At 37.3% G+C, this 143,453-nt stretch overlaps 9 protein-coding genes, 1 long non-coding RNA gene and 7 pseudogenes across 15 annotated transcripts; 5 read left to right on the top strand and 12 right to left on the bottom strand.

The window, feature by feature from the left end:
• Positions 1–3,839: 3,839 nt before the first annotated feature.
• Positions 3,840–5,834, bottom strand: LOC103333551 (ethylene-responsive transcription factor ERF060). The gene has a single exon (XM_008236407.3). The coding sequence runs from the start codon at positions 5,276–5,278 to the stop codon at positions 4,154–4,156; it is 1,125 nt and encodes a 374-aa protein (XP_008234629.2). The 5' UTR covers positions 5,279–5,834; the 3' UTR covers positions 3,840–4,153.
• Positions 5,835–29,476: 23,642 nt separating this feature from the next.
• On the top strand, positions 29,477–31,709 carry LOC148920904 (uncharacterized; annotated as a pseudogene).
• Positions 31,710–33,954: 2,245 nt separating this feature from the next.
• On the top strand, positions 33,955–35,762 carry LOC103333720 (uncharacterized). Its single transcript, XM_089047391.1, has 4 exons — positions 33,955–34,092; positions 34,188–34,425; positions 34,474–34,754; positions 34,902–35,762. Exons 1-4 carry the CDS (start codon positions 33,955–33,957, stop codon positions 35,760–35,762), a joined length of 1,518 nt encoding a protein of 505 aa, XP_088903517.1.
• Positions 35,763–43,908: 8,146 nt separating this feature from the next.
• Positions 43,909–44,966, bottom strand: LOC148920903 (uncharacterized; annotated as a pseudogene).
• Positions 44,967–45,247: 281 nt separating this feature from the next.
• LOC148920902 (uncharacterized) lies at positions 45,248–46,442 on the bottom strand (annotated as a pseudogene).
• Positions 46,443–52,998: 6,556 nt separating this feature from the next.
• LOC103333562 (uncharacterized) lies at positions 52,999–55,559 on the bottom strand. The gene is made up of 5 exons (XM_008236418.3): positions 55,392–55,559; positions 54,269–55,194; positions 54,109–54,162; positions 53,692–53,876; positions 52,999–53,280 (listed from the first exon to the last, which is right to left on the bottom strand). Exons 2-5 carry the CDS (start codon positions 55,074–55,076, stop codon positions 53,191–53,193), a joined length of 1,137 nt encoding a protein of 378 aa, XP_008234640.2. The 5' UTR covers positions 55,077–55,194; positions 55,392–55,559; the 3' UTR covers positions 52,999–53,190.
• Positions 55,560–60,208: 4,649 nt separating this feature from the next.
• ACX2 (acyl-CoA oxidase 2) lies at positions 60,209–65,063 on the top strand. Its single transcript, XM_008236430.3, has 7 exons — positions 60,209–60,771; positions 61,952–62,067; positions 62,683–63,563; positions 63,760–63,939; positions 64,054–64,220; positions 64,303–64,426; positions 64,629–65,063. Exons 1-7 carry the CDS (start codon positions 60,317–60,319, stop codon positions 64,782–64,784), a joined length of 2,079 nt encoding a protein of 692 aa, XP_008234652.2. The 5' UTR covers positions 60,209–60,316; the 3' UTR covers positions 64,785–65,063.
• A 217-nt stretch (positions 65,064–65,280) lies between these two features.
• Positions 65,281–69,866, bottom strand: LOC103333742 (bZIP transcription factor, putative (DUF630 and DUF632)). Of its 2 annotated transcripts, none has more exons than XM_089050638.1 (6): positions 69,300–69,866; positions 67,947–69,066; positions 67,696–67,773; positions 67,061–67,275; positions 66,243–66,466; positions 65,281–66,104 (listed from the first exon to the last, which is right to left on the bottom strand). In XM_089050638.1, exons 2-6 carry the CDS (start codon positions 68,995–68,997, stop codon positions 65,441–65,443), a joined length of 2,232 nt encoding a protein of 743 aa, XP_088906764.1. In that variant the 5' UTR covers positions 68,998–69,066; positions 69,300–69,866; the 3' UTR covers positions 65,281–65,440. The 2 variants fall into 2 exon arrangements, with proteins under 2 accessions (XP_088906764.1, XP_088906769.1); XM_089050643.1 differs by having other exon boundaries at positions 69,263–69,404.
• Positions 69,867–72,854: 2,988 nt separating this feature from the next.
• Positions 72,855–74,315, top strand: LOC103332672 (putative ETHYLENE INSENSITIVE 3-like 4 protein; annotated as a pseudogene).
• Positions 74,316–76,861: 2,546 nt separating this feature from the next.
• On the bottom strand, positions 76,862–81,528 carry BST1 (DNAse I-like superfamily protein). The gene is made up of 10 exons (XM_008236442.3): positions 81,129–81,528; positions 80,936–81,035; positions 80,789–80,863; positions 80,104–80,191; positions 79,856–79,960; positions 79,148–79,736; positions 78,295–78,488; positions 78,032–78,140; positions 77,740–77,888; positions 76,862–77,509 (listed from the first exon to the last, which is right to left on the bottom strand). Exons 1-10 carry the CDS (start codon positions 81,222–81,224, stop codon positions 77,287–77,289), a joined length of 1,728 nt encoding a protein of 575 aa, XP_008234664.3. The 5' UTR covers positions 81,225–81,528; the 3' UTR covers positions 76,862–77,286.
• Positions 81,529–82,948: 1,420 nt separating this feature from the next.
• On the bottom strand, positions 82,949–87,603 carry LOC103333585 (2,3-bisphosphoglycerate-dependent phosphoglycerate mutase 1-like). 3 transcript variants are annotated; one of them, XM_089043979.1, is made up of 10 exons: positions 87,372–87,603; positions 87,243–87,289; positions 86,707–86,948; positions 86,362–86,585; positions 85,316–85,434; positions 85,065–85,221; positions 84,836–84,937; positions 84,637–84,756; positions 83,672–83,731; positions 82,949–83,474 (listed from the first exon to the last, which is right to left on the bottom strand). In XM_089043979.1, the coding sequence occupies exons 3-9, from the start codon at positions 86,945–86,947 to the stop codon at positions 83,687–83,689; spliced, it is 1,008 nt and encodes a 335-aa protein (XP_088900105.1). In that variant the 5' UTR covers position 86,948; positions 87,243–87,289; positions 87,372–87,603; the 3' UTR covers positions 82,949–83,474; positions 83,672–83,686. The 3 variants fall into 3 exon arrangements, with proteins under 3 accessions (XP_088900105.1, XP_008234676.1, XP_088900103.1); XM_008236454.3 differs by lacking the exon at positions 87,243–87,289 and having other exon boundaries at positions 87,372–87,602; XM_089043977.1 differs by lacking the exons at positions 87,243–87,289; positions 87,372–87,603 and adding an exon at positions 87,066–87,195.
• A 15,662-nt stretch (positions 87,604–103,265) lies between these two features.
• Positions 103,266–104,060, bottom strand: LOC103333594 (protein DOWNSTREAM OF FLC-like). The gene is made up of 2 exons (XM_008236466.3): positions 103,816–104,060; positions 103,266–103,632 (listed from the first exon to the last, which is right to left on the bottom strand). The coding sequence occupies exons 1-2, from the start codon at positions 103,970–103,972 to the stop codon at positions 103,301–103,303; spliced, it is 489 nt and encodes a 162-aa protein (XP_008234688.1). The 5' UTR covers positions 103,973–104,060; the 3' UTR covers positions 103,266–103,300.
• A 1,993-nt stretch (positions 104,061–106,053) lies between these two features.
• LOC107881406 (uncharacterized) lies at positions 106,054–107,505 on the bottom strand (annotated as a pseudogene).
• Positions 107,506–119,485: 11,980 nt separating this feature from the next.
• LOC148920901 (TMV resistance protein N-like) lies at positions 119,486–122,576 on the top strand (annotated as a pseudogene). Its single transcript, XR_016123261.1, has 4 exons — positions 119,486–119,594; positions 119,676–120,675; positions 120,770–121,280; positions 121,378–122,576. The product of XR_016123261.1 is annotated as a TMV resistance protein N-like (transcript).
• A 328-nt stretch (positions 122,577–122,904) lies between these two features.
• On the bottom strand, positions 122,905–125,994 carry LOC148920900 (uncharacterized). 2 transcript variants are annotated; one of them, XR_016123262.1, is made up of 3 exons: positions 125,732–125,994; positions 123,776–124,539; positions 122,905–123,678 (listed from the first exon to the last, which is right to left on the bottom strand). It is a non-coding gene; the product is annotated as an uncharacterized LOC148920900 (long non-coding RNA). The 2 variants fall into 2 exon arrangements; XR_016123263.1 differs by having other exon boundaries at positions 122,905–123,603.
• Positions 125,995–132,788: 6,794 nt separating this feature from the next.
• LOC148920899 (DNA repair protein XRCC3 homolog pseudogene) lies at positions 132,789–133,661 on the bottom strand (annotated as a pseudogene).
• Positions 133,662–139,115: 5,454 nt separating this feature from the next.
• Positions 139,116–139,958, bottom strand: LOC148920898 (uncharacterized). Its single transcript, XM_089047378.1, has 3 exons — positions 139,863–139,958; positions 139,338–139,774; positions 139,116–139,257 (listed from the first exon to the last, which is right to left on the bottom strand). The coding sequence occupies exons 1-3, from the start codon at positions 139,956–139,958 to the stop codon at positions 139,116–139,118; spliced, it is 675 nt and encodes a 224-aa protein (XP_088903504.1).
• Positions 139,959–143,453: the final 3,495 nt, after the last annotated feature.

Genomic DNA, 143,453 nt, shown 5'->3' with positions numbered 1-143,453 from the left:
GCTGAGAATGTGTTGGGATTGGGGTGGTGAGGGTAAGGAGGGGTTGGTGGTTGTTGGAGCACCACCTCAAGCAAAGCTTAGAGGTCTTACACCCATGGAGGGCTTTCACAAAGATCTTTCCATTTCTTGATTCTCTTCAAGCTACAAAGATGTGTAACCTCCGAGTTTCAACACCAAGGTTGAACTCCAAGAAGATGATGGAAACTACAAGGTGGTTTAGGTGTTAGCAAAATCCCCATGTAGGGGCCGACTTCTCTTGCTAGATCAATAGAGATTGGTGAAATCTCTCCTTTTTCTCAAGTGCAAAAGAAGAACCCTGGTGGCCAGCCGTCTTTATTTTATAGAAGCCTTTTATACCCCCAGTAAGTAATGAGATGAGTCGAAGACCAACTCTCCCCTAGTGGCCAGCCCTCCTTGTGATTGGGCTTGTTGGGCCTCTTTTAATTTGTGTTGTCACACAATTTAAACTAAAGGCCCAAAGGGTCCAAGCCCAATGTGCCTTGGAACCCAATTCATAATTATAAAATCCAATTCATATTTATAAATCAATATGTTTAACTCTTTAATTAATCTTGATCCAATCAATTGACCACCTCAATCATTGATTTAGTCATCTTCATTATTTATCCAAACTCAACCTTTTCGGTGTGCAATTGATTAGATTCTAGTTAGCGAGGTAGTGGGTGATGCTTAAACTATTCTTTGTCGATTATCAATCCAAACCCTTTTTTACGGGATGCCCTCAGGGCTTCACAAATTGTGAGTGACGTCTAGCAGCGTGTCATAGTTGCCCAAGCTAAATAAAATGTGTTAGAGATCCCACTCAATTGGAATTACAACGCAACACAATCCCTCTCTATTTTCAATACTCTTTATCACATTAATAGGATATGAAATTCATGTCAAATCCCTAATGTGATTTATCACAACTTATGTGATTCACTATTAGGGACATCTTCCTCGATTGAAGCTCACTACTCTAGGCAGAGATTTCTGAATCACATTGTATATATTCTCTCTCTCTTTTTCCTGAGAGTCGAGATCCCTTGTTGTATACTCACATGCCTCTATGAATCAATTAAGGACCCCAACGATGTCTTAAGTCAATTTCTGAGTTGGGTTCGACTATACGATATTACCTAAGATCACTGATGTACTCATAAGGCAATCATGGTGCCTCAAGTATAAGGACTATCTCCATTATTGCAACTTAGAAATCTTGTTTGACACGCAGGCAAAACTTTCATACAAGATTTCATATTTGATCGCATTCAATGAACTCACTCTCTAGTAAGCACCCATACACTTATCTTAGTATTAGCTACACAAATGATTTGAGACTAGTCATCCTCCTAATTGAGTAGATATAGTGTACGATAGTCTTTGCGGATTGTCATCTCCAATGGAAACGATTCTATGATTAGGAATTATTCAGGATATGAGTTCTAGGGAAAGGTATCTTGTACCTAACTTCTTTAGATCACTTTCCTCATCTCATAGGCCACAAACTTGTCGTCAGACATATAACTATTAATGAGACTATTTTTTGAAATTGACCTAATTGCCCATAGGTTTTCTTTAGATGGTTAATTAACCGAAATCTCATGATTGGCTTTTAGGGCATATTTCCAGCAAATTGATGGTTGAAGGAAAAACTCAGAAGATAGATAAAAAGACTAGGAGGAGAAAAGGACTAACATATAAAATAAAATAAAAACTCAAAATCATTTAATTTTATTTTCTTATTTTTGGTTTTTATCAATCTATTTTTACCTCTATCTTTCACATCTATCATCTGTCTAAAGAAAAGATAAGATACACGTAGCACTACTAAGCATGCCCTTAAAATTGCAAAAGTGTAAAAGCAAAGTAGGTGGCTAGTTGTTTTTGTTTTATTTTTCGTCACACAGAATAATTTCTTCATATACAAGGCATAACTCTTTTTTCCCACTCTCCTGCGGTAAAGAGACCTATGATCAAATCATATCCTTTAGTTATCATTCCATTATTTGCTTTTTGGCCACATAAATGGTTAACTATGATTCTGTTCCTCTATGTGCAATTTAAAATGGTACCAAAAGTCTCTAACATAGACCTTAGAAACCTCAAAATGCATATTTAATTCTAGATTAAGGACAAATGGAAAATTAGAATCTTTTGCTTACATTACACTTGAAGGCACCTCACAAAGCCACATCATTGAAACCTGTAAAGTGGAATAACCAACTTGGCCATGAACTTTTTCCACCCTCGAAGGAATCCCTTTAACAAGATGCAAGTTTCATTCCCATTCACACACCTTTTTGGCTTAAATTTGGATGCTTTGGACAATATTTAAGGTAAAGTGAACAATTGAGAAAGAAACTGTGAGATCATATTCAAAAGTTGACTCGATACAAGTCAAAATGTGTAAGTTCCCCTTGCACATCGGAAGAATACAACACTAAACTCAAATATATGCAATCATCTAATAATGGTACCAAGACCTTAACAAGTATTGAATAATTAAACTTAAACTTAGGTGATTAAAGTGAGGACAATATCGGTGTAGTGTCCTTTATAGGACTCGTGATACAACAAAGACAAATATTATGAAGAAAGGATTCTTGGTGGCCCGGAAATAAGCTTTCAGAGTCTCTTTCCTTATCAAAATGTTTAGCAGTGTGAACTTGTCTACGCATGCTGCCGAGAAGGAAAGAATAGAATATTGAATTTTATACATATTTTAGGGCTCTCTTCTTTTCTAATCTTGAATTCTTGGGATGGTGGCCTCAAATCTTCTTATCTCTGGCCGGAAGGGATAAGATAATGTGTAGCCGGTTAAGTGGGATCAGCAGCAACCCATGGTTTGGCCATTCCCACCTGTCAATCTCATTCAAAGATGCAAATAAGAAAATTACAGAATCCCATAAAGTGGGAGGTGATCCAAGATGCTCCCATTATCCTCCTTTTGGGATCTAAATTTGCCGAAGCAAAATGCTGCCAAAGTCATCTCCATGAACAGTTGGCTTTGATTCATTTTTGTAAAACAACTTCACAAATATTTCAAATTACAAATCAAAGTTGAGTGACTATCAGATAACTAAATTTGTATTTCATCACTCACGCTCAATCCATGAGTGTTTTCTGCTCATGAATCTAGGATTTACCCTTCATGTACTTTTCAAGAATAAAAGCTTTATAAATTGAGAAGCATAATTACCATTAACCAAATTCTGAGTTTATGAACTCCAACTCTATGAGTGTATCAGCTTTTCATATTACTCCAGACCTTATTTATTTCTAGCAAGTAAGATGCTACTCAAATGAAAAAAAGAAGTAAGATGCTACCGAGTCACCTGTCATGTCAGTTGGAAACTCACAATAAACTCTTGAGACGAGATTAACATATGATTTGCTATGTTTGTGTGTTCTATTTACTATCAGTGAAGTAAACTGAGACCACGATTTTGCATTATTTAGCTTACTTACCCTCTTGTTTGTGTCCTATGTTTCTGTAAGTCGTGAATTTTTGCACCAGGTGAAAAAATGTTTGTGCAAGCCCTCTTGAACTTCATAATGCCCAGGCGGTTTGAAGCCCATAATAATCATACAGCGTGCGATATATAAACGAACATCACCAGGAAAAGTATTTTTCTTTTTCCTGTCATGGCCGCATGCCTGTGCTAATATTCTAGTCACACATTATAGAATTTCCCAAACTCCACTTTCCATCAGAATTTGATCATGTTTTTCGTCGTCTTCTCCTCTTTCACAGTTTTTTTAAAATTAATTTTTTGCTATTTACTTGAAGAGATAGAATCACACACCATCACATGCTCTTCATGTTACACAAAATATAGAAAAAGTAGAACAATTAACACTAATAAAAGGAACTGTTTAATTACACTGACCTGAAAGGATAACCAGAAATCTCCATAGTCATGCAAGGAACAAAAATTACCAGCAGACCAAAATGGGGAAATCATTACATATAGCAGACTCATCATCCTATGAACTAATAACTAGGACTGAGGAAAACCTCTGCAAATGTAAAAAATTCATTGCAGAAGCACCTGGCTACACCAAACTGGACCTAAAAGGCTAAAACCCAAACTAGACACAAACTAAAGTTAAAGCGAGAAATAGCAAAGATTACATTATCATAAGAACTTTATATAGCAGACCAGTCAATCTCCACTGAAGGGTACTTCTCTAGTCCGAAATTCTCAGCCTCATCCCATTGAGAATCCGAAAATTCCAAGAAGGTAATGTCGGATTCCGGCGAAGAGGACCCGGCTGAAGACTCAACGGACTGAGATGGCGAAGATGAGATCTCCGGTCTATAGCACTCTACACCAGTTAACTCGCATTCACCTTTCAATTCAGTTTTCAATGAAACCTCTGAAGGAGATGATATCGCTGGCTTTCTCTCTGCCACAGAACAGAGCTCCCCTGTTTTCCCCTTTTTCGCCGAATTAGCAGCCAAACTCTGGCAAATTGCTTGAAGCTTGGCATCCACTGAGGAGTGGAGAGGCTTATAGTGGCCAAAATCACCAGAGACATGAGCCCCTTGGTGCTTGAGATGAGGGAAATTGAGCCGAGCAAAGTCTCCCCTGAGCTTATAAGCAGCTTTATCATAAGCTAAAGCCGCTTCTTCAGCAGTGTCAAAGGTACCAAGCCATAGGCGGGTTCGGTTCTTGGGAAGTCTAATCTCAGCAACCCACTTGCCCCAATGCCTCTGCCTCACTCCCCTGTAGAGCTTTGTGGGTTTGGAGGGAGCACCAACTTGCTTCATTGGGATGGCTTTTGGGGTGAGGAATTTCAGGGTGCGAGGGTTTTGGTGCTGATATTGGTTTTGCAGTGAAGCTGGAGAAGCAAGAGCAGCAATTTGTTCCTTTTGTTGGTGTTCCTGCTGTTGTTGGAGGACCATTTGGGTTTGGATTTGAAGAATTTGAGATGGTGTAAGTTGGTTAAGCCCTATTGAACCTGTTTGCTCAAAACCCACTTGATCAAACATGTGGGTTGTCGATGGTGAGCAAAAGTCAGGGTACAAATTGGGCTGAGAAGAGTAGAGTGGAGGATGGTAAGTGTAAGAAGAAGGGTAGGAAGAAAAGGAAGAAGAAGTAGAAGGAGAGGTTGGTGAAGAAATAGAAGAAGAAATAGATGTCAAAGAAGAGGTTGCTGAAACACTTTTCATAAAAGGCATAAGTGCTTTCATGAGCTGATCCTCCCTCAAGGAATCTGATAAATCTGGTGTCATTGAGCTGCTGCTGTAAAGATCTATAGCTGTTGCCATGTAGTCACAAAAGGGTTAAAAGCTAGAATATAAGACAGAAAATATATTTCCTTAAACCAACCTGTTTCTTACCAAAATCAAAGAACAGGTAGACTAAATCCAACAAGAAGAAAAATTACCCAGATTAAAAGAACAAGGTTTTTTGCACAAAGAAAAACTAAACAGGCTTAAAAAAAACAACCTTTGGGGGACAAAAATAAACCCTCCTAGTTGATAAAAGAAAAGCTTAAAACTTTATACTGAAAAAAAGGGAGAAAAAACCTGGATCACTGTTCTGAATCACCTGCTTTCAGAAATACCCTTCTGGGTTTGCTTTGTTTTATCACAATTGATGTAATTTCCAATTAAGATTCCAAAAAACAAGCCCCAAAATATATTCTTTCGAAAAACAGACGATGACAGAAAGGGATTCAGAGAAGAGGGGTTCAAAGGGAAAGGGGAAGGAGTTGAAGAACAAGCAAAATTATCAACACAGTCGCAAGAAAAGCTCTCTCTCTCTCTCTCTCACTCTTTCTGTTTTTGTGGCCTCACTTTGGTGTATTTGGCTCTCATGTGCTTCCTTGGATCACTTGCTCTCTGCTTATATAAGCCTCAAGCCAAGTGGCTCTCTCTGGCTTAAGCCTCCGGTTCTCTCTCTAACCACGTTTTTCTTCATTAATTAATCATTTCTGCCTCGTCAACTTCAAAGATACCTTTATTCGATGTGGGCTCCGAATGACGACATGACACGTTTTCGTGCATTGTATTTAGTGACGGGCAGTTGTCTGTTGATGAGCCAGGGCTTTACACGTGGCTATCTTCGATTTGCTCGATTAGGTTGACTGTTGTATGCTCGCGTTAGCAAATTTTGGATTTTCATGCGTTTTGTCGTTTACGCTGTTATGACTCGCCTTTTCACTGCCACCTCAACCTCAGCGAAAATTGCTATGGCACTGAGTCTCTGTTTTTTTGTTATCACATTCGGTACTAGACCATTAATATGGACCGTTGATTTTTTTTTATTTTTTTCTGAAAACAAAAATCAGCATCAAGGAATTTGGTGTCCTTACGCCATTTTAGATCTTTCTTTCAGTTCAAATCTGAATTAAGAGTGTCCAAGGACGTAAGTTAATAATACTAGTTTGGACGCACACCACAATGGTCCTCTCATGATCAAGACAATTCATTTTTGAAATAATCATTTTTCGGCATCTTTATAAATAAAAAAATTAACCGAAAATCATTTGACCATTTGATTATTATCGTGAATAGTTTCTGTTTAGTTAAATAGAAAAATGGAAAGTTCCAACTTTCATTTTCATTTTAAAATATTATTTTCAACTTGACATTAATGTAATGAGAGCTGATTTTCTTACTCTTCTTTTATTCAGTTATACTCTCTCTGTTAGAAATGGTATATTCCCGCTCCTTTTTTATCCATTTATACTCATTTTTTTGTTATAGTAAAAACTATTAAAAAAACGAAAGATAGTGTACGTGGACAAAAAGAGAGTGGGAAAATCACCACCCAATGTAATATGATATTAATAGATTAGAGTTGCTTCTAAATCAAAAGTGTCATGACCAACTAATGCAAGTATTAATGAATAATATCAACATGACAACACATTTAAATGGCATTGTATAAAAATGTCTTAATTATCTTTTCGTTAAAGGCATTTTTTTTCTTGGTTTTGCTAAGGGAATGTTCATGTGTACAATGCCATTGGTATATTGGTTGGTGAGTGTTAGCTTATTCAACATGATTAATTAATCAATTTTGGTCAAGATTGATTAGTACTTAAAACAAATCCATTCAAACATGGCATGGCACACACGCTATAACAAATTCATCACTTTCAATAGCATTATATCGATTCAAATTTCAACCAAGGAAGCCTCATTGGCATTAAGGTATAGACATTCCAATTAAAATTGTAAATTCAAAACAATCAAATAAAGATAAAGCTTGAAAAAACCAAGTCACAACAATACAAAGAAAACTCTTACATAAAAGAAGTGAAAAACAGCATAGAAGAGCCAAAAAAATCTGTGTAACTTATTCTAAATATAAAGAAACAGCAAAAAGAATAATAAAATAAGATGTAGATAACCATCCTTTTTAGGTAATTATTATGAAATTCTATTGTTATTATGAGGTTAGTGAGGTTCATAATGACATGTAGATAAACTGATGCGAATAAAATTAGATGGTGATGATGAGATTAATTAGTGATGTCAATTAGATAAAGCCGAATTAATAAGTTTGATGCTTTCATGGGTTGTGGGTCAGTTGGGGCCGCAAAGCAAACGATGCAAGGGTAAGGAGTGACGATAGTTTGAGAGGGACCCGACAACATTATATCATCAATTGCGGCGCATGCTCTGATCTGAGAGTAGAAAGAGAGAGAAAAGGAGAGGGATATGGTGGATTCTTGAGGTTCTCGAAAAGCCAATTTGGCTTCATCACGCAATTCTATGACCCCAATCAACCTGCCCCACTATTGCCACTTGACTACATAGGTGGTAATCTTTGACGCCATATGGTTGATTACAAGACTAGAAAACAACATAAAATAATTAATTCGGGTTGGGTTGGGTCAGCCTATTTAATAATATAGTCTTGTTGTATTGAAACCATATCAATTTACTCACCTTTTGTTTGGATGAGGAAAAATAACTTGTAATTTATCTCAAATTCAAACATTGAAATCTTTAATTCCCAGAAATTGAAGTGATGGAAATCTAAATTTTATTATTTTAGAATTTTATGTAATTTTCAATTCCTTCATCTAAACGGAATGTCATAGACGTCATGAAATGGTGTCACTGCACAAGACCCTTGAGAATGCATCATATTTACACAATTATGTGCGTAATAGAGTTAATATGACATGCTTTATTTTCGTCGTTACATAAAAAGTAATTACGGGTGAAATGTTATAATAAAGAATGTATATATACTTATAGGAAATTCAAACTTGAGACCCCATATCTTTAAGTCAAAACCCATTTATGTAAAGAGGTTACTTCATTAGGGGGTGAATTGTGTGATATTAGATGCCAAAGTAACTGTGGTTAAGTTAAGCCTAATATGTCAAGTTGTCACAAAACAAAAAGTGGAGGAATGAGTAAGGATGTGGAAAAAGTTGCGTGTCATAGAAGCGATGGCATCAATTTGACGTGGTCACACGTCCTTTCCTACGTGGACATCACTCTCAAGCTACACACACCCACTTCTTAACTTCTAACTTCTCTACCCTAAAGTTTTCTCTCTGCACCTTCAGATAGAAATAGTCTTTTCAAACATTTTACTTGGATTCGAACTATTTGAAAATTTAACATTTTTAATTGAATTCTTTCATATTTAAGAAAAAAAAAAGAAAAAATAATCTCTCATTGCCTACTAAAAATACTCTTTTTTTTTTTTTTTTTCGTAATGACAGCTAGAATACTATGTTAAGCTAAACGCTCTCATATTCCAAGAACGATATAGGAGAAAAAAAATGATATAGATTTAAGGGAGACTTTGGAAAAACACAAAGGAAAGAGAAATTTTGTAAAAGAAGCCAAAATGGACAAAATTGCCCTTATTTATTTTTGGATTTCTTAAGGAATCCTTTACATTTGCATGTCTTTGATTTGAAAGTTGAGAGGTTTTTCTATCTTTTTTGAAAAAGCTTTGGCTTTTTCCAAAAGTGAATTTTTTTTTTTGGCCAAAGCCTAAATTTACTTAGATTTAATATGGAAATAATGGATTTTTCTCATAAAATAATTCAAAAGGAGAGATTTCTCTATTAAACATAATAGTGATACTTCAATATTGGCCAATGACATTTATATATCATAATTTTTTTTTCCTTGAAGTTCCTACTTTTTGAAAGTGTTGCTTGTTAATTGTTATGAATAATTGCAAATACGTTGTTTCTAGTGTTAGGAAAAATCAATAAATGACTTATAATATTAGATCACTATATTAATACACGAAGCAATACGTTTATACAGAAATTAATAATACAAACTGCATAAATATGTAGATAGAAATTAAGTGCAGAAAACTGACTTTTAAAAAAGATAGAGGCTTGTGGATTTGCAATGTCTTAAAGACATAATTTACCCCATTCTCAGTGCTTGAAGTTTAATAGGCGTCTATCTTACAGGATTCAACTATCTATAACTCAAGGATAATTCTGATGGCTTAGAACTTGTGGTTTTATAACACAATTGCACCTCTTCAAAAAGCTGTTAGTATCAGTTATACTTGTTCAAATTCAAACAAAAGGATAAGACTCTAGTTTGAATTTAACTTATACTATAAGAAACCCACCGAATGAAATAAAAATATATTATTTATTTTCTAGCTGGGTGTCTTTAGTAATCTTCCAGAGCCCAAGGCCCAAGTCTTGATTACTTGAATATTATTAAACAAGCCACCAACCATATATGGTCTTCACTACTGTTTGGGCAAAAAATTGACACACCCAGGGAAAAGATGGAAGCCCAAAACTGTAAGAGACAAAGGCTCATCGAAGCAAACAAGGGCCTCACAGCCCAATATAACAGAAGAGGGAGCCCAGAATAGGAACAATCCCACGTGACATCTCTGGATAAAGAAAAGTCAAGAATGGCATCATAGAAGAAGTGATTGAAGGGTTCATGACATCAAGTTGATTCAAAAATCAAGATCAAATCCTCTTACATACATATATATATTCAGAGATTTTTCTTTTGCCTTTTCAGAGAAGGTAATTCTCCCAAGGAGATAAGCAAGTTACAATCTCGAGAGAGGATAAGCAGAAAGCAGGAAGTCTGTCCAGAAAAGGAATCAAACTAACCATCACGGGTAAAATATCACAAGGGCCAGTTGAAATTGGGAAAGAGAATAGGTTCCTTTTCAAGAAAATCAGGGAAGTGATTGCCTATTTGAGAGCCTATCTGCCAAAACTGAAGAAATCCTATTTTCTTTCCTTCCATTAAAAAAAGAAATATCTTTGCCGCCCAATAAATAAACACAATCACCCTACTCCAGAGAAGAAACAGTTTACTATAAATACAAGAAGGAGTGAACAGGGTAAGGGACAACAAAAAATCAAAACACAAACACAACAAAAATCAACCAACAAGTAAAACCAGCTCCAGATCAGAATTCCCAAAGCTCAGACTTAAGAAATAAGTCATTCAAAACGAGATTTCTCTCGTTATAAATTTGGTTCAAAAAACCAAGACAGGTAGAGCTTGAGTTCTCTCCAAATATGGAAAACCTCAACAAAATTCACAGCAATCTCTAGCGACCGATGTCCTCAAAATACGCCCGTGCAGATCGAGGAAACAGATTCGCCCACTGTAAGCTTCACAAAAGCTTAAGAAATCAAGAATTTGGCGCAAGTTATCCATTCCAAACTAAGTCTGCTAGAATTTTTACTAGCAAGTGGCACGCCAAGACACCAAAAGAAAGTCGACTTGTTGACCACTTATGGTTCTCAAGGCAAGGGGGAACTTTGCCTTTCCATCATAGGAGTAAACCAAAACGGGCAAACAATTTGGCACGCCTGGGACTTCTCAAGATACATTTGCTCATTGAGTTCTTTACCACCATGAATACTGGAAGCTCTAGCCGTAACCCACACCACGGCATGGAAATAAACCAAGTGGCCCTCGTGGAAGGACTGAATCGAAGAAAGTGATGCCCGTGATTCAAAGACATGGCAAAGACAGGAGCAGGAGGTCCAGACCGGCCGTATGATGAACTCGACATAGAATCGTGTTACGACAAGAGGTCACAACACAAAGGAGCCAAGATACCTAAATAATATGACACCATGATGCAATGGCAGTCAACAGCAGTCAGGAAGGATTGGGAGGCGCCATGGCTGTAATTCCTAATCCCGATAAGGTGGTCCAAAGAACTAGACCTTCCTATGGTCCCCACTAGGATTGGCATGGCCATATCAAGAGAATCCTCTCGGTGCAATGTAGCCGGATACCGTAACGGGAGAAATCCAGCCGACACAGGAAGTGGTTTTTCCCGTCTAAGAACGCCCGCCCCAATACGGCTGAAACTCCTGCGCCAGACAAGTCCCGCAGAATCAGCCAGAGCCTCGCTTGTTCCGCAGCAAGCGCCCCACAAGATCTCCCTATGGAAATTGCAACAGCCAAGATATTACCCTACTGTGCCCGTAAGGATGGACCCTAATCCATTCCCTCCACCCGCAAGAGGAAGGAGAGGCAGAGGGGGAAACTATCCTTATGCTAATAACGATGTAAAGCAGGGGGCAAACCGAGGAACCACCCAGACTGGAAGAGCGGAGGAGCACAGGGAAGAAGTTCTCGCTTAGACCATATAGGCGTAACCACGATTTGCTCACCTGTATCAGGACAAAACCCCTTCCCGCTAATGCTCTAAATGACGTGGGGGCATTGCAGAGGATGATCAGGGAAATGATGGAGCCTGAAGCCGGAGGGGGGAAAGGCCCACCTATAGGAAGCCATATCCACCTTACATCGATCAGATACCCTTGTCCCCAGGTTTTAAAGTACCAAACTTCACTTTATTCAACGGAGAGGATCCTCATGCTTCATCAGTTGAGCACGTAGGCAGATTTTCCACCCAATGCATAGCCATAGAGAATAACCCACTGTTAAAGCTAAGACTTTTTGGGAACTCTCTCTCTGGACAAGCTTTCACTTGGTACACTAACCTGCCAGCAAATTCTATTCAGACTTGGGAGCAAATGGAGAGCGTCTTCCATAACTACTATTACAGGATTCAGCCAGAAGTCACCATCAGTGACCTTGCCGCTCTCAAACAGAGTGAAGATGAACCTGCCCAAGACTTTATAAACAGGTTCAGGAAGCTCAAAATGAAGTGCCGAATCCCCATCGAAGAAAGGCACTTCATCCAAATGGCTCAGGCTGCCCTCAAAATTTTTTGAGGAAAAGATTTGATGGGATGTTGTTTGGAGATCCGCAGAACTGCGATAAAGCGCCAAGTACGAGGAATTGCTCGAGAGGAACAGCAGAAGAGAAACTCTTCCAAAGACACGTATTACAAATCCCCTTCTTCCTCAATACATATGATTGAAGTGGAGTCAGAAGAAGATGCAGAGGAATCGGAGGAGAGAGAGGTTGCAGTTGCGGAAATGGCAAAATTAAAGCATCCCATCAGTTGTAAAACCCTTACAAAGCCTCCAAGGGATCAAAAGCCGCCACCATTCACAGGAGGGTTCGTTCCAAACAAACCCATGCAGAACAAAGTATATTCTTTCGATCTGACCAAAGTAGATGCTTTGTTTGATGAAATGTTGCTACAGAAAGCAATAGAGACGCCTCACAGAATGCCCAAACCAGAAGAACTCAAGGGCAGACAGTATTGCAGATGGCACAATTCTTGGAATCATTCTACCAATAGTTGTGTTGTTTTCAGAGATGTTATACAGGAAGGGATAACAGGAAAGGTCAAGCTAGCGAAAAACCTCCATCCGTCACCACAGATCCTTTTCCCGCCACAAGTTAATATGGTCAACCTAAATTGGCGTAACGAAAGAAGGATGTAACCTATAGAGGTCGACTCGAGAAGCGAATAGTTTCAAAGGAGACTATGGAAAGACCAAAAGCAACCATTTCACTGGAATAGTGCTCTGCAGCAGTGCAAGTGTGAGGTCGAAATGAGGTAATCCCGGAAAACAGGATCTGCCCACTCCAAGTGTTTTTGACCGGATTGGAACCACGCCCGAGATAAGGCCAGACAGAGAAACTACCCTAGGCCTGTCAATCCAAAGAAGAATGACTAAGCACCCAAGGAAGAAAAATCAATAAGAGTGCCTGTATGATAAACCTTTGGCGGCCATCATTGAAGGCGTGTGGTATTCGTCGGGAAAAGTGGCGGACCAACAATGGAGCCGATAAGAACCCAAAGGAGGAGGGTTCGAGACAAGATCGCACATTCCTCAATAACGAGAAAACGCATACAGTGCTTCCAGAGGCCAATCCGCCAAAAAGGGAAAGAGCGTATATATTTCCCCGCATGAACAAGCAATCTCTCAACCACGAAGTTGAAAAAGCAGAATCCTCAAAGAAACCTTCTATCCATTCTACCTCCGCCTCAGAAAATCTACTTAAAACTCCCCGACCAGAGGAAAAAACCGATCCTATTCCAGGAGAAGGGCAAGGAGACTGGGTTGAGGAATATGAAGAGGAGCAGCTGGATTATGAACCATCTACAGATGACTGAATGCGCTCCTCGGAACAGAAGAACTAGGAGAATGGACGGAGGAGTATGATGGAGAACAGATGGATTATGACGGAGAATTGGATGTGGAAACTGAGGCCTTCGGTGCAGAATTGGAGGACTTGTTACGTGCTGACCTAGGCATCAATATGGTGTTCATTCGCGAAAAGTTCGGGCGAGAAGGACAAGAGCACTGGACGGAGACGTATTTTCCCAAGAAAGTTTTGAATGCAGGTTGGCGAAGCGGAAGAAATGCCGAACAACAAGCAGACAGTCCCAGATGTAAGGAACAACCCACAAGTTGGCTACAGATCAGCTTTGCTTCTCCAAACCAACCAAAGAAATGGCAAACCACCTCAGACCCTTGTTTATAACAGCAAACTTTGGGGGTGTTCCTATTCCCAAAACTATGGTAGATGGAGGTGCAGCCAAACCTTCTGCCTCACGAATCTTTGAGCAAAATGGGCGAACAGAAAGGATTTAATTCCAACCCGCCTGACCGTCACCAATTTCGCAGGAGGCATCACCAAAACCCTTGGGATCCTAGATGTGGATGTTTTAGTAGGAAGCAAGAAGCTGAAGGTTGCATTCTTTGTGGTAGATACTACCTCTACCACTTACAATGCATTGCTTGGCAGAGACTGGATTCACCAGAGTCTATGTGTTCCTTCCACTCTTCATCAACAGTTAGCTTTATGGAATGAAGAAGGCTACATGGAGATAATAGAGGCCGATCCACGGCCATTTCTACCTTCTGCCATGTGTTGTGAGGCAAGGTATTATCATGATGACCTTGGTCCTTTCACCTTCTTTGGAGTGAACCAGAACGGCCGCCCCCATGGTGTCACGGCCCAGAGGCTCATTGAAGAAGGTCTAACCAATTCCTTGGAGGATTGGAACAGACCTTTTGTTCTAAATTTTCATAGCACTAATGTCTAGTCCCAATCAACAAGAAAAGGATCGAGCTGCAACAATCCGGTCCATTACAAAAAGATTGTTGATATACTGGGAGGAAATAAAGTTTTTTGCGCAGAATCCAGCCATCAATATGGTAGAATTCACTCATGAAAGCACGGAAAGCCAGGAGGAAGAGGAACTACAGGAGGAAGTGCTAGATTTTGCACCAGCCGCACTGGATGACTCTCTGCCAGAGGTAGAAGATCCTTTGCAGGAAATAAACTTAGGAACAGGGGAGGATCCAAGGCCTACCTTTATCAGCGCACTATTGAAAGAGCCACTTAAGAATGAACTCGTTGCACTTCTACAAGAGTTCAAAGATTGTTTTGCTTGGCATTATCATGAGATGCCAGGATTAGACAGGGAATTGGTAGAACACAAGCTGCCAATCAAAGAGGGATACCTTCCGGTCAAACAGGCCAGAAGAAGGATGTCCATGGACACAGAACTAAAAGTCAAAGAAGAAATAGAAAGGCTGCTCAAGGCAGGATTCATCAGGCCTGCCATCTATGCTGATTGGCTAGCTAATATTGTACCAGTTCTAAAAGGAAAATCGGGCAATCTGCGTGGATTACGTAAACCTGAATGAAGCCTCTCCCAAGGATGAGTACCCTATGCCAATGGCAGACATGCTAGTAGATGGAGCTGCCCACAACCAGATGCTATCTTTTATGGATGGCAACGCAGGTTACAATCAGATCATGATGGCAGAAGAAGATATCCACAAGACAGCCTTCATGTGTCCAGGGCATATAGGTGCTTTTGAATACACTGTAATGCCTTTTGGCTAGAGAAATGCAGGGGCTACCTATCAAAGGGCAATGAATTCTGTTTTCCACGATATGATTGGACATTCCTGAAATTTATATTGATGATGTTGTGATTAAATCACCAGAGGAGGGAAACCACATGACAAATCTAAAAAGAGCATTCCTAAGAATGAGGCAACATAAACTGAAAATGAACCCAAAGAAGTGCGTTTTTGGAGTTCAAGCGGGAAATTTCCTAGGATTCTTGGTCCACCAAAGAGGCATAGAGATCGACAAAAATAAAGCAAGATCCATCATAGAAGCTTTGCCACCTAGGAACAAGAAGGAATTGCAAAGTCTCTTAGGAAAAATTAATTTTTTAAGGAGATTTATATCCAATTCTGCAGGAAAGATCCAGCCTTTCTCTTCTTTGTTAAGATTAAAACAAGAGCAAACTTTTAAGTGGGAAGAACAGCACCAACAAGCTTTTGAGGAAATCAAGCATTACCTCTCAAATCCACCAGTTCTGTCCCCACCAAAGAGAGGCAGACCACTCAAGCTCTATATATCTGCATCAGAAGTATCCATTGGAAGTTTATTGGTTCAGGATAACAAGGAAGGAAAGGAACAGGCGGTTTATTACCTAAGCGAACTCTAATGAAGTGGAAAGAAAATATTCTGCAATTGAAAGACTTTGCCTAGCCTTGTACTTCACCTGTAAAGCTCAGACATTACATGCTGCCATACACCATCTATATCATTGCCAAAACAGATCTGATCAAATACATGCTAACAAGACCAATGCTAAGAGGCAGAATTGGAAAATGGACCTTGGCCTTGACAGAATTTGCCTTCAGATATGTTCCTCAGAAAGCCGTCAAAGGACAAGCTGTGGCAGACTTCCTAGCAGATCATCCCGGAGAGGAGATTGAAAATATGGACTCTTTAGACATAGCAAATGCAGATCTATTAACCAGAGCTCACACCTGCCTCAACAATCCTATCTACTCAATTCATCTTGCACCTTGGAAGTTATACTTTGATGGATCAAAAACTGATATAACTTCAGGGGCAGGAATTGTCTTGGAAGAACCACTTGGAATCGACACTGCTACTCTTTCCAATTGGATTTCCAATGCACCAACAACAGGGCAGAATATGAGGCCTTAATCATTGGCTTAGAAATACTGGTAGAACTAGGAATCCAATCTGTGGAAATTCTGGGAGATTCCATGCTGGTTTTAAAACAAATTGTTGGGGAATACAAGTGCCTAAGCCCTTCTTTGGCTGTCTACTTGGTGGCAACTAGGAATCTTCTGATGATTCAGAGAAGCCACTTGGGAACATATCCCAAGGGAAGAAAATTTTGCCAATGAATTGGCCTGTGTGGCAACAGCGTATAAATGCCCAAGATGTGTACAAAGAATCATCAGATAGGAAAGAAAAGCCTACCATCTGTTCTGGCCAGGGGGATGGAGATAGATGTCAACTCTGCCACAATCACTGAAGATGATTGGAGAAATCCTATCATGACCTATCTACGATATCCAACTTTGCCCTCCGAGAAGAGAGTCAGAATCATGGCTTTAAACTACCTTATGTGGAATGAAGATTTGGTCCGAAAGAGCAAGGATGAGGTGCTTTTAAGGTGCCTCGGAAAGAAAAAATGCATGAAAGTAATGGGGGAAACCCATGAAGGAATCTGTGGAGCGCATCAAGGTGGGAGAAAAATGTGCTGGTTAATTAGGAGATAAGGCTACTTCTAGCCAACCATGATGAAAGATTGCATTAACTATTCCAAGGGGTGTGAATCTTGTCAAAGACACGGCCCAGTCCAGCAGGCTCCATCAGTTCCCATGAATCCAGTGGTAAAACCATGGCCCTTTAGAGGATGGACAATGGATCTCATTGGTAAGATCTATCCAACAAAGAAGACTGCTTTATCATTGTTGCCACAGACTATTTCACTAAGTGGGTGGAAGCCAAGGTGTTAAATCTACTACATCTCAAGAGATCATCATTTTCATAGAAGAGCAGATTATCCAAAGATTTGGCATCCCAGAATCAATCACAACTGATAGAGGATCCTCCTTCATATCCGGAGAAATGCTGGACATGGCAGAGGCATTCAAAATCGATCGCTCTAATCCACTCCTTATTATGCCCAAGCCAATGGACAGGCGGAATCAAGCAACAAAGTGATCATCAACATTATCAGGAAAATGCTTGAGAAGAATCCGAAACAATGGCATGAGAAGTCAGAAACTCTGTGGGCATATAGAACTTCAAAAAGAGAAGCGATCGCATGACTCTATGCGTTAACCTACAGTCATGATGCACTGCCTATGGAGATAGCTGTTCACCCTCAGAATTGCTCACCAACATGACTTAGTAGGAGAAAACTACTCCCAAGCCATGCTGCTGAACTGGAGGGATTGGATGCAAGCACTGACACTCTCAACAAACTCCTGGCAGGAAAACAGGATCAAGGGCCTATAACAAGAGAGTCAGGAACAAGAGTTTTGAAGAAGGGAGATAGTCTGAAAGCGCTTCTCGGAACCCATGTGGTCGGTTATGGAAAATGGTCGCTACATGGGAAGGCCCTTTCATAATCAATCGATCATCTGGAATGGGGGCATACAGGTTGCAGGATAGGGATGGAGAAATTCATACGGCCCCAATCAATGGCAAATGGTTAAAAAGTTTTATCCAACCATGTGGGATTCGCAGGCTGTACAAACAGACCCTGGGATAGACACAAGATTACACTAAAAATCTTTTGATTCCTTTCAAAATTACCCTTGTTTTAGATTTACTTTGAGTTTGTCCCTTTGTTGTACTTCTACTTCTGTTTTCCGTTAACGGGAATTTACCACGCGCCAATTTAATGGTTATAATATTTAAGTCTGAAACTGCTCCAAAACGATTCAGACTTAAGGCATTGTTTGGGCCAAAATTGACACACCCAAACAAATAAAAGATGAAGCCCAAAACTGTAAGAGACCAGCCAAGGCTCATCAGAGCAAACAAGGCTAATCTGGGCCTCACAGCCCAATATAACAGGAAGAGGGAGCCCAGAAATAGGAACAATCCCACGTGACATCTCTGGGATAAAGAAAAGTCAGAATGGCGACTCATAGAAGAAGTGATTGAAGGGTTCATGACATCAAGTTGATTCTGAAAAAACTGAAGATCAAATCCCTCTTACATACATATATATATATATATATATATATAGAGATTTTTCTTCTGCTTTTCAGAGAAGGTAATTCTCCCAAGGAGATAAGCAAGTTACAATCTCGAGAGGGATAAGCAGGGAGCTGTCCAGAAAAGGAATCAAACTAACCATCATGGGTAAAATATCACAAGGGCCAGTTGAAATTGGGAAAGAGAATAGGTTCCTTTTCAAGGAAATCAGGGAAGTGATTGCCTATTTGAGAGCCTATCTGCCAAAACTGAAGAAATCCTATTTTCTTTCCTTCCATTAAAAAAAGAAATATCTTTGCCGCCCAATAAATAAACACAATCACCCTACTCCAGAGAAGAAATAGTTTACTATAAATACAAGAAGGAGTGAACAGGGTAAGGGACAACAAAAAATCAAAACACAAACACAACAACAAAAATCAACCAACAAGCCCACTTGAATTTCAAGTAAAACCAGCTTCAGATCAGAATTCCCAAAGCTCAGACTTAAGAAATAAGTCATTCAAAACGAGATTTCTCTCGTTACAAATTTGGTTCGGCAAAAACCAAGACAGGTAGAGCTTGAGTTCTCTCCAAATATGGAAAACCTCAACAAAATTCACAAAGTGCAATCTCTAGCGACTGATGTCCTCAAAAGAATCGCCTGTGCATCGAGGAAACCGTAGTTCGCCCACTCGTAAGCTTCACAAAAGCTTAAGAAATCAGAACTTGGGCAAGTTATCCATTCCAAACTAAGTCTGCTAGAATTTTTTACTAGCAGTGGCACGCTCGCACACCAAAAGAAAGCTGACTTGTTGACCAGTTTATGGTTCTCAAGGCAGTGGGGAACTTTGCCCTTCCATCATAGGAGTAAACCAAAAACGGGCAAACAACTACCAAGCTCATCAACCCACCAATCTTATTTAATTGGTGCAAAGTTTTATACTTATAAAGCATGTAAAACCATTTGTTTCCTCCGATGCAGGATAATTTGCTTTCAAACGTCCAAGATTTAGCACTACTAAGTTAATTATTACTTATTGATTAACTATATACTAGCCCATTGGTACACGTTGCCAATTGATTTTCTTTTTCTTTTTTCAATTTTTCTTTTTTTTTATTATAGAATGAAAATATTGACTATATCAATCCCTATCGATGGATTCCTTAAATAACTATTTTTGACGGACACCTTATAAAGTTCACTACAAATATTACTTCAATAATTCAAGTCATCTATGTTTTCATTCAAAGATCATCCTTACAAAAAAATAAAATTAAAAAAAATTACACAAATTGAAAAGCGTTAGAAAATATATTTGTGATCAATAAATTAATTGACAAACACAATGTTACAAGAAAACTTTGCAAGAAACCTCAAGAGGGTTGATTTGCTACATTAACTACTTTGCAAGAAAGTAAGGAGAGAAAGATGGAGGGGAACTCACCCTTGTAGCGCAATAGTGACCACCAAATACTCCACACCAAGCTATTCTTTTGGAGAGAAAGATGAGTAGTCGCACGTAGTAATAATCTTGGAAGTCCAAGTATCGTATCCTCAAGGAGCAGGTAGGCAAATGTTTGCACACAAAGAAATAATTAAACGTGCCAAAATAAAAGTGACAAGCAAAATGGAAAAGTAATTTGATTTGATTGTTGTAGAGATTGAGTTTAAAATGAAATATCAATAATGGAAACGCTAAGACATCAATGTTCAATTCTTTAAGTAAAATATGTTTCATGCTCTTTAATCCAAATTAAAGCTTGATTAAAATTATCATTGAGAAACTTTAATTGGAAGATAAAGAAATTAAAACCAATTTAATTTTTCAATGTTATCTTTTATTAATGATTGTTCAGAAAATGGAATTGCTTAATATCTAATCTTTTAATTTCAAAGCATGCTAAGTCAGTTCTCAACAATGAGAAAAATATAATTAAACTCATGAAAAGATAGTAGCATTTAACATTAATAAAAATAAAAGGATATAAAAAAATTGAACAACCAAAAATAAAAGTTGTTAGTATCAGTTATATGTGTTCAAATTCAAACGAAAGGATAAGACTCTAGTTTGAATTTAACTTCTACTATAAGAAACCCATAGAACGAAATAAAAATATTTTATTTTATTTTCGGGCTGGGTGTCTTCAGTAATCTTCTAGAGCCCAAGGCCCAAGTCTTGATTACTTAAATATTATTAATCAAGCCAACCATATATAGCCTTCACTACCAAGCCCATCAGCCCACCAATCTTATTTAATTGTGTTGAGGCCTAAAAAATCCAAGGCTGAGTCCAAATATATTTCTAGCCTATTACGACACCTAACTTGGGAAGAAACCCAACTTGGGTATACAAGAGTTTGTCATATGCGCTTGCACACATGTCACGCCAAGCAAATAAACAACACACAACGCTACAAGCTTAAGTGGGCTCAAGCCACGCAAATGCCTGGGCTTGTTGAGTGGGTTGTGGTATGGATGGTTACGAGTATTCACAGGCCCATTGATGGTCAAAGGAGTGGAAGTTTTGGGCTGCTTGGGAGCACCAAAACTCAAGCCCATTCCTTAAGCCCAAACATATGGGTAAACATGAGAGAGATAATCCAATAGCCTATCACCTTAAGGAAAGGCCCATAACACTTGAAAAAATCCCACATTAGCCAAAACTTCCAGCAGCTTGACGAAATCAAAGCAAACTCACAAGCCACTGGAAACAAAATAGCCCAGCCCAACACCTTATAAAATATCCAACATCATGAAAATATCCAGCATCTTTGTTAAAACCAGATCGAAGCCAAACCACCAAAACCAAGCAAACCCATGTGTTGATGGAAATAAATCACCTTTTGACCAGCACCTTTACCCATTCTTTCCTTTGCAAGCTTTGGTGAGAAAACAAGAAGGAAAAGTGAGTGGCGCCTCACCCACATGGAGAAGTCTAGCTGCGTGACGGTCTTGGAACTCCAAAAAGCTACATGCTCAGGCTAGGAATGTTTCACCAAATAAGATGGAATGGAAGAAAGTGAATGGAAAGGGGAGAGAGTGGCTTGATAAGATTGAGTGTTCCAGCGCTTATAAAAGGAGGTACTTTCTACCCAGCAAGGGGAACTCATCGAAGGCAAGCATCCCTTCTAGAACCCTTCAATTTCATGCTTTGTTCTTCCATCTTCTTCCTCTCTCTCCCAAAACCCACATTCAGATAGAGCAAACATCATCTTTCATCCTTGGAACACTTCAATTTCGAGCCATATTCCTCAATCTCTTCCCATTTTCTCTTCTGTCAAGCAACCCAGAGCCTGACGAAGCTTTTGTCAAGTGTCGGAAACTTGCTCAAGCCACCCCATTCCTCTTCCTCATATCTTCCTATCTCCCCTCAACAAATTCTCTCAAAAAATCTGTCTTCCGCTTACTTTGAGCCTCTGTTTCTCATAGGAAACCCAAGCCTTCTCTCTCTCTCTCTCTCTCTCTCATGCTAAACTCACGAATGCTCAGCTCCCATGCCACAAGCTTCTCATGACAAGCCATAATATTTATCTGTAAGCAACTGTTAGTTTTGTTGGTGAAGGAAGCCAAGGTGCTTCCTAAGGCTCCATGAACCTTTCGAAACACTCTTGGAGCCTGATTCTTGAACTCATACACAAGGGGCAATTCCAGCCATTTGCTCTTTGCAGCAGCCCAGACCCATCTGTAGTTGCCGGAACGAAAAAGCCGTCACAAATTGGTGCAAAGTTTTATGCTTATAAAGCATGTAAAACCATTTGTTTCCTCCGATGCAGGATAATTTGCTTTCAAACGTCCAAGATTTAGCACTACTAAGTTAATTATCACTTATTGATTAACTATGTATTAGCCCATTGGCACAGACTGCCAATTGATTTCTTTTTCCTTTTTTCAATTTTTGTTTTTTAATTAAATATTGACTATATCAATCCCTTATCGATGGATTCCTTAAATAACTATTTTTGATGGACACCTTATAAATTTCACTACAAATATTACTTCAATAATCCAAGCCAACTATGTTTTCATTCAAAGATCATCCTTACCCAAAAAAAAAAAAAAAGGATTACACAAATTGAAAAGCATTAGGAAATATATTTGTGATCAATAAATTAATTGACAAACACAATGTTACAAGAAAACTTTGCAAGAAACCTCAAGAGGATTGATTTGCTACATTAACTACTTTGCAAGAAAGTAAGGAGAGAAAGATGGAGGGGAACTCACCCTTGTAGAGCAACTTGAGACCGACCTAAGTATTCCACCAAAAGGATGGTGGTAGAATCCACTTTCTTCTTTTTCTCCAAGTCACAAAATAGTGACCGCCAAAGACTCCACACCAAGCTATTATTTTGGAGAGAAAGATGGGTAGTCACACATAGTAATAATCTTGGAAGTCCAAGTATTGTATCCTCAAGGAGCAAGTAGGCAAGTGTCTGCACACAAAGAAATAATTAAACGTACCAAAATAAAAGTGACAAGCAAAATGAAAAAGTAATTTGATTTGATTGTTGTAGAAATTGAGTTTAAAAATGAAATATCAATAATGGAAATGCTAAGGCATCAAGGTTCAGTTCTTTAAGTAAAATATGTTTCATGCTCTTTAATCCAAATTATAGCTCGATTAAAATTATCATTGAGAAATTTAACCAAAAGATAAAGAAATTAAAACCAATTTAATTTTTCAGTGTTATCTTTTTATTAATGATTATTCATAAAATGGAATTGCTTAATATATAATCTTTTAATTTAAAAGCATGCTAAGTCAGTTCTTAACAATGAGAAAAATATAATTGAACTCATGAAAAGATAGTAGCACTTAACATCAATCAAAATAAAAGGATATGAAAATATTGAACAACCAAAAATAAAGAATTTAGCAATTCATACCGTATATTGGATTAAAGAACAATTCATAAACTTACTCAAAAGAACATTCCCTTTAGCCTTAGCTAGAGTTCTAGCAACTCATTACAAAGTAAAACATAACTAAATTTTGAATGAAATGGATAAAGAAATCTGTCACAGTCCTTTGCCAAATAAGTTGATTTATAGTAGTCAATGAGGTGAGTGGAAAGTTAATACATTCATGATGGATAATGAAGGGTTTAAGTGAGGGATTAATTGAATTAAACATGTGTTGATGGTGGAGAGTTAGTGAAAAAGAAATAATGGTGAGGTAGTGGGCGTTAAATGACTATGAATGACATGAAATAAGCTCTTTAGCTTCAATGGTTTTGTCTTCTCTTCTCCCTCTTTACTTCTCTTTATAATCACAATAATCCGACAATCAATTTTTCAATAAAATCTGCTAGCAATTCTCTTCACACCTGGCTTGAACTTGGACAAATATATATCTTCATCTTTTGGTTTTTCAACTTCCAAAATTAATATAGAAAATTCATAAATCCAATTGGTGAGAATAAAATGTAACAACAAGTGAAATTATATTTATTAAGCCAAAATTATATGATAAAGTCTCTAAAATAATATTAAAAAGATGTAATTTGAGACTCTCATCAATGGCATCTCGTTTGATATGTAAGTAAAACTTCCATACAAGATTTCTAGTTTGATCGCGTTTAGTGAACTCATTCCTAGCGAGCACCTATGCATTTATCTTAATGTCCATACACAAACGACTCGAGACCAGTCATCCTCCCAATTGAGCACATATAGTGCGTACCGATCTTTGTGGTTCGTCAATGCCCAATTGAACGATCTTATGACCAGGAACATTTTTGGTATGAGTTATAGGGAAATGTCCCTTCCCATCTAACCTTTTTAGATCACTTCCCTTATCTCATGAATCCATGGACTTGTCAAATAGGTTATCGGTCATCGTCTGGACCATTACATGAATCCATGGACTTGTCAAATAGGTTTAAACAAAGTTTTCATGAAAGATTTCATCTAATGATTCGCTTTCAAGGCATTCTTCTAACATCCATATCGTCGTAAAAAAAGGATTTATAAACATTGTGAATTAGGTGGATCCTAATGTTGTAATTATGGAGGAAAAACTTGTAAATCTTGTAACTTATAAGTTTAGGGATCCTTTTCATAATGTCATGATATTCTCGTATCCAAAAAATTATAACACAGGTCCTTAATCTTGTAAACCCTTGTGCTTACTAGAATAAGGACCCCAATTTACATTCTCAAGGTCCACACTTACCAATATCTTATAAAGTGGATCCACATCCAAGGAAAGTGAAGATTTACAACATTATAGATTTTGTGAACCTTAACGTTGTAATCCCGGTGAAAAGTCTTGAAAAATTGCTACCTAAATCCAGTAATTTACAAGTTTAAGGATATACTTTATGATATGGTACCCTAGTATCCAAAGCGTTGGAATATTAGTCCTTAATCATGTAAACCTTCGTGTTTACTAGAATACGGACCAATTTTTAAATCTCTAAGGTCCACCCCTACCAATTTATTGTACTGTGGATTCCTATCAATGCAAATAGGTGATTAGAATATTATGGATTAGGGTGAACTATAACGTTGTAATTTGCCTAGAAAACTTTATAAATTACTATCCAAATCTTGTAATTTACAAGTTTAAGGATCTACTTTATGATGGTAAGGTACCCTAATGCCCAAAACGTTGTAATACAACTTATTCTAGTAAACTCTTATGTTTGCTTGGAAGATGACCTTATTTTACCTCTCTAAATCCACAATTTCCTGTCCATGGTAATAATAGTGACACGAAATAATAGATGCAATAGAATTGTTTGATTCGGTTTAGGATCCAAATCACTCAAATCCAACTATGTTGAGGCTTACATTCAAGAGCGTAGAATGTACATGGGAAGCTAGGGGATTGCTAACTCAACCACTTTCTTCCCTTTCATCACCCCATTTAGTTTATTTTTATTTTTATGTTACATACTTATATATAATTTCGAGTATTTTAGTTGAAATTGTATATATTATATGTAAATACTATATTTATGTATTATATATTGATTATGAATATAAAGTTCAATATATGTTATTTTATTATTGTATTAGTGGATATTCTTATTTAATAGTCTTTTATTGATGGGAACTGAAACCAGAAACTAGACGAGATTAGAAGGTAAAGTTTTGTGGGAAATGAATATGAAGAAGACAATATATTAAATTGTTTCTTTAGGCATAGAAATACGTTTTAAAAACATATTTTGAATATACTATGAGTCATCTTTAAGAAATCATATATATTTTTAGTTATAGGAAATTTGTCTCAAGTTATTTTTAGAATAAACTTGAATACATATATTATTGATGTAATAATATGTCATCTTTAGAAGAAGTAATTAAATTTTTAATTATAAGGCATTTATCTCAAGTTATTTTTAGAATAAACTAGAATACATATATATTTTTATATATAATAATATGACATCTTTAGAAGTAATTATTGTGTGACATTGAACTAACAAGAGGCTTGAGTGGACTATAGCCAGGAGCTAAGTTTTCAACTTAAGCTTCAATGTATAAACAAATATATAATAATGAAATATTAGCCCATTAGCACCGCACACCACTTTGTTTTTTCTCAGCCCACCAAAGGAATAAGGCCAAACAAAAGCACCTTCACAACAAGATTAAAAAAGAAAGTAAATGATTATGAAATATGTAATTTTTTTTCTTAGCCCACATGTTGCTCTTGTTCGGTAGGTTCTTCAATTAGGGCAACAATCATTAAAATATTAGCATATCATTAAACCCCAAAAAAATTAGAGGGTTTCAAAACAGTAAAAAAAATACCACAACAACAGTAAACCCGAAAAAGAAGAGGGCTTCAAAACAAAGTAAAAGACAAAAGTACAATGCAACATCTGCTAGCTTTCTTTCAAAATCATTCAGTGGGTTCTTCAATATTGGTATGTTTATCTCTTTCTTCTTATTTAATTCTAAATTTGAATTGTTATTGTTAGATTTTTAAGGTTTGAGCATTAAATTTTGGGGATTCTTAGAGCAACAAGAAAAGAGACAACAATAATTATATATGCAAGATTTCAATTGATAAATGTTCTATTTCACAGAGTAATTAAGTTGTTATTGTTTATATTTATTGATTATGTATGTATTTTTGGTTCTCACTGTAAGAATATATATGATTGTTGGTGTATGATATTTTTTTTGGTAGGATATAATGTTACATGATGATAATAGACCAGCGAAGAGAGGAAAGACTATTCATTCATTCTTTAGAAAAAGTGGTAATGATAATGAGAATACACCTTCTGCATCTAATATTGACACTGAGAATTTCAAGACTAACACAACCATGTAAACATTTCACACATGGACACACACAAGTCCCAAAAAGCCCCTCCTTGCCACCACCCCCATTGGTGTCATTTCTTGAATTTTCTTTTCATACTCCTACTCATTCATCCTATATCCCACATCTTATAAATTAGTGACATGAAAAAGAAAATCTAACACATATATCACATAAGTTTGAAAATAAGCCCATATTAAAACCAATAACCAAAATAAAAGGCTCAAAGAGACAAGAACTAGGCTCTGATACCACTTGAAGGAAACATGCATCTAATGCTTAAGAAATGAACTTTAGCCACAACTTATACAACACAAAAAGGCAAGGGGAGAGCTCCCCCTTAGTTGCCAAATTTTTGGGTGGGTATTAGGGCTCCATTCGGTCCATGGGTCATGTCATCTTATGCCACTTATCCCTTGGGCCCAATAGCCTTTTGGGCTATTTTGTCCCTTTCCTTTTAAATCATATTTAAAAGCCCAATCCAATATTTATATATGTCAATATTAATTCTAGAATTAATCTTTTAATTATAATTTAATTATTAAATTATAGCTATAGTCTTACTTAATTGACCCAGTCGAACTATTTGACTTTGGTCAGTTGCTCCGGTTTACATATTGACTTTTGACCGTTGACTTTGACATTTGATTATAAACCATTGACTTGTGTCTCCTCATTTCATTTCTCCTCATTTGTACATCTAATCACATTCTTTGGGTGTGCAGATCCGTAGGTTCCCTTTAACAAGGTAGTGGGTTGACTCAACTCCTCAAAGATGATATACGAATTAAATTCCACAATTTAATTATTCATATTAATAAAGGTTAATTGAAACCTTTTAGGACATCCACAAACCATGGTTGTCGCCTAGCAGTAAGTCATAGTTATCCGAGCTAAATGAGACGTTATGAAAGAACCTATTCAAATTGGAATGACCGTGCAATTAAATCCTTCTATTATGTCTATACTCTTTATTCATATTACTAGATCATGGAATCCGATTGTCAATATCCTAATGTGAATCTTTTTTTTTTATATATGATTATCCTAGTAAGATTTGAAGACTTCTTCTTTCAGGTCTTATCCATTACTATGCGCAGAGATTTGACTAATCATAAATTCAAGTATTCTCTCTCCTTTACTGAGAGTAAAGATTCATTGTTGTACATTCATTTGCTTCCATAACTCTATTGAGAATCCTGATGAGCACCTTGAAGCTATGCCTAATTTAGCATGACCGTCTAGTGCCCTCAAAGATTAACAACATAGTCACAAAACATCTATGATTAGTTTGCACTATTGCAATTTATGAGTTCCAGCTTGACATGTGAGTAAAGACTTCCATGTTGTAACTCATGTGTTGGATTGCGTTCAATGTACTTGTTCTTTTACAAGCACCTACACACATATCGATGTGTCTCCACACTTAATGACTTGAGACCTTGCCATTCTCTACATATAGAGACAATACTATGTGTACTGGTCTTTGCAAAATATTGACACCCAATCAATATTCCTATGACCAGGAATATATTCAGGATTTAGTGATGATGAGAAGTCTCAATGTATGCAATCTCATTACATAGCTCTCATATCCACTTGTGTATTCCTTGGACTGTGGTTGTTCTACATATTGAAAGATAATATAGGATGATTTAATATATAAAGCAACCTTTCTTGCCCATTGATAACATAATATGTCTTTCATCAAAGATGTCATTAACTCTAACTATTACATAATTAGTTGGCTTTAGGAGCATATTTCTAACAATCTCTTCGGGAGAGTTGTAATACCTAGTGGATGATGTTTTGTCTCTATTTTGATGGCGGCAGCAACAACAAAACTGGTGGTAGTCTATGAAGCACGGATGCGCTGATTGAGGTGCATGTCCTGTATCAGACACTGGGGGATATGATACAAGTTGGACACATGCGGACTCGGATACAGTTAACATCGAAAGTATACGCGTATATGACATTATAGATACGGGTATTCAATTTTTAGAATACGTTTTGGTCTAATTTTGGTTTCAAGAGAGAAAATTAAAAGTTGGCACAAATTTGAAGTCTTGAAGAACACAAAAGGTTGTCCTTATGTGTTTTGAAACCTTGAAAACGTCTCATGCACTTCTTCTTTTTTTGGTATAAGATCTTCTTCTTCTATATAAATAAAGAAGCCTAGTGCCACCCACTCATCAATTCTTATTCTTCATCCATACTTTAAATCAAATATCTTATATGTTTTGGTTCTTGAATTAATCTGGTGTGGCCTTGGTAGATTGTTCATGAATTTTCTAGTTTTTCTGCTTCATCATCTGGTATGTTCTCTGTTTTGTTTTCTCATGCTTCTCTATTATGGTCTTATCCTTTTGTTTAAAATACTCTCACGTTCTCACCCCAGTAGTAATAATAATATTATAATCAAAAGTAATAATATTATAACCAAATCTAATATATATTACATAAGGACTTGCAAAAAAAGCAAGTCAATGAAAGAACTCCCCCACCCCTCGTGAATAGCACTTTTGTTTAGAAAAAAAAAAGTTGTGTTTAGGCAATTTAATAATGTTATTCAATATGTTGAAATCTCTTTATGCTTAGGAACATGAGTCATTCAAATAATAATGCAAGTGCTAATGTTAATCCTACGGAGAATACTGAAATCAAGGTAGATGATCATTCTCCATTGTGGAAGTGTGTTAAAAGGCTCGAAAAATTAGGAAAATGAGGAGGAAATACTATGTTTGAATGCAATTATTGTCATAATACTTACGACGGCTCCTACTCTAGAGTCAAGTTTTATTCGTTGAAAATGTCGAGAAATGGGATTGCAACTTGCAAAAAGGTTACTGATGAAGTTTTTGCATAAATGAAAAAACTTGTGAGAGAATGTGAATATCGGTTCAAACGTATAGCTCCAAGACAAGTGTCTTTGCCTAATACTGGTTATTTACTTTGTTCTTCTGTTTCTAATGTTGAGCAAAAGAAGAGAAATGGAATGAATGGTCCCATTGATAAAGCTTTTCAAAATGAAGCTAGAGAACAATGTGATGTTGAAGTTGCAAGGATGTTTTATATAGGTGGATTGTCTTTCCACCTTGCAAGGAATCCACATTATCGAAACTCCTATCTTCGTGCTTCTGCGCTTCCAGATATGTTCAACCAGGTTACAATGCACTAAGAACTACTTTTTTACAACAAGAGAAGAGCCACATTGAGCGGTGTTTACAACCAATCAAGGGTACATGGAGCACTAAAGGTGTAAGTGTGTGTAGTGATCGGTGGACATATTCGCAAAGTAGACCATTCATTAATATTATGGCAACTTGTGAGAGTTGACCTATGTTCTTGAAAGGAATGAATTGAAATAAAGAGTGCAAGGATGAACATTGTATTGCCAACTTTCTTATTGACTCCATTAAGGAAATCGTTTATCAAAATGTGGTTTAAGTAATCATTGACAATGCGCTAGTTTGTAGAGTTGCTGGATTACTTGTTGTGGTTGGATATCCCAATATCTTTTGGACACCATGTGTGGTTCAAACTCTCAATCTTGCTTTGAAGAGTATATGTTCACCAAAATAAAATGATGATTAGTATGATCAATGTAGTTGGATTTCAAACATTGTTGTAGTTGGATTTGAACCGGTCCGGTCTGGTTCGGTGTCGGTTTGTTGACTTTTTAGTCAACACAATTTTTTTTCTTTTTTTCCATACGGTGTGGTTCAGTGTCCCGATTTTCCAGTCTCGATGCCCACCCCTATTAGGAAGCATAATATGAGATTGGCTATGTATAAAGACCATTGCAAATTGAAGATGCTCTCCATTGCTGAAAGAAGGTTTGCCTCTACACTTGTGATGATTAGAAGATTTGAGGAAGTAAAGGAAGGTCTACAACAAATGGTGATTAGTCCAAATTGGTCTTTATATAAAGAGGATGATGTTGGCAAAGCAAGCGCAGTGAAGGAAAATATATTGGATGAATACTTTTGGGATAAGATTGATTATATACTTTCCTTTACAGCTTCTATGCATGAGATGATTAGGATGGCAGACGCAAATAAACCTTTTCTTAATTTGGTTTATGATGATAGAGAAGGTGAAGACAACTATCTATAGGAAAAAGCACAAGCAACTGCATGAACAAAGCGAATTCCTTATGTGGTGTATCACTTTTTAGTGGAGTGATGGACCAAGAGTAGCACACCACTCCATTGTTTGGCACATTCTTTAAATCCTAGGTAAGTATTATGTCCTTCTTTCTTTTCAAAGTATTTAAAATTTACTTTTCATATTATGATAATTTTATAAAATGATATCATACTGTACTTTTAGGTTTTATAGTCCAGAATGGCTGCAAGAAGATCCTAGCTGTGTTGCTCCACACCAAGTTGCCGAGATTACAATGGAAAGAAAAAAGTGTCTTGAGAAATACTTTTAAGATGACTGGACTAGAAGAGATATCAATGTGGAGTATGCCTCTTTTTCAATGTGCTTAGATGACTTTTGAGCTATTGATGCTATGAATGATAAGTTTCACATGGAACCAACGGTGTGGTGGATTGTTCATGGAGCTTCAACACCAACTGTCACCACTCGATTCGAGAATAAGGAATATTCCCGAATCAGGGTGTGAGACATACCATAGTCATACCATACCATGTTCTTTATTCTCGAATCGGGCGGTGACACTAACTCTCTAATCCATAGCTTTGAAGCTACTTGGACAACATTGTTCCTCCTCTTGTTGTGAAAGAAATTGGAGTATATGTAGTTTCATTCACTCTTTAAGAAAAAACAAGTTAACACTCCAAAGAGCTGAATACTTGGTATTTGTGCATACTAATCTTTCTCTTTCATCAAGTAAGAGCCCAAGTTACAAAGAAGGTGTTACTTAAATGTGGGATGTTGGAGGAGATGGATTTGATAGTTTGGGTGAAGAAGTTGTTAGGATGGTTGAAATTGCTAACCTTTCTTTTGAAGAACCATCATTGGAGATTGCTTTATTTACCAGGGAAAACATTACAAATAGGGTATACTGGTGATTTGCCCCCTGAACTTGTACCTAACTTTTGATTGACCCCCTATCCTTTTTTTTTTAAAGAAAATTAAGGAACCGAACTATTTTTGGCTAGTGTGCCTCCCGACGTCAAAATATGGCACTTCCCATCCATTTTGTCATAAAGTTGAAGGTTAATTTTGTCATTTTGCGCCTCCACTGAACTCAACCCATGCTTCAGCCATTAGTTCCTTCTTTTTGGCTTGTTTTTTTCCCAAATGAATTTCCCTTCATTTTTCTAACCTCTAATTTCGTACCCTAATAAAAGGGGATCTAGGGTTTAGGAGAAAACCCAATATTACTAGATAAGGAGGTCTTTAACTGGCAAAGGTCATGGAGGTCATGGATCACAGAGGTGGAATTTTGTGTGCGCAGTGGAAGCGGTTTACACTAGGATGGTGGATATGAAACCATTGAAACAACAAGAGCAAAATATGAAATACGAAAATCCAAACGACACAAGGATTTATACTGGTTCGGCCCGTGTGTAGCCTACATCCAGTTCGAAGATAGCAAGAAATTCCACTAGTATCCTAAAGGAGATTACAACCAAAGGAGATTAACCTTCTCACCTATCCTAGGAATTACAGAGTTTAACTTTCACAACCCAAATCCCAAATACACCCAAGTCACTCACTGGCTAACCACACATAAGAGCCAAGAACACAAGAATTGTTCTTGCTCACTAGGAAAGAACACATTAAGAACAATACAAAGAAATAAACCTCCCACAAACACAAGGAACAAATGAAGAAGACTCAACCTTTGAAATGACTTGATCTTCCTTCAACATCTCGTGTAGCCAAAGAGAAGTTTATCTCCACCATCATGGTGATACTCTCTAGTATTTCTCTTTGTGTGGAAGTGTCTCACTTCTGCTTTAGCCTCTCTGAGCAATGGTGCTCATGACACCTCCAAATGGTGCGGCACAAATGCCCACTTGGTGCGACACAGGTACACAACATTTGCATGCTCTACACTCCAAATGAATCAGCTGCTATGTATTAATAGGCCATTGGTTCAATGTGAAAAGCAAGACTTTTCCCATACTCTACACCAATGTTGGCAACCCAAGTGAAATGTCTTCAATTTCAACCACTCATTTAATGCAACATGACTTCCTTCAAAAGCCAAAACAAAAAACAAAAACAAAACTTGCTGACCCATTTATTACATGGGTGCCGCATGAGAATTTTACCAATCTCAACAATCTCCACCTTGGTAAAAATACTATGCACAATAGAACTTCCATCGCCCATCTTCCTCTTACCAAATCAAACTCAAGCACTCCTTGAACTTGCAACCAAAAATGTGTTGTGTGAAAGTCATTGTGGTTTCAATCTTTATTTTGTTTTCGTGTTTAATTGTGTTTTAGTTTTCATTGTGTGACATTGATAAACATATCTTTAGATCACAATCCCTGCGGGCCCTTGCTTGCTTACTATACTATCATTTGATTTGTGCACTTGCAAGGTTTTAATATTGTTGTTAAAAATTACCAACATATTTTTGGCGCTGTTGCCGGGGATTGTTAATCTAATTGAGTTTTGTTTTCAATTTCAGGTATATGCTAGGTCGTCATTCGCAGAATACGAACTTATACCATACGACCCTGAACTAGAGAACACACTTCGTTATCTCCGTCGAGTTAAAATAAGCAAGATACACTTCCAATCAAGATGGGAGACAAGCTGGAACTCAACAACCTCACCCGACCTTTGAAGGATTTCATAGTTCCTAAAGCATTGGACCAGCCGTCTTGCATTGCATATTCAGCCACTACAACCACCTTTGAGATCAAGAGTGGCACCATTCACCTTTTCCCACAATTCTATGGCAAGGCTGGGGATGATCCTCACTTACATATCAAGGATTTCTTTGCCGTGTACGCGACTATGCACAAAGGAGGGATTAGTGATGAGGCAATCAGATTGCGTTTGTTTCCATTCTCACTCAAGGAACGAGCCAAGGAGTGGCTCTATTCTTTACCTAGTGCATCTATCACCACATGGACATCATTGGCTTCCAAGTTCCTTGCAAAGTTCTTTCCAGCTCAAAAGACAAACCATATTAGGAAGGAGATTATGGGAGTGCAACAACTAGATGAAAAATCATTTCATGAGTAGTGGGATCGGTTTTAGAGACTCCGAGCTTCATGCCCTCATCACCAAATTGAAGATTAGCTACTTATGCAATACTTTTATGAGGGATTACTTGATTCGAAGAGGATGATGGTTGATGCTACTAGTAGAGGAGGTTTGATGAACAAGAGTGCTACTCAAGTTAAGGAGATGTTTGAGAACATTGTAGCAAATTCTCAACAGTTTAATTACCAAAGAGCTCCCCCAAAGAAAGCAGGCTTTTATGAGGTAAGTGTTAGTGATATTGGTCCTCAAATAGCTAATTTGACTAACCTTGTTAAGCATTTAATCCCTCAAGCACAAGTGTGTGCCGTGTGTGCTAGTCCGGACATCCTAGGGAGTCTTGTCCAAGTTTGTATGGTGATGAAGAAGAGTTGGCTCAAGCACACTATATGCAGCAACAAAAGCCAAGCAACGATCCATTTTCTAACACCTATAATCCGAGATGGCGGCAACGCCCTAACTTTGGATGGAAGAACAACCAAAATGTGCAAACAGCCCAAGTTCAACAAAATCAGTTTGTTCCTCAAAAAAATGCACCACCACCACCTCATGGGCAAGGTAAGTCTTTAGAAGAGTTAATTAATTCTTTGGCATTAAGCACTCAAGGTTTTATGCAGGAAATAAGCCAAACACAGGCACAAATGTCTACAGCAATCAAGAGCCTTGAAAACCAAGTTGGACAAATTGCAGCCTCCTTAAGTCAAAGAGAGCCTGGAAAGCTTCCAAGCCAAGTAATTCCAAATCCTAATGGAGGCCATGATACCGCAAAGGCGATTACTCTTCGATGTGGAAAAGAGGTGGAAAAGGATGATAATGAGGGGAGAAATTCAACCAAAACTGTGGATGCCCCCTCTCCCAAGCTTACGGTTCCAAGTGACAACTCTAAGGTAAGTTCTCTTGTGAATCATTCAATTACTTCAAAGGTTCCTTTTCCTCGTAGGTTTTTAAATTTAAAGAATGAGCAAGTTTCAAAGGATATCCTAGACACTTTCCGAAAAGTGCAAGTGAACATTCCCTTACTTGATGCGATCTAGCAAATTCCAAGCTATGCACAATTCCTCAAAGAAATTTGTACAAATAAGAGAAAGTTCAAGGAGTATGAAACCGTGGCCTTAAGTGAAGAAGTCTCGGTCGTGCTATTGCGTAAATTGACTCCTAAACTGAAGGACCCAGGGAGTTTTACAATTCCTTGCATTATTGGTGATGTTCAATTTGATAAAGCATTTTTAGATTTAGGCTCAAGCATTAACCTTATGCCTTTGTCTATTTTTCAGAGATTAGGTATTGGAGAGCTCAAGAGTACTTTCATTTCTCTTCAACTTGCGGATAGATCAGTCACATATCCTAAAGGAATCATTGAAGACGTGTTGGTCAAAGTGAAGCAATTTGTGTTGCTGACTGATTTCCTAGCTCTTGACATGGAGGAAGACCGCGACATCCCAATCTTGCTAGGCCGTCCCTTCCTTGCTACAGCTAGTGCATTGATTGATGTGCAACAAGGAACTTTAACTTTGAGAGTTCAAGGGGAATCTGTTGAGTTTAAGGTGTTTGAATCTGTTAAAAAACCGAGGGACTTGGAAGAGTGCAGCCGCATAGATCTCCTTGACCCAATTGTACATGTCAACTACTTGGAAAACACCTCTACATATGTCTTGAAAGCCAAGTCGCCACCCCTTACATACGTGAAACACATGCGCTCTTCTCTTGGACGTGCCGAAATTTATCAATGTTGTATCAAAAGCTTTTCCAAGATGAGCCGGCTCTTGTGGCATCTTCTTGCCAAGGATCACAACAAGACATTGCATGACAAGGCTATTACTCGCAAGGAATTTGGACAACAGCCCAAGCATTACATGGAAGACGTAGCATTCTTTGCTACTTTCGCACCACCGTAGACGTTCGAAAAGTTTAGCTCACGACTATAAAGAAGCGCTTTTTGGGAGGCAACCAAGCATTCTTAACTTTTGTTTTTGTTTTTATTTTTAGTGTATGTGTGATTTCTCGTACAATTTTTATATTTTTGTTTTTGTTATGTTTTGCGTCATCAAACGATGGATTTTGTGTTCTATAGAAAATTTTTCACAGTTTTCTAGCCCTAGATTGTTTGCAGCATGTTTCAAATGTGTTACGTTTTTTTTGGTCCTTGGCTGAGTTTAGATACCAGAAAATAGAAAAATAGCTTTTATGTTCTTATTTTGGTCAAAACTAGAATTTTTGCCTAATTCCTTTTTGCTGTTTTTCAAGTCAATATGATGCCATCAACATGTTTAGAATGGTTATTCTGATGATTTGGACCAGGTTTGGGGGTCTCCGGTGGCCTACATTATGTTTTAGGACAATTTGAAGCTCAAAAAAGGACCTAAAACACAAAAAAGGCAGCTGCTGTTTTGCCCAGAATTTGAAGATTTTTCATCACCAAAGAGGTTTTAACGACGGTGTTCAACAGATTTTTCGTTGCTAAAAGTCAGATTTCCAAATTTTTATGCTTACATATCCAGATCAATATCGTTCCAATTTCATTGCATTCCGAGACTTTTAGGAGCTATTACGGGTCCGTTGGCATTCAAAGACACAAGTTGTGGGTGTTTGAGTTCGTTGCCTTGTTTATCTCCTCTCTCTTCGACAAATTCTTGCCCTCCGCACACCTAGAAAACCCGAAAAGTCCTAAAACCCTCTCCCTCTTTAATTGATTGTCCATGAATTTATTTCTTTATTTTATACACTGGGGACAATGTTTATTTTAAGTTGTGGGTGATTGAGTGTTATAGTCTATGCCACCGCTTCACTTTTCATGTGTAGGAGTAGTTTATTGTTTTGTTGTCTTGTTTCTAATTTCGTCTCTCGTGAAAAAAAAATCATAAAAATGTCATAAAAACCTAGAAATATTTTCTTTAACTTTGAGTCTAGTTTTTATTTGTTTGTAGTAGTCACTTCCCAATTCTATGATGAGATCGAATTTTATTGACAATTAACTTGCAAGGAATTGTGGGCATGACATTAATTCTTTACATTATCTTTGTGTTAGCCCTAATTTTGTGATTAAACTTGGTAAATCTTTTTGCACATAGCCATATTAATATGATTCTTGATTGGAGTTCACATGATTTAAATTCCCAAATAAGGCTTGTGTAGACTTGTACAACCCTTATTATGTGAGCTTTTGAGCCTATACCTCTCTTTCTTGAGTGTTATATACTATTCTATAATCTTCTTATCTACAAGTCGTTGTGATCTCATTATTCTTTGTTTTGGTCAAATACTTGAGTATGTTTAAATTATTTGTTAGAACTACTTTCATTATCTATTTGAGGCATATTTTATGAACCACATGGATCCTAGGAAGTGATATAGGCCTTGTTTCGTTTGTTTGAGCCTTTCCAGCCAACCCATATCAATTTTATCCCTAGTCAACCCCTTCTGCCTTTTATGTAAGCCTTAATCATTCTTTACCCAATTCTCCTCACCTTAACCTTTTGCATATTTATCCTACACCCTTCTAAGGAGCTTTGTAGAGAACTTTCATGGTTAAGGGAGAATTGCACAAATGGTTCAATCATGTGTATATGATACTGTTTCCAAAAAAATAAAAATAAATAAATAAATAAATAAAATAAAATCTGATTCCGAAGCCTTTTCAACTTGAGTTTTTAAGCCCGAGGAGTGTTTTACACTTATTACCCTAAAGCTATCTAGCTTGGGAGTTATTGGCCTAACACTTGTTATATGGGTTGATTAGAAAGCTAATGGAGTTAGAAAAAATAATAATAAAAAAAATGTGAAAAGAAATAAAAAAATAAAAAAATTCAAGACAGTATCAAGATAAAATTGTATGTTAAAGTGCAAGATGTTATAATTTCATAGAAAGCTTTACTTTAGCCCTTAGACTTTGTTTGTTCATCCATATCTCTTTCTTGTTTCACCCATCACCCTAAGCCCTATTACAACCTTAGTGAAAGTCCTACTTGATCCAAGGAGAAGTATGGTTCCTCATGTGGAGAATAGGTGTGGAAGGACTATGGTCGGATGGTTTAAATGTTTTCAAATATGCGATATCTTTCCATGAGATCTTTTATTCATGTATTGTGCTTTTATTTCAATTATGTGAGTACATCCTATTGATTTGATTCTTCTCACATATATGAGTGACACCACCTAGTCAAATTTCGAATGTTTACATTGGAGTGAACATCCTTGGTGAGAATTGAAGTTAAAGGTTGTTCTTATTTGGTTATTTAACTTTTGTGAAGCATAAGTCATGGTTATATTAATGTTGGCTATTTCACACACAACACTCCAAGTTGTTCAATTAAAGTTTGGTTAACCTTTTGATAATGTCTTGAGTTAATGTTGATTATTTCTTAGAAGTTAGTTAACCATTGGTAATTATCTCTGATATCAATATTGGGAATTTAGTTGTTTGTTTGTTTTGAGTCTTTGTTCTTTTGTTTTTATTTTTCCTTTGTTTTGCTCGAGGACTAGCAAAATCTAAGTTGTGGGTATTAAAAAACTTGTTGGTATTTTTTAACAACAATATTAAAACCTTGCAAGTGCACAAATCAAATGATAGTATAGTAAGCAAGAAAGGGTCGATCCCACAGAGATTGTGATCTAAAGAGATGTTTATCAATGTCACACAATGAAAACTAAAACACAATTAAACACGAAAACAAAATAAAGATTGAAACCACAATGACTTCCACACACACACCAACATCAAGGGGGGTTTTGATTTGATTTTGTGAATGAAAAAAATAAGGAAAACAAAACAAAACAGAATTTAAATTAGAGTTTAAGAGAAATTGGTTTAAAATCAATCAAGAACAATAGCTAGGACTCACTATCCACCTCCAAACAATCAATCAATCCATAAACAACAATAGATAGTCAATTTCTAGCAAGCATATGATGACGACACTCACAACAAGATCATGACATTTGACTCGAGTTGTATGATTCTCTCTTAAATGTATGTAAAGTGTATGGCATTTACATCAATACGTGTATTCTTAATTGAAATCTAGTATGACATTTACTCAAATTAACAATCAAGAATCCATTAAGATCAAAGAGAATATGAGTGTCACAAAAATCCTAAAACATGGCATTTGTTATTAGGAATTCAAGAATCGATTTCTCATAACTATTTCTTAACCCAATTATTCATTGCAAACAAGAACACATTCAATATGGCAATTAACGTATGTTCTACAAAAATTTAATTCCAATACATGCTTCAAAGTTAGCTACTCAAAGAAACAAAATATTAGAATTCACATAACATAGAGAAACCGAAATCATCACGCTTGTAGAAACTGAAAATCCATTCAAACTTGTTTATAGAATTGAAATCATGTTTAAGGCTTCAAGATTAAGCCCTAACTAACAAGAAATTAGTTACTCATGTTCTTGGATGAACTCAAAAATAAATACATAAGAACTGAAAATTAAAAGAAGAAAGGAAAAGAAGAACTCGTTGTCAGATTTCTCCTCTTGTGCGGTTGATCTCCTTAGGACGTGAATCCTTTGTATGGGGGCCTTGGCTGACCTTTTATATCACTTATATCAGAGTTCTAAACCCTAAGATTGACTGAAAAGTCGTTCAAGAAGTCTTGGTAAACAAGGAATCCAAATAGGAAAGTAAAAATCACAATTCCTAACTGCATAGGGAAATACAGCTCAGCCCAATTGTCACACGATTTGGGGATCTTCAGCCTTCTAGAAAAATCATTAAAAATATATTTTAGAAAGATAAATGTCTTATCTTTCCAACCATATACAGCACGTAACTTGGAAAATTCGGGAAGGCTTCCATTTCTTCACATTCACGTAACATGTACAAAACTGTCCTGTCAGCACGTGGGCTAACTTTACTTGTAATACTGTACCAATTGGCTGGTAGAAAATTCTAGAAAAATCACAGATTCAACTTCAAGATGTTAGATTTCATCTCCAATTGGCCTTGTGCTAAAATTCCTCTGAAAAGTTGATTTCCCTTAAAAACCTTCTAAGGGCGCAGAAAAGCTGAAAATCAGAAAAGTAAAGTAATAAGCCCCTTTTAAATCTAATTCTCCTACAAAACCTAAGTAAAAAGAGTACATAAATGAGTATATTTATAGACTTATCATGTGTGCTTTGATCAAACTGGATGACCTCAACATTAAAAACTTCTTCTATCATCCTTATAACCAAACCACACTAGCTGAATGTACGTGCATAAATTGCACAAACCTTAAACGCTTGAACCTCAAGCTTCTTCCACTACAGTACACGCAGAGTCTAGACAACCAAGTAGTAGGAATGAACAATTTCAGCTGCCCAAAAGAGGGAATTACCCTCCTAAAGATAACCCCCTGAATAAACCCCAATTGAAAATTTGATGAAAAAAAAGGAAAAACAACCTGAAAGTAACCAACAATGCTACATGGAGAAAAAAAATAGCAAACAACCCACAACTCACAAAAAACACAAATTCTTGGAACTTCACCGTGAGGGAAATTTCAAAAAATAACCAAAGACAATAAAAGATCACACCCCAAACAATGGCACATTGAAAACATCGATCATAAGGCGAACTCAAATTCGTCTTCCCCAATGATATTCGCGGAAGTACATGCATTATTAGATCCCTCATTTTCTTTGATTCATGGGCAATCAACTTTCCAATGCCCTTCTTTGTGACAGTAGTTGCATTTGCCCTTTCGAGCCATCCCTCTGGAACGTGACTTCCCTCCACCACTGCTTGATTTTGTTTCTGTACTCTTGCCTTGAATCATCAAAGCCTCTGTTCAACTCTCAGTCGAGTTCTCCAACATTTTGTTCTTCAACTCACGAGAATTAAGCAATGCCTTAACATCCTCCATAGTCACAGCATCCCTACCATACAACATGCTCTCCAAAAAATTTCCATAAGAACTAGGTAAAGAACTCAACAAAATCAAGGCTTGATCCTGATCATCAATCTTCACATCCATGGCCTTCATATCCATGATAATCTTGTTCAACTCATCAAGATGGTTTTGAATAAGTGTACCTTCTACCATACGAAGGGTGTACAACCGTTATTTCATATACAACCAATTGTCAAGTGATTTGGTCATGTACAAAGTCTCCAATTTCAGCCATAGCTTCGCAGGAGCAGTCTCATCAGCCACCTCACGGAGAACAACATTCACTAACTGCAACTGAATTGCAGAGAGTGCCTGATCCAAGGCATCATCCTTCTCCTCGTCAAACCACGTTTCTGGCAAGGCTTCCTTACCCTTTAGCGCTTTGAACAGCCTCTGTTGCACTAACAAGGCTCTCATCTTCACGCGCCAAATACTAAAGTCGTTCTTCTCATCCAACACAGCTACCTCATACTTTGTTGATATGTTTCCAGGTTTCATCATCAGGAACACAAAACTCCCAAGTCGAAACTTGGAGCTCTGATACCACTTGTTGTGCGCAACGAAAGCGGATTGTACTAGGATGATGGATATGAAACCATTGAAACAACAAGAGCAAAATATGAAATACAAAAATCCAAATGACACAAGGATTTATACTAGTTCGGTCCGTGTGTAGCCCATATCTAGTTCGAAGATTGCGAGAAATTCCACTAGTATCCCAAAGGATATTACAACCAAATGAGATTAACTCTCTCACCTATCCTAGGAATTACAAAGTTTAACTTTCACAACCCAAATCCCAAATACACCCAAGTCACTCACAGGCTAACCACACACAAGAGCCAAAAACACAAGAATTGTTCTTGCTCACTAGGAAAGAACACACTAAGAACAATACAAAGAAATAAACCTCCCACAAACACAAGGAACAAATGAAGAAGACTCAACCTTTGAAATGGCTTGATCTTCCTTCAACATCTTGTGTAGTCAAAGAGGAGTTTATCTCCACCATCATGGTGACGCTCTCTAGTATTTCTCTCTATGTGGAAGTGCCTCACTTCTGTTTTAGCCTCTCTGAGCAATGGTGCTCACGACACCTCCAAATGGTGCGGCACAAATGCCCACTTGGTGCAACACAGGTACACACCACTTGCATGCTCTACACTACAAATGAATTAGCTGCTGTATATTAATAGGCCATTGGCTCAATGTGAAAGCAAGACTTTTCCCATACTCTACACCAATGTTGGCAGCCCACGTGAAAATGTCTTCAGTTTCAACCACGCATTTAATGCAACATGACTTCCTTCAAAAGCCAAAAAAAAGAAACAAAACAAAACTTGCTGACCCATTTATTACATGGGTGCCATATGGGAATTTTACCATTCTCAACAGAATTCACAAGGTGAAGAGGGTAGTTCATGGATGGTGCCTTCAGTTCTGCTACTGTGGGAAGACTGCAAAAATCCAAACATCGTGGACTACTGTACATCCAGGGAGGATGTTTTACATATGTGGGAGGGTAAGTTTGTAATTGAAATTTGGTTTGCAGATTTGAAATTTGGGTTGCCGATTAGAAATTTGGACTGATGCACATCTTTTTATTTTTTATGTATCAATTTGTTGTAACAAATGTGTAGAATAGATATAGATTTTAAGAATTGGGTGACCCACAAACGTGTGAGAGATAAAAGAAAATTATACCTGGGCTACTACGGAAAATAAACATGATGGAAGATGCAAAAAAGTCTCGGCCAGAGAAGCTGGGAAAAAAAAACAAAAAAAAAACCCTTGGTTTTGGATGTCTTGTTTATTGTTTGTGATAGTTTTGTGGTTGATGTATGGGAAAGACAAAGACAATGAATGATATTTCAAGTTGCCTATATAATATGAACTAGAAATAAAGGGGAGTGAAACTTAATGAAATGTCGTGTATCAGTTGTGTGGCAGAGGTGTAATAGATGGACTTTTAGTCTTTTTGTTGAATGTAATGGCATCAAAGCAAATTATAACTGGGCTACTACGAAAAATAAATATGATGGAAGATACAAAAAAGTCTCGGCCAGAGAAGCTGAAAAAAAAAAAAAAAAAACACCCTTGGTTTTGGGTGTCTTGATTATTGTTTGTGATAGTTTTGTGGTTGATGTATGGAAAAGCCAAAGACAATGAAGGATATTTGAAGTTGCCTATGTAATATGAACTATAAATAAAAGGGGAGTGAGACTTAATGAAATGTCGTGTATTAGTTGTGTGACAGAGTATAATAGATGGACTTTTGGTCTTTTTGTTGAATGTAATGGCATGCATCAGTTGTGTTTTGACAATTTTGTTTCCAATTGGCCAAAAGGTCATACAAGCAAGCAAGCGAACATATGTGTTGCAACACTATCCAACCAAAACATATCAATTCTAGACAAAGATATCCATTACAAAACATCTGTTCCAACACTAATCCAAGCAAAACTTATGTGTTCTCGCGGTAATCCAACTAAAACATTTGTGTTCCAATACTAATCCATTGAAATCAGTTTGAGAATCCTAGGACCATATCAGCTACAAATTCATCAAAATCAAATGTTCCAAAACATATCCATTACAAAACAAAATAAGCAGTCCTAATGTTTTGATGTTCCAAAAAACTAAAATCAACCCGATGACCACATATGACCAAAATCAACAAATCTCAACTACACTCTCCATGGCCTTGATATTTTTGGTAGAGGTACATTTTCTGAGTTTGGTTGAGAAGCATGCCCAATTTGATTTCCCTGTAAGGTAGCACCAGTTTGAGCAAGCTGCCTTGTTAGTTCAAACATTGCCCCCATCTTCTCGCCGATTTGAATGACCAAAATCAGCAAATCAGTTAAAATATAGTTTAAACATTTAATTTAATTATTGAAAGCAAATTAGTACATATGGTATTACCCCAAGCTTTGCTCTTCTAAAACATCTAACTTGGATTGAAGTCTCAGCTTGATCTGGTTGTCTTACATGTACACTTGGCATACTTGTTCCCCTTCCCCTGCCTCTAGCTTGTTCTTTGAAACAAAAATTAATCAAAAAGTTCATATCAAATAAAAGACCAAAATTGTACCTTCAACAAAGTTCATATCAACAAAAAGAATCACAAAGTTCATACCTGTCTTCCTCTTCTTTATCCATTGTTGCCACAACTTGTAGAATTGTGACCTTCACCTCCACAAGTTTTACAACAAATGACAATCGCATATCTCCTCAGCTTTGTTGTATTTTTTGGAATCTTATCAGGCTCTTTTTGCCTACTTGTTCTAGGCCTTCCTGGTTGTTTGTGGTAAAGAGATGGCTTGATGGGTCTATGACCTGTTTTTCTCTAGTATTCTTGACTAGGCATTGGAGATATATAACTCTCATAAGCCCTGTCATATGCAGCTCTTTTGTAAAGTGAATGCACAAAGTCATAAGGGCTCTTCTATGTTTTGACAATTGCAACCATAGAATGTGAACAAGGGATTCTACATAAGTCCCACTTTCTGCAAGTGCACGCGTGCCTCTCCAAATCCACTACATACATCCCACCATGGATGTTATTAACTTGATATTTTCCCCCACCAGCATATGATGCTATGCATTAAGCGCTTTCAGTTATTAGCTTCTCAACAATTCCAAAAATCCTAGGACCAACATCATGTGTCCGAACAGTTTATCTAAGTCTAGCCATTCTTAGCATCAAATAACTTCGAATTCTCTCTAGTAGTGTCAGAATTGGCTTATCCCTTGCTTCGATAATAGCTGAGTTAAAAGACTCACACAAGTTGTTAAGAAGCGTATCACACTTAGAATGAATTGAGAAGTATAACCTACTCCAATGATTTGCTGGCCTTTTTTGAAGCCATCTGTAAGCTGCATCTGATTGAGATTACATTTTCTCCATCTCAACTTCAAATCTGGGTATTGTAGTTGATCTAGCAGCTACCCACAATCTTTGCTCCAATGCTAGTCCATTGTGGCCAGCAATCTTGAAATTATTGTGAAGGTGCCTAACACAATGCCTGTGTTCAGTAGTGGGCATCAAATCCCTAATGGCTTGTCCCACGCCCTTTTGCTTATATGACATGAACACCTAACCATTACCATTTTCATACCCAACATCAATAAAGAAAATCTCCATAAACCATGTCCAAGTCTCAGTATTTTCTACTTCAACCACAGCAAATGCGATAGGGTACATCCCATTGTTCGCATCAATACCAACTGCATATAAAATCTGTCATGGATGAGTTCCCTTCACATGACAACCATCTAAACCCACAATTGGCCTTCATCTTGCAATAAGACCCTTCTTCAATGCACCAAAACATATATATATATATATATATATTCGTTTAAATATTGGTTTGTCCCCTCGCAAATCAGTCTTGGTTAATACAGTGCTACCTGGATTGTTTGCCTTCAACTCTTCACAATAATCCCACAATTTTGCGTATTGTTCTTCAATACTTCCATGTATTCTCTTTTTAGCTATGCTCTTGGCTTTGTAAAACTGGTTTGCAGTGATATCTATGTCATAATTCTTCCTCATGATCTTCATGAAATTCAACAAAGACATATTAGGATTATCTCTCAAGTCCTCATCAAACCTTTGAGCAAGCCATGAAGAAGTGGCAAACTTGGTCTTCTGCATCCTTTCACATACATGCTTAGGTTGATATGTCTTGATCCTAGTAGTAGGCCCTTTGCCCACATAAGATGCATATAGCAACCAATCACACTTGACATCCCTCTTTTGTTTACCCTTTTCTCCACCATTTTCTTCTCCACCATCCTCTCCAGCATTTTTTCTCCTTTTTTTTCTCCTTTTTTTTTTCAACCTTTCCTCCACTTCCACACACCACCCTAAACCTGTGAGGGTCATTTTTGACCCATCTAAGTGGCCTAGCACTTGAATGCATAGAATCTTATGGCCTCCCTACATTGTTCTATGTTAGCAAACTCTATTCCAATATGAAATACTGGATTTAATAAATCAGTCTCCCTTTTGAATTGCTTGAACCTAGGAGCTTTTCTTCTGCGACTAACCTTTTTCACACCTATATTTTCATCAACTTCATCTTCCTCTTCTGAAACACTTAAAAGGTCCTTTGAATTGTAGTCATCACTTCGAACATCACCAGGTTCTCTCTGTGGTTCTTCAACAACTTCATCCACTATATGCCTATCAAACCACTTGTCATATTCTGCTCCTCTTTGTTTGTCTTGTTCTTCATATGTTTGCTCGTAGTCACTATCTATGAATTGTAGGCACTCTTCGTCATCATCCTCTCCATCAACATTTACATCTTCTTCCTCATCTACCTACTGCTCTTCATCTTCCTCATATACCTGTTACTCCTCATCTTCTTCTTCAGCTTCATCATCGGCATCATCAACAATGTTCACATCATCTTGTACATCTACATGTATCAATTATGGTTGAAGCAAATTTTGAAAGTTAAATAGAGCTACAGAGGCTTCATTTTCTAACTAGGTGGGTTCTGGCTTTTCTGTGATGTACAAACTGTGAACCCTTGATGCAGGTATCTCACGTACAAACTCAAACACATCCAAGTCTACTCGAATTGCCACATAACCCAATGTTGTGGACCTATAGCGATAATCGACTTTTATGTGGTTGTATCCTACTGATTCAGCAACATCATATAAGTCTAGCATAGACAACTGATCTGTATTACAATTGTCTGCCCATTGTACAGTACCTCCCACATACTACCCCTTTTTAAGATACCCCCCATGGTGAATTTCAATCGTAAATAACTCTGGATCACCTACAAACAACAAAATTTAATTTAATTAATTCAGCAACTTCAATTTACTACAACAAACCTACCAATCGAATCTAGCCTTTACTTACATTAGCCACACACAGACAAAGCAACGCAAGAATATAGAAGAATCCAATTCTACCGACAACCTATGGACCACAACCACTTAAACAATGAAAAGAAAGGGAAGTTGAAGACTTACTATACTTAGGAGCCTACCCATTGCTCTGGACTTCAACATGCACCTTTCTTGGTCAATACAAGTGTATTGCTTTGAGATTCCTATGACAACCTCGCCGATTTGTCGAACCCTACAGTTACAGCTCTGACCTTGCATTTTTATTTTTTTTTGTCGAAATGACCTAACTTCTTCGACTTTTCGACTTACATTGGGTTGACTTGCGTGGAGAAGCAAAATGACAAAATTAACCTCCATCTTGACGATAGAATGGATGGGAAGTACCAGATTTTGATGTCAGGGAGCACATTGGCGAAAAAAAATAGTTCGGGTCCTTAATTTTCTATTAAATAAAAAAAATAAAAAAAGAGGATAGAGGGTCAATTGAAACTAAGGTACAAGTTTAGGGTGCAAATCACCATTATACCCTTACAAATATTGTAGTTGATTTAGACTTTTGTTTTTCATTTTTCTAGAGTTTAAATTTGGATTTGGTTCATGAATTTGAATTTTTATGTTATTTAAAATATGTTATAAATTATATATATTGTTATTATTATATTTTAAAATATATTTTTAATTGCGGTATTCATGATGTATCGTATTCTATATTTTGGAGATTTGCTGTATTCCCGTGTTATGTCGTATCGTTTCACTGTATTCGTATCCGTGTCCTTGCTTCATATGTGGTAGTTGTTAGGATGTGGTGGTGTGCCCTCTGAGGGGTTTCTTCGTTTAGTTTCCTATTTTGTTTGTCGTTTTGTATTTCATTATGTTGTGTTGATCCTTTGCAGATTCTCTCATCTCTGCAATGCCCAAAGAACTATGCTTGGCCATATGAGGTTTTCTTTGTCAAGCTCTGAGTTGAGTTGGTGTTCTTCTCTGGGGTTCCTCTTTACTGTCGTCTCCGTGTCTTCCTTCGTGTGCTCTCTCATGTCTTTGACCCTTGGTGTGCTATGCAGTTCTTGTGCTGTTCAAAGGACTATGAGTTCTCATAGAAGGCTTCTTTTGAAAATTGGGATGCTTTGCGATTCTCTCATGTGGATCTACTGTGTTGGTGTTTTAGTAGATTTTTTTTTTTTGGTAGCGGTCAAAAGTGGCCTGGGTTGGACTCACATGTTAGTCCATAGCATGTGTGGTACTCTTTCCTACCTTGAAGTTTGTCATGGTTTATGAATGAAATCTTCTTCTAAAAAAAAATCCAAAACAAAAACGTTGTACTTAAGATTGAATCCAATTAACGTTCTGTTTTCATTATTTTCATTATTTTTTAAAATCTAACAACATTTTCAATATAATTAGTATATTGGGTAGCAATGGTCATTTGATATGTCAGATATGATAAAAGCCTCTCTAATGGCAAAAAAAAAACTTATTTATAACAGGGATATCACTATTTTGCTATTCCCGACCAATAATAGAATGACACGTGGAAAAATTATCCTACATGTCATTATGTTATTGGCTCGGGATAGCAAAAAATGTTATCCCATTGCACAAGAGTTTCTCTCCTCCAATGAAAGTAGCAACCCATGTAACAAATTTAAAAAGTAGCAGCTCATGTGTTTAACAAGTGAGTTACCTATAGCAAATTGGGTTCCATAACATATTTTAATCAAAACTACTATTTAATTATTTTTGTCAAAATTATTGTTTAATTATTTTTGACAAAAATATTGTTTAATTATTTTTGCCAAAATTATTGTTTAATTATTTTTGCCAAAATTATTGTTTAATTATTCATCCCAACATATTTGAAAGGCAAGTTGGAGAGACAAAGTTCTAAAGTATCGAATTTTAGTATCAAAGTGCCACATGAATTAGCAAATGACACTTTAAAAAAAAAAAAAAAGGTTTGCTACCTCCATTAGGGATGGTCTAAGCTATAGTCTGGACCATAGTCTAAAATATCGATAATATCGATGAAATATTGAGGATATTATCATTTTTTCGAGTCATGGATATTTCAGAACGTATCCATACACATATCGTATAAATATCAACAATATCAACAATAATATCAGAAAATATTGACAATATCAACAATAATATCGGAAAATATCGATGTCGATAATTTTGCTCACACTTCAGTAATATTTTGTCAAAATATTGCTATAATATCGAAAATATAGATGTAATGGAAAAAAATGAAGGAAAAAAAAAAACACAAAGCACACACGCAAAGGGGATTCAAACCCCTGCCATTTCACTTCACCAATGCATTAACTACCATGTTGCTTATGTTTTTGTGATAATATACTAAAATATGTATACTTTTATTGTTTTCTTTTGAACTATTTTTGCAAAAATTAGATTTACACATGAGAATGTGAGTCTTTGACCTTTCCTTTTTGGGATGGAATCGAGCGGCTCATTGAAAGAATCTGAGACCTAATCTTCAAATGATTTTGCTTATGGAGAACGTCAACCAATCTCAAATCCATATGGATGGTATGTTAACAATTATATGCAAAACTATTTTGGGATTTATCATTTGATGACTACTCTTCACAATACACTTACTCTACACATAGAGATGATGAAGATAGTGAAAATTTTAAATCTCATAGGAACTCTGTGTGATGCTAAATCACTAATGTATCTTACTATGCAATGTATAAAATGTAAAATATTATAGTAAATTATTATATATAAATGATTATGGTGTGTTTAATCTTCTTTCATTAATTACTACATATTTTCTACACTTATAGTGTTTTGTCAGCTCGCTGTATAATCAACTTAAATTAGTTAAGTCCATCATGCAATACATTTTCTTCCCATTCTTTGTGATAAACTAATAAATAATTGACTAAATAAAGATTCTCCAAAGTTTCAATAAAAATTTCCAAGTTTTTCTTATAATTTCCTTAGTTTTATTCAATTTTTATTGATATCGATAATATCCCGATATTTCCATCGAAATTTCCGTGTTTTTGGACTACCGATATTTCCGATATCATCAATATTTTAGACCTTGGTCTAGACTATTTTAAATTACTCTAATTTATGAAGGAAACTCGAACTTGAGTGCCAAAGAACCGACTCATCACCCCAACAACTGGCTTACCCATGTCTACATTATTTTCATTTTATTAAAAACTGGGGGTTAAGTTTTACCCTTAAAAAAAAATGGACACAGCAGATCTAAAGTGGAATAATATAACACACGTGTGTGGGTTTTGGGCGAGTATAAAAGGGAGGAGAGAAACCCTAGAGACCCAACTACTTGATCTTATCTGAGCAGAGAGGGAGAGAGGGCATAACAGAGTGCTTGAGGCTTGAGCCACCCTCCCTTGCCCTCTACCCTCCTTAGGGTTTAGGGTTTTAGGGCTGCTGGCGGCTAAGCTCAGCAGTCACTCGCTGGTGTCTTCTCTTTCCACTGCGGTGAAGACTGCCCGCAGTCAGAGCCCCCTTTCTTGGGGCAGTGATGGCTAAGCGGGCTTACCCCCATCCAAATTAATTCTCTCTTTGTTTTTACTTGTTTTTGTGTGTCTGTGTTTTTTGGTTAGTTTTTGGTGGTTTGTGCATCATATAATTCTTTTGGTACTTCAGCAGCATTTGCTTGTAGAGCTGAATATTTTTTCTTATCAGGGTTTCTTCTCTTTGTCCCAATGAAAATGCTCCATTGTTTTGATGCTGTAATCAAATTCAGATCTCAGAGATTGTTTTTTGGATGAACAATGTGTAGTCGGGTTGTTTTTTTACCTCGCTTGTATCTATATATGTAGTTTGAGATTAAATTTAGTTTGTGAGTGAATTTGGACTGCTGATCTTGTGTGTGGTGGTGATTGTGTCATGTTACAGATTGGCTCTGTTCTTGGTGGCACAGCAAGTGCTTTTTATGGATTCAACCGTTGTAATCTATTTTTCTTGTATCTTAATTCAGTTTAGTTAAGATTATCACTTGTTCTAAACTGTAATTTATGTCCTTTGTCATGATGAAATTCTTAAATGCTTTGAGGTTAAATTTGAGTGGCAGAAATATTGTGGAATGGATTTCGCTTTTGCTCTCTTCTTAGTATTCAGCGTCTAAGAATTTGTAGGAATCGGTTGTTTGTTCATTTTGTGAAATTCTGTGGTTTGTCATACAATTTTGTTTTGTTTGTTCGCTTTCTGTCTCTTCTTTCTGATTTAATGACAATTCCAACTATGAGCTGCTTTTGGTCTTTCATGCCCAATGGAAGCTTGCATTTTGTGTTCCATGGAAAGGGACAGAGGACCTTGAAGAACATCATAGTTTTAACTAAGCCAAGCTCTTTCATTTCATGGACCTCGCTTCATCAAACATGTTGGTAGATCAAATGGACAATGCTTGCTTGGCTCCATTGGTGGGTGAAGGAGAGATGAGTTTGGTGGAGTTTGCTAGGATGTGGTGCAGAAAGATTGGCAGCCATTTGATTCTCAAATGCAAGCAGTTTGATTCAGAACGAAGTGAAGGCTTATGTTATTTTGAAGATGGTGTAGATGTGTAGTGTGCTTAATTTCAATTTATTATCAGATCATATGACCAAATTTCATTGTCCTTAATTTGATTCAGTGTAGATGTTTTTTTCGGTGCATCAGTCATTTGTACTTTGTAAGAATCCATAATAAAGCGGCCTGGTTTGTTTTAAATTTCTTCAATGCAATGACGAGAAGAGATTTAGTTATCATTAAGAACTATCTGGTAGAGCTAATAATGGTTTTATATTATTGCATCCTTGTGGCTATTCAATTTGTGGTAGTTAGAGATTAGGGGATTAAAACCCAAAATAATAGTTGAGAATATGAAAGCTCGTCATGGACAATTTTAGCTCAACGTTGTCTGTTGTTTCTTCTATGAATCATGAATGATAATTGCATTTCAATTTTTAAGAGCATTTTCTGTTCAAAATAAATTGATAACTTGGTAACTTTTATGCCGATCGTGGGGAAATATTTCTGAATCCACCACTATTTGGGTGCCAGTTTGAGTTCGACCCTGTTATTTGACAAGCCAGTTTGTTTCGAACCCTCAAACATGTTTGTTCGAGCTCCTCAAGAACTACAGTGTAAAAGGCAAACAAATATTTCGTATGATGTGATATTCATTAAACTTTGGGAAATATTTTAACAATTTAACAATTTATTTTGACATAAAATATTTCCCTCCATCGGTCGTTCAAAGTTTAATTTTGCCTCCAAGTATCTTAATCCGTTTGGTGCCACATCTCACGCATGTCATAAGATGTTATTTGCAATCAATAATAATGTCGTGGAGGATGATCTTTGACCCAAAAAATATATAAAAGACTAAAACTGATAATTTTATAAACCTGAGACGATTTGACCATGGGTTTATGTAGCCTGTAATTGATTGAAAAAGAACTTGCGTAAGAATCTCAACTTTTTTAAAAAAATATATAAGCAGTAGCTTAAAGTACTCTAATTAATCTAATATACAGAAGAGGATTCGAACTTAAATGTAAGGAAACAAGCTCATTGCCCTAACCAATTGGTCTAGCCTACGTCTTCGAAAAACTACAAAAATTAGTCAACTAGATGACTACGACCTAAGAATATTCTCCAGCAATACACACACAACTAGCTGGCCGAAAAATTCAACGCCACACATGCCCCATCCAATTTATATTCATGAAGCTGTAGACTCTAGTGGCGTGGCGCCATTCACGCTTTAATTATTCGAGGAAGACTCATAAGTCCCATTTATTTTAAACAAGTAAATTTGCAAAATATACGTTTGATCTCCCCGCTGCTGAAACTTTAAAGTCAGTAAATAACTTGACCCAAAAGGCAATTCATCTACAAGCTTGCTATTGCAGTAATATTCACATCCAGCCATCATGTCAAACCTAATCTTAATACTTGAGTAAGAAAAACTCAACCAAAAGCTTTTTTTAATCATTTTCTGCCTTCTAAGCCAAGAAAAGACCTGATAGATGATGTTTTATCTCAACATTGATAAAACATCTGTCATTACATTTGTGATTCAACTTGCAATTGATAGATATGATAGCAGAAGCATTCAATCTCACAATCTAACAGCGTCATCATCTATTTCATTGCAGCAGACAAATCAAACCTTTCATTTTACGTTGTCAACACTAAAATATAAACACAATTGAGGAAAAAATTACTTCAATCAGTAAAATCGAAGGTAATAAATACGGAAACTCACCACCAAGAAAGTCATAAAATCCATCCCAAGGCTTACTGAAATGAAAATTCTGGGCCAAGTCAGGATTGAAGGTAGATAAATGGCAAAGTTAACATTCTTAAAGGCAGATTTGTCCAAGCAAGGCGTAATAGAAATGATATTACACAAATTTAATGAAAGTTTACAGCTTATTAAGAAAAAATGATATGAAGAAGTAAACAGTCGTCCAAACAAGGATACATGAATACACGTGCACATGCACTTGCAAGTAAGCACCCAGTAAAGTGACAATCTTACAATAACACAAGCATCGGAAACACACTATTGTTTCTCTGAAGGCATGCCACTCGTCATTTCCAGTTCCGTCTTGCAGTTGTCTCTCAGATCTTTTAGCGTGACATAACTGTCTTGCTGCCAAGCAGAAATCAGACTATTAATCACATTAAGACCCCCAAAAAGAAAAAGTCACCGATTAGAAAGTGAACATCATAATCTATAATACCAAGTTCTTACAACTTAGGCTGAATTTAAAACAAGCAACACTGGCTAGAACAGATTTGTTAAAGAAACAAGTTATAAACAGCCAGAATACCACAAATTAACTAGTCACATGAATGTGGGTTTCCCCCTGCCTTACGGCCAGTGATAGGATGTGGGACTTCATGCATATTAAAGATCAGAAGAGTATGGATCGTTTACATAAAAATTAAAATAAATGAAACAGAGACAAGCATGAAAAAATGTCCAAAAATAAAAACAACGATAAAAAGACCACTTCCCAAAGGAAGTACACATGCCATAGCAAACAAAAGTTATACTCACGAGATGGTTGCTTTCATGAACAAGCATATCCTCCACGTGAAGAAAGAGTGATCTCCACTGACTCGAGAGATCATATTCAAGTTTTGACGTTTTGTTTGGGTGAGGCCAGCCCTTAGTATCAATCTCCTTTCCCCTGAAACTTTTCTCAACAAATATGTTCGCTTCCTTTTGACTCTTCTTCAATGCTAAGGGTAAATTGTAAAATTAATGAGAAATAAACTATTTGAAAGTAAAGAAAAAATGTCAAGAAAGAACTTTAGATGCCCACTGCAGTAACATCTCACACATTTTACACAAACTTGCCAGAAATCCAAGTGGTAAAATGTAAAATATTCCCGAGTGAAAAGAAAGGCAATTTCAAATAGAAATTTAAAATGTTCACCATAGTAAATTTTCTACACATTCTGCACAACTTACCAGAAATTCGACCCTTGATATCCTGGTATTGAAGGTCCGACAAAATGTGAGCAGCTGATTATCAGATTGCAAAATAACCAAACTCATGTTAGTCTACATATATGCATTCCACATCCTAAGCAATCAGGTATAAAACTAGCATTACCAGGGGTTGTAATACCTTTCAAGCAAAACGAACAAGAGCAACCTTTAAGAAAGTCATCACCAACGTTCAAACCAGCAACATTATCACCCTTAAGAGTCGTGCATCTTTCCAATTTTTCAAATTCATGGGATTTTGAGCAACCATGTGACCCAGGCAATCTCGAACTATTGGCATAACCATGTTTGTTTGATGCCAGATTACCATCATCAAGATCCTTTTCATCATTCCCGCGAACAACAGTGACTAATCCTTCATATAGAGGAATGCTTTGAGCAACATCAGAAGTCTGTCCCGCTTTCTCATATTGACATTTTTCTCCACCATCACAACAGTCATTCTTGCACAGTCCTGAGCACTTGGAATTTGAAACAATGGACGTGCAATTATCCATCAACGCATCAGCAACCCCCATAACACTGCTCGCATTATCTCCAGTGTCACTGGACTTTTCCGCAATGTCATTCGACATAGTCAAGGTAACAGAGTCACTGTTGTCATTCGATGATTCATCAGTGGCAGTATAAGTAGGTGAAAACTCAGAATCTTGTGCGCCCTTTGGGGAAGATAAAGCTTCAGGGTTACATTCTGCTCCAATTTTGGTCTTACACTTCTCTCTTACTATATTCTCAAACCCTAAAGACACTTGCTTGGCAAATTTTGAATCCCCATTTTCAGAATCCACATTATTACCATACCCATCTCCAGATTTAGGTTTCGAATCAGCTGAAATCATCGAAAACCCCCTTTTTATGGGCCGGTTGGTCAAATCACCGAGAACCGGGCGGGTTTTGCAAAACCCATCTTTGGAATTATCACTACTCATAATGGAACTCACTTGCAGAGAAACAAAAAACGAAATCTGTCTACTCAATTGAGTATTCAACTGAGACCCTCGAAAACCCACTTCTCCGGTTCGCCAAAAACAATGAATTCTCCACCCCCTGATCCAGAAAATAAAAATGGAAAACCCACAAAGAATATTACTTATTTACATAGCCTAAACACCAGAAAATTCGGAAGAACTACATAATGTAAAATTAGGAATTCTAACTCAACCCTAGATATGATTTTATATTCAAGGAATATATATTTAGATACGAATAGAAGAATTCATATGAAAAAAGAGAGATGTACTGACCTTTTTGCAATCGGGAAATGTTTGTTCAATCAAAATGAAAGAAATCTGAGTGAGGATCTTGAAATGGAGAAGTGTGGGCGGGTAACGCGAGAAGAGAGAAGGGGAATCTCTAACTCAAAATTTGTTCAGGCGGGAGTGATGAGAGGCTGACCGCGACCCACCCTCCAAAAGTTTGAAAAGTCAGCAAATTGAGCAAACTGCGCCCAGCGCCACCAAACTAATGGGCCTATGGGCCACCTCTCTCCCCTCCCATTTTAAATTGGGAGTTTCACTAAAACACCCAAAATGGGGGTTAAAATTATAAAAAAAACTCAAGTACTATTTAAACATATAAACACACCCAAAACCCATCATTATATACATTCAAAACTCATGTATAAACACACCCAAAAAGTTGACTTTGGAGTTGATTTTGGGTGTGTTTCTATGTTTAAATAGTGCTTGGGTTTTTTTATAAATACATATCTAGGATTGGGTTTATTTATAAATTTGTATTTTAAATTTAAATTTAAAAAACGCCGTCCCACCAATCAATTTTATACCCTCGAAAACCTACTTGTTTTCAAAATTTACAAAATGGAGCATAAAGTTATAAATTGTTAGAGCATCTCCAATAATCTCTTCAACAGTTTTAAGAATGCTAAAATAGGTGAGTTACATCATCAAAACTCAATCCAATAGTCTTGTCAAACTCAATCATCAAGTCAGTAATATTGAACTGAGAAAGCTTTAGAGAGAGAGGCTCCTCATTCTCTCTAAAACTTCTCTCCTCCTCCATCGCCTTCTCTTCTAAGTAGCAACTGGTGGTTTTCCTACCGCCCTTCGAGGCGGCTCCTCTGCCACCTTTGGTGTGACTTTTCCTTTTCCTTTTCCTCATTGTTTGTTTTGCTTTGCCCTTTCTCCTTGCTTTTCCAGATTTTGGCCCATATATGTCCTTTCAAATTCCATCTGCATCTCCTCTCCATTTTCACTTCAACCATCACCCCTCTCTCACCTACTTCTCCTTTCCTCCCATCACCCACGCATCAGTTCTTTCCTTTAACCCACCCATCAAATCTGAAACCTTAAAATTCTCTTATTTCTCTATGATTCTCTTGGTTGTTTACTGGATTGCTGCAGCTGCTTCTCCCCTACAACCCATCCTCATATCTGAGCTTTTGCCATGGATGTGTGGGCTATGTAACTTAATGGTCAATTTTGACCCCCACTTGGATCGATTGAGTATGATAAATGTTGGTGGATTGCTCCCCAAAATCCATGCTCTTCAAATCGCCCTTATTGGTTCCTCTGGACCTTCTTCTTCTAATGAAGGTGGCGGTAGATCCGGTGACGGTGGTGTTTGTACTTGGAATTGGACTATTGTTTTCTTTTTTTGGTTGAGCCCTTGTTTTTGTTTTCCTGACTTTGTTTTGGGCTTTTTGTAATATCTGTTTGGTAATAACATGTTCATTCTTTCGATCAAAAAATAAAAATCTAGTCATCAAATATGCAATCTCTTTTTCTCTCTTCAGGATTGATAAGTTGACCACGGTTTTTTTTTTTATATTTTAAAAATCACATGCATTTTTTATTTTTCAAATAATAAATAAGTAATATTTTTCATTGTTTTTTTTATAACATTGCATTACTTGAATTGAAGAGTCTGTTGGGGCATAAATTATTAAAATAACAAGTAAGCCTTTTCAAATTGCCACATAGGTTAACAAACTTTTATTTGAAGAGATAAATTTGCTACGCGCATCTCCAACAATAGTAGTAAATTAAACTCTTCAAATTAAAGTTTGTTGACCTATGTGGAAAATTGAAAAGGTTTATTTGCTACTTTAAAATTTTATGCCTCAGACTCTTCAATTCAATTAATGCAGTGTCATGGAAAAGAATGAAAAATATGAAAACATGTTAAGAGTGCATTTATTACTTTAAAAAAAATGCATGACTTTAACACTTTCAATGTAGGTTTTGTTTTTCCAAAGTAAAATTAAATATTTTGAAGAGTCAAAGTCAACTTACCAATCGTGAAGATAAAAAAAAAGGTTGCAGGTTTGATGACTGATAGAAAAAAAAGATTGCAGGTTTGATGACTGAGTTTGACAAGGCTATTGGAGAGAATTTTGTTGATGTGACTTATCTATTTTAGAGTTCCAAAATTGTTTAAGAGGCTATTATAAATGCTCTTAGTTACACATTGTTCAATCATTCACACATTTTGATAAATGTAAATGTTGAACAAGATTTTAATGCTAAATAAAAGTGTTTGGTTCTATAATACTAGAAATTTTCCTACATGCTATGTATGTGCTCAAAAAGAAGTCATTGCATGAGATAACAAGCGAGAAAAAGTACGCAATGGGAGTGAGAAAGTGTAAAAATTGTGTTTGCATTTTGTTTGGCCAAGAAAGACCAACCACCCCCCGTAACCCACCCATAGCCCCATCTCCATCCCCACCCGTAACCAACCCCCAACCTTTCTCTCACAATACCAATGCCAATTGTTCCACATCCATGGATGGACAACGACAACTTGGGATAAACATGGCCACCAAAGTTTGTAGGCAGTTACAAGCCATTTTAGCAGTGGAGTAGTTACAACTTACAAGACAGTTTTGCAGTAGAGCAGTTTGAAGTTTATTGTGTCGTTGCAGTTGGTGTTGTTTTCATTCATCCCAATCGTTGCAGTTGGTCTTGCGACTCATTTAAGGGTTGGGCTTTGTTGGGCCGCTTTGTGCAACATTTGTTCATTGTCAACTAGCCCAAGTTTCGCTTGTTTATTGTTGTTGACGAGCAAGGAATCAGAGCAGAGCAACTGGAAAGTTGGGCTGTCACGCTACCTCCATCTCTTGTGGGAGTTTTACCGTCAAATGGCCTCCCTTGTCCTCGTGGAGTTTTGCTGTTTTGTGGCTTAGGCTGTTTGTCTCAGCTCTCTGTCTGGAGCTTAATTTAGCCTCTGTCTTGTTTGCTGTGTTTTGCTGGCGCCGCTTTGGCCTTTTTTTCAATGAAACACTTATTTAGGTATTTAACCCTCTTTGATTAACAAAGAAGATTTTCTTAGATGTACTAAATAAATACTAATATAATTCCATCAAATGACTTAACTTCTTCATATCAATTTCAAACACCTATATCATTAGAAAAATAACAAACATAACAAAAAAAGAAAAAAAAAAAAAGAGAAATAAACTACAATCAATAGATTAAATTGAATTTCATTGTATTCTCAGAAGTTGTGTCATTTAATCCAATTACGTCATATTTTGAATTTAGAAATCCAATTCAATCCTCCAAAGTCCACATCAAAATTGAATTGAATTCGATTAGATTAGCATATTTTCTTTTATCAAGTGAAAATCATATTAAGAATTTAGCCACAAACAGTGATACAACTCCAAAAAGGGGATACATCAACATCATCAAGAAAATATAATCTTCCCCCAATCACATTCACAAAGAGCGAATATAGATTTGCCAAATAAACTAGCACACTTGGTTAAACCAAGCACCATATAAAACTAAAACGCTTGGAGAGACTAGATTAAGGTGTGCAAGTCATTTTAAACTGGAAATTCCAGAAAACAGAAGATCGCATTCATTTGCAAAACTCAACCTCCACAAACCAAAAAAATATCAAGACCTCAATTAAGATAAATATAGTTTAACTATTGGATTTGGTTAAATAATGTCGAATAAGAGGAGAGAGAAAATGCAAGAATGGAAAGTATTTAAGTATCCACCAACTATAATATCACAAAACGTCTCTAAGATTTACGAAACTATCATATTGCAACTTTAATGTTTTTTTTTTTTTGGTGTCATTTGTGGTCTTCAATGTTAGTATGTGTGATCACAAATGGTCCATACCGTTAGGTTCCATAAAAAATTCAATTAGTTTGCTGACGTGGCATATATATATATATATATATCACAAAACATCCCTGATGTTCACACACCTATCACAAATGGTCATTGGGATTTTATTTTTTTCATTTAAATTATTTAAAAATATATATTGTATTTTAAATACATGTGACACTATACTTTTGAAGATGTGGACTCCACATATATGCCACATCAATAAACTAATGAAGTTTTTTAAAAATAATTTAAAATTCATGAAATTTAAAAATGAAAAAACCATTTATAGACGGATTTTAACCTTGAGGACCATTTATGAACCTTAAACCCTTGGTTTTTTTTTCATTTTTAAATTTTATAAATTTTAAAGTATTTTTTAAAAACTCTATTAGTTTGTTAATGTGACATATATGCGGAGCCTACATCTCCAATAATATAGTGTCAAGTGTATTTAAAATACAATATATATTTTTAAATAATTTAAAATTCATAAAATTTTAAAAAGAAAACCAAATTTTATGAATTTTAAATTTAAAAAATTAAAAAATTTCACAGGGACCATTTGTGATAAGTGCGTGAACCTCAGAGATGTTTTGTGATATATATATGCGTCAGAAACTAACTAATTTTTAACAAAAACTAACAGTAGAGACTATTTATAATCACATATACTAATCTTAAAGACCACGAATTACAAAAAAAAATTAAAAATTAAAAATACAATATGATAATTTTGTAAACCTAATCTTAAGAACGTTATGTGATATTAAGCATTTATTGAATGGAAGCAACGATACGTCACTAAGATCAAATTTGATCTAAAATCCATATTTACATCACATCACCCTCGATCGTGCATACATATCCCATGACATTGAAACGCGCGCCAAGACTAACTGCCAACTTCCACACCAATCCGCAGCCGCCACGCCAACATCCCCCGCATCGCCTCTCGCGTATAAGGAAACGAACCAGCGGATCTTTCCCATTTCGAATTTTCAAACCTTCTCCACAAACCAGCCAACCTCTTCTTCCTCCTCCTCCACCGACTCTCTGTCTCTGATTAAAACATAAAAATGCAAAGCCCATACCCAGATCCGACGGGGGAGGACGAATCACAGTCCATTACCAACAGGCGCATCCAACGGCTGTCCTTGCACCTGACACCCAATTACCCACAACCTCAAAACGACGCCACCCACCACCAGCTTCAGCTGCTAGAGTGCGCCAAAGCGGCGACGCTGAAGGTGGACACAGATAGTCTTTCCAATTACTTGAGAGGCAAGCATAAAGACATTCAAGACAGAGTTTTGGACTACTTCAACAACAGGCCTGATCTTCAGACGCCACTTGAGATTTTGAAGGATGATCACCGTGAGCTTTGTATGAGGCAGCTTGTTGCGTTGGTCAGAGATGCTGGGATTAGGCCTTTCAGGTGCGTGGTTGAAGACCCGGCTAAGTACTTTGCTATTTTGGAAGCCGTTGGAAGCGTGGACGTGTCTCTTGCGATTAAGATGGGGGTGCAGTACAGGTGATTATTGCTACTATGATGTTTATTGTTGTGCTTTTCTGGTTCTGGGTTTTGTGGCATTTGGTTGCTAATGATGGCTTTTAATTTGGAGTTTGGGATCGGAATTTTTGGGGAAAAGGTGTTTTTTGACATGGGTTTTGTCTTGTTTGATTATTGGATTGGTGGGTTTACCATGACAGATGACCATGATTCTTTGAATTGTCTCGTTCGATTTCCCAAATCATAGCTTTCGCTCTTAGTACATCATAGTATGTGTTTGTTTTACTCTGTGTTGTAATTGCTTTTGGATGATTGTTACTGCAGTAAATTTGTTTCTGCTCCACACACAGAGGTACATATATATGTAAGTAGACAAAACTGTTACAATACAAAACAATTGGTGGTCCACATCCAAAAGCTTATGTTTTTGGGACCAGTGATAAACCAGTGAAATTCAGCTTGTAATGGAGAGGAGGTGGAGGTCCGCGCTCTGCCGTATTTTCTCACAATTTAATTCAAGTAGTTCATGTGTTAGTTCCCACTTGTGAGGGAGGCTGTTTACGGTATAAAATAACTGTTGGTTCACATTCTAACAGCTCAAGCTATTGGAACAATGGTAAACCAACAAAATTTGTTAAAAATGGAAAACCCTATACTAACACTGCTGTAAGGCCACCCATGAGCATAGATGAAAATTTGGTGATTGAGGTGCAATGTGCATGATTAGAAATAGCAGGATGGGATTAAGGTGGATGCGTGTCAACATTGGGACTATAATAGCAAAATCAAGTTTTTATAAAAAATTTGAGAACATGCAGAAGGTTCATGAGGTGAGCAAGGGACAATTAAGACAATTTTCATGTGGTGGGAACCTTGTGATAGCCTACATGCCTTGTTGTGCAAATTGAATATTCTGGAATGGACGGTTACTATATTTATATGAACTACAATGAATTTTTTAAGGCAGAAATTTCCATTAAAATAGAGGGTCCGCAGAGTTTATCATCACATTCGTTATTGCTGATTTTTTGTGTTTGGATTCAATTGATGTAATTTCATGGTTCTTAGATTGACAAAAACTTGTCATGGGGCCTTTTCTCTTCCAGTATGTGCTTACCTGAAACGTAGTTTGATGGTTAATTGCCTTAATCTTTACAATTTGTGTTTTATCACACTGATTTTTTTCCCCTCACTTGTGCAGTCTTTGGGGAGGTTCTATACTCAATTTAGGAACTAAAAAACACAAGGACAAGTATTTTGATGGTATTGACAATATGGATTATCCAGGTTGTTTTGCTATGACAGAACTGCATCACGGTGAGCTGTTTCTGTTACTTCCAGTTATTTACTTGTTTGGTTGCTTTTGCCCAAGCTGATATTAAAATTACACTTAATTTCTGTGACATCTCAAGACGTGCTTTCATTGTGTGTTCAAGCATCTTGATTATGTGGAAAGAATTGGTCTGCCCCTTGTACAACTTTTTGCAGTTTTTACTTCAGTGGGCACAAATCGTAATTCTTAATGACTAATATTATTCTGAGGAAGTCAAATCACATGGAGAAAAGTGTCCAATGAGCAAAAGATTAATGATGTGTGAGATAGCATGAAGAAAGTTCTCCAAGATTCTTGATGACTTGTTAGTCACTTAGTTCTGGAGTGTCAGAGTTGTATGGACTGGATGCTGAAATACGTATAACAACCAGAGTCTATCAACCTTTCGCCAGGTTAATATAATAACTGTTGATTGGTTGGTGCTAATTATCCCCTTTTGTTTTTTTAGAAGAGACAGGTTCATGATAGTTATCGATCATCTTTTGGTTCACATTTCTTTGTTATTATTTGTTTTATGTTTATATTTCTTAGGTACTGGTGCATTACTATATCTAGAATTCAGATCTAACCTCATTTGTTTTTTATTTTGGTGCCTAAAGGCTCAAATGTTCAAGGTCTACAAACTGTGGCAACATTTGATCCACTCACAGATGAATTTATAATTGACACACCCAATGATGGTGCCATCAAATGGTGGATTGGCAATGCTGCTGTTCATGGCAAGTTTGCTACAGTTTTTGCTAAGCTGATGTTGCCAACTCACGATACCAAAGGAGTTTCTGATATGGGTGTCCATGCCTTCATTGTGCCAATAAGGGATTTCGAGACCCACCAAACTCTTCCAGGGATTGAGATACATGATTGTGGCCATAAGGTTGGTCTGAATGGGGTGGACAATGGAGCATTAAGATTCCGCTCAGTGAGAATCCCTCGTGATAATCTTCTTAATCGATTTGGAGATGTCTCCCGGGATGGGAAATACACAAGCAGCTTACCATCTATAAATAAAAGGTTTGCTGCCACACTAGGGGAACTTGTAGGTGGGAGAGTCGGCCTTGCATATTCTTCAGTTAGTGTCCTCAAGATTGCTGCCATAATTGCAATTCGATATTCTCTACTGCGTCAACAATTTGGTCCTCCTAAGCAACCTGAAGTTACTATTCTTGATTACCAGTCCCATCAGCACAAGTTAATGCCAATGCTGGCTTCAACTTATGCATTCCATTTTGCCACGCTGCATTTGGTGGAGAAATATGCCGAGATGAAAAAGACTCATGATGAACAATTGGTTGGTGATGTCCATTCGCTTTCGGCAGGGCTCAAGGCTTATGTGACAGGATATACAGCAAAGTCATTGAGTATCTGCAGGGAAGCTTGTGGAGGCCATGGGTATGCTGCTGTCAACCGCTTTGGTAGCTTGAGGAATGACCATGACATTTTTCAGACATTTGAAGGGGACAACACAGTGCTTCTACAACAGGTTGCTAACACATCACTTTCTCTACACTCTTGCTTGGAGTGTTTATGATGTATGCTCTAGTTTGTTTTATAGGATAAAACATTCATGGGTTCCAAATCAGTAGAGCATGAAGTGTTCGAACAAGAGATGAAATAGATATGCCAAAAAAATTGTCGTAAAGCAATTCCTACAATGCAATTTTTCACTTGTGATGCAGGTGGCAGGTGATCTGTTGAAGCAATACAAGGAGAAATTTCAAGGGGGCACACTCACTGTTACATGGAACTACCTTAGAGAGTCCATGAACTCATATTTATCTCAGCCAAATCCAGTGACTGCTCGTTGGGAAAGTGAAGAACATTTGCGAGATCCTAAGTTCCAGTTGGATGCTTTTAGAGTGAGTTTTATCTTGGTTTTCTGATTAAAATCCTACTTTTCTTTTTGGTGAATTCAAATACTTTTAGTATAAAATCAAAACTGAAATTTTAGTCACATAATTTTCCTCTTGCAGTATCGAACTTCTCGATTACTCCAAAGTGTTGCCGTTAGACTACGCAAGCACTCTAAAACACTTGGAAGTTTTGGTGCTTGGAATAGATGCTTAAATCACCTTTTGACACTTGCAGAGTCCCATATTGAGTCTGTCATCCTTGCCAAATTTATCGAATCTGTTCAGAAGTAATTCTTATTTCTCTGTTACTTTCATTTCTCTCCTTCCATTATGGTTTTGTATTTCTAATTTGGGCTATTTATGTGCCAGCTGTCCGGATGCAAGTTCTCGAGCTGCTTTGAAACTCGTTTGTGATCTTTATGCCTTGGAACGAATCTGGAAAGATATAGGAACCTATCGTAATGTTGATTATGTGGCACCAAACAAAGCTAAGGTATTTAAACACCTTGACTAATAATCCAATGAAGCATGAAAAATAAAACTAAAAATCTTTTGATTCTATGCTTTCACTATGAGTCAGGATAACGGAAACCATATGTAAGCCTGAATAGACGTAGTCACAAATGCATCATGCATGGCTTTAGAAGGAATGCCCTGAAACTCCCAATTTTGACTGATGATTTCCGTCTGTGCAGGCAATCCACAAACTCTCAGAATATCTGAGTTTCCGAGTGAGAAATATAGCAAGGGAACTGATTGACGCTTTTGATATTCCAGATCATGTTACACGGGCCCCAATTGCAATGCAGTCAGATGCCTACTCTCATTACACACAATACGTGGGCTTTTAATTCTTATAGAAAAAGAAAAAGCAGGAAATAATTGTCAAAGCCAAATTGGCATAACAAGGAAGCTTTGATTGGTTAAAGGGGTTCTTGCTTTTCTTACCATACCTTTTTTTTTATATAGAAAATACAAACTTTGGCTTCTTACAATAATTGGTTATTGAGAGTCTGGGGACAAAGTGATATTTCTGGGCAGGAATAGTCATGTACTGTTGTAACTTGTAGCATTATAAATTCTTATTCAAAAAGGAATTGGTGCTTGATATATGACATACAAGTTTTAAATGCGGATTGCATGGCAAGGGAACCTTTGCCTGTAAATTGGAAATTGCAGATGTCTTCCATTATCTTAACCAGAACAGGTTTTTCTTTTTCCGCCCCATAAGGAGAGCAAACAAACAAAGCACTATCTGAGACTAGTTGCATAACAACATAACCAATCACGAAACTTATAAGTTCTGGCAGAAAACTCTTCCTATTTCAGTTCTAAAATCGTATGCACTTGCCCAAAAATTTGCACTTTTCCTACCCAAAAGCTCTTTGCAATAATTCAACTTTACACACCTGTATCCAATCACAAACTTATGAGATGCTTATATGTAATAATTACATAAACTTAGTATCTAATGGGCCTGCAGTTTAGATATGCAATTCGAGCTGATTCACTTTTCTGTCTGATATCTAATGGGCCTGCAGTTTAGATATGCAATTCGAGCTGCTTCACTTTTCTGTCTGATATCTTCATACATCTTTAATGATTCCTCGGAAAATTTAGTCAGTCTATCCAGAACCTTTGTCAAGCTCGAATGTATGCAGCTCAGGTTTGGAGATGATTCTTCGCTGTTCGCGTCATCTTTGTTCTCTGATTCTCCGTTGTTTGCATCAGCTGTCCTCTGGTTTTTCTGTGCATCTGCTTGTTGTGCCATCAAATGACGCAGATCTGATAAGAAGGTTCTGATTGCATCAGTAAGTTCATTAGACGGCAATGCTTGGATCCCGGCTGCCCAATCTCGAAAGAGAACAAATATAGGTGGGGCCACAACTCGACGAGGGGAAAATGGCCTTCTGCTTTTGGAACGCTCCCTTGGTTGCATGATGCAGTTATGTAGCCAACCATTGAGAGCTTCAACATATGACGTATGGCTGTTGATCCAGTTTGCAAAGCTTAGGCCAAAACATTCAATCTCATCCAAAAGTTGGGCCATGATCAGCCTGCGGGAATCTCCTTGGGAAGTTACTGTTGAGCTCTTCGAATGATATGCCAATGAGATGGTAATATACTGCGCATGGTGGCATTCAAGCATGGCCTTCCACATTCTGGTCAATCTACACAGAATCACCATTCACAAATACAAGGTTAGTGATGCTTTGAAACCAAAAAAAAAAAAAAATGAATTCCAACGATTGGTAAATAATATTTAGTGGCCACGAAGTCCATTATGGGAACAAGAGGATCCTACGTACCCCTGAGTAAGTTCTAAAAGTTGTGGATGCAATTCTTCATCTCTCATTTTCTCAATCCGCTTTGATATTGATTCAACAGCGTGAATTGCCACTCTTATTCGTGAATGAAGATCCTTTACAACTGCCCGGGTTTTATCAATAACTTGACTGCTACAATCCTTTGCAAACTGATTCCTAAGTTGATCACACTTCTGATCATACACCTTCCTAATAGATTCACTTGCCTACGAGAACCAAAAAAATATGTGAGAAGATGATTAAAAAGCTAGAAAACCAATAACATAATAAGTTTGATCACTATGGCAAAAAGAAAAAAAAATTATCAATCATTATCTTTTCTCCTGTATTCAATGTCAGAGAAACAGGGTTCACGAGATGCAATAATAAAAAGTTGATGTTTCGAGCAATATTCACTCCATCTACCAACTGATTTCATCAAATAATCATACTCTCCACAAGACAGAGTATCTCTTTCCCTCTCAACTATTTCTTTCAAAGTACGTATATGTATGTGCATATGGGTGTTCTTGTGTGCAAAACATCTATTGAAAAACCAGTTCTGCCATATAAACAAGATTGTTAGGAAGATCCTTTTTCATATATTATTACCCTAATAATAATTCATCTTTTTTTTTTGTCGGGCCCTACCAAGCCAGGAGTATTCATGCATTCACATTTATGTGCTGAATCATGGATTGAGGTAAGCAGATCACGTGGCAGATTGTTTAAAAGCATGGAACAATAGATTACAGAAATGAAAAGGTCCAGCAAGACACTTGACTCTTTAATAAAAGAATGCAGAGGCTTCAACAAAGTACCTTTACTTCGTCATAGAGTTTTCTTTCCCAAGCATATAGTCTCTCCAGAGTGGAGGAATGACTTCCAGCAATCATGCAAAACTCTTCAACAAAATCACTTCCACTGTCATCAACATCATCTTTTGATGCTGTGGCAAGAGCATTCCTTGACGAAGATGACCTCGAAGATGTTGTCCTCTTCCAGGTAATAACTTTCGTTGCATGTTGAGTAGGTTCTGAAAAAGACATTAAGATCTCATATTATGGTGGGAAAAGACACAGGAGTTTCCAATCATTCTGTAAAAGAGTTATCCTCCATTAAATAAAATGTGAATAGGTTGAAGAGGCTTCATTTGTTTGGCTGCATGATATGCAAATAATACATTTGAACCAACTGATCCAACAAATGCCACACAACAAATCAAAATTAAAGGGATGAACTATGTTTGTCTGCTTCTTTGTGTCCGAGACACAACTCCTCTGCTTCAAATAAAAGAACTTTAACTTATCAAAGGATTACTAGGATTTTACAAAACCAGAAGTGATGAGTGAATGGAAAAGACCTCAAACAAAACCAAAGGATTACTAGGATCCAAACCCTAAAGTATTTAATGGATTGATAATTAGCTTGTGACATATCAATTGTAACAACTTACCTTGAGAAACAAGTGCAGTCTTTCCACGGCAGAAAATGATCTGGAAAGCAGTGACAACAGCCAAAGCTGATGACCTACCTGCAAAACTTGAATAGTCAGAAAGAGTTTATGGAGAAAAAACAAGCATTTTTTTTCAACCAACTAAAATTATCAGTGGCACTAGCACAAAGCCAAGCAAATGCTGGGATTTAATTCAGCAGTTTAAGTAGACAAACAAAACACAACACTCTCCAACCAACATTAAAAATTACCTTTTGCCTCTGAATATCCAACCCTGATTTTGTTTGACTCAAGCATCCTGGAGACCTCTCTACCTGATTCTGCAGCTCTGAAAAAGCGATGCTCAATATCCTTTATGCTTGAAAGAAAATCTTTAGCTCTGTGGGTGATAAACTCTGAAGGGTCCTCTCTTTCTGCACATAAATCTTTCTCCCTTCTCTTCGAACCAGACTGCTCAAGTGCAACTTGACCTGTCAAATTTCTAGCTGCCCCATTGGCATTACGTCCCATGTTTAACTGTCTCGCTTCACCATGACCTGCTTGCAGAGACCCATCAACTCCTCCCGAGTTCATCAAATTGCCATTATGCTCTACACTATCATTTTGAGTCATCGAATGACCAGAACCTTCGGAAGCCCTTTGCTCGATTATCAGCCTTTCACTTCCTTCATGATGTTCATTACTTCCATCTAATCCAACTTTTGCCCATCTCCTTGTCTCCTCCACCACACTATGATTAGTTTCTTCACCCCTCACCTGTCTCCACCCTCTGATATCATCAAAATTCACATCCACTCCACTATTTCCCACAAACCTAAAGCTCTCACTCTCATCAACAGGATCAAAATAATCCCAAGACGAATCTTCCTCAGGCAGAGGAGGTGGTGGTGGTGGCAACGGAATATCGTCATCCATATAACTACTACTAAGCGGATTGAACCTTACAGTCACAGCAGCACCACCTCCTGACCTCATATAACTCAGAGTCGCCACAGGAGGCGAAATGGGTCTCTCACTGTGCATAGGCGAGTCAGAAGCCTCAGCCATAGGCGATGGCGACGGTGAAGGGTAGGAGGAGTGTGATGGGGTCTTGTCTGATGTTGACAGAGACGACTCTATCAACACCTCAGCCTCGGCGTATCGCCGAAGCGCAATGCCAATGTTTCTAAGGGAGTTGATGTAAGATACATGAGAAGCTGCTAAAGCATACCTTGAATCAATTGCTTGCTTGATGAATCTCTTGCGCTCTCTGCAGAGACGCAGAGCTTCGTCCTTCTCGGTTTTAGAGTTTGCACCACCCATTTTAGACGGAAATTTTTGGGACACAGCTCATGAAATTACGCTCATTTTCTTGGTAACCAAACATAACCTCTGAAAAAGAAAGAAAACCGTTTCATGAAAGCACAAAGAGCCCAACTTGTCAAAAAAATCTGTTAAAGAAAACCCATTTTAAACGTCTCAAAAAGACTGAAAACACTCTTCTCAAAGCAAAAACAAACTACCAAGAAAATGAATTAAAAAGAACAGCTTTGGAAAAATAAGAAAAACCCTTTCTTTAAACCCAAACCTTATATTGCTGATCAGAGGAAAAACAGAGCATTTACCGTTACGGCTCCCAAAAGCATATGTGGGTTTTGCAGCAATCGAAAAACCCACTTGAGGAAGACTTGGTTTTGAAGATGTAGACAAGACCCAGATAGCGAAAATGCGAGGAAATCGTTGAACTTTGTTTCAGAGTAAAACTATGAGGTTCGCATAAAACAGAGCTCAGAGCCAAAAACAGAGACAAGTAATTGTTGACATAGTTGTTTTCATAGCAGGGTGAGCTAGAAAAGCAGCAGAGCCAGAGTGTAAGAGTGGTTGGGGCTCATAAAAGAAAACCCATTAACGAAACCCCAACGGGCTGAAACTGAAAGCAATGAATGCGAAAGAGTTGGCCACAAAAAATAGAACCTGAGCGTCTCAGAGGCTTTTATGGGATACAAAGATTTCGCAGAGATGGCGAGGCTTGATATTGAAATGACGAACGGAGACTGAAAGAGCATAGAGAGAGAGAGAGAGAGAGAGAGAGAGAGGAATCTGGTACAGTATGGTTTAGTCACAGAGGAGGTGAGTGAGAGAGAGCAAAGAGCCTCGTAGAGTGTGTCAGATTTCTTGGAAAATAATCTAAAACCCTTTCTTCTTTTTTATGGGAAAAACCCTCTCTCTTTTTTTTTTTTTTCTGTGTGAAATCAATTATAAAATCCTAGCATTCCCTTCTTGTAAATTAAATTAATTTAAAATAATTTAAATTATCGTTTCGTTCTAAAAAAAAACCAAAGAGTTTCTTTCATCATTTTTTATTTATCTTTTTTTATTTTGGTGTTTCAACATCAACATTGCATTGCAGAAAATACTGCTTTAAACAGGGCACAGTGGCGGAATTGGTGCGTGTCAGAAAGCAATACAATGCAACATCAATATTATATTGGAAAAGGTGCTCAGATGACAGAATTGCCCTCAGGTTTCACATGAGACCCACCAACGGCTCCTTAAAATCCGCTCACTGGAAAAATTACTTGCTCTACTTCTTTCCTTCCTCTCTTTCGACACACAAAAAGAAGATCAAAATCAACCCCAAAAGAAAATAAATCAAACATAATATAAATTATCTTTTATCTTTCTGCTTATTATTTCTTCTTTTGGTGTCGAAATTATGAGTAGCCACTGGCTGAATATTCCAGTATATACAAGTACTAAATTTTGTGCAGTATGGGAGATATAAATTTGTTAAGGCAGGCATATTTTTAGTGGGCAAAGAAAGAATCTTGGTGTTGAGGTGGAGAGATCTAGCAATGTATCAGCTGTTAGATAAATTATATTGGGTCTCTAGCAGAAGAGTCAAAATGATAGCTGGAGAGTAGTACTTTAGGATTGCAGTGTGTTCATACCAGAAACAGATCAAAGATAAGATGATGCCTTTATTTTTACTGAACAGTTCGTACGTTTCTGCCAATCATAGTTTGATATGCGTATAGAGATTTTTCTTTTTGTGTTTTTGATGAATTATTTTTGTAAATATGTCAAACGTCCTTTCATCTTTGGACCCCATGGATATGCTTGTAATAAACACTGGAATATGGATGCCATCCCATTGCCAAAGCATTCTTTCCATCTTTGGGAAAAGAGTTGGTACAATATACAAGTGATTTGGCAATCCACCTTTATTTAGTTCCTTTATTTTTCTTCTGATAGGAAGTAAACTTTTGATTTCACTCCATTGTTGGCTCCTCTATTATTAGCTTTTATTATGCCAATCTGTCTTTGACCTTTATCTTTTTACCTTTTTGTATCTTGTTTTTCTTATACATGTGCCGTGTTTACTTCATAGTTGGCCCATGGCTTAAAACGATTTTTGTGATTGTGATGACACTGCAAAAAGCTTAATGTGTTCAACTTAATGTGTAAGGAAAGATGGCAAAAAATTAAAATAAAGACAGACGAGCCGCAAAATTTGGAGACAGCATATCCGGAGTCTAGAGAAGAGAGTAATGAAAATGGTAATCTGCTTGAGTAAAATATAGGAAGAAAAGGGGGATATTTAGAAAGCCCAGCTCCACAAGTGAAGGTTAAATTAGTTTGAATTTTTGAAGATACTGGTCTTTAGACTTTAGACTCCATACTTATAGACATGACAATATTGTACATGACCCGTTAATACGACATAAATTTGTACAAAAGAATTAGTATTTGAGTCGGGACTTAATGGATCGAGTTGAAAACAGATGGAGTCATATGACTTCGAGAATACCTGTTATCACCCGTTAAGAGTAGGAGTAGTTTTGCACTTTATATCTTTCTATTTTTCTTCGTATTTCTTCTCCTCCTTCTCCCCTCCCCAAACTCTTATCGAGTTTATTTTTAATTATTTTTTAAGTTTTTCTTATAATTTTGTGAATTTTTTTTTATTCTTAACGGTGAAACGAGTTGTATCGTGTCATTCATTATTTTAACGGGTCGTGTTCGTGTTTGGTATTTTTCATCCGTTAACTTAACGGGTCATGTTGTGTTAACTAGATAAGAAAAGCGGGTCAACACGAACACGACAAACACGATCCGTATGCTAAGGAAAAAATGTTTTTGTGTTTTTGGCTTGAAAGAAATGTTGAGTCTTTGTAGAACCACAACCACACCCCCCACCCCCCCAACCAAAAAAAGGCCAAGGTTTAATAGATGGGAGAAAAAGTCAACAACAGAAACTTTTGCTTTATATTTTTTGAATTTTACCATTTGGGTAAACTCTCTAGCAGCAATGACAGAAGTATCATTCTTTTACCTTTTTTTTCATGGGGAAACGAAAGTCTCATTCATCATTGTAGAATTTTCTGGATATAGCTCCCTGAACAACAACAATGAGACTAAAGTCAATTTTGAAAGACCAAAAATGCTGTCCTAGGATACGACAGCATATATTGGTACAACATTGAAGCAAATTCATGTAACTTCATTTCTATCTCTGTTCAATTATTACTTTCTTGCATGTATAAACGAAATCTGTATGATATCATAGAATGCCTCATGATCAGATAATGAAGGGATGCATGATTGAGCATTGACTGGGGGATAATTTTTGGTCAAGTTTTTTTTTTTTTTTTTTTGGGTTTTTTTCCAGCCTTGGGGAATGTCATAGTTCTGACTTGGGCCTTCAGCAACCAAAAAGGCCCGCAATGATGAAAGTCCAGCTCAAATTCATGGCAACCCAGTAATCTAATAATAACTTTGTACCTCATGATAAGCTCCTTGCATCCATGAATGAGCGATACAAAAGCCAATACACCAGTGTTGAATTATTTTTCTCTTTTGTTTAGAAGAAGGCAATAGTGTTATTTTTTTCTAACTCAAATTACAGTGTGTGAAATGGAGAGAACGTCGCATGAACTAGGAGGAAGGACCAAGTCTATATATCATTCATCATCCCCTCTCCAATGTCCAAAGTCCAAACCAAAACGCATCATGAGTTTCTTAGTACAGCAATTTCTTACGCATGCAATATGTTTCACACCGCCTTTGGGTTCTTTTTAGTTGTTTATATAGACAACTTAATCAAAACATCATGGCCATGCATATTGCGTAGTTATATCAATTGGGGTTATTTGGTAGAGCAACACAAATAGGTGGTAGAGTTTCATGGAAAAGTTGATCCTCTAGGCCTCGGAGTGCTAGCAGAAGATGAAGAAGAAGTTGAAGACATTAGCTATGGTGAGCTCAAGAAACGAATGTGGAAAGATCATATGCGGTTACGAAAGTTCAAGGAGGATCGAAAAATCATAGAAGACGAAGAAGAAGAAGAAGAAGCCGAGACCTTAGCAAAGCAAGAGGCGTCTCGTCGGAAGAAAATGGCAAGAGCCCAAGATTCAATACTCAAGTACATGGTGAAAATCATGGAGGTTTGCAAAGGAAAGGGCTTTGTGTATGGGATTGTGCCTGAGAAGGGGAAGCCAGTGACAGGGTCCTCTGATAGCTTGAGAGAGTGGTGGAAGGACAAAGTGATATTTAACCGAAATGCCCCAACTGCCATAGCTGAGTACTTCCCAGCTTTGATTTTTGATCAAGGTGAATTGGACCATGGCTCTTATGCTCATCTTCTTCATGAACTGCAAGACACTACTTTGGGGTCTCTGCTTTCTGCTCTGATGCAGCACTGTGTGCCTGCACAGAGGAGGTTCCCATTAGAGAAGGGCTTGGCTCCTCCATGGTGGCCTACAGGGGAGGAGCTTTGGTGGGGTGACCAGGGGGTTTCTATAGATCATGGTGCTCCTCCTTATAGGAAGCCTCATGATCTTAAAAAGGCTTGGAAAGTGAGTGTCTTGGCTGCTGTGATCAAGCACATGGCTCCTAATTCAGATAGGATGAGAAGGCTTGTGAGGCAGAGCAGATGTTTGCAAGATAAAATGACTGCTAAGGAGACTGCTATTTGGTCAAAAGTGGTCAATCAAGAAGAAGTCCTTCTGCAACTTACTGAGACTTGCCTCAAAATCTCTGACTCAAATGAAAAGGAGGATCAGAAATAAAGCCCTTCTGGCCTTAGTCAAATCAAAGGCAAGAATAATGGGAAGCGGATGTGCAGCTTGCCCAGCAGTGAAAAGAGGAAGAGTAGCATCTTTGATGAAGAGGCTTGGCAAAATGGTCAGGGCTTGGAGAGTTCTGAGTTGGGTTTAGGGTTTGTGGATAAGAAATCAAAGGTAGACCATGAATCTGCATTATGTGCTTAAGGTGATGGCCAAGACCAAAGTAATGTTTCTGGTTTATTGGCTGAGGGGAAATTTCCTTTGATTGATGAATTCCCTATTGATACTGGTGTTATGAGTATGGTGGATTGGATTAATATGGAGCTGCAGAAGGCCAATCAGATTGATCAGAACAGCGGTGCATTTGTAATTAATGGTCAAGTTGGGGTTGAGGTTTCTGACACTACAGTGGGAGACTATGGAGCAAGCTACTGGGGAGGTGGTATTGAAGATCTGGCTATAGATGGAGCATTTGATATCCAAAGGGGAAATATGGATTTAAATCTCTGTTCAGAAGAAGAAATCTCACATAATCAAGAATCAACTTCAATTTGGGATTTGGGATATGATTAGTGAAGCAATATATATCAAAACTATATGTACCAAAGAGGGAGTAGCTATCCAGGTTGCACTAATTTTTCAGATTTTTTGTTGTTGTTCCAATGCATCAATAACACTATCTCTACGAAAAAGATGTAGTCAATAAGATTACTAATTTATATTTACTGAACACGTTGTTTACCACATCACTTACGGTCATGATCATGATAACATGCCGACCACATTATTTAGCAAATCAATTTGGGATTAAATACTTAATGTAACACTTTTTTCATTTTAAAAATTGAACTCTTCATATTTAGGCTTTGATACTAGTTTTAAAGTCAAAACGATTTTTACAAAGGCATGAACAAAGGTAAATGTAAAATGGAAGTTGATGACCTAAACTAAAGTAATTAGTGGAACCCAAGTAACCAAAGTGAAAAAGAAAAGTCAATTACTAAATTTTCTGAAAAAAAATTCTTCTGATCAATTAATTAGTTTGATTGATAGGGAAGGATATGAGCTAGGATACCATGTAGAGCTCATGAACAGTACAAAAGAACCTGCATGTAGGAATACAGCCTTATTAAAATATTTTTAGGGAAAATCACATTGGACAAAACCTTGAGGTAGGAAAAAGAATGCCACACATGCATTGGACTACAAAAGAGTCAAAAGAACAAAGACCAAACTAAATAACACATAGCACAATTACAAGCTCAGCAAATAACATCCCAACACAACGTAATACTGTCAAAGAAAAACTTCTATGCTTGCATAGTTCTTTGTACAGTGCCAAACAAACGTGTCATGAGTGTCAAGAACAAAACCAATAGAAGCACCAAACTCCATCTTCCTAAAATCGGACAAAACAAAGCGCAACTACAAGCCCAACAAGGAGCATCCCACCACAATGTAATAATGTCAACGGAAACCGCCTATGCATGCATAGCTCTTTGTACAATGTAGAACAATGTGCCATGAGTGTCAAAGCAGAGCCAACAAAAACACCAAATACCATCTCCTTATTTCTTAATCCAAACTCCTAACCGACAAGTTAGGGGGGATCAAGATTGGCCTCTTAGTATGACAAACTTCCAACAGAAGATCATTAGAGTAGCAACATTTATTGGATGCCAAGCCCACAAACGCTCGAGCGAACACATGAGGGAGACTTGGGAGACCCTTCTAGGTTGGTCTTTATTGCCTTATGAAAAAAAATTTCGATGCTAATTCTACGCTTACCAGAAGAATCCATAAGCACAAGGTGTCTCCCGAAAGATTGCTCAAGATCAACAAGGGCTTTATCACCACCAGGATCCGCGGTCCCCATCACACATAAATTAGACGAAACTATAGAGAAGGGTACATATATGGCACCCACATCTCGAGCCACCAAAAGTCTTGGCTAACCCCGAGAAAATGAAGGTCAAAACCAAAGAACCGAGATTGCAATAGATCCATATAGCCCAATAAAAAAAACCCAAACGCCCACCTTTGCTAAACCTCTAGCCTGCAACAACAACAACACCGATATCTGTCCCCACTTTACCACCCGCCCAATCCGTCAGGTGTGAGGTTTTTATCACAAAAGGCCTCGGTATTAGTTAGAGTGTGGTAATTCTATTTAAACCCATTTGTTTTCTTTCACTCCACCGATGTGGGATTCCAACACTCCCCCTCACGTGTAATTACACGTGAAGATCCACACATCGGCAATTGAAACTCAGAGGTCGGCTCTCATTGGGCCCACTTGTTTTCAATGGAACTCAGAGGTCGGCTCTTTTCAACCTTCGTTGGCTTTTTTTTTTTTTAAAATATTTATTATTATTATTTTATTTTTTTACAAGCGTCGTTAGCTTGTACGGGCCTTGGCTCGATACCATGTTGAGAATTTGGATCTGCCGTTGGGTCCCACTCTAACAACACCGACATCTGTCCCACTTTACCACCCGCCAATCCGTCAGGTGTGAGGTTTTTATCACAAAAGGCCTCGGTATTAGTTAGAGTGTGGTAATTCTATTTAAACCTATTTGTTTTCTTTCACTCCACCGATGTGGGATTCCAACACAACTCGCAACACAAGAGAACACACTCCACAAATACCAGAACAACGAAGAAGACCACATAGAGAGCCACCCGCACCTAAAGGAAACCCCACAGAAAACCATTGCACCTTGAAGATAGTACCAACAACAAAACCAGACAAAACCGGAGACACCGTGCGACAATGGGCTACACCCTTTCCATGCGACGATGGTCAGGCATGGATCATCACCCCATATTCTGATAGGCTTGTGACAACAGCGGATCAAAGAAGGAAGAAGAAAAACCTAAACCCTAATGTTTTTGCTCGGCTCTCCTCACATGCGAGAGAACGACCCCTGAAAGCTTTATGGCTGAAAGGATTATATGAAGATTCAAAAGTAATCAAATAAAAAAGATTCAACAAATGAGGGGGAGCCACAAACTAGCACTTGGTCTAGTGTTACTTCCATTTTCAATGTTAATAGGACCAAATAGACATGCTCATAGGCCCGAAGAATCTTAACCCTACAGTTGGGCTTGTGCCTAGCTTAATTATGAGAGAGTCAGTCCGGCCCATCCAACACTTACGTCCAAAAAATCCCGTCTCTAGATAAAGTTTGGGCTGGCTCAGCCCGACCAATTTTCTTGGTCTACATCTAGATGCACATACACATGCACAGAGTTGCTTAGTGAAAATATTTATCTTTTGATCTATATACACTTCGATAGAGCCTCATACTTTCATTAATTTTCGCTAGTTCCCTAACTAGTTGTTCATTTGGAGAGGTATACCACACTCACATAAGTGAGATCCACTTATGTGAGAGAGGTGATGATGTACAATGCTTACTCTTTGTTCTATCTTGTTTTCACTAATCATAATTAAAAAAAGAAGAACAAAAAGAGAGTTGAAGAGGGAGGCAAGTAATAAATCCTAAAGTCCCTATACAATATTCTGATGGATATGTTTCTACTAAAACTCATAAAAGCTATGTCTCTGAGGCATGCATTCGTCATATTCAAGCCGTGGAGCGGCACACGAATAGCCCTTTCTGAATCTGTTGTTTTTGCTTCTAAGAACATCAACTTCCACTGAGAACACAGCACAAACAGGCCTGTGGTCTGAGAATCTTGACTCCCCTCGAATATAAGATAATTGTTCAAAGCCCTCACCGCGCCATAGTATCCTATCACACCTGTAGTATATATTCATTTGAAAATCAAATATACCACGATAGTAGTTTCACAATAATTAACCAAACTAAAGGGTACGTAATGTTCTCTTGCTAGACTTATATCGCTAAACCGTGAATCTTGACGATACATTTTATAGATTCCCACTAGTATGACAAGAGAACATTTCTCTCATCAAATTAACGTTTGATTTAATTTGTTGTAGTAAATTTAGAGAGGAGAGGATTGATACCATGCAGGAGTTCGTCGTTTCTTCTTGGACTTGGCAGTTTCTCCAGCATAAGAGTCTGAATTATGAGAATACTTGTAAGTGGGGGCAAAGAAGATTTGCCCCTCTTTGAACCCACTGAATACTCTCCCAGCCTCTCTCTCTATATTCAACTGCATTAGTTAATCAAAATCAACACATTTAATTGTAATATATAAGAATAATATTTAAAGCTGTATGTTTTTCTTTAGAAACTTGACCAAGATTGTGCGCAAGAATCCACGTAAGTCGTCTAGAAAGGCACACTACAACAAACCTGATCCTTCTCTAGAAGGGTGTCCCAGTCATTATCCTCCAACAAAACCCTTGTTTCCTCATAGCTCAAAGCCATCCGATAATTCAAATCTCCAAGCCATAACATCCGACTGCAACAATTATACATAATCAGAAGATCACAAGTTATTGAACCATGCATGCATGAAAGTCAAAAGGAAAAGAAAAAAAAGGTGAAATGTAAAAGCAAAGCAACATTAATTTTTCCTGCTACTATCTTCTTCATATATCGTAAAACGTACGTACTCATGATCAGTTATTCTTTCGCAAGGACGACGATTTGGATTCTTGCAGATCTTGGGGAATTGTGTGCTTTTAAGGATCTCAGTCACATCTGCGTTCCTCTTGAGCTCATCACCTTCCTTCTCCCCGGAGGCCAAGTGACAGCACACGAAGCAAAAGCTTGTTTGGTGCAATGTCATGCTTATTGATATGCATCCCTGCAGATTAAAATCACAATTCAACGATTATCAGGCTATACATATAATATGATCATTAAACATCCTTGTTATTGTAGTGTATTAGACTGAAAACTATTTGTATCATATTTTCTGATTAAATACTAAGACTATGATCTGATTTATTTGGATTATTGGTAGAAGGAGCTCAGGTAAGAAAAGAGAATGCAGAGAGCTTGGAGAAGAAGACAAGAAAATTGAGTCTATTCTCTCACTTAGTCACCCACAAGCTGTGCAGAAAAATATATCTATTGGGAATAGAATATTCCCATTTACATCATTCAAATCTAGCCATCAATTTCACTATCCTATGAGATAGCTAAACCTGGCACAATTCATTACTACAACTAAGGGTACATCTTAGCTGTCCATTGGACTATGATCCAATGGTTCACAATTAATTCAATACGAATACTCAGCTAACACACTTATATTTTAGCAATAATATGATCATTAAACATCCTTTTTATTGTATTTTATTAGACTGAAAACTATTTGTATCATATTTTCTGATTAAATACAGTGGAGACTATATGTAAATAGGCACACCAAAGTTGGAATACTGCAATTTGTATCATGTCAACTGATTATTAGTGGTCAGATGTCACGGTACAAATAATTTTATCAAAGTTTTTACCAACCTTATTTCCGAGGCAACCCATTATTCCTCTTCCTACAGTGGAGACTCTGAGATGGCCAATGTGATGAACCAACTCTTTTCGAACCCAAACCGATAGGAAAATCCCTACCATCTTCTTGCTTGTTACAAGGCGGTAATTCATGTCGCCAGAGGAAGACGGGGACTGAATCCCAGCAATTGCAAGAAATTCATCTACACAACCATCACTGCCATAAATGCCTCGAGGAGAAGCTGCTGAGTCTGATTCACTGGTAGCATCACTGAGCTTTCTTATTCTCCGCCTTTCTTGGTATGGATACTCCACAGGGCAGTTGCATGACTTGAGAAGGCTACTGTTTACTTTGAAGCTTTTTCTGAGAGCTTTTAGAGAAGGCTTCTGGAAGATGTTGAGACTGCCTGGGGACTTGGATTCCTTGGTGGTGTTGTTGTTGGAACCCTGGTTTGATGAATCTGAAGAAGAATGCACATTGGAGCATGCGTTTTGGGGTTTATTCAGTGCTTGGTTTATGAGGGCTAGCCATTTCGCTGCTGGTTCATTGTCCTCAATCACTAGAACATTTCCAGCACTTAGAGGAACAATTTCCTGAAACCTTATAATAACAAGAAAAATACAAATGTTAATTAATTAGTCTCATGCTACAAAGGTTAAAATCTCTGGGTTTTTTTAATAAATTTTTTTAAAATTTTTGTGAGGCATTTTCTTACGTACCCTAACACATAGACGTCCGAAGAGCCCTCCACCTGCAAGAAATCTTGGAGGTTGAGGCCATTGTTAGGTGACTTTCCTCCCACATTCCATGTCGCCACAAATATCCTGAACCCAAATTAACCACAATTTTTGTTTTAAAAAAAAAATTAACTGAAAGCAACAACTAAATTAATTAAACTCTATGTATTTATATACAACCTCCTGTCTTAGTCTCTTAGCTAGAGATGATGATAAGAATTAATTCTTACCGGAATTCTTTAGTCTCAGTTGCTGGCGCCATAGAATGTTCAAAGTTAGATAGGTTTAGGCTTTGAATCCCGGGACTAGCCTGCCTATCTGATAGTAGAGATAAGAAAATAGCATCATCTTTTACAATTTTCATTTTGCTCATCAAATCTCACAAAGTCTACTTAAATCATGATTTTTCTACATGCTAAGGCCTAAGGGTCGAAATCAAGCAAGAAAATCTCCAAGTTTAATTAGCGAAATAGTAATACTTGCTCGTCATCAAAACTATTCACTTATGTGATGTATGACTGAATATCTTATCTATAAAAAATAAATGAGGTTGCAAGTAAACCTAAACGTAAACAAAGAAAACATTTGTCATATTAGTTGGATCCACAACTTTGAGATTTGTTTTGGTACATGTACGATTTGTCTTTACTTGGAATACAAATATATTACCAATTAATAATCAAAACAGATTGTTGTTAGGTCAGCTACCAAAATGGGACAAGAGGAGATAAGGGAAATTTCCAGTCCATCTGTTTGTCGTAAGTGGCCTGTCTCTATCATTTAGATTCAATCTAGGGCTGACCCATCACCCATCAATTAAAAATGATTAACTACACAAAATCACTTTCCAAAACATGATGTTCTAAACTTAATTCATATCTGTAATAAATTATATGCATGCATAACCCAGCATACCTGAAAAATTCTTTCTCATGATAGGAGTTGCCTCCATGAAAGCTTGTCTCCTAGCAGCAATCTTTTTCTCCAAATCTATTAAAAACTATTTAAAATATAATAAAAAAGAAGGCATATGTATATATATGTATGAGAGATGGGAGATACCTAGATGATAATCAATGCCATCCCCATCTGATTTGAATATGTCTTCGTCTGAGCCTTCGCGTCCTGTTCTCTTTACACCAAAAAGCCTAGGAATGATAGACTTCATACAAAAACATGGGGAAAAAAAAACAAAATAAATAAATAAAAGAAAAAGAAAACTAGAAAGAAAAAAAACAATTAATAAATAAAATACCTTCTTTTTCTTGTCATTCTTGGCAGAGTTATCATGCGTGATGTCGGTGTCGTCTTTGGTCATTTCGACGTTGGCATCTCCACAAGAGGAAGACATTCATTCATTGATATATATTCTTATATATATATGATATATGCATCAATTCATTGTGTCACACACTTTGAGCGAGTGTGTTTTTTGTAATTATTTAATAATTTCTGAAATTAAATTGCTGAATTCTTTTCTGGGTTTTGAGGTGTTCTTGAATAATGTGGCTGTAATTTTCTTTTTTTGGCTTTTGCTGGGTTTGTTTGATGTGATTAATGATTTTCTTCTTCCTTGTGTGTTCTGTTTGGAAGGATGAGATTTCGGCGCCAAAGCTTTCGGAGAATTTAGGCCGGTAAAGAGGAGAAACCGTTAGTCTCGGCGACACAACACATTGTCGTTGTCATTTCACCCCAATTCATTTATCTACACTGTTTTCTTTTTGGAATATTACAATATTATATATATTCTATACTTTTTATGTGAACAATTAAAATCAAGTTCTCAGTCATTTTATATATATAGAATTTCTCCTATGCCCCTTCTGTTGGCTTTCCCAATTCATTCGTGAATAAGAATTCAAGGGCTAGAAGCGCTCGCTTCTAGCCGCTTCGCCTGCTTCTTATTATGGCAGTTGGCGTGGCGGAAATGAACGAAAAGCGATATGAACGTGCAATTTTCAAATAGATTGATAGACAGCCTGATCTGTTCTGATGGATCGAAAGAGTAGGAATGGATAGAGAGGGAATGTCCGCACGTTACTATTATCTAATAGACACCCCACTTGGTTTCTAACCTATGTTAGATTTGCACTTTAGTATGTATAATTAAAGATAACTTCAAGTAACATACAAGTTGGTTACATGCAAGATTTAAGAAACATCATTCCAATTCGAATTAAAGACGAGTTCTTCCCTCCAAACATCAGTAGATCGATTTACTAATTAGCTATACACGATGGGCATATTTGGTGTATAAAATTGGATTGGAATGGAAAACTCACAAGATTCAAAGTAAATTGAAGTATGCAGAGCTTAAGGATTTTTCACTTGTAGGGATAAGAAGGAATAAATTATAAGGTGTTAATTTCATACCATTTTTGCGGGGATTGAAATAAGTTTGCGTCATGAATAATCCATATTCTACCTTCAACTTAGAGAAATTTTGAAGGTCAGCCTCCGTATCATCCACATAAACGTGAGGTACCAAAGGTGGCCGAGAGGAACCATGGCTCGAAATTAATTAATAATTGAGGTGCACATTACGGTCAATTCCAAACTTCTTAAGACAAATGCATGCACTAATTAAGCTTTAAGCTTTGGCTTCGTCTTATTCATAAGATACGTCTTTTTGTCAACACATCCTGCACTTAATCCACCCACTTTTGTAGACCTAAATGCAGTTAGAATACAAGGTCAATCTGTCCCCTTCAGATTGAAAGAGCTCATCCATATAGTAGCTTTCAAATAATGGATTTTATAGAGATTTGACATGATAGTGTTTATTTATTTTAGATACTGAAAAGACAAGAAACCAATGTACGAAACACAATTAGACATAAATAATGGGTTTTCTTGTCTAACGATTTTGTCTAGTCAAGAACGATCAATGATTCTGTTACAAGTGTGACAACATAACATACATACCTTCTCGAAAACACTCATCCCTAAAACAGAGCCATATATAAGTAGGCCATGCAACATAAGAGTTAAGTTGTAAACTCATAATATTTTTCAATGGTATTCTAGCAATCAATTTGAGACTCAATTGACGCTTCAATTTTTCGGTCGAGAAAGTAGCATCTAAAAAGTACTTCCAAAATTAGTACTTCAACATTACAGCTACATTAAAAGGCAGCTACCATTTTGTTTTTGGTATTAGAACTAGAAAAAAAAGAAAAAAAAGAAAAAGTAGCTCCTTTCTGACTTTTGGAAATCAAACACAAGAGGCAGTTCGAATACATCTGTCTCAATTGTCAACCATCGCCTAACTATCTAACTAAAGTTTCAGAAATAGCAGCAAAATCATGGCCATGCCCTTTGTAATCCTTCAACATGCCCACACTCTAACATACAATACACGTTTCAACATTGTTAAGTATGATGTGACTTTTCTTGTTTTTCCAATATCTTTTGACGTCAGGAATGTACTGAAACTACAGAAATTCAATGCCTTGTTTTAATTAGTGACTTCTGATATGCAAATTGAAAAACAAAAATTTGTACGGCACAGAGCTGTATTCATATGCTGCAGAATTCCAGGCATATGTCCTTCAATTGTTTCATAAACAGAAAAAGCCCCCAAGTAAAAATAGGTTGTCCCCTGAGAAAACAAGCATCTCGTGAACATTGAACTACACAATCAATCCATATCAGTTGAAGGTTGACATCCAACGTTAAACATAGTTATACTGTGTATAGGACACAACTATACCAAAACACTAAGCACTCAATTTGTTAAGATCAGGTCTTTCAACAAGTAAAAATGTTTCAGTACAGATGTTCCGTCAAGGAGGTTACCTGCTTTTATATAGTTCAATGTGACTTTTTATCCAATTCTTGCCTGTAGAGAGCTAAACTCTGCTTGCAAAAAGTGTAGAAAGCAGTTAATGAAATATCTGGAAAGGGTGACCAGAAAAAGAGAATCACTGGACTAATAGGATTAAGCAACAAAAAAGTAGCTTGCATTGGGTAAGTTAATTTTAGTCCAACAAATCAATATCTGCCAAATTCAGAAAGAGAAAAAAGAAAGAAAAAAAAAAAAAACTTGGAAATTGAGGACTCAACAAATACAGCAACGGCTAGAAAACTGGTGAAACAGAAAATAATATACGTGTACTGTTCATCCTCGAGCTAATGTCATCAGTCTTCGCATGACCAGGAAACTGGTCTGAGCATTTGAAAGTCAAATTAGTGCACTCACATAGTTCTCAAGCCCAAAGGGTGCCACAAGCTGAGCCACACTAATGGGCTTGAATAAATATCTGACCCCACCCTAAGTTCAATGGAGTTAAGCTCACCCAGGCTGATGAGCCAGCTCGGGGCAAGTGCCATGAGCTATTATACGCTGCCACCTCTGGGAGGAGCAGATGGACATAGATAGACTACAGCACTAAGCTTTATCAATTTTTTATGTGGGACTCAGTTTCCAAGCTAGCCTAAGTTCCAGCATTCCCACATTGGTTATGAAACAACTAAGAGCATTACTCCTTAAAAAGGTGGCCTTCTCCAAGAACTTACTCGACTTCTTTCATTCCACGTGATTCTCTAATGGTCTCTCTCAGATGAGACTGTCTTGTTTGCAAAAAGTGTGAATTTTCAATTAAGTTTTAAGATCAAGTTGTCTAAAGAAGTTTGAAATTTTAAATGAGACTAGTGTTCAAGGGCTAACACACAGATTTTGAGTGATTGTATAAGGTAAGGTTACAGACAATTGGCTGCATGTTTGAGGATGTCAACAACTTAGACGAGCAGAGAGTAAATACCTTAGTATAAGCATAAACACCAGGTTCTGTAGGTCCAACTGGACTTCCCCTCCTCATAAACTTTTCCTCCTTATGAATATAAAGCAGTGGTACACCGGTTGATAACTCTAAGCTAATAACCTGTTTGTACTGAGAATTATTTTCCACTGATATAAAGTACCGCATGGCTGGTGAGAAATTTTAAAAGTATGTTCATTACCTCCTGTGAAGTTAATCTCTCAAGATACATGATTATAGACCTTAACGAATTCCCATGGGCAGCAACCAGCACGTTCTTTCCAGATTGTAGTTTTGGTTCAATCTACGATGCAATTTCTACTTGTCAGGTTCTTACACATTAAGAAGAGTCAAGAACATAGTAACACACACTCAGCTTCTAATGGGAATTCCATGTGAATATCAGATAATAGAAGAACTAATCTGCTCACATGTTCTTTAAAGTAGGCTACAGCTCTTTGTGAACACATTTCCAAGCTCTCGCCGCTTGGGGGAGGAATATCATAACTTCGACGCCACTCATGCACTTGCTCCTTTCCATATCTTTCAGCTGTCTCTAGCTTATTAAGACCCTGTAATTCACCATACCTATAGAAGACAATAGCTAGTAATGCTATCTACTCAAATTTTGTTCAATGTAAAACGATGTGCAGGTAAAAGAATAAAGCACATAGAAAAGTACATTCTTTCGTTCAATTGCCAAGCAGTTACAACTGGAATCGATTGCTTCTTAGTATCTCCACTGTAAATTTGACTCCATGTTTTCGCCTGTCTACTCTCGTTATGCGTAATGATTGGTACCTGAAAAGCATAACATACATAACTTCCTTTTATGTAAATTTGATTTCCATAACAGTTTATATCTATTTCTCTAGGAAATAGCAGTCTAATTCATCTAAGTTAGCATACTGTTAAAATTCTTGATATTAAATGGTTAGGTCCAAGTCAGCTTGTTTAACCTCTCTTTCAAGTCTGTCACGTCACACTGTTTACATTATTGGGTAGCAGTTAACATTAAAATCAGAAGTACACCCCACCTGTTCGACCACAAACATAGTAAGCAAGACTTTGGAACTGCCCCTGGCAAGTATATGTTTTGCAGCTAAAACTATAAAGAGTATAGAAAAAAGAGAGAAGCGACCAGATGGGCCAGAATTACCATTTTCACGAATGAGCATTCAGTGGTTTTTTATTATCTACACCATGTAGGCAACAGAGGATTCTAAAAAGTCCAAAAAAGAAAAGAAAAAAAGAACATTTAGGCAGATATCTCCAATGGCATTGACCAAAAGTCTCAAAGGGTTTGCATATGACTTCATATAAATTGGACACCACATGTAATTAGTGAAATTCAATATTTACAAGATCTTGCTGAAAACCTTTAGCCATACTTTCCATTCTCAAAAACAACTGTTGACTGTGTTCTATGCATAAACACTACCAATGCGATGGAAACATCAATAATTAACGCTATCTCTATAATTAAATTTGAGGAGCAATGACCCTTTTCTTTGAGTTATGTGGCACCGTACGTCTAGGTCCCAAATTCAAATCTTTCCACAAATATGATTTAGTATACATTCATATCTTGATGCTTAACACGCTCCACATGTGTTGAGTAGTGAATCAATTATCTACTCAAACGAGTACTATCTTTGATATTAAAGTTTCAGTATCTCTAAAGTCAAATTTGTACAAATGAAAATCTCAGTATTTGAGCAAAGATACCTTCTTTCGGCGGTGTTGGGTCATGGCAAGCATAGCTGTCATCTGTGCACGAATCAGCGAAGATGTGAAAATCATATCTATAGGGATGTTGCTAATTCTCTTACCGGCTTCTATTGCCTCATCTACACCTCTCTTGGTTAAAGGCACATCAACACAACCGGTGAACAAGTTCTTCTCATTCCACAAAGATTCACCATGACGAATTAGTATTAAAGCACTTTCAGCTACAAAAGGGAGAATATAGAGTCAACAATTAGCAGAAAATTCCCTGAGTCTCAAAAGGATAATTAGTTTGCTAGAACAAAACAAACACACTTGCTGTCTTGTGAGAATTGTTGGTAATACCTTTCGAGGTAGATAAAATTGGATCAGTTGTTGAAGTCTGAGAAGAAGATGCACGAATTACTTGCAGTTTACACTGTCTAGAACCACATTGTCCTTTTCTAAGCAAACCCACATCAACCGCAAAATTTTTGGAGACAAATCTGAAAGACATCTGCCTACATTTGCTCATAGAACCGGTGTCACCAACAGAACCATGGAGCTGAATTACCCCAACAGGATGGCGGAAAGCATTCGCAACCATTCTGATAATGTCCAAAAAAAAAGAAGAAAAAAGCAATCAAAGCAAAAGTTAAATGACCTCGCAAACCATATTGACCAAACATTTTCGTTCTACAGAGCTATCTATTAATGACTAATACCTGGGACGTAATTCCATCATCAACCTTATAATCATCATTCAATTGGGTCATTTTATAAATTTCCACAAAGCTTACTTCACTGAAAACACATAAAGCAGGTTTTTTTTTTTCCTTTCCTATTCATTGCAATAAAAGCTGGAAAGTTAGAATTAACTACACAAGACACAGCCAACTTACCTGAAAAACAGAGCCAGATCGAAGCAAGGAACAAAATTGAATTCCAACTACATGTTAATGTAAAAGAAAATAAAGGATCATGCTTGAAACATCCAAGCAATTCAAAAATAAAGAACGAGCAAAACTTACATGGATATCAGATGGGTTTGTGGGGGATTTGAGAGTGATCTTGATCTAAAAGCTTTGGAGGGATCAACGCCTTGTGAAGATTGAAGCGAGGAAGGAAGGAAGCGACAAAGACGGACAGAGATGGCGCTTTTTCCAAATTCGCGGGGGAACACAGAACCAAGAAAGAGATGGCGGAGTTCCTCTTCAGTTTTCCCCACGGCAAAACCTTTTCACCAAACCCCGAGCCTAACGACGTCGTATCCTCCTTGTAATTTGATTTTAACATTAAGGTTTTTATCACCGGTGCCCTGAACTTTTTAAAAGTACTTATCTTAGTCCGCAAACTCTCAAATCAAATTAAGCTGTACACATCAATTTTTTTTTGTTTTTTTTTAATTTTTAATATTTTATAATTCGAAATTGTACACATAAATTTTAAACAGATATTTTCAACTAAATATGGCTCGTTTTAGTCTTAAAACTCAAATTTTTGCTCAATAAGGTCATATTCTTTCCAATTAGGGTTTCACATTTGGAGTCCATGTAGAGAGAAGATAGCATTGTTGAGCAAATTGTGTGAGCTGCCATAGGTGGATAGGTTGTATTTTGACGAAAATATCCCTTTAAAGTTGGTAAGAGACCAATTTTAATGAAGCTTTTGACGAGATGCGATGAGAGGGACCAAACTGATGTGTGAATCAAAATATTAAAGACCAAATTGATTGATTAGAAAGTTTGAGAACTTAAATGAGAACTTGTGAAAAGTCCAGGTACCATTTGTGAGAAAAATCTTTTATGATATACTAGTTGTGTAGAAACACTTGTGTGAAACGATTTTGCTATCCCCGGTCAATCATGATATGTCATGTGTGATAACTTTTCCATGTTGTAGACTGTGATTGGCTGAAGATAGCAAAACAATGCTATCATTGTTTTTCTACTATTTGTGGGTTGTGCTTTGTAATCTTTGTTATATATGTTTGTGCAAATTTCTCACAGGAGAATATTCGTGAATGAATATTCTTTCTTGTTTGTCCCTCCTTAGATTCCCTGCAAGCTCAAGAAAACAATCAGAAAAACACCGGTGTGGTGGTGGCCAAGGGCCCTCCGATGAGAGTGCGTGCATGCATGTGTGTGTGTAATCTCTAGGGTTTTCCAAAGTTACATTCTTTGTCTTCCAACTTTAGCTTAAATATCTTTTCCTTTCTTGTAACATACCTTTTTCCAATTAAGGAATGAATAATTGAGAATTATTCCTCTCCTAATTAATTGAGTTGAGGGAAGTTATGGAAGGAAATAAATAGATTAAGGGAATTTATGGAATTTATTCCCTCAATCTAAATAGGTAATTCCCATATTGAATATATTATTAAATTAGAATATTGATTTAAATAATATATTCTTAGGGTTTGCTTCTTTTCCAAGTGGTGCCTCTTGATTGTTCGTTGGATTTATTTACTCCCACAAATGGCCCCCCACTGCATGTCTGTCACATCCCGGGATTGGCTCTGCCGTAGCACGATATTGTTCGCTTTAGGGTCCCTTCTCTGTCCTCACGATTTTGTTTCTGAGAGCTCACAAACAACTTCCCAGTGGGTCATCTATCTTGGGATTGCTCTACCCCAAACTCGCTTAACTTCGGAGTTTCCATGACTCCAAAGCCAGTGAGCTCCCAAAGACTTGGTGCTAGATGGAAGTGGGCATGTACATATCAGACACATCACCCCCTCTCCCTTGGTCAATGTGGGATGTTACAATGTCATGCATGAGGCATGTAAGAGATGTGAAATACTCACTAGGCTTTTTAATTCCTAATTGCAGCTGGGCTCCCTCTGAGAGTTGAATTTAATTCCTCCTTGGAGTAGCCGATCAATATGCCTGAGTAGCCAATCAACCAAATTGCTTTGGTCCTCAACTCTCCTAGTTAGCTCGTCAACCTTGTGATTGAGATCTGCTTGGATGTTTAGGCAGGCATGAGAGAATTGTGTGGAGCCAAGTTAATGATAACCTAAGATGTCTCCAGAAGCACGAATAGGTGCAACGTTTAGGGGTTGTGGCGGCAAAGGTGGGTGTGATGACACCTGCTCCAAGATCGGTCCAAGCATGGCGGTGGTGGTGGCATGGAAATTGCTAGTCTCGATGTACTGTGGGGACTTGGTGCCGCGGTGGAGTTTGTGGCCGCCGTCTTGCTCCTCATGGTGATACTTTTTACCATGGTTGTTTCAAATGCTTCGAATGGATTTGATAAATGGAAAGGAAACAGATTTCCTTATTGAAATTTGTGTGAGCTTCGCTTTGAGTATATTTTGAGGCTCTCAATGAAAGCACCAAAATGTTTGTGCAAATTTCTCACTAGAGAATATTTGCGTATGAATCTTTTCTCTTGACCGTTCCCTTGCTAGATTCCTACAAGACAAATGGCAGTCAATGGAGAACCATCGGTGTGGTGGTGGCCAAGGGCTTTTCAATGCCTAAATCAGTAAAATGGTCTCGCAAGATGCATATAATATTGAAAGGACGGAAATAATTCTCTATGGGAGAGATGTGTGTCGTGGGAGCCGAGTAAGCAAGAGAGATGGTGACAGTTTGGGCTAGTCAACCACGAGTGTGAGAGGGAGGAATTCGGCTAGGGGGAGAGAGAGAGAGTGTGTGTGTGTGTGTGTGTGTGTGTGTAATCTCTAGGGTTTTCCCAAGTTAGGAAGAAGTTTAGATTTACATTTTTTGTCTTCTCCTCTTGTTTAAATAGCCTTCCATCTTTGTAACTTCTTCTTTTCCATTTAAGGAGGGAATAATCCTCCTTAAAGAGAATTATTCATTTCTTGAATAATTTGATTGAGGGAATTTATAGAATTTTTTTCCTTCAATTTAAATAGGTAACTTCTCTATTAAATTTATAGTGTTGCTAAATGAATCTTAAAATTAATTAAGTACACCCTATGATCTAAGTACACCATAATATTTTAATTAAAATGTAATATTAACTAAGTACACCATGTGTAACTTCCAAAAATACCCCTGATACACTAGCACACAAAGTAAAGAAAAAAAGATTAAAGTCTTTGGAAAGAAAAAAAGAGAAACATATCCCACCAATAGTCGGCTCCTCCAGCAACCGCAAAGTGAAAGAAACCAAACGCCAACATGTTTCATTTAGCTAATAGCTTGTATACCTCAAACGCTAAAGTCCTACGTGCATAAAAACCACAGGGCAAAACCATAAATTTTTCGACAAGTGAGCTAGCTAAATTTTTTGGCTAAAACAAAAGTATGCATTAAATCAAATAAACCATGCAATTCATAGCTACATTGACTAATTTCCAATAAGATTTAACATAAAACAAATACATATTTAATGCAATAAAAAAATACAAATTATCAAAATGAATTTATATTTAACAACATAACTGAAAATACATATTTCAATACATCACCTCAGTTGCAACCACAACCACGTCTCAAGAAAATCATCTTCTCGTTTCTTATACAACAACATCAGTATCCTTTTTTATTTTCAATATGTTCTCAACCATCATTTACAATAAGGAATTATCAGAGGCAAGACAATAATTCAAGTTTAGCAGATAAATAGAACAAAGAAATAACATCTCACTACTACGTTTCACCATTTGCGCGACGAAAGATTGCGCGACGAAGAATAAGTCGTCGTGCAAAACATACTGGCGCGACAAAATAATATATTTGTCGCGCAATCCATTGAAAATTTGCGCGACCAAATTTTTCGTCGCTCGAAATGTCTTTGCGCGACCAAAAAAATCGTCCGCCAAAACAGAGATAAAAAGCGGGGAATTTTTTGGTGCGAACTTTGCGCGACGAGAAATATCGTCGCTTAAGAAAACCTTGCGCGACGGTACATTTGTTCGTCGCAAAAACGGACAGAACCCAGTGGGTCCCTTTATATGGCGGTAAAAACTTGTGCGACGAAATTCTTCGTCGCAAAAGACAGCTTAGCGCGACGGGAAGATTTTTCGTCGCGTAAGAGAACGAGGATATTTTATTTTTGGCGCCAAAATTACCTGATTGGGATATTTTTTTTGCGCGACGTACAAACTATTAGTCGCGCAAACTTGGAATTTTACGCGACGATTACCTTGTTTTGCGCGACGGAATGTTGTTTTTTGCGCAACGACGTTGCGCGACAAAGGTTTGCGCGACGGAAAATACCAGCGTCACGCAAAAGTTAGATGTCGGCAGGTGATTGCGCGACGAAAAAAAGGTTTGCCCGACGGACGATTTGGTTTTTTGCGACGGAAGTTTGCGCGATGAACTTATGTATTCGTCGCGCAAAGTCCTTCTTCTTCATATTAGAATTCTGCCATTGCAGAGGCAGAATGCAAAAACAAAGCATTCTGCCTCTGCCTCTCTCTCAACCTCTCTGTCGCTGCTGGGACTTCAATACATTGATTGGGTAAATATTTTTCGTCATTAGTTTAAAAGTATTAGTTTAAGTTCGTACTAAGGTTTTTTATTTTGTTTTCGTTAGGGATATTTGTAATTAGTGATTGGTGGAGAACGATTGAGAAGATATTTTATTCGTTTTATATAATAATAATGTTAATTTGTTATGTTTAAATTTTTCTTGTGAAGTTATATTTATATTATGTTGTTAAATTGTGTGTAACGTAGCACAATCTGTTGTGATGTACGAAGTTAATTAAAATTAACTTCGTGCTTTTATTTTTATGTTTAGTAACACTTAGTTTTCCGTTCGAGATTAGTTGGATTTCGTACATGGATGCGTAATACATGACTGCGGTCCAATTAATTCTTGAATTGTCCCATTATTTGGACAGTTTGGTAATGCATAGTGTTGTCACGTAATCTATGGCTACAGGATTAGGTTTCGATTGTGGATATTTCGATGTCATCTCGCACGTTCTTCGGGTGGTACGTAGGTATTTATACCTATGGCCACCTCAAGAATCTATGAGCGAGATGTCGTAAATTCATCCACGTCGAAATCTAATCTCATGTAGTCGTAGATTACGTGGCGGAGTATGCATTCCCGAATGGGATAAGACCCTTACCGGAGGCATAAGGTGACATTATAACTTCGTATGAACTTGTTGTGATTGTTGTGTTGTGATTCTGGTTTCAGGAATTATGGATGAAGGTGGATACAGAACCCGAACAGATGCGCAGACGAATACTTGGATGTAATCGAGGATTTTATTGAGTTTGCACGTAGACACAACCTGTGCAACTAGAATCCGTTGTCCTTGTAGGAGGTGCAACAACACATTATGGGAGACAATTGAAAATGTTGGATTTCATTTAGTAAGGAATGGAATGATTGAGACATATAACATTTGGAACCTTCACGGGGAACAATTAGAGCATGCTTCCTCTTCAAATGCCACAAGAGTGGACAATGTTCAACCTATTGTGGATGCTAATGATCAAGTCATGGATATTATACAGGATATTTTTCCATTTGTATCGTCCAACATGAATCAAGAAGAGAAAGATGATGTGCCTACACTAATAGACAGTGCGGAGTTTGAACAATATGAAAAATTGTTAAAAAATGCCAACCAAAAGTTATACCCGGGGTGTGAGAGCTTTTCCGTTCTCACGGCCATTGTGGAGCTAATGCACGGAAAAATAAAGTATCGTATGTCGAACCTGTGTTTCGATTACTTTTTGGGGGTTTTCAAGAGAATGCTTCCGACGGACAATTGTTTGCCGAAAGACCATAAACAGGCGCAGAAGGTGTTGAATGGTCTTGGATTGGGTTATGAAAAAATCCATGCTTGCGAAAACAATTGCATGTTATTCTACAAAGAGCATGAATCGTTGGATACATGTCCTATATGCAATGAGTCGAGGTTCAAGATGACATCTCAGAATAGGACGACTAAGATCCCACAAAAAGTCATGTGTTATTTGCCCCTAAAACCTAGGTTGCAGCAATTGTATATGTCGACGCATACTGCCACAGACATGAGATGACATAAGAAAAAACGGGTAGACGATGATGTGATGCGACATCCTGCAGATGGGGAGGCATGGAAAGAGTTCGATCGAACGTTCCCCGAGTTTGCTACTGATCCCCGAAATGTTAGATTGGGACTTGCCACTGACGGATTCAATCCGTATGGGGTTCTAAACCAACACCACAGCACTTGGCCGATTTTCGTATTCCCATATAATTTGCCGCCTTGGAAATGCATGAAAAAAGAATACATGATGATGACTGTTTTGATAACTGAGGATCCTGGGAGGTCAATCGATGTTTGCTTAAGGCATGGTTGATGAGTGAAGGATTTATGGACAAACGGTGTTCGCACGTACGATAAATCAACTGGGAAGATGTTCACTTTGTGGGCAGCAGTTATGTGGACTATGAATGATTTCCCAGCATATGCAATGATTTCTGGGTGGAGCACAAAAGGTTATATGGCATGTCCTGTATGTAAGGAAGATGTAACTTCTGGTTGGCACGCTAGAAAAGTTTGTTACCTTGGTCATCGGAGATGGTTGCCATGGGACCATGAGTGGAAGGAAAAAGATAAAGAGTTCGACGGGAACACAGAGCATCGCCTTAGACCCAGAGAATGGTCCGGTGATGAGATATTGGACCAGCTTAACCGGTTGGATTTTGCTCCTTCGGGAAAACAGTTAGTCGATCGGACCTTCTACACATATGAACTGGACGCACAAGCCTATGTTTTTTGAGCTCCCATATTGGTCGAAACTAAAATTGAGGCACAATCTAGATGTGATGCATGTTAAGAAAAATGTATTCGACACATTGGTGGGCACGATTCTAGATATCGAGGGGAAGACAAAGGACACGATCAAAGCTCGTCTTGATTTGGAAAGAATGGGCATACGAAGGGGTTTATGGATGAATAGGGACAATGATAAAGCTAGAAGGGATCTTGCATTCTTTTCTATGAAACCGAATGACAAGAAAGAGTTTCTAAAGTTTGTATCGTCAGTAAAGTTTCCCGATGGGTATGCTTATAATATCGCACGTTGTGTGAATGTTGACGGGGGTAAATTTACTGGACTTAAGAGCCATGACTGCCATGTGTTTATGCAACGCCTACTTCCTGTTGGTATTCGACATCTATTGCCGGAAGATGTAGTGAAGCCAATCATTTTGTTGTCCAGATTTTTTTCCCAACTGACGGCAAAAACTTTGCGAAAAACGGACATGTTTCAGTTGCGCCATGACATTGTCCAAGTCCTATGCAAGTTTGAGATGATATTTCCTCTAGCATTCTTCACAAGTATGATGCACGTGATGGTTCACTTGCCAGAAGAGGCATTACTTGCTGGTCCTGTCAACTATCGCTGGATGTATCTAATAGAAAGGTATATAATCCTTATCGTTTGTGTATGCATCATTATCACATGCTTGCTAATTTGTATCATATCGTTTTAGTTTGGCAGGCTACTCGGAGAGCTGAAAAAAAGTGTACGCAATGGGCGGAGCCCGAAGGATCAATCGTAGAGGCTTGGGTTCAATATGAGTCGCTTACTTTCTGCGAAATGTATTTAAAAGATGTGGAGACGGTTTTCAATCGTCCTCAGTGCAATCATGACGGAGGTATGAGAAATGAAAAACTTTCTGTTTTTGCCCAAAGCGCACGACCCTTTGGAGATCCTGGACGCGGAGAGTCGTTTTCTAGAAATGACATGGAGATAGCGCATTGGTTCGTGCTGAACAATTGTGATGAGATCATGGGATACTTATATGAGCATTAAGAGATGATGAAGCGAGAACATCCATCACATTTGGTTGCTCAGAAACACCGTGAATTGTTTCCACAATGGTTTTTGGATTCTGTAAGTTATCAGTGTTTGTTATTTGAGAAATATAAATTGTAGTTTTTAATTTTGTCAGACTAACATATGAATGGTTTTGTGTAATATTAGGTGAATAAGCTGAAATCATCGAATTCCCCAACTTACAGTGATGAGTTATATAACTTGGCGTTCGGCCCGATTCGCGCTGAATTGTTCTCGAGTTGTAATGTCAACGACGTCAAATTTTTGGGCGAAGCACGAGATGATAAGTTGTGTACGCAAAACAGTGGTGTCCATGTCCTAGGTGGAGGCGAAAGTACGGGCATTGATTTCTATGGCAAACTCACAACTGTCGTGCAATTGCTTTACAAAGATCGATACCAAGTGATCATGTTTAAGTGTCGATGGTTTGACACCAACCCAAATAGGCCGGGAAGTGTTAAAATCGATCATGGCTTACTATCTGTGAACATGAACAGAACTTGGTATGATGACGACCCTTATATTTTGGCAAACATGGCAACACAAATTGTGTATCTAGATGACCCTAAAGCCGGAAGCGGTTGGAACGTTGTTCAAAAGATGGATCATAGGAACGTATGCTATACCAGAACTAGACCCAACTGACAACGACGTCGACAATGTGGCTAACCAACGTTTAGAATCTTCAATGGAAAATGATGCGGAAACACTTCGAGATACTAATGTTATACAAGAGCCATTTCAAATACAAGGAGTGTCTTCAATCGAAATACCAATTCAGTCAATTACAATTGACCTCGGTGATCTTCGCGATACGATGTTGCAGTTGGCCCGAGCAACGACGATGATGTAGTTATAGAGGAGGCGGAGGAGGAGGAGGAGGAAGAGGATTGGGAGACCGAAAGTGATGATAGCGACGATAACGAAAGTTATTATAGTTCAGATGATGAATGATGAATTTTTTTTGTAATTTTATTATGTTAGTGGACATATTTTGTGTAATGCAAATGTTTTCATATATGTACTTCTTATATCCAAACATTTTTTTTTGTAATTTTACAAACCATTGGTAAATAAATATATCCAAGTAATTTTAATAATAAAGTTTAAATTTATTTTGACAAAAAACTTTTAAAAAATGAAAACCAAATAACCGTTAAAAATGAATACAAAGAAAATAAGATTATCAATAATCCTTCAATTCTCAAATCAAAAGAAAATAGAATAAATCATACTTTCATACAATTAATTATACGTAATGATGAATAATTCAGCTTAATAATATGTGAATGAAAATAACCTTGCGCGACGAAGGCATAATTGTCGCGCACATTTTGCGCGACGGCAAAACGCACACGTCGCGCATACTCTATTATTTGCGCTACAAATAATTCCGTTGTGCAAGTAAATTTTGCGCGACGGGAAATGTACACGTCGCACAGACTCTATTTTTAGCGCAACAAATAATTCCGTCGCGCAAGTAACTTTTGCGCGACGAAGAACACGACCTCGTCGCGCAAACATATATACATATATATATTTCTGATATATACACACGTATATATTTGAGATTGACGATCGAAGTAGTTCACTGTATTCACATAGGGTTAAACAGTGTAGCTGTAAAAAATCATCAAAATCAGAGTCAAAATAACCGTTAAATCATGACTTTTCGCTTATAACCGTCGAAACGCTTTGTCCCGTTACTTGATCTCTGAATGTTTTTTTTTTCTCATTTTCGACGTATACGATCTCGAAGTATAAACAAACATATTTGACGGCTGGATTACTGAAACTAGTTTCCTATAATGCGTATTACATCAAAACACAATATTCATAAAAAATGAAGAATTTATTTATACATTCATTCAGTATAACATAAGATTATGTGATGTCCTGTACTGTAAATATCTGAAATTGAAGATCGAATTACATCTCTATATTCATATAGGGTCAAGAACTGCAGCTGCAAAAAAATTTCAAGATCGGAGTTAAAATCACCGTTGAATCGAGACAATTTGTTTAGAATTGTCGAAAAGTTTTGTCCCGTTACTCAATCTCTGAATGTTCATTCATTATGATTTTTGACGTATACGATCTTGAACTATAAAAAAAGAAGATTGCCGGTTGGATCATTGAAACTAGTTCAGGAGTTTGGGTTTAGGGCTTAGGGTATAGGTTTTAGGGTATAGGGGTATGGGTTTGCGCGACGAATGGACATTAAATTCGTCGCGCAAAACGATGAAAATAATTGCAGCCCTTCTCTGCTCCAACACTTGGCGAAATTTTTTGGCAAAAGCTGGATTGCGCGACGAAATCAAGTCCCTTCGTCGCGCAAACGATGGAAAATAAAATTTGCAGGCCTGCTCCGCTCCAACACTTGGCGAAATTTTTTGGCAAAAGCTGGATTGCGCGATTTAACTCAAGTGCCTTCGTAGCGCAAAACGATGAACAATCATTGCAGCCCTTCTCCGCTCCAACACTTGGCGAAATTTTTTTTGGCAAAGCTGGATTGCGCGACGAAATCAAGTCCTTCGTCGCAAAATGATGGAAAAAAATTTGCGTGCCCGCTCCGCTCCAACACTTGGCGAATTTTTTTGGCAAAGCTGGATTGCGCAACGAACTCAAGTGCCTTCGTAGCGCAAAACGATGAACAATAATTGCAGCCCTTCTCCGCTCCAACACTGGCGTAAATTTTTTTGGCAAATGGATTGCGCGACGAAATCAAGTCCCTTCGTCGCAAGAACGATGGAAAAAAATTTGCGTGCTTGCTCGCTCCAACACTTGGTGAAATTTTTTGGCAAAGCGGATTGCGCGACGAACTCAAGTGCCTTCGTCGCGCAAAACGATGAAAAATTTGCGTGCTCCGCTCCTACACTTGGCGAAATTTTTTGGCAAAGTGGATTGCGCGACGAACTCAAGTGCCTTCGTCGCGCAAAACGATGAAAAAAATTTGCAGGCCTCGCTACGCCCAACACTTGGCGAAATTTTTTGGCAAAGTGGATTGCGCGACGAACTCAAGTGCCTTCGTCGCGCAAAACGATGAAAAAATTTGCAGGCCTTCTCCGCTCCAACACTTGTCGAAATTTTTTGGACAAAATCCATATTGCGCGACGAATTTAGGTCTCTTCGTCGCGCAATATCATTTCATTTATCTTCCCCGCGCAAAATCAAATCCCAAAATTTGGGCGGCTGGACAAACTTGCGCGACGACACTAGTTTTTGTCGTCGCGCAAAGTTGAATTTTCAGAACTTTGCGCGACGAAAGTATGTTTTTAGGTCGCGCAAAGGTCATGTTTTCAGAACCTTGCGCGACAGAAATTCATTTTTGAGTCGCGCAAAATTTATTTTAATGAATTTTGCGAGATGGACTTGGTTATTCGTCGCGCAAAGTCGAATAAGTTTTCTGAAAATCGCGATCTTCTCCTTCTTCCCAGTTTCCAAACAGAACCCTAAAACCTCCCTCTCTCTCCGCGTGACTACACCCCTACTCCGCCTAATTTAGACTGCTGCCGATCACCGCCGAACCTTGGAGCTTCTCGCCGCCATCCATCCCGCACCGTGATTTCCTCCGCTTAGGCCGAATCTTCGCCGCCGTTGTTCTCTCTCCTTCGGGCACCAAATCCGGCAATTGAGGTATGCTTTCTGGACTATTTTTGATGCTTTAGCTGATGGTTGGGTAGGATTTGATTGATTGTGTGCATAGGGTAGTGAATTTGAAACCCTAGGTTTCGGCCGGTTTTGAAATTGAAATTCCGGCCACTTCCGGCTGTTTTTCGGGGTAGGTCCGAGAACAAAAGTGCCTCCAATTGATGTTTAGAACCTAGGGTAGGAACCTTGGCCCTTAATTTTGGGATTTCCCGGTGATTGTTATCACTTTGGGCACCCACGCGCGCGTGGTGGCGCGTGGGTGGCATGGGGCATTTGGTCCCAGTGCAAATATTTCGTTGTCACGAGCGCGTAGGTGTGCTCAGATTGGAATTTGGTTATCGTTTGAGTCTCGAACGGTTCGAACCTATTGTGCGATTTTCGGGTTCGATATGTTCGGACCGTTGGATCGAGTTGAAACTCACGTATGTGGTACCATGTATTTATAGGATCGTTTAGGATTCGACGGATCGTGGATCGGAGTCCCGGATACTCCGAAATCGCAAACCCTAGGTCAAACTATGATTTTAATTAGTTAGTTCAATTTTTTAATGACATTGTATGCGCTAAATTTGATTAATGAAATTGTGCAGATGTCAGACTTGATTAGACGTCGTAGGGCGTGACGACTACACCGAGTTCGAGCCCCGACTCACCGATCACCGCCATCGCCCAAAGATCGATGGAGCAGACCACGTGCTAGCTGGTCTTGGGGGATCCCAGGAGGCTGCATCATCATCTTCTTCGGTGGTGCAGCCTCTTAGCGCTAGGCGGTGACACCGCCCGCTACCACCACCAACACCACATCGATCGATCAGATCGGTGCCTCGGGGCACCTCTGTAATACCTTCCACTTTCATTTTTTGTTTTTAACATTTTTTTAATTGGGAATTTTATGGTTCAATTTGTCATTTTTAACAGTATTGTCATATCCCTTTGCAGCCAAGAGGAACACCCGAGGGCCGTGTCGGCAGTGAAGACGGCGAAGGTCACCCGGGTCAGCATCGGATATGACGAGCGCCATCGGGCTACACCGACGGCGGACTTGCATAGCTCCTTGGCCCACGACATTGGCCACGTCGTTTGGACCCATTGCCCGATGCAATGGAAGTCTTGGAAGGTCATGCCTGACGAGATCAAGATGCAAGTTCGCGGCCAGTTGTCGGTATGTTTCCTATCTTTTAATTATTTTTCTTTCAAACTTTATATATTTCTATTACTTAATGTATGTAATGAATTTATTGCAGACGAACTACCACTTAGAGGACATCAACGAGGAGACCTTGGCGTACGTCAACAGACTCTTCGGTGAGAGGTACAAGCAGTGGAAGAGCGACTTGCACCACCATTTTCAGGCGTTTGATGATCCGCAAGTCGCTCTTCAGGAGGGTTGCCCGAAGGAGCTTGAGGGGCGGGAGGATAGTTGGGCGTGGCTCTGCGCTCATTTTCAGGCGCCCGATTATGTGGTATTTTTTTAATAATATTTGTTTAATTATTACATATTTCTTATTAATGTTTATTTTATTTTTTATATCTCATTATTATTTAATTTATTTATATTTCAACTATTACGTTTTATTTTTTGTATAACAGAATAAAGCCCAAGTGAATAAGGGCAATAGGAAGAAGAAGACTCTTCTCCACCATTCCGGCTCCAGGCCCTTCTCATATAGGATGGATGCACGGCGTCGGGTAAGAATAATATAATTTATATTTAATTTTTAATACGTCATTATTATTAATTTATTTTGTTCATACTAATATTTTCATTTTCTTGTTCAATTAAGGGGGGGTCGAAATTCCCAGAGATCAACGTCTTTGGTGACGTTTATGTTCGACCTGGGAATGAGTTGGCCGAGTCCCTTCATGTAAGTATTATTTATTTTAATTCTTATGTTACGCTTTCAATTTATATGCATTTTTTAATTTATATTTTATGTAATGTTAAACAGACGACGATGGTGGAGAGGAGCCAGTTGGTTCTTCAAGAGTCCGCCTCCCAACTTCCTCCCGAGACTCGATCGAGTCTGTGGATCCTCCGCATGATGCTGTATTTCAGATTTTGACGCAGACGTTGGATCAAACTCTCGGGAGGAGCCCGGGAATGTATTGTAGGGGAATGGGAATGCCCGAGAGGGAACCTCGACCGCGTCATCGTCGCAGCAAACAATGTGACTGCTTTGACATCGCGGGTTGCCGAGCTTGAGGGTCGATGTTGGTGATTTTGCAGTCCCTCGCGCGGTCCGGCATTCCAATCCCGAATTTTGGTGCGTCGACCTCGAGCCCGTCCACCCCGAGCATCCCAAAGACACCAGGCCCCGCAGACGCCCATACCTCCGAGCCGCATGTGGCAGATGACCAAGTAGATTTTGGAACATTATTTGATTAGTTTTTTATTTTTATAATTACTTTTACAATATTTCTCTTGTATACATTTCGTTTATTTTATATAATAAATGTTTCTTTGCGATTAATCTTTTTATTGTAATTTCATTTTAATTATTAAAAAAAACCAAATTTATTTTTTTACAAAATTAAAAATCAAATAATAATAATTTTTTTAATAATATATATCAATTTTGCGCGACGAAACGTTATTCGTCGCACAAAATCATTTAAATAAACCCGTTGACAAATATATTTTAATCATGCGCGACGAAGAATTTCGTTGCCCAAAATGTGTATGCGCGACGAATTGTTTCGTCGCGCGAAATTTGTATGCGCGACGAATTATCTCGTCGCGCGAAATGTGTAGGCGCGACGACTATTTTGTCGTGCAAGGACTACTCGCGCGTCGAATACTATTTCATCGCGCAAAGTTCATGTATCTCGCGCGACGGACTCATCCGTCGCACATTGTTTTTGCGACGACCAGTTTTTCGTCGTGCAAATATTTGTGCGACGGACATTAGGGTCGTCCCGAAATGTTTTTTAACGAAGTTGTTATACGTTGCGCAAAACTGCGCGACGAATGATATTTGTTCGTCGCGCAAATCCTTTCTTCACGAACTTTGCGCGATGGATTGTGCGCGACGAACCTTCTGTCGCGCATAAGTATGTGCGACTAAAATCATTTTTGCGCGACGAAGACCCCTTCGTCGCGCAAAGCCTAAAATGTAGTAGTGTCTTACAAGTTTCAAGGCAAGACAATAATTCGATGCAAGAATCAATTCAAGTTCAATGCAGGACCTCAAACATTCAATGATATCTCCTTGCGCCTCCTCCATTGTTCAATTGCTATTTGATTAGGGTTGAATATGGTGAGTAGAGTACTTATTAAAATTATATTTGTTTCACAATTCAATACATCTTTTTTGGTAATTTTATATTAGGATAAATTAGTAATTTAATAAATAGTTTGTTAGATGTACTCAGTTAATTTTAGGGTTCATTTAGCAGCACTCTAAATATATTATTAAACCTAACTAGAAATATATTATTTAACCAAGGGCATTTTATGGTATTTTAAATGTTTCACCATTCTCAGCCTTTTTTTATCAAGTACGGATTGGAACGGATGTCGATGTAGTCTCCTTTGTATTCTTTGTGAAACAAAGCTTTTCTTCGGACCTTGACTCTCATGAAGGGCTCCTGATCTTCAGTGACGTTGCTATTTCTCATTCTGCCATTATCTTCTCCGTCGTTGTTTTGGTGGCCTAGGGCTTCGGAGGGGTTCCCCTCTTCATCTTTCGCCACATCGTATTTGGGAATCTTCGTTGAGGATTCGTCCACCTGGACCCGCTTCGTGACCTTCAACCACTGCACTTTTAGGCGTCGTTACGGCGACTCAGAGACGGTAAGCGATGCGGAGTGAGGTGGCGTGCGGGTGATGGATGCTAACTTTCTCTGGGTCTGCACTGCACACTTCTCAACTCTCGCTCTTTTGCTTCGCTAAGTTCTTAAGATTCTAAACTTTCGATCGTAGTTGAGCTAGAAGACTTCTCATTTGTTTGTACTTCCTTAGAAATTCTTGTCTTGTACGGGAAAGTCTTCAAAGAATGTAGTATCTCTCGCTTCCATAACTGTGTTGTTTGCAACATCCTTTACTTCAGAGTTAATCACCAAAAACCTATTGGCACTGCTATTTTTGGCATAACCGAGGATTAAATAATATATTTCTAGGATTGGCTTATTTTCCACGTGGTGCCTTCTGATTGGACGTCGGATTTATTTGCTCCCACAATATAAACCTCATATTTCAAAGATACTATTGATTTTGTTGCCAAAAAAAGAAGAAAGACATTGATGTTTTAATTTTGAAAAAGAGAGGAGATGAAAGGTTTGTTACTAATCTATTTAGCAGAAGGAGAGAAGTTCATCCATATTGAAAGCCACAATTGAATGACCAAAATACATACATATATAGTGAAACAGAACATTAAGATTAAAACATTAACGTCCACAAACTAAACAAATTAAAGACAGACGGAGAACCAACACCATATCATTGAGATCAATGATAGGTTTATATAACCAACAGCATTATAGCTCAAACCTAAGATAGCCCACATAAGCTAACAAGGCTGTATACAGCTCCTCCTCCTCTATTCTGGCTGATCATAGTTCAAGTATTGCTTTAGCAGTTCTTCACACCCAGCCAACGGCTGATCCTTGAAGAATCCCATGTTATTTGCGTAATGCTTGTCCTTAACGATGCCGTTGTAACGGGTGACCACCACGTTTGCACGGTTACGTCTCGGGTCTGCTGATTTACAGTCATTTACTGGGCTGCTAACAAGAACAGACTCACAGATTTGGTCCTCATGGTCATCTTCAACCAAAATGTTGTATGTTCCAGTTGCGTCGGTCTCTCCCTCAACACTGTAAGCAAGCTGCAAGGTGTTCCTGTATTTGCACTCAATTCTCACAGTTGCACCTAATTAACAAGCACAGCATAACACACAATTCAAACAAATGTTCAGAAAAAACATCATACGTTTGTTCAGTCTGTACATAACAGGTAAGACTCATCTGTCACATAATGTGTTTAGCTATGTGATCAGAAAATGCGATATGCAAGTCAACATGAATAGAAAACTAATGGGGTTACAAGGAGTACCGGGAATGTAAGTGGTGGCAGTGGTCTCAAAACCACAACGGCAAGTGTCGCAGTAGACACGGCCTTGGATGTGGAAGGGGTTGCCCAATGTGCGTGCGCTGACAAGCCCCGGAAGCACACAGAGAGCAAACAACAACAAAACCCTAGAGATGGCCATGGCTAAATAGAAACAATCAGCAATCAATTAAGTGTTGGCTGAGCCAAGTCCAAAGAGAGGAGGGAAATGCTCGAAGAAACTGAAGTGTAAAATGTGAAGAAACAAGTGAAAGCAAATGGGATTTAGTGCATTCATATAATAGTGAGGGTCTTGGATCAGTCACATGCACCGCCATTGAAATAGAGAGCGTCTTGCTGGCCATTTCGTGTGCCCTTTCCTCCGCTTGGCATTAACTGCAAGGAGTAAGATCCATTTTCTGCCAACATTTTATAATATTTGGGGCATGAATTAAGATTATAAAATAAGAACCTGTCTTATATCTATTGCATGCGAATGAATGGAGAAAGTCTGACCCAGGTTCTTTTCACATTCGCTGCCATTAACATTCACATTACCAAAATAGGAGAGAAACTTTTGTGACCGTAAACATATCCATAATTCATGCTCGCGTATTTTGGGCTGTTTTTAATATTTAAAATTCTCAAATAAAAGAGTTAATAGAGTTAACCTTCTGTTATGCTAGTTGACATGTGTCAGCAAATTAGAGAAGGGATATAGAGGAGACACCAATTTAAGAACAGTGGATCTGCTCTCGATCAGAATAGGGCTAACCACCTAATGCCTATGGACAGGAGAATAGTGCCAAACAAATTACAAGAAGAAGAAAAAAATGGACCTTATGAGTAGGAGGCACTTTCAACAAATTGTTGTTGGCCCTTTTTCTTTTCCTTTAACTTCTTAAATGTCCTGTATTCATGGAACTTTCATATGTTTCAGAAGCACCTTTTGTGGATTTAAAAATATAAAAATAAAAAATGCCCAAGGAAGAAGGCTTAGGGGCGGTAGGAATTGTCTCCTATATTAGTATATTGACTACACAAATCCTTAAAAAGAGAGTTGGATATTTTTTTTGTTCCTCTTTTGAGTACTGTAGACCCACTACATTTATACGTGCATGTGCATGACCTAGAGTGATGGATGCGAAAGAATTAATATATGATCTCCCGAAGCAGATCCATGGAGAAAGAAGTCGAAGTTGACTAAGCTTTACAAAATATATTATAGTGGAATTGTAGTGCATGTTGTGGATCCTAGAGACAAAATCGTCGTATCCAACATCTTCTATTCATTGCTCAATATCATTTTGCTTATATTGTGGCCATCTTTCACACTAAAAAATGAAGAAAAACATGTGCATAGTACGTATAATATATATTTTATATGCACACTTCTTGGGGTCTGGAGTCAGCAACCGATGCATCACATGGGATCAAGTGATCTACATTCGGTTGTGTTTCTTTTAAGAGTATTTCATTTTTCTCAATATGGGACACAACTACATTTTACTATTTGCGCGACGAAAACGATTTGGTAGCTCAAAGAACATTTGAGTCGCACAAATTTCAGTGCGACAGAAACTTTATCGTACTGAATCCGTAGTGCAAAGATTGTGAAGAAAGACTTTGCGTTACAAATATTGTTAATTGGTCGCGAAAACATGAGCGACGGTTAACCTTTGTCGCACAAAACTTTAGGGACTAGACAAAAGTTCGTCTCTCAAAACTTTGCACGACGACAACAAGTTCGTTGCGAGTACACAGCGCGACGGTTCACATTCGTCGTGCAAAAATGTAGGGACGAGAGTACTATTCGTGTCACAAACATGTGCGCGAAGACGCCATGGCGCGACGAAATTTCTTCTTCACTTTTTCTTATTCGCGAGATGACGACTTTCTTCGCGCAAAAATAAAATATATTTTATTTAAATTTAATTTTACGTTTTTTTATTTTGTAAAAACGTGAATTGGAGCGAAGAATTTTATTTTGCAAAAAGAGTTTCATTGCGCAAAAATAAAATATTTTTTATTTAAATTTAAATTTAAAATTTTTCTATTTTGTAAAAAAAAAATTTGGTTTTTTTTTTGTTTGTAATAAAATGAAATTGCAATAAAAAAATGTAATGAAGAGAAATTTTTAAAAATAAAATAATATAAGTGCATATAGTACAAGAGAAATGTTTAAAATGTAATTAAGAAAGTAAAAAACTAATAAAAAAATGTTCCAAAATCTATGTGGTCGTCTTGCAAATGCGGCTTGGAGGTCTGGACATTGTCAACAAGGGTAGAGGTGTGGTGGCCATGCTCGGGTTGGAGGGGCTCGGAGGTCAACGAGGGACCAAAATGCGGGATTGGAATGCCGAATTGAGCGAGGGACTCTAGAAGCTATGACTTCTAGGTACTATACGAGGCGAGTTGGGTCTTAAGCTCGGCCACCTCTGCTGTCAAATCAGTCACTTGATTGTTTGACTGCGACGATGAATGGACTCTAGGTTCCTCCGCCAGGCATTCCCCATCCCTCGACAATATGTCTCTGGCCTCCTCTCGAGAGTCTGATCCAAGGTCTCCGTCAGGATCTGAAACCCCACATCCTATGGAGAATCCACAGACTCAAGTGGAGTATAGGGAGGAAGTTGGGAAGTGGACTCCTGAAAAACCAACTAGCTCTTCTCCATCATCGTCGCCTGTTTAACATAACATAAAATATTAATTAAAACATTCGTATAATAACCATGAAACTTGAAATGCGTAAGATAATAATTAAATTAAAGAATACTTACATGAAGGGACTCGGCCAACTCATTCCCAGATCGAATATAAACGTAGCCAAAGACGTCGATCTCTGGGAATTTGGACCCCCCTGAATTAAACAAGAGAAGAAAAATGTTAGTACAAAAAAACAAATTAATATTAATGACATATTAAAAATTGAATATAAACAATTTTATTATTACCCATCACCACGCCTCCATCCTATTTGAGAAGGGCCTGGAACTTGAATGGTGGAGAAGAGTCTTCTTGTCCTTATTGCCCTTATTTGCTTTCGCCTTCTTCTGTTATACAAAAAATAAACGTATTAGTTGAAATTGAAATGAAATATAAAAAATTAAATAAACATTAGTAAGAAACGTGTATAATTTTCAACTTAATATAAAAAAAAAACCCACATAATTGGCCTCCTGAAAATGACTGCAAAGCCACGCCCAACTATCCTCCTACCCCTCAAGCTCCTTCGGGCAACCCTCCTGAAGAGCAACCTACGGATCATCAAATGCTTGAAATTGGTGGTGCAAGTCGCTCTTCCACTGCTTGTACCTCTCAGCAAAGAGTCTGTTGACGTACGCTAACGACTCGTCGTTGAGGTCCTCTAAATTGTAGTTCATTTGCAATAAATTAATTACATACATTAAGTAATATAAATATATAAAGTTTGAAGGAAAAACAATTAAAAGGTAGGATATATACCGACAATTGTCCGCGCACATCCATCCTCATCTCGTCAGGCATGACCTTCTAAGACTTCCATTTCATCGGGCAAGGGGTCTGAACGATGTGACCAATGTCATGGGCCAATGAGCTATGCAATTCCGCTGTTGATGCAGCCCGATGCCGCTCGTCGTATCCAATGTTGATATGACTGTTGGTCACCCCGGTGACCTTCATCGTCTTCAATTGGCGACAAGGTCCCCGGGTGTTCTTCTTGGCTGCAAAGAAATATAAAATTAACGTTAAATAACAAATCCTACTAAAATCTTGGTCCAAAACAGTTGGAGTTCAAGGAAATCTTTACCTAGTTGTGACCTCGACACACCAGTAGAGTATGTCGATGTTGTGTCGGTCGTATTGGGGGGCGATGATGACGCCTGGTGCTAACAGGTTGCGCCACTGATGACGTTGATGACGCCGACGCATGGGAGACCCCAAGACCAATCGGCAAGTGGTCTATCTATGCTGGATCGTGGCTGCTGACGTCTGAGCTAAGGGAGGCAGAATCTGTGTAGTTGTCACCGCCTTACAACTTCTAATAAGATTTGACATCTGCACAACTAGGAACCCATTCAAGAAAACAAAAAATCCTAACCAACCATCAGACTAAACTCATGGTCCTAGCCATGGTCCTATTTACTGCTCAAATTCAACACCTAAAGTAACAAACTTTAAACCTATGAAGCTACTAAGAAATATTATAAACATTGCAAGACAGTCAACAATGTAATTTATCTCGGTTACAACTATATCGATGTTTTGAACCTTATTTATGTTTCTAATATTGGAAAAAAAAAAGCAAGATGAAAACAAATTATAAAATTGAATGAGCTAAAATTATGTAATAAAGAAAAATACATGAAAAGGCAAAAAATGTAAAATAAAAAGTAAACACAAAGTAACTAAGGAACAAAGACAAAAATATATACCAAAAAAAAAAAAGAAAAAAAAAAGAAGAGAAAAAGCAAGATTGGGAAAGAGAAAAAAAAAAATTGAATAATCGCCTTGACAGCCATAAAACAGAAAAATATTATTGGCACTTTTTTTGGATGCAATAAGAAAGCAGCACAAGAGAAAAACTACTGATACGGGGCCCATTCTAATGCTTGTACATAATCAGAGTACAAATACAGTTAGATTACAACCGCAAATCATCATCCCATCAAAAGTCCAACTGAGAACTCCATGCCAGTTCAAATCCAAGAAAATGGCCTCAAAACAAATAACAGTGGTTTCAATTTGGTAACAGTTGAGAAACAGTCATTGCTACCTTCTAATACACAAGAACAGTATTACGAAAATCTGAAGAAACAAAAGATATCAGTTGTTTCCAAACTTCAAACACCAACACATGTCTCAGTGGTTCAAATCATAGCAAAAGGTAAATCTGCAAATTAGATGTTGCACATAGTACACCATATATTCCAGTTCAGTTTTCTGATTGAATGTAAAGTCAAGATTAATGTTGGAGACATGGAGAGTGAAAAACAGAAATGTCACATCCCGGACCCGGGGTCGGCTGAAACCCAGCGCCCGGTGCTTGAGAAAAAAATAAAAATAAAAATAAAAAGATGCCAAAACATGAGTTTAAAATAAACTTCTCTTATAAAAATAGATCCAAAATCTTACAACTTTACAATAAGTAAAGCTCTAACACACTCTCATCTAATTCAACCTCAATTGGCTTATTCCTTTTCTTGCCCACTAATTCATTTAAAAAATTAAACAGGGTGAGGGGTGAGCAACCACAGCTCAGTAGGGACATGAGACCTTACCACAGTAGATTGATATAACTAAATTAAGTGACATGCAATCACACAGCCAAATATCACATTATTAATAACAATGCATGAATGTTCTTCATCTAATCCCGTTAATTCATATAACTGGACAAGCGTGCTGCACGTCCCATATCATGCTTATATCACCTGGTCCCGAATGCCCATTTATATGAACTAACACCCATTTTAATCATCCCATAATTCCCCTTTTGTTAGTCATCTTGTCTAACTCTCTTTCGCCAGTCCTGAATCACCCAATAAAACCATGTGCATTGTGGGATCCTTGAGACCTGGTACCTGCCAAGAGTTAGACTCAACTACACAAAAGACTATTTCCATTACCCTCTTTTCCATACTTTCTTTATCAACCCAAGAATTCCAGCCATCGCCGATAACATATGATCATGTCAATATTAATAAAATGATATAATGATAATTAACAACACTTAAACATCCAATATCCATAATAATCAAATAATAATATCACGCATAATATAATGCTCATGAAATTTAATCAGATCAATCTTTGTAAGAGGTCACTAAGAAATCCCTACCTTGACACCAAAGCTTTTACTAGAATTGTAAGATGACTCCCTAATTCCCACCACCTCCACACTCAAATTCTCTCTCACTAGTACTTCCCTCTCTTTAACTCTTATAGTTTGCAAACCACGCATGCCATGCGTTTCAAAATGAAAGAATTGCATTCCTATTTATACTAACGGAATGTCGGCTTTACCTTTACTTCTATTGGATGAAGTAATTGGCTGTTTACTAAAGGATAACAAGATAACAACCTTTTTCTTCAAGCCAAAACTGAAATATCTATCAAAAACTTTATTAAACAATTGCATGCTAGAAGATGTGTCAATAAGAGGAAAACTTATAGTTCCACCTCCTGCTTACATGACGTAATCAATTTGTAACTATTCACACTTACCAATATAATATGAAGACACCACATGTTTTGTTTAACACCACACAATAAATTTGGAGGAAGATAAGCATGCATATATCAAATGAATTATGTATATATCAAATGAATAATATTTCCATTATAAAAATAAAACATATATATATATAAATATAATTACTAAAATTTAATACTTACCAAAAATATTAACATTTTAAGAATAAGGATTCTCATAAGAAAAATTGGCACTTTTTTTTTTTTTTTTTTTTGGTTTTATTTGCAGGGGCCTACACAACCAAATCTACAAATTCAAGCTTGCACAGAAAACTCATTTCCTATCCAAAATTTCAAAACAAATGTCCAATATTATCAAACCAAATATCCGGACTTGAACAGATCAAAATATTATCCAAATATCAAACCAATATTATCCAAACTTACAGATGAAGATACTCAACTCCAGCATTAGCAATACAAACATGTCCAAATATCCAGACTTGAACAGAAAACTCATGAAAGCGTTGAAAAACAAAAATTGGGGCTGAAGTTGGGAATTTTACCAGAGGGGGTTTCGAGGGAGACCCGGAGAGAATGAGACCGGTGATGTAGGGGGAGTGGCTGGCTGTCATCTCCGGTTCGAAGAGAGGGATCAAAGTAGAGAGGGTCTGAGGGGGAGTGGCTAGCCGTCGTCTTCGGTTTGAAGAGAGGGATGAGCGGGGTCAGGTCTATGAGGGGTCGAAGGAGAGAGGGTAAGTAATGAAAAAGAAAAGTGCCTTTTTTTCACAACTAGGCAGCCAAAATTTTCACCCACTTGCGTGACAACAAAACTAACGCGTCGCGCAAGGTACTATTTTTACGCCAAAATTATCGAAACTTGCGCTACGTAATACACATTTTCGTCGCGCAAAATCTCTTTGAGCGATGAAAAAACTAACGCGTTGCGCAAGGTACTATTTTTACGCCAAAATTATCAAGGTTTAGGGTTTAGGGTTTAGGGTTAGGGTTCAGGGTTTAGGGTATGGTTCAGGCGTCGTGCAAGGTATTTTTAACTATTGAACTGCCAAAATTATCACAACTTGCGTGATGTATAATTACATTTTCGTCGCTCAAACCCTTTGCACGACGACTTGGTTGATGCGTCTCGCAAGGTTTATTTTTTATTTTTTAAAATCTGCAAGCATTCTGAAATAATAGAAATAATTGTAACCATTTGCATTTTCAAATGCATATTCATGAAATCTACATTCTTGCATCTTGACCACCTTCAAATGGCAATTAACATAATTTATTATTATTATTATTTAGGGTGTATTAGTGGTAGGTTGTTTTACAAAATTTAAAAAAAATTATGAAAAATAACCATTTCTCCCAAATAAATAAAAAGTACTTTCTTCCACTCAAAACCAAAAAATGTCTTCTTGTTTCTCTTGAACTCTTATTTTTGTACCGAACATACTAATATTTAACTTTATAAAATGAAAACATTAACATATTTGAATTACAAAAAATTTCATTTACTATGTTTTACATGGGAAGTCACAAATAAATTTTATTATTCATCTTCTGAACTATAATAATCTTCCTTATCGTCGCTATCATCACTTTCGGTCTCCCAATCCTCCTCCTCATCACCGTTATTGTTCGGGCCCACTGCAACATCATATTGCGGAAGATCACCAAGGCCAATTGTAATTGACTGAATCGATATTTCGATTGAAGACACTTCTTGTATCTGAAATGGTTCTTGTATAACATTGTATCTTAAAGTGTTTCCTCATCATTTTCCATTGAAGATTCTCAACGTTGGTCAGCGACGTTGTCGACGTCGTTGTCAGTTGGGTCTAGTTCTGTTATAGCATACACTTTCCTTTGATCAATCTGTTGAACAACTTTCCAACCACTCCTGGCTTTAGGGTCATCTAGATACACAATCTGTTTTGCCATGTTTGCCAAAATGTAAGGGTCGTCAACATACCAAGTTCTGTTAATGTTCACAAATAGTAAGCCATGGTCGATTTTAACACTTCCCTGCCTATATGTTTGTACTTCAAAACCCAGAACTGAATATCAATCAATGAACTAAGAAGCATGATATTAGGGTTTGTACTTACGGGCAAGCAGAGCTCATAGATTATGGCGTCCTTGGATTCGACAGATTATGGCCTCCTTGGATTAGAGTTGAAGTGAGAGAGCGAAATGTTAGAGTTGAAGTGAGAGAGCGAAAGGTAGACTTAGAGCGAAATCTGAAAATTTTAGGTCGCGGCCAAATTTTTAGAAAGCGCGCTTCTTCAAACATCGACGGAAATCATACAAAACCGTCGTTAAAAACACGTTGGTTAATATATGAAATCCGATGTCGTAAAGCAGTAAGATGGCGGTAAAACATAAAACCAACGTCGAATGCACTAAATAATATTCTTGGGATTTGGTTTTGTTGGGATTCGAACGCGTGTGCACAAGGGACAGAAAAAAAAAATACAACCCTGGCGTCATATACTAAACCCTAAACCCTAAACCCTAAATATTAAATTATAAATTTGTAAAACAAAATTGTAAAAAAGGTTTAGGGTTCAGGGTTTAGGGTGGTCATATACTAAACCCTAAACCTTAAACCCCAAATACCTAAACCCCTAAACCCTAAACCCTAAATAATAATATATTTTTAAAAAAAATTGTAAAAAAATACAAATGTTTGAGAAAAATAAACTGAAAATTGCTATGGACTTCTTACAACAATGCCGTCTAAATTAGATTGCTATAAAACTAGTATTTAAATATATATATATATATATATATATCCCCACCAATGAATGATACAAGCCATATGATTGTTTGAAGAAACTGTAAGGGATGTTGTGATTTATTTGTTTATGTGGACATTTTTCATTTTTATAACTCAAATTACATTTTTGAAAGCTTTAGGACAAAGAAAATATCTTAATGACTGCATAGGAGTTTTGGTGTATTTTTTTGGAAATTTTACAAATTTATTATGAATATAATGAATTAAGGTCAATAAAAAATTGTTATAAACACAATAAACCACGTCGGTTTTAAATCCAGATACTGACGTTGTATGCATGTTAAACATCAGTATTTATACAGATACCGACGTTGTAAAGCATTTACGACGTCATAGGATCAGGACGTTGTTTTGTTACTCCTACGTTGTCTATGGTATTAACCGACGGGGTAAAGAGAATAGACGTCACACAGCCTGTTCTTATAAATAAACCGACATTGTAGTAAAGTTCAAAAGTAAGAAAATAAGTCAAAACTGCCACTAAATATAATATAAGACGTTAGGACTATATACGTCGCGTAAATAAAATAACGTCGTTGTAAGTATTTCAATATTCATTCAAAAATTCATATGTTGACTAGACGACGGTTTTTAAAAAGGAATGTCGTTGAAATTGCATAAGACGTCGTCTGTTATCAAGTTATCGACGTGGTATTTGCTTCATGGCTCTTTTTTGTGTTAGCAACGTCGTTTATTGTCTCTTAAAACATATCGTCGTGTTACACGAGTTTACATGTCATTTAATGAATTTACCTTCGTTTGTTTATGTTCAAGTTTCATAAGACGACTGTTGTTGAAACTATTATGTCGTTGGAAGGGTCTTCAAACGACGGTTACTTTAGTTTTAAAAAATGAAAACTAATTTTTATTGACAGCGAAAAAAAAAACATATACATTATACCCTAAACCCTGTACAAAAAATTGTCTGTTCTAAAAAAAAATGTACATTTTTCATAATTGTTTGTAAAAATCCTCTACTCCATATGAAGGCAAACAAAATCTGTCCATTCTTTCCTCACTTCTTCAATGGCTTCTTGGGGGTATGGTGCTTGATCTTTGCCCTTTTCAAACTGCAATCAATAAAACATCATTATTTAGCCTTCATGAATGGTTTTGTAGGATCTGTGGTAGAGTAAATAGAATTACCATTGTGGTATATTGATTCAAACGACGGTAATTCTATTTTCCGTCATCCACTTACAAAAACCATAGAAATTAAAATCCTAAATTTTTCCATTTAACTTCTTCTCAAGCTCCAAAGAAGGATATGTGATGATGTCTCTCATAAAGCTCATGACATAATAGCTACACTCTACACTGCTGGGTTGCTTTGGTGTGCCTTGTAGAGTTTTCCAAATAGGTGCTTTACAGCCTTGTCTGTCTATGTGTGAATTATACATCTTGATAACACTGTTTCATGACAAAAAAGTGTTAATTAAAAAAAAAAAAAAAAAGGCTACAAACACACATTACACTTGAGTAGATCAACTTACGCGTTCACTATGTTTGTGCACTCGTCATCAACCACTCGATTTCCAGGTAATGATCTAGAAAATACACAGTCTCCCTCTTTGGTCTCACAATGAGCAAGACCCAACGAGTGCTACACAAAATAAACGTAGAGGTTAAATAGTTTTATATACACTGCATCATACCAAGAAAATCATGTTGACTAACATACCTTGGATTGTAAGGCATAAAGAAAATTTGTTCTCCATCTGTCTTTTGAAGTCGATTGGCTAACAAACATTATCTTTGAGTTAATGATCCAGAGTTAGCACTAACTTGAGCGGGGTCAACAAAGCCAACCATGTTCACCATATTTGTTGTTTTCAATACATCAAATAGGCACCTACATATATAAAATGATGTCATGAGTTTTTAAATCTTTTTAAAGAAAGGAGAGTGTGAAATGACAATGAGTTGATAAGGACAAACCTCATGTATACAGCAACCACAGTAGCCCCAATTTCATCCATGGTTGCAAACTGTGTAATATCTTCAATCAAGACGAAGGTTTGACGCTCAAAACCAAACACCTCCTTCTCAATTGTAAATATCATAGCCTTCTCATGAACCTTTAATGTCGTCTCCATATAACGACAAAGGGCTTGTAAAGAAGATGGCAAGACTAGGTTTGAGTAATTTGGTACTTGTTGTTCCTTCTCAGAAACGTCCAAGCACTTGTCTTTCTGCTTGAAGAAATAAGGAAAGATATATAATACAAAAGTGGAAAAACTAGAGCACACTACACAAACTTAAACGTCATGGTAATTGATATAAAATGACGGGGAAGATAAAAAAAAATGATGTCTAAATTAAATAACCACGACGGCAAGTGAAAACCGTCGTCGTAGTATCAATTACGTCGGTAGAACATAGAGCCCTAGAAAATTAACAATTGCCAATATTAATTTAAAAGCATGCTTGAGCAGAAATACACAAAGAGAGAGAGAGAGAGAGAGAGAGAGAGAGAGAGAGAGAGAGAGAGAGAGAGTGGAACATAGTGAGTGAAAAAAGATTGAAAAAAAATGACACTATTTGAATCCACAACACCGTCGTGGTGCTAGAATTCCAACGACGGTTTATTTAAAAAACAGACATAATATGAAGTTAAAACGACGGTTACTAAAAACCATCGTCTTATGACTTTATTACGTCGGTATAAAACAGAGCCCTCCAAAATTAACAAATGCAAATACAAATTTAAAAGCATGCGTTAGCAGAAATGCAGATAACATCAATTGCAGATAATGAGAGAGAGAAAGAGAGTATTTCAAATTTTAGAGAATTTACCATGTCAACTTGCTGTTCTGCATCCTTGGATTTCTGTTTTAAGAAATAAAGAAAGATAGATAAGACAGCTTGTACAAAATGAAATATTGCACAAACATACCGTTGTGGTAAGGAATACACACGACGGTTAATACAAGAAAACGCTGTCTAATTTAAATTGAGACGACAGTAAATAAAAGACGTCGTTGTGGGTTGTTTCTAACGTCTGTAATTAAGATAACGACGTCTAATTGGTTTTCAAAAGTAGTATGCAGAGTTCATAGAAGTTACCACTTCTTCTTGATTTTCTCCATATTTGGCATTATCATCCTCAAAATTGAGGGCTCTGACATCCAGCGCCCCAGAGCAGCTTGCTTTATCCGACATTGGATTTTTGGGACTTTGGTCAGGACCTTGGAAAGTTTTCAGTTTCAGCACGCTTGGATCAAAATTTGGAATTAGTTGACACAGCTGATTCAGCAAATTCACCCTCTCAGCTTCTACCATTTGCTTGGTTCTAGCCTCCATCTTCAAGGTCTCTTCTGGACAGACTCAAATTGTTCGGATAACCTTAAAGTTACAAAGGCATCCCAGTCTGCCGTTGTTTGTGGGCTCAGAGTTTACTTTGAGGAATTCCTTTTTCAATAAGACGACACTTTTTTAATTAGGTGCGTCGTTTTTTAAAAACACTCATTGGAATCTCCATTTTTTAGGTGTTTAAGTTAATCATACACGGCGGTTTTATAAAACCGTCGTCTTTTCAAACACAACGACGGTTTTCCTTTGAACCGTAGTTTTTTTTTTTTTTTTCTGGTCGTCTTTTTCACTTTTTGTAGTAGTGAAAATTTGAAAAATCTTGTATGCCATTAGTGTATCTATTTCACGCATCTTGGGTAAGAGATATTCTTCAACTGTAATAGTTTGCTCTGTTGTACGTATTCAAACTGCCTCAAATGACAAGAAATTATGAAAAGCTTATACATAACAGACATATAGTTGAACATAGCTAGAGTGTATATTTAGAAGATATCATTGTGCTTCAAATTAGCAAATTTGTGGGGTGAAAGCACAATTGTTGACATGTCATTTTGCATTTGATGAAAATAATTGATGACTTTGTATGGAAGTATACTCATTAAATATCTTAGATTCTATCAATGAATGAAATATTTGTCTTCGAGAGCTTCACGTTTTTTGGTTTGTTTTATCAAGTATCTTATATTCTATAAATGAATGAAATATTTTGGTAAATTGGAGAGACTAGTCAGCTAGTGGATTTTGGATCATGACTTTTGAGAGGGGACTAGGCTTGAGCAGCTGCAAGAGTAAAAAGGATGGTGCTTCATGTAAATTCAACAATTAAACATGAGATTTTTGTTTTCAATTTGTTAATTCTTGAGATACTTGGTCATTTTTTAAGATTACGTGAATTAAAAAACTTGTATTGAATATTATTGTATAGGAGACCATGTAATTATTTTGATACCATTAAATGAAATTTTAATTCAATTTACTTGAAAACTTTGGGATCTTGAGCAAGAGACAGCAATCCCGTATACGATAGTTTTGAAACATAAAAGACGACAATGTAAGAATGGTTAATTTTGACAATATCCATAGTTGCTTCCACTCCATTATAATGTAATGTAGATTATAAAGTGGCAATAGACATGCAATACAAAAGCAATATGAAAAGCAATAAACAAGCAATAAAGAGGCAATAGACAACCAATGCAAAAGCAATAAAATGGCAATAAACAAGTACCTTATGGATGTGTTTGTACTCTCTTTCCTATTTTATATAATGTTCTAATTGTTGAACTATTACAATATTCAGTTGCTACATATAATAAATAGTACATAAAAAATAATAACCATGTATGAAAATTTCATATCATTATAATAATGACCTCAAAAATAATATCAAGTACATTACACAAATATTAGAAACATACGGCTCCACAAGAAGAATACATAATATCTTAGATGTCCTTACTAATTCTTAGGGCCTAATAACAAGCATAATCAATGATGTGCACAGTTTGTTGCAAGTTTGCTTAGCATTTTCATAATAGAAGCTTTGCTTTTGTCTTCAGAAGGCATCTCGAAGAACTCATTGTCTACACATTACATTATGCAGAAAATGGTCTCTACTGCCAGTGTATGATTTGCACATCAGTGTCTGCACAAACCAGCTAAAACACATCGTGTAACTGTTAACCTCAAATTTGTTCTTCACAGGGAAACGAGTTAGGTGCGGCTTTTCTTTTCCTTGTGCAATTTGAAGAGAAAAAGAGAAAGAAACATAAATTGTCAAGACAAAACTGCAGTAAATTATAATTTGGTCAAGTACTCACCGTCGGGAAACAATATGCTTTCAATGAATAAATAACATATTAATTTCAACCAACACTACTACACAACTCATCTCAGAAACATGATTGAGATTTGACAAACATACAAGTAGAAGATCCAATCCATTAAAACACTCACATGCAAAAAACGAACCTAAATTATACGCCAACTGAAGCTACAAAAACCCAACTTGTTGAGCACCAGTCAACAAGTTTTATAAGCAAATTGAAATCAAGTAAAAATTACTTCAACAGTAACACCTTCATTTTTTCAACCAAAGATGCCAGCTTCCTTTTAATATAAAAAAGGACATTCAATCAGTCCCAAGATGTGGGACATAGATACTTAGTCTTTTAGATTACAAAAACAGAGTTCTTTTTCTTCAAACAAAAATATCTTAAAACAAAGGAAAGAAGAAAATGAAGTAACAATTTCACAACAATCTTTTAAAGAAACAATGAGATTGACAATGATTATGGTTCCAAGACAATACCAGGCATTAAAGTAACACATAAATGTTGAGAAAAATACAAAGAGCATAGAGAGAGAGAGAGAGAGAGAGAGAGAGAGAGAGATCATAAATAATACTTCAGCCAAGAATAATCTCAACTCCTACTCAAATCACAATCAGATAAAGAAAAATGATATCAACATATATTCCTATTAAATTACAGTAACATATCAATAAAACACCAAAAAAAATCAATATAACAGCAATACCATAGCAATAAAAAGCAATACCACTACAATACAACCACAATAAAATCACAATACGATTGCAATAGCAAATCAACAATGCTACCTCACTATGACATAATTATAGGTTCATAGAGAATCCCAATACCAAATGCAAGAATCAATCGACAAAGAACAAACACATTTGTTGTTCCAGACAAACAAAATCAATCCCAATACTTCACGTTCTACACAAAATACAGACGAAATCAATCACAATTCCAATTTCAGTAATCAAATTCAATTTAATATCAAAACTTACATACTCCCAACAATTCATTTTCTGGAGAAGCTGTTCTTGAAGAGGGCATGTAAACCCAGACTTCAAAACTGCCCAAAATTGTACCAAAATGCTCAAACAATGGCCACATAACGCCAAGACATGCTGTCATATTCAGAAAAGATGGTTTTGTTTGGGTTTGTTCAGGTTGCAGAAGGGATTCGAAGAGAGACGAAGTTGGGATTTGAATTTGGGTAGAGAAGAAAACAAAGAGGAAGAGGAAGAACTGGATTTTGAGGGCAAAGCTGTGGGTTTTGTAGATTGTTCTTGATCTTTTTCTTTGTGAGAAGAGGCATAGTTAGCTAGATGGAGAGAGAGAGAGAGAGAGAGAGAGAGAGAGAGAGAGAGAGCAAGCGAACACAGAGAGAGTGAATAGGAGTAAGTGGACAATAAATATATATTTATAGGTGATAGTTGCAAAAATTTTGGAAAGAGGTGGTATTTTCAGAAAAAATTATAAAAAGGGAGGCATTTAGAGCTATTTCCCAAAAATATATAGTCTTGCTTTTCTCTAAAAATATATATATAATTATAAAAAGGGAGGCATTTAGAGCTCTTTCTCATGTAGACTCTATTCATTAGAGAAGAAACAAGATGAAACGAAACAACCATTTCTCTCGTGTCCTTCTTGTTGCAATACCACCACCACCACTGCAGGTTGCCCCAAAGTCTATATTTGTGTTTCTTTTACTCACCTAATAGATCTGATTTGCTGATTGTTGTATATGTTTACTGCAGATCTATAAATGACAGACGAAGTGGATTGCAACCCTCAAGTTACCAATCAGGTCCCTGAGCAGGCTACCATCAAAAGAAGCAAAAAAGACCAAGAAGTTTGGCTTAGCTGCAAACCATGGAAAATATGAGGTATGGAATTAGATAATTGCAAATTAAAATAAATAAAGGTTGTAAGTCGAATCTTCTTTCCTCAATGAACATAGAAATAAATTACTAAAACTAAAATAAGAACCTTAGTTGAACTCAGCCCATTGATCAAGTCTTAGAGAATGGGCCAGTGTATTTAGCTAACTCAATATATGAAAAAATCAATAGACTTTACGAAAACCCAATATACAATGCATCGGCCTTTCAAAGAATCAAAGAAAAAAATTCAAAGAATCCAAAAGCTAGTAAAGTGCTTAGATTTCATGTGCAATCAAAGAAGAGTATGGGTGTTGTTTTCTAACTCAGAGGATTAGGATGGACTATTCATTGGAGGTTTATGCCTAAAATTTATCCCTACTAATCCCCCCATTTTTTGAGGGGATTAATGGGAATAGTTTTAGACATCAACCTCATATGAATAGTCCACCTTAATCCTTCAAGTTAGAAAACAACATCTATATTCTTCATTGATTGCGCATGAAATCTAGTCATTTTACTTGGGTGCGTGAAATGCTTGAATTTTTGTCCTTTTCTTTCTTCAGTTTGTGAAATGCTTGAATTTTTGTCCAACGACACTGCTTGGGTAATTATTTTGTCAGTGCTTTTCTTAGTCAAGATCAAGAAAGAGTTGGATGGCTTGAAAGAGTCGGATTATTTTCTGGGATTTTTCCTTTTCGTAATTTCCATTTTTCCGTTCTGCTTTTTGTACGATTGCTAAAACATGATATAGCTATAAGCTCTACCACTTCTTTCTAGATTCATCCTGAGGTCTTCCTTATCATACTACTATTTCATTCTTAATATTTGCTGATAAGGGGATTAATATCTCTGCAGCTTCTTTCTTGATCTGGAGGTACTGGCTCTAACTTAATTATTAGCTCTCTTATACTTGTTTGTGGAGATTTTTTGGACCTAGCGTTTTTTTGCATATATGCATGTTTTGACAGGTTTGCAGATTTTGGATAGGGATATGGATTCTTCTTCTTCTTCTTCTCTTCCTTTTCCTGCTTCCCTTCGAGAAAAGTACGATGTGTTTCTTAGTTTCAGAGGTGAGGACACACGCGATGCTTTTACCAGCCATCTTCACAAGGCTTTACTTTGGAAGAACATTGACACCTACATAGATAACAGACTTGAGAAAGGAGACGACATTGGACCTACCCTTCTAGAAACAGTCGAGAAATCGAAACTTGCACTAGTCATTTTCTCAAAAGACTATGCTTCTTCCACATGGTGTTTGAAAGAACTTGTGCATATACTTGGATGCATGAAAAGCTGTGGACAGATTGTTATACACATTTTTTATCGCATAGATCCATCACATGTACGAAAACAGCAGGGAACTTATGCACTTGAAGATCGTCCACTTACGCGTAGTAGGGATGAGGTGGCCAACTGGAGGGCTGCTTTGGAGGAAGCAGCCAATATGTCTGGGTTTCATTATTCCAGCAAAACAGGGTAACTAACTCTCTAATTTGTATCAATTTCTACTTTTTATTATTTGATTCAAACTGTACTCATACTATTGTTTTACTTTCATAACGATATTTGCCAGGACAGAGGCCGATTTTTTTGAGAAAGTTGTTCAAGATATGTTTTGACCAAATTGAATCGCAATTCAGAATCGTCAAGTGATTTAAAGGGTCTGGTTGGGATTGAAAAGAAAATTGAGAAAATTGAGTCGTGATTATGCTTGGATTCACCAGGTGTTTGCTGTGTAGGTATTTGGGGCATGGGTGGTATTGGCAAGACCACCCTTGCTGATGCTGTATTTCACAGGCACTTCTCGAAATTTGAAGTTTGTTGTTTTCTTGCAAATGTCAGGGAGAACTCCGAACAAACGAATGGACTACATCAGTTGCGAAATAAACTTGTTGGTGAGATATTAAAGCAAAAAGATGTAAGTATCGACACTCCGTCTATACCACCTAATATTCTAATTAGGCTCAGGCGTACGAAGGCGCTCATTGTTCTTGATGATGTGAATGATGAAAAGCAACTAGAAGATCTTGTTGGTGAAAATGATCGGTTTTGCCAAGGAAGTCGAATCATTATAACAGCTAGAGATAAAGGCCTACTTGAGTTAAAAGTTGACCATGCGAAGATATACAATGTTGAGGGATTAGGTTCTGAAGAAGCTCTTGAGCTCTTTCATTCGCATGCTTTTGGAAATAAGTCTCCAACAACAGATCATCCCGAGTTGTCAAGAGAGGTAGTGGATTATATTAAGGGCATTCCATTAGCTGTTAAAGTTATGGGGTCCTCATTCCGTCGTTGCAAGAGCAAACAAGAGTGGGAAGTTCAATGGAAAAAAGTGAAACGAGTTCCAATCGAAGAAATCCAAAAAGTGTTGAGAGTAAGTTACGATGGATTAGATGACAATAAGAAGGAGATATTTCTTGATATAGCATGTTTTCATAAAGGCTATATGAGGAATGATGTAGAAAGAATGTTAGATAGTTGTGATTTCTTTGGGAAAACAGGAATCAATGATCTTATTGATAGGTCTCTCATATCAATTTCAAAAGAAAGATGGTCAAAAGGACAGATAGAGATGCATGATTTGGTGCAAGAAATGGGTAGGGCAATTGCTCGAGAACAACGCAGTAGGTTGTTCAATGATGAGGATGTCTATCAAGTATTGACAAATAACGAGATACATAGTAATATTCACATTTACAATAAACAAGTCAGATTATTCCTACAAATGTAATTTTGTATACTATATTTACATTTATATTTTGCATTGTCAGAGAGATGGACGTGTTCAAGCAATATCCGTTGACTTGTCTAAGATTAAAAACCTACACTTGGAGTTGAAACATGCAAAATTCAAAAAGATGTATCAACTGAGATTCCTACGCGTCAGTTGTTATCTTCCATCAATTGTTTCTCTTGATCTTCCCAATTCTCTTAGATTTCTTAGCTGGGAATCTTATCCTTTGAAATCTTTGCCATCAAAATTTTCTGCTGAAAACCTTGTTGTCCTTGATATCTCATCCCACAAAGTTGGAGCGCAACTTTGGAATGAAGACCAGGTATATTATATATGCTTATTTTAGTTATTGTATAACATGTGGCCTAGAAAGTAATCATCTGCAAGCTAAGTTATTAATTCTTGTTTAATTTGTTACAGAGTCCTGTGAACTTAAAACGGATCAGTCTTGCTTTCTCCGAACATCTAACTGAAGTTCCAAATCTCTCTCGGAGTCTAAATATTGAGCGTATAAATCTGCGATGCTGTGAAAGTTTGGTTGAAATTCCTTCGTATTTTCAACATCATAGCAAGCTTACGTATCTTGACCTTGCGGTGTGCTACAAACTCAAAAATCTTCCCAAGATGCCATGCAATCTTGAATTCTTAAATTTGTCTTACACAGCAATAGATGAATTGCCTTCATCAGTTTGATCTCACGAAAAAATATCTCACTTAGATATTAGATATTGTAAACACCTTAAGAGTCTTCCAAGCAACAGTTGTAAGCTGAAACTCTCGAGTTCTTTTAGTCTATATGGCTGCGAATCTCTTTGCGACTTTTGGGAGCTTCCCAGGGATCCAACAGTGCTAGAGTTTAGTAGTACAACAATAAAAGAATTGAGGAATACATCAATAGAGTCTGTTATTGGTCTCACTGCAATTAAACTGATCGATTGCAAAAGCCTTGTGAGTCTCCCAACGAACATTTGGAAGTTGAAATATCTGGAGAGCCTTGATCTCGGTGGTTGCTCTAACTTTCAACACTTCCCAGAAATCTCAGAGGTTATGAAACATCCGGAGTTTCTAAATTTATCAGGTACAATGGTTAAAGAGGTATCCCCATTAATTAGAAAGCTAGTTGCGCTTCAAAAATTACGCCTGATTGAGTGCAGCATACAAGAAATCCCTGATGACCTCTTTTGCTTAACCTCATTACAAGAGTTAAATATGAGTTTCACCGAAATTAAGTGCATACCTGCAAGCGTCAAACAAGCTACTCAACTGTCTCTCCTGTTCCTCAACGGTTGCAAGAGCCTTGAATCTTTACCAGAGTTCCCCCCATTGCTACAACGTCTTGAAGCAAATGGTTGCACGTCATTGAAGACAGTATCAAGTTCAAGCATTGCAATCACACAAGGTTGGGAAGAATATATATTTTATCTAGGGCTTTACGAGAAACATATATTTTCTGTTTGCCCAAAGTTGGATGAGAATGCATGAAGCAACATAATAGGTGATGCACAACTCAGAATTATGTGAATGACAACTACATCGCCAAAGTTTAAAGAAGACAAAATTGAACAACCATCATATGGTTCAGATAATAGCTATGATGATTATGAGCTCTCTCTCTCTCTCTCTCTCTCTCTCTCTCTCTCTATATATATATATATATATAACTCACTTCTGTTGAAGAAGTTGCTCTTTGTTTTTCACGAGTTTAATAACTATGATGTCCATATCCATGGTACAGGAATCTTTACGCAAAAGATCTTTTGTTGCCATTAGATGTTTTGGGAATGAAATTCCAAATTGGTTCAGCCATAAAAGTAAGGGATGTTCAATAAAGATTGAGCTTCCTCCTGATTGGTTTAGCACAGATTTCTTGGGTTTCGCTCTATCTCTTGTTGTTGCAGGCCCCGCTCTTGGCATTCACAGCATTGAATGCAAGTACAACTTCAAAACTAGTTATGGTGAAAGCCATGAAGTCAACCATCCTTTGTGTAGACTGCAAACTTCCTGTAGAAGTAGAGATTCACATGAGCTGTTTATGTGGTGTATAGTAATGTCTTTGAAGAAGTTGTAAAGGGAGCTCAATGCCCCACTGCGTTTTACAAACTTGTTACGGAGGTCAATGTTCACTTCACCGTATGGGGTTGGTATGGCCCCAAACTCTTTTCGAAGGTGGAAAAGTGTGGGATATGTCTGTTGTATGGCAAAGATGTTGAGATGCTAAAGCAAATGGCTTTGTATATCAAGCCGATATCCTTAAATTCAAAATTTCATTTTATTTGAGTTGTTTGCAAGACTTGTGGCTGAGGATGCTTTTGAGTTTGTTAGGCTGAGGGATGTCTTTCTTGTTTTAACCCTTCGCCCTCTCCATCGCCAAGCTTTTTGGCAGAGGATGCTTTTGAGTTTAGTAATTTTCTTCATTCAATTCAAGTATTAAATTGTTAATAGTGTCGTTTAAGTAATTATTACCAGTCCTAACCTACACATAAGTATGATCCAAATAGTCGATGGATGCATTAAATGCAACTGCTGTGCTTGCAGAAACTTAACATTTCTCACTAGGTATTATCATCAAACTCCTATATTTAGTGCTGTCAAGGTTGGATGGGTAAAGAATGTCAATATTTGAGATGCAAAAATAACAAGTTTCCTTTTCTATTAAGAGGATAAGAGAGTGAAAGTCGAATTCTTTTTTGCTGTCGAATTCTTTCAATAGAGTAATCAGAAAATTTATTTAAAAAATCAAAATGTTAGAATCATCAATGTACAACAAGGGAAAGGACTCTGAAAGTAATTCAAAGTATTACTTAATTGCCATTTATACGTCTCAATGAACAACTAAGCTCTATTAATCCAAAGTATTCTTCATCTGCTTATTTTGTACCGTTTGTTCCCATCATACTATAGAAAATTAACTAAAGAAAAAATCAATTCGGCATTGACACTAATACAAAATGAAAGCGCTCAGCTCCGATCAGAGAACTAGGACATTCCGAGCTCACATTAACTAGTTCAGCCAAAAAAAAAAGACTGAAAATTCAAAACAATCTGATTGAGAGCACATTTCCATCAACATCAAAGCCCGATCAACCACTACAATTATACATATACAATCATAAACACTATGATATACTTACAGCTATAGATTGGTTTTGGGACGGTTTATACATATATAAATAACAGAGAGAAGAGACAGTACCTGCGCAAGGACCTGTTTGGGGAGACCGGAGGCCTGGAAGAAAGCGACGGCGAGATTCGCCAAGATCAGACCATGAGATCAAGACCGCCGCGTGCTCAAGCTACGGTACACCTGAAGAGCAGCGGAGCAATCAGAAAACCAAGAATTGGATTTCAAGCCCTAAAATGACATACAGCGAGATTTGCTGCCTTTCTTCTCCGATTTGGAGGAAAAAAAAAATAGAAGACGACGACGGGGACACTGAGAGATGTCGATGAGTTTTTTTTTAAACGATCGTCGTTAATCAATTTTTTTTTTTTTTTTTTTTCTGGTTTATGACAAAAAAGGTACTGTGTTTGTTGCGATATTTCAAAACTGTCACTGGTTTTAATTAGGGGTGGTTGCGGTTCGGTAACCATGAATTTTTACTCAAATCGCAAACCAACCGACTATTTGAGGTTTGGTGATTTTTGAAACCGCAAACCGACCACGTTTTGCGGTTTATCGCATTATGCGGTAAACCGCAAAATGCGATCGATTACTGCGAATTAGCGGTTTAAAACCGCAAGTTCTCAAGCATTCACAAAAATATAAATTCACAACCTAAATAAATAAATACATAACCTCAATTTCTCAAACATATATAAATTCATAATCTCCTAAACTTCTCAAGCATTCACAACCTAAGAAAATTAAAGTTACAATTCCAAGCATTCCAATTAAAGTTAAACTTCTCAAGCATTCTAATTCCAAATCCTTTAAAGTTACAAACCAAAAGGAAAATGCAAAGCAAAATGAATTAAAGTTACAACTAAAAAGAAAAATCTAATTCAAAGTTAATTAAAGTTACAAACTAAAAGGAAAATGCAATGCACCAATGTTACAAACTAAAGTTACAAACTCAAGTGTTGGTGGTGAGTGGATTTGAAAAACCCCGTTATGTTGTTTGAGCACCAATGTTATCTACAAATAAAACAACATAGTTTAGTACATTTTATTATAAGAAGAAGCATAAATAACATTAGCATAAATAAACTAATTACTTACAAGTTGTCATATGTTCCATTTCCTTGTAGAATTCAACATCATCATCCGTGCGGCTATACTTTGCGCGGTTTGCGGTAACCGTAAGTTTTGAAAATCAAATACCGCAACCACAACTACAAATGCGGTTCGGTTCTTAATACCTCAAATGCGGTTCGGTTTACCGCTATTGCGGTTTCATTGCGGTAAATTGTTGGTTGGTTTTTGCGTTTTTTTAGTTTTTCGGTTTAAAATGCCACCCCTAGTTTTAATAGCCCAGCCCATTAGAGCACTTCTACCCATTTGCTATGGCAAAAGGTAAGAGCAAATGCAGCGCTAGCTTGCTGAAATGGCAGCAGCCCCCCAAAGCCCCAATTCCACCTCCAGCAGAAAGGCTAGCTGGGCAAGCCATGGGACCCACCAGCCCAGGCAAGCCCATAGACAGAAATGGAATGAGTTGTTTGCCCTCAAGTTGCTGGCATCAGCGTAGCCCAATGGCTATAAGCCACGTGGCTTCTCCTGGAGCCTCCAATCAAAAAATCTTGTCCAATCCAACAGCTATCCAATTTTTGGCTAAAAAAAATTGAAAAACATATCAAAATTTTTTTAAAAATATATCAAAAAATTCTGTAATTTTTTTTTCTATAAATACCTACCAATATTATTCACTTTCCAAGCCAAATCTTCATACAAACTCTTCTCCTTCCAATATTTTTCACTTTCCACAACAAATTTTCTACTACAAAATTATATTTGTGCAAAAATACAAATGGCTTCTTCCTTCAAAGCAGGAGGGTAGTGGACAAACATTTGAAGAGATCAAAATTTTGGCAACGAGGTAAAAAAAATATTAAAAAAATTTCGTTTTATTCAATTTAATGTCATTATATATATATATATATTTCTTGCATTTCCAATTTCATTTTTTAATAGATTATTCAACGGAAAACACAAAAAGAGGAAAACCATTACACATGGCTCCTCAAGTGAACAATGTCGGCAGTCGGTTCCAGTGGTGCGTTCTGTGTTGAAAATAAAGGCACTATTACGTCATCTGAAGGAAAATACTCTCCCACGTCGTGATCTGGTGGAACCGCCTCCGCCAATGATTGAGCCGTCCTTGTACTCCATTGTGCCAGACTATGAGAGTATTTCAATTATATGATGAGTGAGTAGGTATTTCAATTGTATGATGAGTGATATGTGAATTTTATAATAAATATGGACATGTGGCAACAAAAAATCTTATCCGAAAATTTAATTCGAAAATTTTAACCGAAAATGTTATCTGAAATTTTAGGTGAGAATTTTATAATAAATAGTGACACGTGGCAACAGAAAATATTATCTGGAAAGCTATCAAAATTAATAGTTAAGTATAAAAAAAAATAGAAAATAAAGTGAATAGTGTTTACCCTTGCCCTTGCCCTTATCCTTTGGGGTGGAACCAAAAAAGACAAGGCTAACACTATTCACATAAATAGTGTCTGCCCTTACCTTGCCTTTGCCTTGCTCTTACCTTTTGGGGTGGAGGTGCTCTAAGAGGAGGCACTTTAAATCATTTTTATTTTTTTATACATAAACAATTAATTTTGATAAGGTTTAGGGTTTTGGTGTGGAAAGTAAAGAATATGGCTAGGTGTTTATAAAAATGGTTTTTTTTCCTCTTTTTTTTTTCAATTTGTTATTATTTTAATTTGTTGTTGATGTCACTATGACATTATCATTACATCATTTGCCCAAGCAGCAGCACGAGCTGGATTTGCATGTGGGCTTGCCCGGGTTAGTGCGCCCCACGCCTTGCCCAGGCTGGAACGTCCTCGTAGGGCCTAGGCCTCTCTTGCCCGGATTGGGTCCTTGCGGTGGAAGTGCCCTTAAGTACCATTGGTATTTAATGATGAAAAATGATTTTATGATTGCCCTTGAGAAGGACATTTTCCAAGTTGCCTCTTGACCACTTTGGTGTGTCTTGGAGGAGATGTCATTGTCATATGTCCATGGAATTTGAGTTTTTTAAGGGTTCAAACAATCAAAATGCAAATTGGGTTTCTTTTCTCATGGGATTAAGGCATTAACTAGCTAGCAAAGCATAAAGGACACACATGAGTAAGAATCTCATAACTTTTTTTTTATTTAATTGTTTGTTACTTGAGTGTAAGATGTCAAGATGGGTGTGGAGGCACTGTAAAGTAGGATTGGAAGTGGTGCGATTCGGTTCAGTTTAATCCTTCATTAACATATTGGAGCAATGAAATATCATAGTTTGAATTGACTATATATGTATCTTAACCAAACCAAACCAATCTATTAGTAATGAGTTTGGTTTGGTCTCTTCTAGGGGTGTAAATTGGATGGGAAAATCTGATTGCGACCTATTCTGGTTCAAAACTTTCCAAAAAAATCCAACTTTGATACCTCCGATATCTGAAAGTGCCGAAAACCAATATTTCCGATAAAATTTGGATCAAAATCGAAATGTATTTGTAAATTATGGTCCGACAAATTCCGAACTACTCCCAACCCTTTCCGATCCGAGTTTTCCAGTATTTTCAGAAAAATTTCAAATTTTTCATTATAATTACTTTTTTTATTACTTATAAGTCTTATATATGTTTCATTTTAGTACTCATATATTCATATATGCTAAACATAGGAGTATATTAATTTAAGACTATTGGCAAAAAATATATAGTCCTGTTTTTCTCTATATATATATATATAATTTCCAATAGATTAATGTCATCCACCTTAGGATTAAAAAAAAACAAAAAAGCAAAGCAACACAAACAATTTGCTCAAAACTTGCTTTAAACATGGCTTGTCTTAATTGGCCTTTAATTGGACCCTAATGCATGCCACCCTACCAAAAATACTTAGATTTTCACAATCCAAAAACAAAAAAATTCTAACATGGCATTTAATTGGGGAAATAGCTCAAAATGCCACCCTTTTTATAATTTTAACTGAAAATATCACTCCTCCCCATTTTTTTTTTTGCAACTATCACCTATAAATATATATTTATTGTCCACTTATTGCACACATATCACATTTTCAGAAATTTTATTCTCTCTCTCTCTCTCTCTCTCTCTCTATCTATCTATTTTGAATTGTGAACCCTTCCCTCGACCCCATATTTTAGGTATGTCTTCTGAATAGCTGCTTGCAACCTTGAAGCTCTACTGGATCGCCGACCTCGAACAGGTAGTGTTGATGGTTATTTTCTTAATATCTGTTGGATTATGTGAAATTGGTTTTATTTTGATTGCTTGAGTTTCTGATAAATTGGTTTTAGCTTTATTTGCTTTGGGTTAGGTTTTTTGAATCTGGGTTTTTACCAATTGCATTTAGATTGCTCTGGATATGTGAATCTTGAAACTTTGGATTTTCCATTTGACGTAGTGGATTTGTATAGTGTGATTGTGATGAATCCTTGTTCACTGTTGTGTTAGTGTTGTATTGATGTTTTGTTCATGTTATTTTGCTGTGGTATTGATGTTATGTTGCTGTTATATTGCCTGGTTATTGTGATTGTATTATGTTATTGAAATGTTGTGTTTTCATGGTCAGAAATGGGGACAACTGTTATTCTGGTTTGCTATAATGGAAAATGGGTAACCTCAAAGAAGATGTGCAAATACGAAGGAGGTGACTCAAAAGGCTTAATAGTTCTACGGACCATCACATTTGCTGAACTGTTGGATCGTGTTAATACAAACAGCAGGGAAGACAATGTTTGCTTAAAGTTCTCAGTTTTCATGGCCTCGAATGAGTGGAAGCACATAAAGATTGAGGACGATGATGACGTCAAATTTTTTATGAAGTACAATGTGAGGTAACACCTTCAAAACTAGCTCTTTTACTCGTGAGTATAGAAGATAATAGACAGACAAATGATGTAGTTGATAGTATGCATATCACAACAGATAGTAGTCGGATGGGTTGTTCTTCAGTTGCCATTGTTCAAAGCAATGAAGTAACTCGGAATAATACAAATGTCGCTGATGTGGGAGGTGATGTTGGGACAAATTTTATGGACATGATTGATTTTAGCGTGGTAGAGGAGATGCATGGTGGTGATAATGATACTGAAAGAAATGAAGTGTCAGTGTACTCTGCCCCTTCTATTTTGGGCCACTTGAACACATCTGCCCAATTGCCAATAATGCATTTAGGAGGAGAATTTGAACCCACTCGTGAACATTATTTGAGTCAAATGGGTGAACATAACCAGTACAATGTGGCCTGTGTAAATGATGGAGAAGTATATTTGGACACAGGGTATGCGCGAAGTTATTGGAATTCGAAAATTACAGTTGGGCAAATTTTCTCTAGTAAGGGAGCATTGTTGACCGAGTTATGGTTGACGGCATCAGGAGGCCACTTTGAATTTAAGGTGCAATTCTCTTGCACTAAGAGGTTGCTTGTGGTTTGTTGTCAACGTCCATGCCCATGGCAGGTCCGAGCATCGAGAATTGGAGAATGCAACTTCATGATTGTGAGGTGTACAGCTGTCCATGAATGTAATTTGAGGTTCGTAAATGAAAACCATCGCCAAGCAACCGCAGCACTTGTAGCCACTTCATTTAAAATGAAGTTGAAGGATTCTCAGACAATATACACACCAAATGACATAATGAGAGATGTGAAACACAACTTTGGTTTTACCATCCATTATTCGAAAGCTTGGAAAGAAAGGGAGTTAGCTCTATTGTCCATTTGAGGATCAACCGATAAGGCTTATTATATCCTTCCACCCTATTGCTATGAATTGGAGCGTATGAATCCCAGCACAAAGACACACATCCAAACTGATGAGAACAATCACTTTGTGTATTTATTTATGGCAGTTGGCGCATGTATTAGAGGGTTTCGTTCTTCCATGCGGCCAGTGATAGCCGTGGATGCCACTCATTTAAAATCCAAGTACAAGGGTGTTATGTTTGTAGCAAATGCATTCGATGGCAATCGAAATATATATCCTCTTGCTTTTGATCTTCCGAAAATGACAATCAAATTCAGTAATGGAATAAGATTTTGCAGCCTGCTCAAAATGCATAAGTATTTAATCACGCCTTTTCAACTTGCAAGTGCATTTCATATTCCCTTTCATATGATAAAAGCGGCAAACTACAACTACATGCTTGCAAGGTAGCTGCTCAAGCTGAAACTTTCTACGACTACAACTGTTGTTCGTCAAATCCACGAGGCCGTCCATATCACCATCCAAAACATTAAACTGTACGTTACTTAGTTTAACGACATTCATCCTTGCAGCATCTTCCAACCTATTCCTCAACTTCTTTTCGCCAAAATTGGGGCACAATGTTGTTGTGCAATTCATAGCCAACTCACGACGTTCGGTGAACCATTTCACAAGGAGATTAATAACTTCCCCTATCAAATGAACCACTGGCAGCATCCTTGCAAACTAAGGACTGACTTTATTGACTCCGCAATATTTTTTGTCATTACACTCGGAATACCTAGTTGGATGCTTATTAGGATAGCATCTACCCGGTACAGCCTCACGCAATGTGGGTTATTCCCGAAGATGTTCAAAGTCGAGTTGCACTGCCTCCCATGCCAAAGGTCATGCCAAGCAGACGGAAGAAGCTAAGAATTCCCTCGCAAAGAGAGGGCACCATTACAAGAAAGTGCTCAAGGTGTGGTTCCACAGGCCACAATAAAACCACCTGTAAAAATAATGTTCCACTATGCAATGTATCTTAGACAATATAATTTATGTTGCTTTGTTAGGTAATGTCAACTTTGATTTTATTTGTGGTGGGTTTCGTGTTTGTTGAATGTGAATTGTGTTAAATTTGCATAATTTGGGTTGCATTGCTATACAACATGATGTGTTCCCTATTTATATTCATAGTATCGCTATCATATTGTAATTTTATTACCTTCAGATTGTCATTATACTGTACTTTTATTGTACTAGTATTGCTATTGCAATGTAAATTGTGAGTACGAAATTAAAGGGCCTAGAATGTAACTCCAAATGGATCCAAAACATTAAAGTTCATAGAATTCCATTATTACACAGTTACCGTGATACTCCTACTACACCTTCTTTTCTTATTAAAAATTCAGCCCAGGGGCAAATGTGGGGCAAGTACAAGGTCAAATGTCCTATGTGTTTGACTACATATAGTTCCTGAATGAGCATTATGACTGTTAACCCCAACAGATTGTTGATGTCTTGCCAAGAACACCCTTGAATTTATGCAATGTGCCCAAGCCAGTCCCAAAGCTGGACTCACCCATCTGCCTGATGTGTGCAGGCACTCCAAGTTTCCCAACCTCACCCCATTCACTCCATCATGTGGCCCAATAAAATCCACCACTTGGTTGGTGACAACCACCGCCAACCCAAACTTATTTGCTAAAGCTTTCAATGTCCTAGATATCTTGAAGAACATTTTAGATCGCCGTTTCAAATCTGCCGGTGTTGTCTGATACTGTGATCGGAACAACGCAGCAATAGAATCAATGACAATGGGTTTCACAGGTAACCGGGTGTGATCAGTGGCAACAAATGCTTGTATGTCTCGAAGGACATGGATGAGTTGTTGAGCATCATGAACGCCATGAATATATATGTCTTCCAATGGCTCCATCCCTATTAAGTTGGGGTATGATGCATGATAAAGGTTGCCTAGTTGTTGCAATTGACAAAATGAGAAGCTGAATTATGTGAATATGTAGAGGGAGGAGCCCCCTAGTATGCCATGTGAGGGTGGGAGCTGAGCTCTAATCATAAGTTGGAGACAAAGTTGCGTCTTTTCATAACCACTCTCCCCTACCAATTCTGTTGTGGAGTTGCAGGGTATCCCGCCGAAGCAGCCATCTAGTATTGGGCATTCAATGGATAAGTAGTGGTTGAAATAGGAAGGAGCATGAGGTTTTGTGGTGTCATGTTTCTGTAATTTAGGGGGGGATGTGATGATGCTGCAAGGCATGAATTGTATATATAGAGTCCATATTGAAGGTGTGTAATGTAAGCCATATTATTTTAAGGGATGTATACTTCATCCCTTTTCCAATTTTTAATTAAATTTTGGTTTATTTATTTGTAATTTTTTTTGTCTAAGATATTTTAAAAAAACATGCTGATGTAGTGCCTACTGCAATAGGATCGTAATGTAACTCTATTGTACTTTTATTGACATCATATTGCCATTATACGCATGCTTATTGTGGAGTTATTGCCACTACATCGCCATTGAACTAGACACGGATAAACTGTGTACGCAAAAATACAAAAAGAGGCATCATAATTCCATAAAATCTAATTTCAAAACTTACATAATACAACAAGACCACCCCATAGTTACATAATACAAAAAGAGGCCACCTGAACATGATTCCATTTTACATGTTGTTTTCATTACATTTTACAGCTAGTCCAAAGTCATATTAAAGTGTCACAAGTTTCCTACTGTTGACACATTCGAAGTTGCATACTCTTCAATTGCGGCGAACGTGACCCATGAAATTCATGACCTCGCCCACAGTGATGTTGTCCCAGTTTCCTTTTGGATCCACTATTTTTGCAAACTTAGGAAATAGTTCGAATGCGGTTTCCACTTGTTGTTGCTTCAACTGGGCCATTTCATCAGATTCCTTGAATACCATAATTACAGTGGCAGGGGAAATTTCAATTTTTTCTTTCATACCCTTTATATGGAGGAGATGCATGAGAGCATGATAACGAGAGCGAATTGTGCGCTTTTTTATGACACCCCACCTAGCTTGACCCTCCACAATTTTTGAAACTATGTCTACATGGAGATTTTTCCAAAACATGGTATTGTCTCGACATTGTTGCATGCCATGGACCAAGTCTATAATGAGTGAATTGGGTGACTTGGCTTGTGTTTCAGTCTCCATTCCTTTAGTAATTGAAAGTGTTGGGTTTGGTGTGAGGTTATGGTCCATAGTTTTGTATATTTATTGTAGGCTGGTGTAGGATTTATAGGAGAAAAGTAGGACTAAATGCGATGTGAGTGAAATCAGTAGGGAAGGTAATGGCTGCAATGAGTTAATGTCATGCAAGTTTTCCCTTCATACAACTTTCTTTTTGGTCGAAATCCCTTCATACAGTTGGGTTGATGAATATAGGTAGGTATTAATGATCTAGAGTAAATCAAAGAGTAATTGGCGGGAGTGATTGTGGGGAGTAATCGGCAGAAGGGATTAGCGGGAGTCTTGGGCGGGATAGTATTGGGCGGGAGTTATTACCCAGTGGTTGTGTGCCTTTTTTTAATATATTTCTATTTTGGATTTTTCCAAATTTGGTAAATTTCCCATTATGTAATTGAAATAATTTGCCTAATTTGCCTAATTCACCAACTAATTCAAATTGTACAATATGGTAATTTTCTTATTTCCCAATTCCGCAATTTCAATTCGTTTCCAATTTTCCATTTTTCCTATTATCCAATTATCCAATTTTCCAAGTTTCCTATTTTCCATTTTCCAATGTTCCTATTTTTCTATTTTGCAAGTTCCCTCTTTTCCAATTTCCTATTTTCCTATTTTCCAAGTTTCCTTTTTTCCTATTTTCATTTATCCAATTTTCCAATTATACAAGTTTCCTATTTTCCTATTTTCCTAATTTCCAAGTTTCCTTTTTTCCTATTTCCAATTTTCCAATTTTCCAATTTTCCAATTTTCCAATTTTCCAATTTTCCAATTTTCCAATTTTTCTATTTTCCAATTTTCTAAGTTTCTTTTTTTCCTATTTCCAATTTTCCACTTTTCCAATTTTCCTATTTTCCATTTTCCTATTTTCCAATTTTCCAAGTTTCCTATTTTCGTTTTTCCAATTTTCCAATTTTTCAATTTCCCAAGTTTCCTTTTTTCCTATTTCCATTTTTCCAATTTTCCAATTTTTCAGTTTTCCTATTTTCCAATTTTCCTATTTTCGAAGTTTTCTTTTTTCGTATTTCCTATTTTCCAATTTTCCAAGTTTTCTTTTGTCCTATTTCCAATTTTCCAATTTTTCTATTTTCCAAGTTTCCTTATTTCAAATTTTCCTATTTTCCTATTTCCCAATTTTTCAAGTTTCCTTTTGTCCTATTTCCAATTTAACAATTTTTCTATTTTCCAAGTTTCCTTATTTCCAATTTTTCAATTTTCCTATTTTCGAATTTGCCTAATTTACTTTTTCTGTGTTCCAATTTCTACGTGGGAATTTTCGTATTTTCCCAAAGTTTCATATTTTCCTATATATATAATTTGGAATTTCCCAATTTTTGTATTTAAAGAAATTGCCTACTTTGGCAAAAATACCAACTTATTCAATTTGTCCTATTTCCCATTTTTTCCATTTCAATTGGTTTCCAATTTTTCAGTTTTCCTATTTCGTATTTGCCTAATATCCTTTTTCCTATGTTCCAATTTCCTTTGTGGCAAATTTCGTATTTTCCCCAATTTCCTTTGTTCCAATTTCCGTTTTTCAAATTCCAAATAATTGCTTAGTTACATAGTCCTTTTTTGGCCTGAAATCCACAATTTCCATTTTCTCATTAAGGTTCGGTTTTTTTCGTTTGTAAGGCACTTTTATTGTTGTTATTGTAATGCTCTACTGCTGTAAATGGCAGCCAAGTAGTGAATGGTGTAGTTTGCAATCCCATCAATTTAATGCACCAACTAAATACTCAATATACTTCAAATAAGTTCCTACATATAACTGAAGCTTCCTACCATTGCTTAGTTACATAGTCCTTTTTTGGCCTGAAATCCACAATTTTCATTTTCTCATTAAGGTTTGGTTTTTTTCGTTTGTAAGGCACTTTTATTGCTGTTATTGTATGCTCTACTGCTCTAAATGACAGTCAAGTAGTAAATGGTGTAGTTTGCAATCCCATCAATTTAATGCACCAACTAAATACCCAATATACTTCAGACAAGTTCCTACATATAACTGAAGCTTCCTACCATTGCTTAGTTACATAATCCTTTTTTGGCTTGAAATCCACAATTTCCATTTTCTCATTAAGGTTTTGTTTTTTTCGTTCGTAAGGCACTTTTATTGCTGTTATTGTAATGCTCTACTGCTCTAAATGATAGCCAAGTAGTAAATGGTGTAGTTTGCAATCCCATCAATTTAATGTACCAACTAAATAACCAATATAACTGAAGCTTCCTACCATTTCTGCAGCATAGGAACCTTCTTAACGGGAAAGGTAATTATTCTTGCTGTTATTGTTTACAAGTGTTCATAACATCAAACTAGAGACTGGATGTACCCTTATTTGTTTTTATGCAATCTGCAACCGTGAATTGTCCCCAGCGATACTTAAAGATGTTGAATGTACGCCTTCCAAACAAGCATGTCAGTTACCCGGGCGACCTGCCGTGGCATGTGTCTTTCCCATCTCCACCTCTGACTCCCAATCATAATCCCACTTCATCTGAAAGTGAGGATGAGAGCAATGATTTGCTTGACAAAATCTCTGCCGTCAAGCACAACCTCCAATATTTGTCTAAGGCAACAGATTGGTGGGAAACCAATGTGATATTCATGGCCAAGTTATTGGAAACTTGGCCAACAAGTTGAACAAAGCATATGCTAGAGAAGTGAAGCAAACTCTAAAAGCAATAAGTTGGAGCAAAGAGTTAGAGTCCCTCAAGTTAAAATTAGAAGAGACAAAAAAATATGTTGTCCAACAATTCACAAAATCTGAAGAATATAACCATGAAATGGTTGAAAGTTTCAACAACGGCTTCGAGATGTTTCGAGATTATGCTTCGGTCATCTCACCAGACTACAATTGGAGAGAAATTGATGTAGCTAGTGTCTGGCAGGTTCTGAATATTGGTGGATAGGGAATGGGTCATCATAGCCTCGTGCATGCAGCGAGGATGAAGGCCAAAGACATGGATCTTTTGATGGACCTCTAGTAAGGTGAGTGCTGATTCGGTTGATGCGGTGCTGGGTGATGCGATGTCAAAGTGTTCCCTTCGTTTTCCCTTAGCGGGATAGTATTGTTAGGGTTCGGTGGAAATTTATTTTGCATGTCAAAAATGTAGTATGTAATGGATGTGTGTATTGTATGTAGATTGACTTAATATTGATGTCCTATTGCATATGTATTGTACTAATATTGCCTGTGTATTGTATGGATATTGTATGCATATTGCCACCCTATTGCATGTATATTGAGATACTATTGCTGTTATATTGCCCTAATATTGCACTCTAGTGTATGTATATTGGCCTAATATTGCTATTATATTGCATGTATATTGACTAGGGCTCGTCCATGGGTATAGGGTTTAGGCCCTACTTCATTCAAAAAGAAGAAGATGAGAAAGAAACAATGTGCCTTTCAAAAAGAGGCACTCAGGTGCATCATAATTACACTGTAAGACATTGTAAGAAATAATTTTAAAAAATTATTTACAAAAAAAGGAAGGTATGAATAAATAGGCAAATGCTTGGTGATGGGTTGAAGAAAAGCATGATTACATTTGGTGGTATGATTATGTTTGGTGATACGATATGTTTTTCGTCTTAATCTTCATATATGTAATTGTTGTATTAATAATTGACATAAATTCATCTCATAATCATCCAATTATTAACTGGTAATGAGTAAAGCTAAGTAAATGAAATGAAACAAAAGATGAAGCCCAAAATAAACACAAACAACAATTTCTAGCACCCTTTTATTGCCACTGTATTGCCACTGTATCACCAAAGTAGCATCAGTTTATTGCGTTTTAGGTAGAAATGAATTATGCACTTCCTCTGATTTTCAGTTTTGACATATGTCCATTTTTTGACCTTTAACTTGTCAACCCATTATGCAAATTTTGTGTTTATGTATATGGTTGGATTGAGCACAGAAAAATGAAGAAAACTACATGGACCAAATGTAAAAAATGGATACAAAAATGAGCATAATTTAGTGGAAACGAACACGTCGTTTCAAGCAAGTAAATTGTTATACCTCCATAAAGAGCAAGTATGTTTATATATCGAGGTGTACGAAATAGTTCAACTTCACAATGTAAAGAATAAGTATGCTAAGAACGACGGCAACTCGAAAACAAAACCCCAAAATGGAAACAGTTTATGTGTCATGTAAGGCAATTAGCCACCGCCACGGATTGTACAATATTACACTTCACTATATATAACAGGGCCGAAGACCCGGGAAATGATTTCACCTTACTACACAGAATAACTAAACCAAACAGCTGTATCAAAATGGTTGGATCGCCATATAAAGCACCTCCAGTAGAGCTTCGATGTCTGCATCTTCATATAAATGAGTTCCTGACATAATTAAGGAGCACAGTGAATTCCCAAGTCATAAGTGAAGACTGAACTTAATTCACTAACATTATGACATTTACCTCATATATATGCCTCCCTCCTTAAAGCCTTTATTGCATGCTTGAGTTGGAAATATGTGATCTTTGAAGGGTCAACTTTATCCAACGAAATGCCGGCACTGAGATGCTCGATGAATTTGACTGTCATGATTCCGCAAGGGGTACTGTCGAGGCAATAAGTTCATAAATTAGAACTGCAGTTATGTACAATATCGATAAACTGCACTAAATTCACATAGCTTACCCATCACGTTGTTGTGGCACATCTCTAATGCTGCAAACTGTGAATGGCGTAAACGTGGACTTTTTCATCCCCTTTTGCTTATCATAAGCGTAATAAAAGTGCATATTGTACAGCACCCGTGCCAGAGTATCGCTAATAGGGTGTAGATATTTGACCAGCTTCAAAGTTGAGGTAAAAGCAAGGTAGGAGTCATATACAGTTGTAGTATGTCTCACAAAGTCAATTTCGATTGCAACCCAATGGGACCCTTGAAGATTATATGAAAAATAGACCTTCCGGACTTTGGTCCAAGCTTGCCCATACCCATGTTGCCACGTACCATGCACATAGTGATGTATATTCTTCAGGTTGCTGGCTGGAAGGTCAACGATGTTTGAAGCAGCTGCCTTCTTCGATCCTCGTTTCTTGGCAGGCCCTTTCACCGACTCTAGAAATTGCTGCAAATATTGAAATTAAGGCATATTATAGAATGACAAACCAATGCAACTAAAGCAGTGAATGTAACATGTTAACATGTTTACCTACAATGCACCAGATAGCGGAATTGGGACGCTCGGAGACCACTTTTGAAAGCACCAAAGGCTGCTCAATCGTCGGTTTTCGGACATCGAGAGTATTCATGGTTGAATCTCACTGCGTACTCCCGAAAAGGCTCGTCATTTCCTTGTCAAATTTTGTAAAGGTCGTCAGCAGAGTAAAGGCGATCGGTATGTATCATAAAATGATTTAGGAAAGTTTGTTTTAATTGATCGAAAGAGTCTATCGTACCTGGCTCTAGTTGATAGAACCAATTCAGGGCCGCTCCGGCCAAGGTTGATGGGAATAATAGACACTAGCCTTCATCGGTAAGCCCTTTGCAACCCAGGGTCGATTGGAAGGTGTGAATGTGTGTCACAGGATCTTCTACTCCAATGTAGAATGATATGTGGAGTGCCTCGACCTCCTTTTCGTGTCGGTAGATTCGGATTCGGCTAGTGAACGGCCCCACTGTACCTTTCCCCAGGTTGGTGTTCAAATCTGGTTCTATTCTTCCTTGATCCGATTGACTTTCGAAGGAAGAGGCGAACGATGGGATCGGTCGAAGGGAGGTAGTTGCGAAGGGTTACGGCGTCGGGGCGGTTGGAAGGCGAACGTCGTGCCTTTGTGTTTCGCAACCTTTCGCTCTGTTAGAGCTTCGATGGGTAATCTTTTTACCGGTCATTCTCCTTGGTTGATCGTGTTCTAGTCGGATGATCCCGATGTTGTCAACCGGCATGAGATTGTCGTAATCGAATTCGTCTGTTTCTTCTAGATCGATCACGTCGTACCTTCGGTGAAGAGGAGATTTTGGTCCGAGTACGTCCAGGTGCCGATCGTTGAATTTCGCTTGGACCGGAATTGGGGAAATCCGTTGTTCCCTACGCCGATCATTGAGTCTGTCGTGGAAGTCGGAGTAGACCCGATATTCCCAGTGGTGTTCCTTTAGAGAGGGCATGAACAACCTTCGGGAGATGGCGGTCCGCCTACGGCCGGCTATTTTCCTCTCTCGACCGCTAGGCTTTGGTATGCTTTTGAGTGATTGCTCTGCCGAAGCTGCAGGGTCTGTTCCAAACCGTCTGTTGTTGTGCCGAGTCGATTGCTGCTCGTGAAGTGGTTCTAGGTGTCGTCCAGTTTGGAGGAAATGATGTTGTTGTGTTCCTGCATCTTCGCCATTTCCCGCTGCAGGGCTTCCATCCTATCCTCTAGGGTGTTCTGCTGGCCTGGCGTTTCCACTCGGGTGTGCCGGGCAATGCAGGGGGTTTGCTCTGCTGGCGAGGCGAGATAAGACCGTTGGTCCTGAGGGGCGAAGATGGGTCCATAGTGAGGTGGAAAAGAAGATATGGGCTGATTGTCAATCGAACTTCCCACATACGGCGCCAATATGTTCGCTTTAAAACTAAACAGATAGAAATAGAGCTAACTTACAAGTGGAATGGGGGTTTAGACCCGAGGAGGCTTCGAGCCGTTGCGTCCTTTCTTAAGGTGTAGTGTTAGATTCGGCCTAGAGAAAGAAACACAAGTGAGGTCTGGGACACAGGTGTGGTGCCGGTCAAAGACCCTCCGATGCCAAAGCTAGTGACTAAGGCCCCGTTTGTGATTGCTTTTTTTCCCCAAAAACTTGCTTAACTTTAAAGTTAAGCAGTTTAAGGTGTTTGAAAAAATAAAATATCCTGCTTATTTTAAAAGTAATGGTCTTTTGACAGCAACTTTTAAAAGCAACCTCGGGATTGCTTTTTAAAGCTGCTTTTAATTGAAGCAGCGCGCTCCCTTTAATGAAATTTTTGCAATTCCACAAATACCCTTATTAGGTTAGAAATCTATCCTCACGTATTTCTCTCAAATCTACAGACACCAAAATTCATCTTCACATAGCCTCCCAAGTTTGGAGACAACCATTCTCTCAATCTCTCTCAATCTCTTTCACAAGGTAGATTCTTCAATCTCTTCAATCTCTTCAATCTCTCAAAATTTTTATATACGTGCTGCTCTTGCTTTTTTATTTATTTTTATTTTTCTACTGGTTTGCGAGGGCTCCATTGGTTGTCAATGGGCTTTATTTTTCTACTGGGTTTTTATTTTTCTTCGTCTTCTTCTTCATACAAATGTTATATGTTTATATAATCTGCATACTTGTAATATAATATTTCTTTGGTAAATTACTTGATATTTTATGCCTTATGGCTGTTGATATCATAAAACCATTGGATCCTGAGTTTAAGGGAGTCCCGGAAGAGATATTGAGAGATTCAAGATATATGCCCCATTTTAAGGTAAAAATTAGATACAACAATTTATCATTTGTTTTAGGAACAAAGTAATATTTATTGAAATGTTTCTTTTATTGTTTGCAGGATTGCATTGGTGCTATAGATGGCGTACATGTTCAAGCCTCAATACCTCATGAAGATCAAGTACCATATATTGGCAGGAAAGGAATACCGACTCAAAACATAATGGCTGCATGTAATTTTGATATGCAATTCATATTTGCATGTGCAGGTTGGGAAGGCACTGCACACGATACAAGAGTATTTTTATCAGCGTTACGAAATAATGCTTTAAATTTTCCCAAACCTCCAAATGGTAATGTTTCAAATATGTGCATATCATTAAACTTCAAATTTTTCACTTTCAAATTATATTATAATTAAACATATCTTATTGGTTATAGGAAAATATTATCTTGTGGATGCGGGTTACCCACAAATGAGTGGGTATTTGGGACTATATAAAGGTGAAAGTTATCATCTTCCAGATTTCCGTAGGGGTACTCAACCAACAGGTTCTAGAGAAGTATTTAATCACGTACACTCTTCCCTTAGGAGTGTCATTGAACGCACTTTTGGTGTATGGAAGAAAAAGTATAGTATTTACGAGACATGCCTGGCTATCCATTCGATAAGCAAGTGAAGATAGTAATTGCAACTATGGCACTTCACAACTATATAAGGAGGCATGCCCAACGTGATACTCATTTTGACAAAGTGAATGACAACCCAAATGCAATGGAGATGGAGGGTGATGCACAAGAAGAATATCATATTACTGAAGGGAGAAAAGTATAAAAGCACTTTACAATTTTATTTTTTACCAAACAGATTAGTAAAAAGCACTTTCAGCATCATGTCCATTTTAGTCATTATAAATAGTTACAGCACTTTTACGGTAAAATTTACCAAACGCTCTGACACTGCTTTTTATACTCACAGCACTTTTAAAATTACAGTTTACCAAACGTTTAACTGCTTTACTTTACAGCTGATTTTTCTTAAAGCACAGCAGAAGCAGCTTTTTTTTAAAGCGGCAGCAATCCCAAACTAGGCCTAAGAGCAATTCTTTTGACAAAGTGAAAGCACAAGTCAAGTCGAAAACATCTTACCACTTGGCTGGGCCAGGGGGCTCTATTTATAGAGAGCATTTGTGATGCTCTTAGTTCTTAGTTTCAATGTTGGACTCGTGAGAGTGTCTTCGGCGATCGACACGTGCCCTGACAGGTTTTGGCGGGAGTTCCGAGGTTTATCTGTCGGAATCGGCCGAATGGGCTGACTGGTCGCTCGGTATTGTGTGCCGAAGGTTGGTGAGGGTGCCATCCCTGCC

Source organism: Prunus mume, linkage group LG1 (genome assembly GCF_029339155.1).
Source record: "Prunus mume cultivar Tortuosa linkage group LG1, ASM2933915v1, whole genome shotgun sequence".
Taxonomy (NCBI): Eukaryota; Viridiplantae; Streptophyta; class Magnoliopsida; order Rosales; family Rosaceae; genus Prunus; species Prunus mume.
Note: the sequence above shows the minus strand (reverse complement) of the source record. Positions and strands in the feature narration are given on the sequence as shown.

Coding starts and splice junctions, on each gene's coding strand:
- LOC103333551 (XM_008236407.3), bottom strand. CDS start 5,278: ATGGCAACAGCTATAGATCTTTACAGCAGCAGCTCAATGACACCAGAT.
- LOC103333720 (XM_089047391.1), top strand. CDS start 33,955: ATGGTTGATGCTACTAGTAGAGGAGGTTTGATGAACAAGAGTGCTACT. Junction 34,093..34,187: donor AGAAAGCAGGCTTTTATGAG/GTAAGTGTTAGT, acceptor CGTGTGTGCTAG/TCCGGACATCCTAGGGAGTC. Junction 34,426..34,473: donor ACCACCACCTCATGGGCAAG/GTAAGTCTTTAG, acceptor TAAGCACTCAAG/GTTTTATGCAGGAAATAAGC.
- LOC103333562 (XM_008236418.3), bottom strand. CDS start 55,076: ATGAGTAGTGATAATTCCAAAGATGGGTTTTGCAAAACCCGCCCGGTT. Junction 53,877..54,108: donor TATCAAGGGTCGAATTTCTG/GTAAGTTGTGCA, acceptor ATTTACCCTTAG/CATTGAAGAAGAGTCAAAAG. Junction 53,281..53,691: donor TTCATGAAAGCAACCATCTC/GTGAGTATAACT, acceptor TCTGCTTGGCAG/CAAGACAGTTATGTCACGCT.
- ACX2 (XM_008236430.3), top strand. CDS start 60,317: ATGCAAAGCCCATACCCAGATCCGACGGGGGAGGACGAATCACAGTCC. Junction 63,940..64,053: donor TCCAGTTGGATGCTTTTAGA/GTGAGTTTTATC, acceptor TTCCTCTTGCAG/TATCGAACTTCTCGATTACT. Junction 64,427..64,628: donor TGGCACCAAACAAAGCTAAG/GTATTTAAACAC, acceptor CCGTCTGTGCAG/GCAATCCACAAACTCTCAGA.
- LOC103333742 (XM_089050638.1), bottom strand. CDS start 68,997: ATGGGTGGTGCAAACTCTAAAACCGAGAAGGACGAAGCTCTGCGTCTC. Junction 67,276..67,695: donor GACTGCACTTGTTTCTCAAG/GTAAGTTGTTAC, acceptor TGTCTTTTTCAG/AACCTACTCAACATGCAACG. Junction 66,467..67,060: donor AACTCTATGACGAAGTAAAG/GTACTTTGTTGA, acceptor TGGTTCTCGTAG/GCAAGTGAATCTATTAGGAA.
- BST1 (XM_008236442.3), bottom strand. CDS start 81,224: ATGTCTTCCTCTTGTGGAGATGCCAACGTCGAAATGACCAAAGACGAC. Junction 79,961..80,103: donor ACTGAGACTAAAGAATTCCG/GTAAGAATTAAT, acceptor ATTTGGGTTCAG/GATATTTGTGGCGACATGGA. Junction 79,737..79,855: donor TCGGACGTCTATGTGTTAGG/GTACGTAAGAAA, acceptor TGTTATTATAAG/GTTTCAGGAAATTGTTCCTC.
- LOC103333585 (XM_089043977.1), bottom strand. CDS start 87,103: ATGATGATTATAAGGTTGATGATGGAATTACGTCCCAG. Junction 85,222..85,315: donor TGGCAATTGAACGAAAGAAT/GTACTTTTCTAT, acceptor TGTCTTCTATAG/GTATGGTGAATTACAGGGTC. Junction 83,732..84,636: donor GTGTTTATGCTTATACTAAG/GTATTTACTCTC, acceptor TTTTGCAAGCAG/AGTTTAGCTCTCTACAGGCA.
- LOC103333594 (XM_008236466.3), bottom strand. CDS start 103,972: ATGGCCATCTCTAGGGTTTTGTTGTTGTTTGCTCTCTGTGTGCTTCCG. Junction 103,633..103,815: donor TGCCACCACTTACATTCCCG/GTACTCCTTGTA, acceptor CTTGTTAATTAG/GTGCAACTGTGAGAATTGAG.
- LOC148920898 (XM_089047378.1), bottom strand. CDS start 139,958: ATGAATACTCTCGATGTCCGAAAACCGACGATTGAGCAGCCTTTGGTG. Junction 139,775..139,862: donor ATTCCGCTATCTGGTGCATT/GTAGGTAAACAT, acceptor CAATATTTGCAG/CAATTTCTAGAGTCGGTGAA. Junction 139,258..139,337: donor GTGCCACAACAACGTGATGG/GTAAGCTATGTG, acceptor TTGCCTCGACAG/TACCCCTTGCGGAATCATGA.